At 53.5% G+C, this 124,635-nt stretch overlaps 10 protein-coding genes and 1 long non-coding RNA gene across 26 annotated transcripts; 3 read left to right on the top strand and 8 right to left on the bottom strand.

Moving 5' to 3' along the window:
• Positions 1–3,815: 3,815 nt before the first annotated feature.
• On the bottom strand, positions 3,816–12,971 carry KIF18B (kinesin family member 18B; the record flags this gene model as incomplete). The annotated part of the gene is given in 18 exon segments (XM_080633494.1): positions 3,816–3,922; positions 4,263–4,354; positions 4,542–4,619; positions 4,912–5,053; positions 5,174–5,368; positions 5,820–6,034; positions 6,755–6,882; positions 7,151–7,271; positions 7,594–7,706; positions 7,826–7,900; positions 8,302–8,478; positions 8,666–8,770; positions 8,774–8,863; positions 10,258–10,368; positions 10,640–10,744; positions 11,201–11,358; positions 12,665–12,731; positions 12,735–12,971. Coding segments are annotated over 18 exon segments (2,316 nt in total).
• Positions 12,972–14,934: 1,963 nt separating this feature from the next.
• Positions 14,935–19,743, bottom strand: C1QL1 (complement C1q like 1; the record flags this gene model as incomplete). The annotated part of the gene is made up of 2 exons (XM_080633429.1): positions 19,084–19,743; positions 14,935–15,114 (listed from the first exon to the last, which is right to left on the bottom strand). Exons 1-2 carry the CDS (start codon positions 19,642–19,644, stop codon positions 14,935–14,937), a joined length of 741 nt encoding a protein of 246 aa, XP_080489555.1. The 5' UTR covers positions 19,645–19,743.
• Positions 19,744–25,002: 5,259 nt separating this feature from the next.
• Positions 25,003–33,117, bottom strand: DCAKD (dephospho-CoA kinase domain containing). Of its 4 annotated transcripts, none has more exons than XM_080633660.1 (5): positions 32,681–33,117; positions 31,403–31,520; positions 28,779–28,982; positions 26,854–26,941; positions 25,003–26,400 (listed from the first exon to the last, which is right to left on the bottom strand). In XM_080633660.1, the coding sequence occupies exons 2-5, from the start codon at positions 31,512–31,514 to the stop codon at positions 26,067–26,069; spliced, it is 738 nt and encodes a 245-aa protein (XP_080489786.1). In that variant the 5' UTR covers positions 31,515–31,520; positions 32,681–33,117; the 3' UTR covers positions 25,003–26,066. The 4 variants fall into 4 exon arrangements, with proteins under 4 accessions (XP_080489786.1, XP_080489785.1, XP_080489784.1 ...); XM_080633659.1 differs by having other exon boundaries at positions 32,687–33,117; XM_080633658.1 differs by having other exon boundaries at positions 32,910–33,117.
• A 7,740-nt stretch (positions 33,118–40,857) lies between these two features.
• On the bottom strand, positions 40,858–45,649 carry CSF3 (colony stimulating factor 3). 6 transcript variants are annotated; one of them, XM_080633377.1, is made up of 6 exons: positions 43,810–45,649; positions 43,040–43,197; positions 42,847–42,952; positions 42,653–42,760; positions 42,408–42,554; positions 40,858–41,710 (listed from the first exon to the last, which is right to left on the bottom strand). In XM_080633377.1, exons 1-6 carry the CDS (start codon positions 43,891–43,893, stop codon positions 41,534–41,536), a joined length of 780 nt encoding a protein of 259 aa, XP_080489503.1. In that variant the 5' UTR covers positions 43,894–45,649; the 3' UTR covers positions 40,858–41,533. The 6 variants fall into 6 exon arrangements, with proteins under 6 accessions (XP_080489503.1, XP_080489500.1, XP_080489502.1 ...); XM_080633374.1 differs by having other exon boundaries at positions 42,847–43,197; XM_080633376.1 differs by having other exon boundaries at positions 42,653–42,952.
• A 134-nt stretch (positions 45,650–45,783) lies between these two features.
• Positions 45,784–50,332, bottom strand: PSMD3 (proteasome 26S subunit, non-ATPase 3). The gene is made up of 12 exons (XM_080633373.1): positions 49,954–50,332; positions 49,126–49,316; positions 48,775–48,912; positions 48,420–48,556; positions 48,151–48,341; positions 47,883–47,986; positions 47,682–47,796; positions 47,349–47,468; positions 47,166–47,269; positions 46,746–46,901; positions 46,326–46,376; positions 45,784–46,214 (listed from the first exon to the last, which is right to left on the bottom strand). The coding sequence occupies exons 1-12, from the start codon at positions 50,114–50,116 to the stop codon at positions 46,137–46,139; spliced, it is 1,548 nt and encodes a 515-aa protein (XP_080489499.1). The 5' UTR covers positions 50,117–50,332; the 3' UTR covers positions 45,784–46,136.
• A 7-nt stretch (positions 50,333–50,339) lies between these two features.
• GSDMA (gasdermin A) lies at positions 50,340–57,312 on the bottom strand. Of its 7 annotated transcripts, none has more exons than XM_080633365.1 (12): positions 57,148–57,312; positions 55,304–55,566; positions 54,940–55,150; positions 54,298–54,463; positions 54,119–54,212; positions 53,654–53,794; positions 53,339–53,386; positions 52,952–53,106; positions 52,411–52,561; positions 52,203–52,276; positions 51,316–51,500; positions 50,340–50,581 (listed from the first exon to the last, which is right to left on the bottom strand). In XM_080633365.1, the coding sequence occupies exons 2-12, from the start codon at positions 55,515–55,517 to the stop codon at positions 50,464–50,466; spliced, it is 1,557 nt and encodes a 518-aa protein (XP_080489491.1). In that variant the 5' UTR covers positions 55,518–55,566; positions 57,148–57,312; the 3' UTR covers positions 50,340–50,463. The 7 variants fall into 7 exon arrangements, with proteins under 7 accessions (XP_080489491.1, XP_080489488.1, XP_080489489.1 ...); XM_080633362.1 differs by lacking the exon at positions 57,148–57,312 and adding an exon at positions 56,321–57,141; XM_080633363.1 differs by lacking the exon at positions 57,148–57,312 and adding an exon at positions 56,321–57,141 and having other exon boundaries at positions 53,654–53,791.
• Positions 57,313–61,442: 4,130 nt separating this feature from the next.
• LOC308229395 lies at positions 61,443–63,699 on the top strand. The gene is made up of 2 exons (XR_013958382.1): positions 61,443–61,550; positions 62,821–63,699. It is a non-coding gene; the product is annotated as an uncharacterized lncRNA (long non-coding RNA).
• Positions 61,544–68,251, bottom strand: ORMDL3 (ORMDL sphingolipid biosynthesis regulator 3). 2 transcript variants are annotated; one of them, XM_080633381.1, is made up of 4 exons: positions 68,113–68,251; positions 64,305–64,511; positions 62,837–62,988; positions 61,544–62,750 (listed from the first exon to the last, which is right to left on the bottom strand). In XM_080633381.1, the coding sequence occupies exons 2-4, from the start codon at positions 64,476–64,478 to the stop codon at positions 62,615–62,617; spliced, it is 462 nt and encodes a 153-aa protein (XP_080489507.1). In that variant the 5' UTR covers positions 64,479–64,511; positions 68,113–68,251; the 3' UTR covers positions 61,544–62,614. The 2 variants fall into 2 exon arrangements, with proteins under 2 accessions (XP_080489507.1, XP_080489506.1); XM_080633380.1 differs by having other exon boundaries at positions 64,305–64,505; positions 68,113–68,205.
• A 2,220-nt stretch (positions 68,252–70,471) lies between these two features.
• LRRC3C (leucine rich repeat containing 3C) lies at positions 70,472–74,453 on the top strand. Its single transcript, XM_080633587.1, has 2 exons — positions 70,472–70,607; positions 72,082–74,453. Exon 2 carries the CDS (start codon positions 72,162–72,164, stop codon positions 72,942–72,944), a length of 783 nt encoding a protein of 260 aa, XP_080489713.1. The 5' UTR covers positions 70,472–70,607; positions 72,082–72,161; the 3' UTR covers positions 72,945–74,453.
• Positions 74,454–76,253: 1,800 nt separating this feature from the next.
• ZPBP2 (zona pellucida binding protein 2) lies at positions 76,254–84,219 on the bottom strand (the record flags this gene model as incomplete). Its single annotated transcript, XM_080633493.1, has 8 exons — positions 76,254–76,437; positions 78,305–78,416; positions 79,768–79,945; positions 80,514–80,599; positions 81,009–81,227; positions 81,999–82,160; positions 82,697–82,822; positions 84,069–84,219. 8 exons carry the CDS (start codon positions 84,217–84,219, stop codon positions 76,254–76,256), a joined length of 1,218 nt encoding a protein of 405 aa, XP_080489619.1.
• Positions 84,220–114,366: 30,147 nt separating this feature from the next.
• Positions 114,367–118,940, top strand: IKZF3 (IKAROS family zinc finger 3; the record flags this gene model as incomplete). Its single annotated transcript, XM_080633628.1, has 2 exons — positions 114,367–114,601; positions 118,237–118,940. The coding sequence occupies exons 1-2, from the start codon at positions 114,517–114,519 to the stop codon at positions 118,938–118,940; spliced, it is 789 nt and encodes a 262-aa protein (XP_080489754.1). The 5' UTR covers positions 114,367–114,516.
• Positions 118,941–124,635: the final 5,695 nt, after the last annotated feature.

Raw genomic sequence — 124,635 nt, 5'->3', positions numbered from 1 at the left:
ACTTCTGGATGGCAGAAGGCATCTCCTATTGTGAGAGCTCCCATGAGTGCCCTGACACCCTCTTCTGCACTCCCCTCCTCTCCATTTTCACCTGCTGGGACCCCCCCCAGGGCCATGGGTCACCCCTTGCTGTGAGTCCCAATGCAGGGCAGGACAGCCCCATAGGTCTGCGCCAGGAGAAGCCCTTGTGGCCACCCAGCCTGCTATGCACACCACTGCTTCAGCCCCACAGAGCACCCCGGACACCCCAGCATCCCATCCTTATCCCTAGGAATCCCTCATTGTCCTCATTTCATCCCCTTTAACATCATCCCGACAGCACCCTGCCTCTCCATCCTCCTCTTCCTCCTGCCCATACCTCTTGGCTAAGCTCACCCCATGCTTGGTGATGGGGAAACATCCCTGACCAGCCAGTACCTTGCACCCTGCAGCCCCCCAGCACCAAGGGTGCTCAGGGCCTGGACGCAATGGGGAGATTTGGGGTGACCTCCCAGCGCAGGCAGAGGGCACCAAGGTGGGATGCAGGCCCCAAATCCACCAGCCCCTCCACCATGGGAAGGTGGTAGCATCCCCGTTGGGAACCTCAGCTCTGCCCAGTTCTATTCCCCTCCCTTGGGTACCATCCATCCCCACCCAGACGGGTGCTCTGCTGGGAGCCATCTCCAAGCAGGGTGTCAGTGATGTCCCTGGGGCAGGGGATGATGTGGGAGAGGCAAGGGGCGGAAGGGAGGGAGATGTCCCCACTGAAGCACCACCAGCTCCTCCTGGGGCTCCCTCGCAGCCTCAGACGGCACCTAAGGAGCTACAGCTACAAGGGCAGAGGATGTGGGGGCTGTGAGAGGGTCTGCAGCATTGTGATTGAACTGTTTACCTGGGGAGTTTCACAGGGGCCAATGAGATTGAACGTTGTATGGACGTGCAGGGTGGGAAAGTACCGGACAAGGGGATGGAAAGGGCTTGGTTGTAATAAAGTTGGGTTTGAGTCTTCTCATCAACTTGAGCCCATCTCATGCTGCGCCCCAGTGCCTGCTGCTGGAATGGATCCATGCCCACCTGGCTCCCAGGCACATATCCACAGGGAGGCACACACAGACATGCGTGTGCACATCTAACACACACACGTGCACATCCATGTGTACCCATGCACCTGGGGAAGCACACACATGCGCTCCCATCCCTCCATGCCCATGTGCAGCACACGTGCCTACCCTTGCACGTGTGTGCACTGGGCAGATACACCCAGGCACTACGGTCCCTGACCATGGGTGCACACACAGAGCTGCATGCGCACATCCACCCTTCCATGTATGCACCAGGCACAGCCGCAGCCACCCTGCTCTGCACACGCGTGCACCCATGGCCGGTGCACCCATGGCCATGCTCCCCGTGTCACAGCCCCGGACCAGCCCCAGCACGAGCAGCTCAGCACCAGCCCCCACAGCCCCATGGCTCCTTGCAGGAGGCTACTACTGAAGTACCTGGAACCTCCCCAGGCCCTTCCATCCAGGGGCTCTGTAAAAGAGCCCAGCCAGGGCTCAGGATCCTGGGTCCCTTCCCAGCTCCCAGGGAGCCCAGTCCTGCCCCAGCCCCAGCTCCATGTGCGTGGCCATACCCCGGTCACCCATGCACTGAGTTTGGGGGTCTTTTGCCCCCCAGTGACCCACAGGGATGGACCGAGGGCCAGAGCCCTCCCTGGGCAGAGGCTCTGTGCCAGGGGCTTTCCCTGGGTGGTTGAAAGGGGCTTTGTGTGCAGGGCTGGAGCCAGCGCTGCTGAGCACAGGCGCTGGGAGCCTTTGTGCCGGGCACCGCGCTGCCGGGAAACACAGGAACAGAGCCAGGGGCAGTGGTGGTGATGAGGACACGGCCAGCCCTGTCCCCTCCAGCAGTGGGGCATGGCCAGGCCTTGGGGACAGCCTGGGCATGGATAAAGTGGGGTTGGGAGGCACAGGGCTGTAAGGGACATGGGCTACTCCAAGAGGCAGCCAGGATGAAGCAGGGGACAGGGGGTCTGAGGGATGCTGAGGACAGGGATGGGGACAGGTCGCCCAGGCTGGCATTAAGCGGGCAGCTGATGGCTGGGAAAGGCTCCCTGAGTGCTGCAGCACAGGGACAGGAGCCAGGCCCTGCTGGACCACAGCCACCAGCACTGGGCCACCGACAGCATCCGGACAGGGACGGGTGTAGCAACAGTCATGGGTGCAACCTGCACGCACCCAGAGCCACTGCTTGCAGTGGGGCATAGTAGTGGGACTGGGGCAGCTCTGAGGGCCAACCTCTTGCTGCCACATCCCCATTTAACCCAGGAAGTTCCTTGTCCCCATCCAGCCCTGTGTCCCCACAAGCTGTCCTGGGCCAGTGTCACCAGCAAAAGGCAGGAGTTTGACCCACACAACCATCTCAGTTGGTACACTGACCTGCACCATAGGTGATGCCTAGCATCCCCAGCCTGCTGGAGCAGTGACCCCCTTGCAAACCCACGCTGTGGGACAGCCCATGGGGCCAGCAGGCCCCTGCGGTGCAGAGCCCACATGGGGCAGGGGACACACACAGGGGCTCCAAGGCCCTGCACGAGCCCCCCCGCTGCTCCCTGGACATTGATTTTCTCCCAGCTCCTCTGCAGCTGGGATGAGAGCATGGAAAACCATCACTGCCGGTGGCTGTGGGAGACAGCGCTGGGCTCCCCCCTCCTCCTCCTCCTCCTTCACAGCCCCCTCTGAATGAGGCAAACGAATGAGGAGCAGGCTGGAAGTTTTAATTAGAAGCTTCCAGGCTGGGAGAAGGAAAGGCGAATGCGCCACTGGCAGGCAGGAAAGGAGGGCAGGAGGAGCCGGGGACCCCGGTCCCCACGGGACTGCAGCACAGCCAGAGCACAGCCACATCCATCCTGCTCCCACCACCCTTGGCTGTCTTGGAGGGTGGCTATGAGGAGCTGGTGCAGGCAGCCAGATGTGGCAGTGCCCAGATGTGCTCTGGCAAGGCAGCAAAGGGGGTCAGGGGGTGCAAGGGACAAGTGCGGTCCCAGAGCAGGGATGCTCAGAGCTCTCTACCCCAGCCCTGGGGTTTTGCAAGCAGCTGGAGCAAGGGGGACACAGAGAGAGGGGTGGCAGCAGCAGGGTTTTAGCAAGGGGGGATGAAACAAAGGGGGCCATAAAATCATAAAATAGAATATATAAACTTTTAGAATTAGTTTTAAGTAATGCTAAGTGTAATGGCTTTGTAACAGTAGCAGTGCAAAATTACTGAGGGACATGATATGTCATGTCAGCACAGAAACACACAAAGCATCAGGAGCTGCGCCTGCACTCCAGGACACGGCACAAGCTGGACCCCTACAGCACAGCAAAAGGGGCAGAAGGCACCCACAGGAACCCTTGGATGACTGGGGAAGCGACGATGGAGCTCAGCCCCAGGAGCAAGGGCCTTTGCCAGGCCCCAAGCCCAGCTCCCCCCCAGAAGGGGGGACAAGAAGAAGCAGCCAGTCTCTCCTCAGCCCTCTGCTTTGAACCAAACTGTATTAAAAGCACAAGTTAGTTCTTAGCATGCCCCATCTATTAGCACTCAACACCCAGGAGGGATAAGACAGGGGCTGGGAGGGAACAGCAATAAACCATCTGCTGCAAAAACCCTACATCTAGGGCTGGGCTGGGAATGGGGGACATGGGATGGGGGACACGGGATGGGGGACAGAGCAGGGCCTTGGGGGTGACTGTGAGAAGAAACACTTCAGGGGATTGTGGTAGGGCTGCAAGAAGGACGTAGAGGAAGGCAGCAATCTGGTAACTGGGGTACGGACACTGGGAGGGATCCAGGAGCCATCAGCGTAAGAGCTTCATTGGCTGGGGGGCGAGGGCAGGGGGGATAGGGGTGAGTTCTCTGGGGGTCCTCTTGCTGCCCTTCCGGGTGCTGTTCCCCCAGTGAGGCTCTAAGGAAGACAAGAGGAGAGAAACAGATGAAGCAGCTCCTGGGCAACAGCAGCAAACCCAGAGCCCCTCCTGAGGAGGATCCAAGCCTCCTCCTTCCCACCCCTTTCCAAGTACCCAGCACCCTTCCCAAGGCTGTGGCTGCAGCCAGGAACAGCAAACCCCAAACGGCATCTTCCAGCAGCACCAAACATCCCCTCCCCAGGTGTTTGCCTCCCAGACTAGAATGGGGCTGGCACAGCAGCAGCTTGCAGAGGCAGGGAGCACTCCCACAGCCCATCATGCTGCAGGGAAAGGGGTTCCCTGCGTGCCTGGCTGGGTGCGGAGGAGCACAGGACTCACCTGGGATGCGGGAGGGCTGCACACAGCTCTTGCTGCTGCGCTCACGTTGGGCAGTGCAGCTCTGGAGCCCACCCAGGCAGGGGAAGGCAATGCTGTGAAAGAGAAAGGGACCATTGCAAACCCCAGAGCTCAGGGCAGAGGCCCCCATCATTCCCTGCTGTCACAGGTGAGGTGGCACAGACACAGGCAAGGATGGGGGCTCAAGCCCCAGGGGGGAGCAGAGGCAGGAGCTGCCTGCACAGAGCACTGAGGGGCACAGGGTGCTGGTGGCTGTCTCACCTCTCCACTCGCCTCTGCTTCAGTGCAGATGCCTTGGGGATGGAGGAGCTCTTCATGGCCAACGCTGGGATGGGGGCTCTGTAGCCAAGGAAAAGAGGGTCAGTGCTAGGGGATGGATCTGACCACCTGCTCTCAGAAGGCTGAGAGGCAACCAGGCAGCGCCATCCCCCTGCAGGGAACAGAAGTGTCCCCTCTTAGCAGAGCTGCAGTGATCCACAAAGGACTCCTCCAGACAGCAGGGCCACAGAGGGGAGATCCCCAAACACACTCAACACATGCAGGGCAGCACTTACTTAGGCATGAAGGGGCCGTCCTGCTTCCTTTGCTGGCACTGCCTGTTCTCCCAGTCAGAGAGTTCAGACAGACTCACGGAAACAGGCACGGAAACAGGCGCTGGGGGATCTGCTGTCCCGGGCAGACCTCAAAGGTCATATTGAGCTCGTGGGCAGGCGGGGAGCACTGGCTCTGGGGAGCTGACACTGCCAGGGGCACACGGCTTCTGGTGCCTGGTGCTGGGCAGGATTTGGGGGTGTAACCCAGTGACACTGGGGAGCCAGGGGATGCTGGAGCTGCAGGTTCGAGCCAGGGGGTGCCTGGGCTGTGTGGCCTGGGAATCTCTGCTGCCCTCCCACATCTCTCCTGGCGTTTTGTCTGCCTCTTGATGCTGCGGGGACGTCCCGATGGGGAAGCACTGCCCAGCTCAGATTTTCTGCTCTCAATTGGGCTTGAAGCCATTGTCAGATGGCCAGAGAATGGAGCAGGCTGCTGCAGGCATTGAGGGGTGGCACTCATCACAGGGGCACCATACACGGTGACAGATGCCTCATCTAAAGGAGCAGGAAAGAAGCAGTCACCTCTCTGCCTGCAGCTCCCAGGAATCCCCAGACCTCCGGGCATCCCCCTCTTCTCCATCACAGCTCAGTGCACATCTGCCCAACCAGCCCTACGGCAGGCATTTCCCAGCGGCTGTTTCCATCAAACCACATTAAACCCAGAGGAAAAGAGCCAGCACAAGGAATCCTGCCCCTGGCAGCCTAAAGGCACCAGGCTGGTCCCAGAGCAACTGCCTGTGGCAATGCCTGAGCTCTCCCAGGAAAATGGGGTCTGCAGAGCCCACAGCCTTGCTGCTGGGTTCACGTGTTAGCAATGAGGATGAGGAGGAAGAGCTCAGCCCTGGTCACACATAGGCCGAGGACACAGCCAGGGTGACTTGGGCAAACAAACCATGGAGACAAAGGAGAGGGGCCAGCATCAACTGTCCCAGACCCAAATCCTCACCATCACAGCTCCACTTCATCCTCTTAGCTGGGGTGGCCTCGCTGAGCTCTGCAGTTCTGATCAGAGGCACAGCTTGCTCAGGGCTTCCACCAGTGGCCTGAGGGACCAGCTGGGCCAGTTCCTCAAGCACGAGGACCAACTCAGGGGTAAGGAGCTTGGCAGCCTTCAGGACGGAATAGAGCTTCCGGATGCCACTCAGGCCAGAGGCCACAGGCCTGGGGACAGAGACATGAACCAGTTAGCAGGTGACCTTGAGCCAGTGTCACCAGAAACACAGGCTCAGCACCACCAGCATCACCTCTGAGACACCACCTCAGGTGGGGCAGAGCCCATTAGCAGAGTTTTGTGGGAAGAGAAGCAAATTTGAAGCTACGAGGTGCCCAAATGTAAATCTCTCCCTAGAGAATACCGAGTTGTGTGTTCACCTGCTGGGTACACAAGGGACCAGCCAGCACCTACAGACTGTTTGCTGGCCTTCAGACACCCGTTAGCTTGGTTAGAGACAGATCCAGGCCCACATCAAGGCCAGCTTCCCCCAGGAGGCCTTTCTAAAGAGGTTCATTCTGCCAAGATGCTCGGGGCAGACACATGAGCAGATGGTGCTGTGGGAGCCCTGCCAGGGCAGGACCTGGGGGAGCCAAGGCAGGAAGAAAGACTTCAGAGATAGTTTCAGAACTAACAACACACACTTAAGGCTCAAACAGTTGCTGTGCCTGGAAACCTTCAGAGCTGGCATTTCCAGGAGAGATTATTCCATGGCGTTAGATCCCAGGAGCCAAATCCCTTGTTGTACAGGGCAGGCAATCATCTGACAGCAAAGATGTGGGCCCGTGTTCATCTAGACCATCCCCAGGACGGCTACATGCAACAGCAGGTGGACAACCCACCTTCCACAGGCAACCAAGAGGACATAGGCAGGGCAGGAGGACACTCACCTCTCTGTGCCGTGGCCGGACAGCCCCTGCCAAGGGCTGTTTCTTCCAAGCCTCGGCTGCTTCAGTTCCAGCTGCAGATCTGCCCGATGGGATGCTCTAGGGCTGCTGGTAGGCATTTCCTCTGGAGCCTGGAGCAATCACCCAAAATTCCTTACCCATCTAGCCCAGGGTTAGCCCACATTTGAGCTGAGTTTGGTCCCCAAAATGCTTGTTACCTGGGGAGTTAAGGGGATTTGCTAGCAAACCACAGCCCAGCACGTGCTGAGCCAGGACACACGGACCCGCTGAGCTCCTGTCATCTCCCAGCAGGCCCAGTGTATCCCATGAGAGCCCCAGCTTCTTCTGGGCCCTGCTCATCATGCCAAGCCCTCCTGTGCTGCCCATCCCTCCTCTCACCTCATCCTCCAATCCCAGGTGCATCTGAACAGGCAAACCAGCTTGCAGCCCCTGCTGCTCTCCATCATTCTGCCCCTGATCATCAAGGGCCAAGCGTGTCTTTGGGACAGCTTCCTCCAACCTACAGAAGCCAGAGCAGCAGGCACTGAGCCAGAGAAGATCCTCTGCTGAAGCACCATTTTGCAGGAGAAGTTTTGGGATGGATCAGACAGAAGATTGGGCCTTTGCAACCCAGCTTCCCTTGGTGCTTGTGTGCTCTGCTCCATCAGGTTCAGAACCAAATCCAGCCAGAGTTGAGATGATGCTGCACACCAGCAGCTCATCTGCTTTCTGACAGGCACCTAGGCTCTTACCAGCACTAAAACCCTGCAGGCTCCTTGACACAGGGGACACCAGGAGCTCACACACAAAAGCTCTGTTGCTTCTTTTCCCCTCATCCTCACCTGGGCAGCTCCACTGGGCTCATGCTGGAGGGAGCCTGTGGCACTGGTGCCTGGGTCTCTGTCTCTCGGGCAGCATCCTCATAAGCACAAAGCTTTGCCCACAGCTCTGCCACCTGCAAGGACGGATCTTCTGTTTGCTCAGATGGTTTTATGACCCCTGGAGCTCAGAGGTTTGCATCCCAAACAGACCATAGCTAAAGACAAAGCCCTGCCCTCCCCACCAGCATCTCACCTCCCCTTTCAGCTGCTCACAGATCTCGACATATTCACACGTATGGTAGTCAGAGCTATGCGTGTTGCTCTTCAGCTGCAGAGACAGGGACGAGACAGAGGTTAAAGAAGCACTGGGGCAGCACATACCCTCTCCTGACACCGGAGTAGGGCAGCTCCTCAGCCTCCTCCAGGATCCACAGTCCCCATGGAGCCCCAGGGTGGCTACAGCAGACACAATCTGCACTCAGGGACCTACTGCCACAGCCACAAGCCTTTTTAGGCTCTGGGCTGAGGAGCTTTAGCAGAAGCCTGGGCACACACTGTCTGCAGCTCCATCAGCTGCTTTCTGCCCAGAGCAGCACCTCAAGGGCTCAAAAACTCACGCTGGATAAGGGAAGCTCCCACTAATCTACCCCAGCATGCAGCAGACTCCCTCCCAGCCATCAGCAGCTCCCAAACACACAACACATCACCACCACAACAGGAGCTCCTCACTGACAGCCTGATCTCCTTGGCCCTGCTGGCATACTTAAGCGTGTTGTAGGTGTCCTCATAGGCCAGCGCAGAGGGGCTCACCGCCGCCACCATGACAGTGCGGCAGTTGCCACCCAGGGAGTCCTTCAGCAGGCGCGTCAGCTTGCTGTCCCGGTACGGGATGTGGCTTTTCTTGCTCTGGAGCAAGAGATCAAGGATCTGCTCAGCTTTTGGCCCTTGGGCACTCAGCTCCTAACCCTGAGTCACAAGGGGATGGCTGCGCTCACCCCACAGCACCAGCAGCACTGAAACTGGAGGACACCACTCACATTCAGCCAGCCCAGGGAGCCAGAGCCCAGCAGGGCCATGTAGGGAACAGCGTTAGCTTTGCATCAGCCAAGGCGTTGATGACGTTGATGAGGGCCAGCAGCGAGCGGTTGATGTTGGCACCCTCCCTGAGCCACTCTCCCCTGGTGTTGGCGACCGACGGTCACTCTGAGCCTGCCAGGTCAATCAGGCTCATCTTGGCCACCTTCAGACCCCGAGGGAGGCTGCCAGTGCAGTCCTGCTGCTTCACATGGATCTGGAAGGACAGAGAGGGGTGAGGTTGCAGCTCCACAAGGCGTCGTTGGCTGGAGGCAGCTCAACAGCAGGGCAAGAGCCTGATGTTTAGAACAGGATGGCCAAGTGGATCACGTGGGCTGTGAGGCAGAGAGGAGCCTGGCACGCCAAGAAGACAAGCCAAAAACTCAGTGATGACACAAAGAGCAAAACCATGGAAGGGATCCTGCAGGAAGTGACAGAGCTATGGAAAATAATCAGCATCCCCTATGCTTGGTGCACAAGCAGCGCAGAGCCGGTTGGGTCCCCAAAGGGCAAAACACCACCCAGAGCCCCAGCCCCCGTGGATTTTGTCAAACTCAAGACACCAGTGGGGGGCAGTGGATCTCTGTGCCTCCTAGGAGGCATCAGCCAGGGCTGTCAGTGCTGAGCCCAGATCCTAGCTGGTGTGGGCAAGGAGGGACACAGCCACAAAGATTCATCTGGCAGCATCGCTCCATAACTTCCCTTTCTGCATCCCTAAAGGTCTCCCTGGAGAACGCAAATGCTTTCCCCACAGCCTTAAAACACACTCAGCTCCCCAGGAACAACGCCTGCATGGACTGGAGGTGCCACGAAAGTGCTGGAGCCCAGCAACAGGTCCTGCATCCTCACCACACTGTGGCGTGCCTGCCAGGAGGCAAAGCTGGCAGCAGGAAGGGCAGATTTCCAGCACAGCGAATGGATTCACAGCAGGCAGGAATCCAGCACCCACCAACAAACCCAGCTGGGATGCTGGCTGCAAAAGCATCCAGACACCTGGGCTTTCCCCTGCAAGCAGCCACGGGTGAGACACCAGGTTCAGACTGAAACTGCAGTCAGAGCTCTCCATTTCCCCACGCAGCCGTGACCGCCCTGCTCATTCAGGAGAGGGCCTGGCTGGAATTGAAATCAACTGGCAGGTTTGCATAGGAGAGCACCAAGAAACTGGGGAGCCTATTTACAGAGCCCCTGGGGGAGTGTAATTCCTAGCTCAGTGCCAAGGAAGACACAATGGAAGAGACAGCCTGCTCAAGGCACAAGCACAAACCAGCCCCTTTGCTCTGGCTCAGCTTTTCGGTACACCTCCCACATGTTGAGGCAACAAGAGTCGAAAGCATACAGTGAAGTCTCAGCCCCAAGAGACAGAACACCAAGCTGAGAGCATGGAGCTGGCTGGGAGGTGTGGCCACCAGCATGACCAGTACGTCCTGTCCTGCGGTAGCATGGCCAGTGCCCTGTTCAGCCTCATACCTCTCTTTTCAGGGCTACAACCCCTCTGCTTTACCCCATGGCACATGAGGAGCAGTGGCAGGAACCCCAGTCCTGGCATGGGCTTGCTTCCTCGTCTCTTTTTAAGCACAAACCCCCAGTGACACTGCATCCACCAGCCCTCACCTGGAAGATGGCATGCAAGCGGGAGGAGACAGCATTGGCCTCAGTGGGATGCTGCGTCCGATTTTTGTTGCCATTGGCCAACATCTCCAGGAGCTGCTCTGCTGATGCAGGCTGGGAGAGAATAGGGAGAGGGATGATACCAGTCTGCCCCATCTGCAAGCACAGACACAACCCAACACAGAGCCCCCACAACTCTGGCATCCTGCAGCACTGGGGGCCTCGTTTCAGCTCAGGCTCATGTTTGCTGCCAGCCAGGAGCTGTTGCAGATGGCACCCCCCTGTCTTCATACACCCCCTATCTCCAGGACACATCTGCTTTCAGAACTGGTGGAGGTGCAGCACTGCCCATTTTTATACCTGTTGTGCCCATTTTAATACCTACCTGGTGGAAGGAGAGGCCCTGAACCACAGCTCCTCGCTCAGGATCCTCCCGGATAGCTAGAGGGCCTTTGGGCTCCAGCAGGTCATAAACCTGTTCATTGTACACCTGAAGCAGGGAACTCAGTGTAAGGCTGAGCTTTGGTTCCCCAGTGGTGAGCAGGGAGAGGAGCTTTGTACCCCAGGGTCACACATGACCTTGTGTCCCACTCCCAACACCACCTGCAGGACGTCACTACACCGAGAGCAGCTGATGGTGCTCTAGGGGACAGCTCAGGAGGGCTTCAAAGCAACTCACTTTGCCACAGCTCCTCTAAACCCTTTCCAGCCAGGAACCCCTCATTGCTACATGCACCACGGCAAGGAAGAGAAAATGCCACGACTCCAGACAGGAGAAACCAGTAACACCAGTTCATTGGACTGGAGGGTGAGCCTGCTCCCAGTTTGGCTCTAGGGCTGCCCTGTGAACACTGGGTACCCTGAACACTCTGAACGTGGCACTATGGGGTCTGGATCAACCCCAGATCTTAGTGACAGTGACCCAGTTGTGGCAGCCGCAATGCACCTCCTGGTAAGAGACTAGGACCTCACAGCTCTTCTCCTGCTTTCTGGCCTCCATCCTCTTGTACAGCTCCACCATAGTGAAGTACATGATGCCAGGGCTGTGCTCCGAGCCCAGCATGGTGTGGGTTTTCCCTGCTCCGGTCACGCCATAGGCAAACACTGAGAGGAGAAAGGGTGGATGGTTGAAAGAATGAACGGGAACAGCAGAACGTCCGCTCCTTGCTGGAGAGGAGATGCGGAGATGTTCCCACAGCAACCCCCGCAGCAGGGCTCGCTCCCAGGCTCCCAGAGACGAGGCAAAGCTCATTACCCTCTGCATGACCTGCAGTAGCCTTCAGTGCAGGTTATTTCCTCATTGCAGCCTCTCCAATTTAGCAGAAGCAGAGTGAGTCCCCAGACCATCACCACTTGGATGCTCGAGTCACCTCCAGACTCTTCCCTTTAATAAACCAAGCAGCCCCATTCCCCCATCTCTCACCAGAATGTGTTTCTTCATCCAGCCCTCATAATTCATCTCATTTTTCCACCCCAATCTTTCAACACCCTCTTTAAACCATCACCATCAGACCAGGACACACTAATCTGAGGGCCTCGGCCCTTCTCCCTGTTAGCAGCACTAGGGGCCTCATGACTCTCTTGTTTGAGTATCCTGGAGTTCTTTTATGCAGATAGAGACATGAGACGTGCCTGCCAGGTGGGCACGGTGACAGAGGCAGCCTTCAGTGCCTCGCACAGCACACAGGGAGCCAGGAATAGCATCCTGCAGCGCCAGTGCCTGGCCCCGCACATGACGAGACAGGAGCATGGTGTCTCCCGCTTGGTACCTGCCTCGCACAAGTGATGTGCTCATTAAGGCACCGTCTGCTGACAGCCTGCAAACTGCACAGGGGCTGCAGCATCACAAGAGGAGCTTTCAGGCCCAGCTTCATAGAACTGCCAGCCTGGGAGATGTTCATGAGGGGTACAGCAACCCCCAAAGCACCCCAAGATGTGGCTGCTTCACCCTAGATCCCACTCCGAAATTCAGCATCCCCTGTGGATGCAGCCCCAGATCCAACCTCCCTTCACTTCTGACACAGTGCTCTGCTGACTCCTGTTCAGGTCAGTGCCCACCAGAACCCATAGGTCCCTCCCAGTCACACAGATCCCAGCCCGTACCCAGCTCCTGGATTATCCCAGCACAAGCACAAGGCTTCCCACTCATCTGTGTTAAACTACACATCGCTCTTGTTTGCCTTTCCCAGCCCAGCCAGATTTCTCCCACAAACCACATCCCATCCTGATCACACTTGCCATCACTAAGGGATGCCACCAACAAGTTTAAGGCTGCAGGTTTTGCACTGCTCTTGTGCCTCCCCCCGTCCCCCCTCCCAACTGCCTGGGGGCTTCCAAAATAAACCCACAGCTCTACCAAGCAAATGGGGCAGGAGCTCCCAAAGGATCAAAGACATTCACCAGGTCTCATCAGAGCAGTTGTAGCCGTCAAGGATGCTGTCCAGCAGCTCGGAGGTGGTGTGCTGGAACACCTCCTCCTACGTGGCCTCTTCCCCAAAGACCTGGTCAAAGACAAACTCCAGGTCCTTGCCCTTGGGCCCACGTGCGGGCAGCAGCGCTCTGCTGGGGGGAGCACCGGGCTCCGCGGGGTTGAGGACCATGACGTGCTGGGTAACGATGTGCACGACTGGGTGCAGGGCCCGCTCACTGCGGGCCAGGGGCCGCACACGCACCATGACAGCCACGGTGCCCTCCTCGGGCAGGGGACACGGCACCATGGTGGCAGCAGGGACAGGCACAGGCTGCTGGGACGCCTCAGCTCTGAGCTCCAACGTCTGCACAACGGACCTCGCACACTCCGGGGGAGGGCGACGGCTCAGCGCGGGTGAAGCGGTTGAAGGGAACGGTCTTGAAGCTGGGCAGGGCCTTGCACACCCACTCCTGCCCTAACCCCAGAGCCACCGGTATAACCCCCAACTGCCTCCCCAACGGCCCCACATCCCCTCCATCCCGGCACCGATCCTCTCCCCTCCGGGCCCCCACAGCCATTCCCCCCGTCCAGGGCCCCACAGCCACTCACCCCCTCCAGGCCCCTGTCCCACAGCCCTTCCTAACGCCTCGGACCCCTCACCCCGCCTCCCCTCGAGAACCACATCACCCCACAACCCCTACAGACGCCCCACATCGCCCCCTCAGCCCCACTCGCTCCCCTCAGGCCTCTTTCCCCTCCCTCGAAGCCCCCGTCACGGCTCCCACTTCCACTTTCCACACCGGCCACCGCTCCGTATTCAAACGGATGCTCCAGACTGGCCCTCTCTCCTGATTGGTCGCCTTGCCACGCCTCCCCTGCCCATTGGCTCCCAGCGCCACGCGCCGCCCCAGGTGTCCCATGGGAGTTGTAGTCCCGCCGTGCCCTGGCCGGCCGCCATCTTGCCCCCGTTTGCTCTTGTGCCCGTCTCTACCGCGGCCTCCGTGCCGGGGCGGGCCCTGAGGCGGCAGAGCCGGCCGTGCAAGCGGACAGAGAGCAGAGGAGGGCCCGCGGGGGGCTGAGGGGCCTGGGGTCTGCCCTCAGTGCCAAGCTGGTGCGGTGGCTGCAGCACCCCAGGCCTTAATGGTGCCCTCCTCAGCTGACAGCCCTGGCACTAATGAGCCTCTCGGTTAATTAGTGCTGAGGAGCGAGCACCCACCCCGGTGCCCAGCGCCCAGGGCCACCTGCACGTCCCCCATGGCTCCATCTTCGAACCCACCTCAGGAGGTGGCCGCTGGCCCCGGGCTCCCGCTGTCACCTCTAATTGGGCCACGTCCTGCCTGTGCCGAGGCCGCGGTGACGGTGACCGGTGAGTGAGCCCGAGGGTCCCCATGGCTCTGCCGAGCCTGACCACAGCCCCGCGCCATGCACGGGGACGCCATGGCCCTGAAGGGACCCCACCATGGGGCTCTGGGGACAGGGGCATTGAGGTGGTGGCACCCGCAGTGTCCCCATGGAGGTGGCCCAGGGGACACCAAAGGGAGCCCGTCCCGAGCAGGGCTGGTTGTGGGGGTGGCACAAGGGCACTGTCCCTGGAAGGGGGCCATTGGCTCTGCCCCATGTGGGGACACAGACAGCAGACAGGGGGAGGTCACAGCTCTGCTTTACCATGGAGTCCCCCCCGCCCCAGTGCAGCCCCCCCAGTGCACAGGGCTGGGATGGGGGGGCACCTTCTTAGACATCTCCATGTCCTGTACATATATACAGCAGGACCCCCCCCGGCCCCAGCATCGCCCCGGGTGTGGGGAGGCAGTGAGGAGCCATGGGGCCAAGCAGGGCACGTAGCCAGGAAATGGGGGTGCAGTGGGGCAGCACGGGGGTCCCCAGCTTCTTGCTGCCCCCCAAACCTCTATGCCCCCCCCCCAGCCCTGAATTAGCAGCCCTGGGGTCAGCTAATGGGAAAGAGGGATTGTGGGGCACCACAGATGGCTTGGACCACTGTGGGGGGATGCTGTGGGGCTGAGCCATGGCAGAGGGAAGCTGTGGGACTGATCAGCAGTAAGGAGAGGCTATAGGGCTGGACAGTAGTGGGGAGAAACCATGGGGCTGGACAGCAGCAGGGGGATGCTGTGGGGCTGGGGGGTCAGTGGAGGTTACCATGGGGGGGACACCATGGGTTGGGGGGATTCTGTTGGGCCAGACCACAGCAAAGGGATGCCATGGGGCAGGACAGTCACTGAGGGATGCCAGGGGGCGATGCCGTGGGTCCAGGCTCAGTCCGAGTAGATGATGAAGCCGGAGAAGGTGCTGTACTTGTTGTTGTTGCCACCGTGGGCTTTGCCCCCATCCAGCTTGATGAAGACCTCGTCGCCCGCATCCAGGTGCAGGATGACGCTGTTGCTGGCGTAGTCATAGTTCTGGTCGGCGTCCTGGGCGATGGCGCTGGCCCGGACCTGCGCAGGGGACACTGCGTTACCCGGCTCGGGGCCTTGGATCCCATGGGATACCCAGATCCCAGCTCACCCACAGCCAGGGAGAGCGCCTGCCACCTCCGGTGCAGTGTGGGGAGCCCTGGGTGCCCACCCATGGGTGAATGGGTCCTGGATGGAGGTGGCTGCTCCAAGCATCACCCAGAGCCTCACCTTGAGCTGGCAGGTGTGGGTTTGGATGGGGGACAATGGCACGGGCATAGGAGCATGGCTCTGGATTTGGATGCAGGACCACAGCTCATGGGACCCCATCTCTGGGTTCAGATGCATGATGATAACTCAGCCACGGACCCTGGCTCCAAGTTTGGGTGCAGGACCACAGCTCAGACATGGGACCATGGCTCCAGGTGCAGACACAGGACCACAGCTCACACACAGAACCCCATCTCCAGATCGAGATGTGGCACCACAGCTCTGACATGGAACTGACTCCAGGTCTGGATGGCTCAGACATAGCTCCAGATCCAGATGTGGGACCACGTCCTGAGCACAAGACCCCATCTCCCAGCCCAGCCCCAAACCAACTTGATGAACCCGGCAGATCCCCACATGGCCCCACAACCTTCATGGGGACCATGAACATGTGGTGAGGGCTGAGCTCAAACCCCCCAAACCAAGCCTTGAGCTCAGCCAGCTCCCACTGTGCTGCGGAGCAGGATGCTGGAGGACAAGGCCAGGAGGTGCCTGGAAGAGCAGCTCTGTGGCTGGAGCCTGCTGCTGCTGCAGCATCATTTGGGTAATCAAATCTATGCCGGCGCCTTGCAGGGCCATGGTGTGGCGCTGGGTGACAGTGACAAGCTGGCAGGTAAAACCCCAAGCGAAATGCAGAAGTGATGCTCCTAATTACAACCGCCGAGAATGGGCTTTTAATTGGATCACGCCAGGCAGGGAGGCACCAACGAGAGGCTGCAGGGTCCCAGATGTGGGGTGGGAAGGAGGGGTGTCCCCATGGATCCCTGTCAGTTGCCCCTAGGATAGCGTCCCAGGGGTGCACTTCTCCCTGGGAATGCAGCTGCCCCTCCCCTTGCTCACAGGAAGCCTGCGATGGTGTGGGCAAGCACTGTTAACTCTGGAACCTACTGACAGCCCAGCAGGCGGTCCCATGGGGCTTGCTGTCATGCAGCCGTATCCTTCGTGCCATCACCATCACCCTGAGTCTACCCCAGCACCAGGAGGGTCCCTGTGCCCAAGGCTCACCATGGGTCTCCAGGTAATGCTGCCTCGCCGGGGGTTGTGTGAGGAAGAGGAGCAGAGGAAGAAGCACAGGGGGAAGGAAAAAAAGGAAGAGCCTTGGCGCCGGGCTCTGCTGCCATCGTTCCCCCCTGCAGCCAGAGCCACTTGCTGCCATCCCTCTTCCCTCGTCACTGTGTGCCCTGGCACTCACCAAGGCCAGGCCGAGCCACTGCCACCAGGGCCCCCCTGCCATGGCCTCATGCCCCTCGTCCTGCTCCGTGCCTCAGTTTCCCCATGCCACAGCCAGAGGTGGAAACCATGGGGGGATACATGGCCCTTGGAGCTGGCTCTGCCACAGCCGCTGTCACTGACCCCAGTGACACAGCTGGTGGTGTCACCATCCCTGGGGACGCTGCGGGATGGTCCCCAATGTCACTGCTGCACCCAAGGGCCCTGGGCTGTTGGGGTACGGGGTGCTCCTGTGTGGAGGCTGAGCCACTCGCTGTGACACTTGGTGCCTGGGGGACACCATGTGCCATGGCCACGGTGGGCCGGGATGCCCAGTGTGTGTCAATGGGCCCCCCCAGAACCCACAAGTGTGGTGGTGGGTGCCCCCTCAGCCCCCCCGGCCAGGGCAGTGGGTGCCCTCCAGGACCCCCGGCAGTGCCCCCACAGAGTCCCCTGGGGACCTCAAAACCACCCGGTTCCAACCCAGCACCTCCCATCCCACTGCCCCTCTGGCTTCATCCACGGGCTAAAGCAAACAAGAGCCATTGCCGTTAATGAAACACCAGAAGCAGCTCCCCAGGCTCTCATTAGCTCCAGCCCCGACACGGCGGTGATGGGCTGTGCCCCAAACCAGAGGAGAGAGAGGGCTCAGAGGGGGGCCCCCAAGCTGTAATTGCCTTGGAGAATACCGGGATTGACCCTAATCCACTGGGAAGCCCCCTGGGACCTCCCAGCCTTGCCAGGGACGGGGCGGTTTAGCAACGACCCCCCAGTTAACGCAGGGTGTAATGATTTGGGGCATTTTGGGGGTACCTGTCTCAATCCGAGCCGAAGCGCTGCCCGGCCTCCCGAGCGGCTGCTTCAGCACCACCGGAGCCCTGACAGCTCCTCAGTAATTAACAACCCGTTAATTGAGCTGCATCCCCCGGCCGGGGGCTCCGCATCCATCCGATCCCATCGACCCCACACGGGCTGGAGCGCGCCGAGGGAGGGGAGGAGGTTGGGAAGGGTTGGGGAGGGGGGGGTCCCCAACACTGTTCCGGGGGAGGAAAAAGGGGGTGAGGGGGGTTCTGGGGGGATGCTCGGTCCGGAGCTTGGGGAAAAGACCCAGGTGTCACTGAGAACCCCCCGGAATTTGGGGAAGACAAAAGAAATGAACCAAAGGGAAGGAAATGTCAACTGTTTGGATGGGGGGAAGCGCCGCGGGGCTCCCGCTCCCGCTTCCCCCCCCCCCCCCCCCCGACTGCTGTTTGGGTTGATAACTCAGGGTTGGGTTAATTCCGTGCTGTACGGCCTCAGGACAGGGATGCACCGCGGGGCTTGGTACCGGCAGAAAACGGTGGGAAGAGGGAGCAGGGTGGGATGGATCCCGCCGGTGACACCCAAGGGGATGGGGCTCGGGTGACAGTTCGGGGGTCAGGGCCATGTGTTGTACCCCAGGTTGTGACTGGGGGGGACACGGGGTGGGGAAGGGGCAGCGGTTTGGGCATCACCCGAACACCGCGGGGATGGTGAGGCTGTGTCTGGGCATCGGGAGGGTTTCCGGATGGGTTGGGCTGAGGGGAATGCTGGAGCAGAGGGGGCAACAATGGAGCCGGCCTCGAGGTGTCCCCCCCATGTTGTCCCCCAGTAATATCCCCGCACAGCGGGCAGGGATGGGGACATCTCTCCTGACACAGCAGCAGCAGCAGCAGAGCCGGCTCCGGGCTGGGGTGCAGCACCCCAAAAGCAGGGCAGGCGCTGTCCCGTTTCAGGCCACCACAGACACTGACCTCTATGGAGGAGCCCTGTCCTCCCCACCCCGGGCACTGCAGAGGGGACAATGGCATGGCCAGGGGGGGCAGAACACTGCGGGGACACCCCAAGGCACCCCAGAGGCACAGCCACGGATGGGGCTGAGGGGACCCTTGGGGACACATCAGGGCAGCACGGATGTGGAGCACTCAGGGGAGCATCTCTAGGGATGAGGCACCCTGGGGATGCACCCAGAGCCCATCATCACCTCTGGGAGAAGGATGGAGCATCCTGGGGGAGCTTGCCCAGGGCTGGGAGAAGGATGTGGCACACTGGGAATGCACCCAGAGCCCATCATGTCACTAGGAGAAGGACAGGGTACCCCAGGGGTGCATCGAGATGGCCAGGAGAAGGATGTGGCACCCTGGGGAAGCACCCAGAGCTCATCACTGCCACCGGGAGAGGGACAGAACATCCTGGGGGTACATCTCTGGGTTTGGGAAAAGGATGGGGCACCCTGGAGGTGCACCCAGAGCCCATCATCACCTCTGGGAGAAGGATGGAGCACCCCAGCGATGCATCCCTGGGGCCAGGAGAAGGACAGAGCACCCCGAGGGTGCACCCAGAGCCCACCATTGCTACTGGGAGAAGGATGTGGCATCCTCTGGATGCATCCCTAGGATAGGAAAAGCACGGAGCACCCCAGGGAAGCCCCCAGAGCCCTTCCCCAGTGTTTAAGGGGCAGCAGCAGGTCGGGTCCCCGCGGTGGGGCTGGCAGCCGGGATGCCCAGCCCTTACCTGGCCGTTCTTGCAGAGGTCGGCCCACATGCTGGTGCCATCGCCGCCGCGCATCAGGACGTGGTAGGTGAAGAAGTAGGTGCCGGGGATGGCGCAGGTGAACTTGCCCGAGGCGGCGTCGTAGCTGTTGCCCAGGTTGGTGACCACGTCGTCGAACTTGAGCACCTCGTAGCCCTCGTGGGGGTTCTTGAGGCCGGCGTAGAAGGCGACGCGCGGCACCGTGCTGTAGGTGGCGGCGCTCACCGCGCCCGTAGCCCCCGGTCCCGGCAATCCCGGCGGTCCTGGTCTCCCCGCTTCACCCCGTGCCCCCGCCGGACCCGGTGGTCCCGGTTCTCCCGGCGGGCCCGGCGGGCCCGGTTTCCCCGGTCGCCCCGGTTTGCCTTGAGGACCTTGCACCAGGGTGGAGGGCGGCGGGAGGGGGCCTCGTTCCGCCGGTTGCGGGGGAGCGGCGGGGCCGTAGGGCTCGCAGACCATGCGGCAGGTCCCCAGCATCTCGTAGCGGCCGTCGGTCCCGGCGGAGCTCACCAGCACCGGGATGAGCACCACCAGCACCAGCACCATCACCACCCCCGCCGCGGCCGCCAGCAAAGTTTTCCGGCCCAGGCTGAGCCGCCGCCCGGCCGGGGGGCGCTGCCGCCCGGGGGGGGGAATGGTGCCGGTGGGAGGGAGCAGGGCGGCGGCGGCGGCGGCGGGGGGGGATCGGCGGCGGCGGCGGCTTCGCTCCGCTGCGCTCCGCTGGCTCCGGTGCGCCCCGCGCCCGCACAGGCCCCGCCCACTCCAGACACGCCCCGCCCACCGGACACACCCCCCCGACAAACACCACCACCCCCCCACCGTCCCCCGGTTCTCCATGGGACCCCCCCCCAGTTTCTCCACCCGGCGGCCACAGGGACACCCCCCGGGACCCGCCACCGGTATCCCCACGGGGGACGGTCCCAGAGACCCCCACCCCCCCGCTGTGCCTCAGTTTCCCCTCCCTGTGACAGCGGCCGCGCACCCCCCCGCGGTGCTCGGGATGGCAAAGGCCGCGGTGACAACGGGGCACCGAGGAAGTGGCGGCCGCGCGGCGGAGCTGTCCCCGCGGGGCGCTGAGCACCGGCGGGCTCGTGGCACGGGGACACGCGGCTGCACCCGCTCCATCGCCGTCAGCCTCGGCGGGGACAGCGGGACGCGATGGGAAGTGACAGCCGCCGCCAGCGCCGGGGGTGAGCGAAGGACGCGGGGCCGGGGGGGACACAGGCAATGGGGACAGGGCGGGGGGGGGCAGAACACACACAGCGCAGCGCGGACCCGAGGCTGCTCCCAGTGACAGCGCCGAGGTGGCACCAACACCGATGGGGTGCGTGGGGTCATCGGCCCCCCCATGAACCCACCCTGGGGGTGCATCCCCCAAGCCCCAAGGGACACACAGGGGGACAGCCCCCCCCAGTCCAAAAGAAGAGGGGACCGAGGGGATGCTCGGCAGCCCATCGATCGTCCCCAGCTCCCACAGAGGGCTTTACTTTGATGAGCAAAAATCAATTAGTTAGCTTTAAGGAGGTGATTTATTCCTGGGGCTTAACGAGGCTGGGGGGGGAAGCTGCTAGCCCCGTGTCCCCCCTCAAGCTGTCACCATCGTGGCACTGGTTCCTTCCTCCATTCTGCCCCTCTTCCTCCCCTTCACCCCATTCATTCTGTTTCTGTTTTAACAGAAAATCACACCCGGTTGAGGCCACCGGACCTGAGTCACAGCCGCACGGAGCCGCGCTGGCCCCGGTGGGCAGTGGCTTTGCCCTGGGATGGGGCGGCAATGGGGGTCACAGGCACACCCTGGTTGCATCAGAGCACTGAAGGATTCAGGGCACATCCCTGGTCCTGGCCGCTGGGTCCTTGCAGTGGGGACCCCACCCCAAGTCATTTGCCACCGGCCATTGTGTGCCCATGGCATGGCCACTACCGAAGGCCACCTCATCACCCTGGGCCACCACATCCCCATGGCGTGGGCACCACGTCCGCAGGCCATGTCCCTATAGCCAAGCCGGGACGGCTTCACCACCGCCCTGGGATGGGGCCAACACCGCAGCTGGCCATGGCTGGATACCCCAAGGTGCTCCCTGCCCCTGTGCCCAACCCCTGCATGAGGAGGCGATGCAGTGCAGCCCTCCAGGCCAACTCCATCCTCCTGGGTATGGAAAACTGATCACAAGCTCCGAAGGGCCGTGTTTGAAGAGGAAGGACAAAGCCGGGAGGTGACAGCGGTGGCAGTGGTGGCTGCGGCAGCGGCTGCGGCGCTGGCTCTGCTCGACGCCAGCCGCTGCCGCTCCTCTGCAAAGGTTAAGCAAACAGCAGCTCCGGCACAATCGATGCGCGGCCGAGCCCGCCACTGTTTGCTCTGCAGCATCACGCGGGAGCGGGGTGGGTGACACAGAGGGGATGCTGCTGGTGGGATGCATCCCCCCATGGCTCGCTGGGGAGCTCATGAAGGGGGATTTGGGTCAGGGAAGGGGCTTTTCTGGGGGGCCCTGCCTCAGTTTCCCCTCCGGGGGGCAAAGGGACACTACACTGCTGCTGTGGCAGCACTGATGGCTCAGCAGGAACTTAGCACTCAGAGCTGGAAACAACCAACAACCCCAATGTCAGCCCACGCTGCTGAGCTTGGGAAGGGAGCTGCTGCTTGCAAACTGTTCCTGATGGTTTTAGGTGCTGGTCCTCAAAATCATGCTGTGTGCCCAGGATCGGGCCCAGAAGGGGCTGTGGGAGCACATCCATCCATCCATCCATCCATCCATCCATCCATCCATCCATCCATCTCTCCATCCATCCCTCCATCCATCCATCTCTCCATCCATCCATCTCTCCATCCATCCCTCCATCCACCTCTCCATCCATCCATCCCCCCATCCATCCATCCATCCATCCACCCACCAACCCACATCTCTTTGCATCCACACATCCTTCCATCCATGAATTCATCCACACACGTATCCATGCATCCATTTGTCCATCATCCATGCATCCAGCCATGCATCTGTTCATGCACCCTTCCATCTGTTAATTCATCCACATATCTATCCATGCACCTATACATCCACATGGATGGCTCGCTGGTTGGTTGCACACTTGGATAGAGGGTTGGCCAAACAGCTGGATGGCCAACGGGCTGGTTGGCTTGAAGGCCACTGAGGTGGCTGTTTGCTGGCTACCTGCTCACTTGCCTGGCTGGGTGGCTGCTAGCTGCCTGGCTACCTAGCAGCGGGTAGCTGGTGGCCTGGCTGGCTGGCTGGCTAAGTGGTACCTTGCCCAACGCTGGGCACTGCCCCTGCCCATGGGGGAGCCCAGCTGCAGGCCGGGGGCACAGATCCCCCCTGTCCCCATCCCAGTTCCCATTCCCATCCTAATCCCGCTGCCTCTCATTATGGACACAGTGGGACTCGTTCCCCCCCCACCGCGCTGCAATTAAGGGCTGTGCTGCTACCGAGAGCCTGGCTGGGGAGGGATGGGGAGCGGCCTCTCGCCTGGCACCGGATCCGGGCTGGGCTCAAGGGGACATGGGGTTGGAGCAGCAGGGGCTGGAGCTGCTGGGACCTGCAGTGCTGTCCCCAGGGTGCCCCATGGCCGGGGTGCGCAGTGGCACCGGGTGACAGCCTGCGGGAGGTGCAGGGGGTGGCACTGGGGAGGATCCTGCACAGTGACAGCGTGCGAGACCCCAGGCCATGCAGTGATGGTGACAGTGGGTGACAGCCCGTGGGCCATGCAGTGACAGGGCACTGTGTGACATCCCATGCGCCAGGCCCTGACGGTGACTCTGGGTGACAACTCACAGGAGCTGCGGTGGCCCCGCAGTGACAGTGACACCCCTGTGTGCCGCACAGTGACAGTGACACCGTGTGACACCCCACGGCGTGCAACAGTGACACTGCGATGCCGTGGGGCTGTGCAGCAGCGCTGGGTGACACGAGCGGGACTGGGCAGCCACGGTGACACTGTGACACCCCAGGGGCTGTGCAGTGACAGGGACCCTGTGCTGCACCCCAGGGACCATGCAGGGATGGGGACAGCTATGACACCCGGGGCCATGCAGTGACACAGGTGGCACCAGTGCCATGTGGTGACACCACACTCGGGCCCTGCAGCCTGGCTCCCCCCACTGGGGTCCCTCCCTTGTAGGTACTGGGTCCCCACCAAGCCCACACTTGGGGACAGTCCCTGATGGTGGATGTCACCCTGTCCCTACAGCCCGGGGGGGGGAACCTGCCAGCTCCAGGACATCTGGACTTCCCATTCCCAGTAGATACCCTGGGATGGTGCTCTGCAGGGAGACTGCTCTGGCAGGGATGCTCCAGGACAGGATGCTCCAGGTAAGCGGTGCTCCAGGAGTGGGATGCACTGTGGAAGGGGTACACCAGGGACGGGGTGCAGCGGGATGGGGGTGCAGCGGGATGAGGATGCAGCAGGATGAGGCACACCAGGAAGCAGTGCAGTGGGATGGGAGTGCAGCAGGATGTGTACCGGGAGGGGGTGCAGCGGGATGGGGGTGTCCATCCACCACAAGCCCTCAGCAGCAGCAGAACGGATCCACAGCAATTGCCAGCAGTGAAACGTGGCTGCGGGACGGGCCCGGCTCCCGCAGCACCGGTGCTGCTCCAGGCGCTCCCGATCCATGGCGGGAGGTGCGATGAGCTGGGTTGGTCTCAGCACACAGCGCCAGTGCCAGGGACAATGGCTCAGGATGTGTCCCGTCCCCCCCCTCCCCGAGCTGGGTACGCGCTGCCCTTCAGGCCCCACCAGGGACATCAATCGCGCTGTCTCTGCCACCCAGCAGAGCCATCAGTCACCAGCGAGCCGCGCTGCCGCTTGTCCCCGAGGGGGGCTGCACTCTGCGGCCAAGCCCCCAGCTCCGGAACCCTTCCCTGGTGGGGCCCAGCGCGGGTTGAGCCCACATGGGGGGGGGGGGGGCTCAACCCGGGCCACCCCAAACCCAGCCCCCCCCGGCCAGCGCCGTGCCCCTCTGCCCCCCCCGCCCCGCCGGCTGCCCAGGCCCCGCTAACCCTGTTAGCGGCTGGCGCACGTCAGCAGGGCCGCAGCGGAGCCACAGATGCGATTACGGGGCCGGTCTCGGCTCCCCCCCTCCCGCAGCCCCTTCCCCGCCGGCGGCGGGCGGAGAGCGGCGCTCACCCCGCAGCGCTCCGGCTCCAGCCCCGGTTCATGGCTCAGCTGCGAGGGAGTCCCGGCACCGCCATTAACGGAGCGCAAAGCAGGGGAGGGATGAGCGGAGGGGTCGTGCTCCCCCAGCACTGCCTGCAAAGAGGGGTACCGAGGGTTGGGGCTGCACAGGGAGCACCACAGGGAGTGAGACACAGGAGTCCTGGGGGCAGAGCTGGGCTCAGGGGTTGGCCATGGGGTGGGACGGGAGCTCGGCCCCAAAAAGGGGCTGTGACGCCTGGGGAAGGTCCCTGTGCTGGCACAGGGGACAGTGAGGATGCTGCCTGGCTCTGCTGCGTCCCTGCCTGCGGGGGAAGCACCGTGCACAGGCAGGAGGTGGGCAGGGGCTGCAAGGTCGGCCTTTCCCTAGTGCTAGGGCAGGGAGACGGGGGGATGGCAGCGTGACAGGGGGTGGCTGCAGGACAGGGCTGTCCCAAGGGGAAAGCACCCACATAGAAAACCACAGCCAGCCTCAAAATCACCCCCCAGGAAGCCAGACCCAGCCCATGGAGTGCCTGGTGCCAACCCAAAGCCATCCCCCCCCCGCAGAAGGTCACAGCAGGGGCTGCTGCTCCCCAAAGCTCCCCAGGAGCTGTGTACTCAGCGCACACGTCAGCTCTGCTTGTGCGCGCTGAACTTTACTGAGCACGGCGTGCCCCGGCATAGGAACAACCTGGGAATGGGCCAGGAAAGAGCAGCGCTGGCAGCCCACAGGTTGTGGAGCTGCAGGGAGCCGGCTGCTGGTTAGCACTTTATTAAAACAAATGTGAGGAGCTCAGGCTGGAGCTCCCTGCGGGAACGCTGCCGCTGCCGGAGAGCTCAAACAGCACTCAATGAGCTTTAACAAGGCAGGGCTCAGGTCTCAGCCTGCTCCGAGGATGAATCAGACCCTCAGCCAACGCCGAGGGTGACCCATAAGTGATGAAGGCAGAAACAGAGGGCAGGAGGGAGGGGGAGCTGAATGCCCAGCCTGTGTGCAATGAGGTGCTGGCTGCCACCCCCTGGGGACTGAGCACATTTCCATTAAATCAGGGTGAAAGAAGGGGGAATTCCATGTCTGAATTCAGCCTAGCTGGGGCTGGGAGCTAGGAAGGGATCAACCTGGGGACACCCAATAGCAGAAACAAGACCTGAGAAGCCACCTACTCCCCCAGTGAATGGATTCACAGAATCCCAGCCTGGTTTGGGTTGGAAGGGACCTCAAAGCTCATTCAGCTCCAACCCCTCCCACGGGCAGGGACACCTTCCACTAGAGCAGCTTGCTCCAAGCCCCTGTGTCCAACCTGGCCTTGAACCCTGCCAGGGATGGGGCAGCCACAGCTTCTCTGGGCACCCTGTGCCAGCGCCTCAGCACCTTCACAGGGAAGAGCTTCTGCCTAAGAGCTCACCTCCATCTCCCCTCTGGCAGGTTAAAGCTGTTTCCCTTGGCCTGTCCCTACATTCCCCTGTAAAAAATCTCTCCAGATTCCTTTTAGGCTCCCTTTAGGTAGTGAAAGACTGGCAAAGATTGTCCTGGAAGACATTAAAGTGCCTAATTCCACTGAAGTCCCTCCACACACACCCAGGAAGGGGCAAACAAGGCACTTGTTCCCTCCACTGGCCACAGCGATGAAAGGGGAACGTTCCCATCCCACAGGCACAGCTGGTCGGCAGGAACCCAAGCAGGAAGAAAGGAGAGAGGCTACGGTGCTGTAGAAACCCCCCTAGATTCCCCTCGGGCAGGCTGCAAGGAGACGCCTCATCCCACTGTCTGCATTCAGCCAGCAAAGCTCATTAAAGGAGGTGGCCTTTCAGTGCTCTTTTCAAACCTGGAAATTCAGGCCTCCTGCACGACCGAATGAGCAGGTGAATGAAGAGATGAAATGCCGGAGGAGGAGGTACGCGAGCCCTCCGAGCCCGGCCACAACCATGCCTGCTGCCAGCCGTGCCCAGAGGAAATGCAGGGAATCCTCGAGGTGGGTATGGAGCCTCAGGACCTGCCGGCGGGTGCTCTCCCGCTCCCCGGAGTTGTCGATGATGTGAGTTGCAAACCTGCGCTTCTCATCCAGCGGGAGCTGGGAGCGGATGCGAGCTTCTGCCTCCGCCTGCGACAGCCCATTCCTCCGCATGAGCCGGGAGAGCTGCGCCCCAGGGCTGCTGCCAGGATGGGAGGATGGGGTGAGGTGGGCTCAGGGAGGAAGAGGAAGATTCTGCCTGCCTTCCTCAGCCGAAGTGGGGGGGAAAGAGATGTGCCCTGTGTGGGCATCCTGCACTTGGAGCAGCACAGGCACCCCTGCAGCGCAGCCAGGCCCATAACACCCCAAACCCTGCCCCAGCCAACTGGGCGCAGGTTGTGGAAGGCCTAAAGACAGCGGCTTCCCCTGTCACAATGGTGCCAGGTTTCAGGAAAACCGCAGTAAGAAGCCCCTTGCACGCTAGGATACAGGAAGGTGTCACCCCTCATACCTCCAGGAAAGAGGTGGTGTTACTGACAGGCTTTGCACCAGGGCTGTGGCTAAATCCTTACCAGAGCAGGAGGGACATGATGGTCCCCTCCAGCCTCTCAGAGAGGTGGCACCACCCCAGCCTCATGGTTCATGCTGCACTTACCAATAAACCAGGACCGTGTATTTCATCAACTTGGTCAGTCTGTTGGTCTCAAAGAGCAGAGGGATGTCGAGGATCACGTAGCGGTAGCCTGCAGGAACATCCCCCCCCCAAGAAGGGAACAGCGTTACTTGGCTTCCCAAATCCCTCATGCTGCACACACACTGCAGCCACAGCTGATCCAGCAGCAGAGCTCCACAGCTCCACATGACAGCCGAGAGGAGAGCAGAGCCTTCCTGCCCTCCTCCCTCTCGGAGGCAGGATGTGGTTTCATTCCAAGTTTCCAGAGGGGGAGAAAAAGCAAAGCCAACAAACCCTAACCTGGCTGATCTCAGAGCAAAGGTGAAGCTGCACAGATATAATGAGGAGCTGAAAGAAGCTCAAATGAAAGTGCCTGTTCCTGCCTGGCAAGAGCCGCAGCCACACCGCTGTTGCTGGGCTCTCTCCAGGGGAGCAGTGCTCACAGCAGAATCTGCTCTTCTCTCTTTCACTTGTCCAAGGCTTCACCAGACTGCAGCCACTTGAGCTGATGTTTCCCAGCTCAATTTTCTTCCCTTTATGGAAGGCTTCGGTTCAACACTTCCATTTTTCCAAAGGGAGCAAGGAAATCTTGCAGACTTTTTGCAGCTGTGACACTGGCACAGCCCCTGGGGCTGAAACCTCCCCAAAACTGGGCCAGCTTGGTTTAAAACCCCCATCACCACACAGCAGCTGGCAGAGGAGAGCTCATACCCACCAGCCACCATCCTCCCGGGCCCTGCAGCCCCCCCTGGCTCTCCCTGTCTCTCACAGACAGCAGTATTTGGGGACATGGGGCACATCCTGCTGCACCTGGGGAGGAGGTGAGGGCAGGGGAAAGCTCTAAGTCAGGACCTCGCTCCCCTCTGTGTCCCCCAGCCATGAGGACACCTCTGGTTTCGCTGGTGTCCCCTCTTTACAACCCAACCCCCCCCAACTGAGCTGGCCACGGCAATAAAAGCCTTGACAAAGACATCCTCATCCACCAAGTGACCATTTTACCAGCATCTCCGCCCAGAGAGACTTCTTGCTGCCCTCCAGTTGGATCGATACAAGCTTTCCTTGCACAGCCATCCTTAGAGACAACATCCAGCTATCCCAAATCATTAAAACCTGACTAATGAGGACAAAGCAGCCTGCAGAAGACACTCGGTGCTCTTGCTGAGGGGCAGGACAGCATCCGCCTCCCGAGCCTGCAGCCCTGGGTACAAGACTCCATCTCTGGCTCCCGGCTTTCCTGCCTGTTGCTTCCTTTGTGCCTCCTCGTTCTCCTCCTCACCCTGCAGCAGAGCACAGCCCCTGCAGTGCCCCGGCATAGGCCTATTCAGCTGTCACAGGGCTCAGCTTTGATAAGCTCTATGAAACCAGACTGACTCTATTAAGACATCCTTCTGTCTACACAGAGACCTCCAAACCAGCTGGTGATGTTATCGGGCATTTGATTAGACCAAGTTTGACAGCTGTATTTGTTACATTTACCAGGGGAAAAAGCAGGACTTTGGAAGACACAACTGTCAGCCCAGTTCTCACCTTATCGAGACTAAAAGGGCTCCACAGCTTCCATGGCAGGCCAGGAAGGCTGGGGGCAGGGAGGAGTATTTGCCCATTTCAGAAGGTATGACATTATACATCAAGTAATCTCAGAAGAGGCCTCACAATGCTTTTGCTCAGGCCCTACAGATGTACTTTAAACCATAGAAGAAGGTGGTGAAGGGCAGCAGTGAAAGGCAGAAATGAATCCTCCAAACACCAACGCTAAAGGCCACTGGTGGCACAGCACAAAGGCCATCACTCATCGGTTCCTTCTGTCCTTCCCTGTCCCTTTCCCCACTTTAAAACCAAAGGCAGAGCAAGCAGGTAGAGCTCCTGCCTGAGGAGGAGTCCCGGTGTGCTGGGACACAGCCTCTTACCTAACACAAAGTACTTCAGGATCTGCTTCAGCATCTCCTTCTGGATCTCTGGGTGGGTGATGGAGTTCAGCAGCCGCCGCTTCTCTGGCTGGGAGAAGATAATGCTTCCCAGAGCCTCACGATTTATCTCCCCGTTCTCCAGGAGGATCTCGGTGCCAAAGTGATGCACTATCTGCCGATAGGCCTTGAGGTGGGGCTGCACCACTGAGAACATGAAACAGCTGGAGGTTAGAGCCAGTTCTATAGCACAGCTGGTGTCTGCATCAGTGATCGGCCTCAGCTGAGTTCGGTTCATTAAATAACCCAGCTTAGTCTCCGTGGTGGGCAGCACATCTGCGTGCAGCACACACTGCACTGAGAGCAGCGTGGCTCAGCGCCGCAGCCCAGCACACACCTGCATCGGTGCTGCAGCAGGAAAGGGGCTGCAAAACCCCCTCTCAGCTCAAGGTCCCTTTGAGCGCTGACACTCAAGAGATCGAAGCATCCTGCACACATTAATTCAGCGCCACAATCCTGCCTGTGCTGCTGCTGCTCGGGGTTAGGAGGCACAGGGTGCCTGGGAGGATTTGCTGACAGCCAAGGCACAGGCAGGAATGGGGCTGAATGAATCCCAAGGCATGGGCAGGAATGGGGCTGAGCAATTCCTGTCATCTGCAGGGTGAGGAGTGGAGCAGGGAGATCCCAAAGGGACCAGGACCAGCATCAGGGTTATTTTAGCTGCAAACTTCAGCACAGGGTGAATACAGCCCAACTGCTACAAGTTGGCTACTAATGTGTTTTATCCTTTTTTACTGTCTTTCAACTCAGTCACTCAATTCTTCAGCAGAGAAACCCTCTTAGAGATTGATTCCCAATAGGTATTTGCAGGGACTCTGACGTTACATGACTGTATAATTTTAAAGCCACCAAACCCCATCCAACACAAAGGATGCAGTAATAAAAGCATCATGAAGCTCAAGCTGAGGCTAACCACAGAGAATCGCAGGCTGTGCATCATTTCCTCTCCAAAAGCCAGGAATGTTGCCACAGGTTGGAACCTCAACCCAAGCTAATAAAAATCTTTAAGGCCAATTTCTGTCTCCCATGGAATTTCATGTGGAGGCAGTTCGAGGATGGGGGAAGTTCACATAGTAAATAAACACAGATAAAAAAGGAACTAGAGGAAAAGGAAGTGATTGGTAGAAACCCAGCACTGAGCAGCTGTGGTGTTTTCCTACCGTCTCTGAGGGCTTTTAGCACCTCCAGCAAATCTCCCACACCTTGAGGAGAATTACAGTGCAATAAAATGTTCAGAGCATCACAGCCTTGGGAAGTTCTTCCCCAAACAGAAAAGCACAGGCACTTCAAACCAGCACCTCCTGCCCCACGCTCAGCCCTGAGCCCTTCCGCAACCACAATCAGCCGCTCCTCCCGCTGCTCTCCATGGTACCCCGATGGCACAGAGGGATGAACACCTCCAGCTCTGCTGGGGGACCACAGCTGTATGTCTGGGTCTTTTCTTGAACCAGGTTTTGGGAGCAGCAGGAGGCAGATGTGCTGTGCCACAGCCCAAATTCCTGCTGACCTGGGATGCTGGGAGCCCCTTTGTTTTATTGGTGTCATGGTTTAAGCCCAGCCTGTCACTCAGAAACCATGCAGCTGTTCGCTCACTCCCCCCCCTTCCTCCTCCTGTTCCCGGAGGGATGGGGAAGAGAATCGAAAGACTGTCACTCCCACGGGTTGAGATAAGAACAGTCCAGTAACTAAGGTATAACACAAACCCACTGCTGCTACCACCAATAATAATTATGATAAGGGAAATAACAAGGGAAGAGAATACAACTGCTCACCACCCGTCGACCCATACCCAGCCCAACCGAGCAGTTACCTAACTCTTCCGGGTAACTGCCCCCAGTTTATCAACTGGGCATGACGTGCTGTGGTATGGAATACCTCTTTGGCTAGTTTGGGTCAGGTGTCCTGTCTCTGCTTCCTCCCAGCTTCCCCTCCTCCCTGGCAGAGCATGAGACTCACAAAGTCCTTGGTCAGAGCAAACATTACTGAGCAGTAACTAAAAACGTCGGTGTTATCAGTACTGTTCCCTGGCCAAAAGTCAAAACCACAGCACTGCACCAGCTAAAGAAGTAGAAAAAGGATTGCTACTGCTGAACCCAGGACAATTGAGTTTGAGGCACAAGGAATTTTGGGGACCAGTCCCTCAGTATTACAAAGCAACTTCCAGCACGGAGGGAAATTCCCTTTCATCCTTGTCAGTAATGCCACCTAACATTTGGTTATGGGTTGGGTGTCCTGCGGTTTAGGGGGAATATCAGATTAGAACCCGCTTTACAGAGAACCACCTTTATCTTCGGCTTTCTCAGCTGGGAAGCACTGCAATCCAGGAGAGGAAAACTGAGGACAAGATCTCCCCGCAGTGTTCATTAGCACATGATCTTGGTTTTCACTTTATTAAATGTAGATCCTCGATCCAATCCTCCCCGAGCCAGCGGCTCCAGAGAGCCTGGAAACAGCAGGGAAAGCCTCATCTGCCGTACCCAGAGCACCCTCTGCTGTCTGCGCTTCCCCACAGCAACCCCGGCTCTCAGGAGAAGCTCAGGGAGCAAGCTCAGCCGTGCAGCACTCACCCTGCCTGGCAATAACATCGGCATCAATCACAGCACAGCCCAGCTCCTGCAGCACAGCCACCACCGTGCTCTTCCCCGACGCGATGCCCCCCGAGAGGCCGACCAGGAACATCGTGCTCTGAAACAGAGAGAGAAAGACTTCAGAAAGACGTCAGGATGGGACCATTTGGCTCATGCACTATGGGCTCTTTCCCCTTCCAAGAGGCAGGCAAACAGATGGGGTTAACTGGAGCAACAAGGGGCAACTCAAAGGGAATAAGAGAGGGCACTCAGTGCAGCAGTGGCTGATGGAAAGCCCAAGCTCTGAGGCCAAGCCCCTTTCCTGGTGGTACAGAACCTTTCCTGGTGTTACAGCTTGGTGTGACAGAGTGGCTGTGTCTCTATTCATCACAGTGGGTTAAAATCTTGCCCTCTCCAGCACGATCTCCTGTGCCCTCTGCACCAGCCTGCAAGGGGTAACGCTGCAGGATGGGAATCAGACCTTTGGCACGCTTGGGATGGAGGCTCCACTTGTGCGAGAGCCACATGGAAACCTTTCCTGCCCATGCAGCTGCAAGACTTTAGCTGCAGTAACCCCAATGCTCTGCCCTCCAGCCTCAGCTGGGACTTGCTCCCAATAACCTCGGCTCTTTCTGTCCCTCTGTCACATCCCTCTGCAAAGGATCTCTCTCTGCTGTGACAATGACTGCAGGGGTGAAAGAGCACTTGGAAGGGATAACCTAGAAACCACGGCCAAACGGGGCTTGAAAACACTTGTGCTGTCAAAGGGCCTCTACGGATCCATGGTATGAAGGATAAATATTTAATAAGCCTGGGTTTGAACTGCACACAAGGGCACTGAGGTTCCTGCAGATGTTACAGGCAGGAGCCAGAACCATTTTTCCCCAAAATATGCTTTTTTTTGCATGTATTTGGCCAGCATCAACTAAAGCAATCGTGGGGAAAGCTGAAAGCCAGAGAGGACATGGAAAACCTGGCACGTTATTCCTGCTGCGAGAAATGGGCCCTGGGGGATGTACCCCAGAGCCTGAAAAGCAGCTTTTAAACACCGAGGTGCCCAAACTTCCCCCGTGTCCCAATTCCTCTGGTTTTCCAGCACGAGTTGGCTGCCCCAAGCCTCATCCGGAGCGCCTGGAGGCTGAGCACAGAGCTGAAACATGTCCTCCAGCCCCATCCCACCCCAGCCGCTGCTCCTGCTCCCCTCGGTTCTGGCGCACTCACAGACCCGGTGCTCGGCCTGAGGAGGCTGCAGTTAAAGGGAGCACCCACATAACGCACCGGTACCTTGGTGGGGAAAAGCCGCCACTGGAAGAGCCGTGAACCCCCCCCGGCCTCTCGGCGGGTGCTCAATCAAGCCCCATGCGCTGCCTGACTTCACCGGACAGGGCCCTGGCTGCAAACCGGCGCGTTCCTGCTGGGCCCGGGCCGTGCCTGCTCCCGACGCCTCCCCAAGGCCGGGGCCTGAGCCACGCTTGGGCTCAGGCTGGGAGGGCCGTCGCCCACTCACCCTGTGCCCGGCTTCATGCGCGACGCAGCATCCCGCGCGCCTATTGGCTGGTGGGAAAAGGGGACTGTCTGCCAGCCAATTAGCACGGCCTCATTGGACTCGGCCTGCTCCCTGAGGCAGGAAGCGAGTGAGGACGAAGACGTCGCAGCCTCAGCGTGAGACAGCGGACACAAGAGCCGGGCAGCGGGTGTCCCCACGGCTGCGCCAGTGTGTGCGAGCCCTCCCGCCACGGAGCCCCGCCCCGGGACCTCCCCAAAGGCCGACGGGAGCTGTAGTCCCGGCGCAGCTCGGTCTCCGCATGCTGGCACAGACTACCGGTCCCGGCATGCCCCGCGGCCCATCCCCCAATCGCGGCGCGTTTTGTTGTGGGGGTGCGGCAGGAGCGGAGCCCCCCTTGCAAGGCGGCGGACGGCAGCAGCGAGGCGGCCACCGTCGAGGTCTCCGCAGCCTTCGGCGGAGAACGACCCCAAGCACGGCAGCGACTACGAGAAGGAGGCGGAGCGCGGCTCCAACCAGGGGTGAGCAGCGCCCGGGGCCATTGAGGAGGGCGGTGGCCGGGAAGTGAGCGGCGCCCCGCCCTGAGGGCGCGCTGATTGGCTGCGAGGCAGCGTCCTGTTCTACGATTGGTCGAGCCGCCCCGTCAGTCAGCCGGGGGGGCGGAGCCGCTGGCTCCCGTTCGCGGCGGTGGTTGGAGCGTGTCTGGAGTCGAGCGGCACCGGGGAACGGGCAGTGCCGTGTCCGGGTGCAGCCGGGACGAGTTCGCGAGTGCCTCTTCCTTTGGCAGGAATGAGGCTAATCCGCAGCTCTTGTCCGTGTGTTAGGGTATGCCTCGCATTCCCCATGGCCCCCAGTACAAGCCCCGTTATCCTCCTGTCATGTCCAGCACCACAGTGATACCCAGGATGCGTTATCCCGCTCCCCAGAGCCTGGGGCTGCCCTGGAAGAAGCCCAGGCTCCTGCACACCCGCTCTGGCCTCATCCTGGAAACAGCCCAGGGTTTTGCAAAGCTCGGCTGATGATGTCTTGTGGTTTGAGGAGCGGGGTGTGAAATGGTGAGTTAGCAGCAGTAAGGGTGGACATGGCAAGGGAGGGCCCTATCTAGGTAGGAAAGATATAAAATTCCCAATAATCCCCCCATTACTCGCTGCTTTATTTGATAAAGCACGGAGCTGCCTCAGCTGTTGGTTTCCTCCTCGTTCCTGCTGGCTTTGCATGCAGCAGGGCATGTCCATGTGTGGCGCACGCCAGATCGAGTGCTTCCGGAGGTCTTGCACGTCATGCTTCATGCCCCTGAGCCTCACCATGCTCCTCTTCCCGCTCACCCTGTGCCACAGCAGCTCTGTGATGCAGAGCCCATCGCCTTGAAGAGCTCTTCTCCCTCAATCGGCAGCTTTCCAGAGGCAATTGCACCTGCCCGGTAACCAAAGTGAATAAAAGGTCACCCAAGAAATATCGCAGAGGATTTTGTTATGACAGCCCAGATGCCTGCTTATGGTGGATTTGCCTCCCGGGTGCGGCGCTGTGTCTCAGGCTAATAGGTTTAGCTGGGCTTGGGGAGATCTTTATTCTCTTTCCCTCTGACATGATTAGGTTTGTGGAAAGCAGAGCCAAGCAGAGAGGAGACACTGTGCTTAATCACTGTTATTTCCCAGCCCAGCCGTTCAGCCTGCCCTTTGCCAGGAAAAAGTGTGTTCTTGAGCCCTCTTCACATCATAGGATCGGTATCGCACCTCCTGCAACCTCCAGGAGTTGAAATACGGTTTCCTGCCTGGACTGGGGTGAGCATGGAAGGGCAACAAACTAACTGGGCAGCCTGGGAAATGCCCAGTGACAAAGAGAGAGCTTGGATCACGCAGGAACTAACGTTGGAAGCATGGCTGACGGGCACAGTGATCACAAGCGAGGCTTTGGAGTGCTCTGGCAAAGCTCCTGTTTCCCCAAAACCCACTGTGGGGGATCCACGTGGAAAAGACGGAGCAGTAGGAAAAGAGGGGATTTTCTTTCTCAGTGGTTCTGTTGATTCCATACCATTGTGTTACGCTGGAGTGGGGGAGTCTTTCCTGTCACTGTCCCCTAAAACAGGGCATGGGAAGTGCCTTGAGCTGCCAGGGGGTTGCAGAGCAACACTCCAAGTCCTGCCTCTGCCCTGCCCGTGGTGAGAGTCGCTGGATCTGGGCTCTGAGATTTAAGACATAGCAATATTACTCAGTGAAAGCAACACTTCCTTTCCTTTTAAGGCCAGGAAAGAGGAATTGAGCTTCCTCTGCCGTGGTTCTGTGTCAGAACAGGGAAGTGGCTTCTCCACTCTCTGCTGCGGTGTCCAAGTTGATTTCGTCCCCCAGAAAGCACAAACCAATCCCACTTTTGTCACCGTTTGTGCTCCTGTCGTGTCGCCAGGTCTGTGGAGGGTTTATTCCCTTTGTAGATAAATGACACTGGAAGGGCAGAGACCAGCACAGGCGCTGCTCCCCAGAGCTAGTGCCAGCCTGTGGGGTTTGTCAGGTCACAGGCAGTGAGTGGCAGTGATAAGACCAAGGATTCGAGTGTCCCAGCCCTGTGAAATGGGGCTGTTGTTGAAAAAACCACCTAGGGAAGGTGGGAAGTGTTCAGGGAGAGTCCTGGGGCATGAACTGGGGTGTTACTGGATGGAGCATGGGGGGAAAAGGGGCTTTTCTCAGAGGGGCAGCTGCCAGGTTTGGAAGGGGGATGTTCCTGGGACAACCACCGTGCTCTATCATGCAGGATTTAGTTGTAGGTGTTGTAAGGAGCACAGTAATGCTTTGGGACCTGTGCTCTGCCATCAAAGCAGCTCAGGCTGGAAAGGAGATAGGGGAGGAAGTCTGTGGGCTGTGGGACAGGAGCTGGCCAGGCAGTTAACCCTTCTAGGGGGGAAACCAGCTTCAGCCCTTGCATCTTTGTGGGGCGCATCAGCTGCAGTAGTTTGGATTTTGGATGGTGTTGGATCATCCCAGGACACCAGTGGGACATTGAAGAGGAGAGTCCAAGGGGCTGCAGCTACACTGGAGCATAAAGAAGATGATGTTTGCCTTCCTAAATGGACTTTAAAATAGAAAATGCTTATAATGGCTGCTTCCCAAGGCATAGCAAGTTGGTCCTTCAGGTTTTCCAGCATGCTGGCAAGTCCTCTGCTGGGTTGGTTTTCATCTCCCAGCTGGAGCAGGGCCCTTTCCCGCACCACAGCACCTGGGAATGCAAAACCTCATCCTGCCTTATTCCACCCTCATTTCTTCCAGGTCACGATGGCTTTGCTCATAAATCAAGGAGGATTTTTCTCAGTGCCTTTATCCTGCGAGCCTGGCGTGGGGTGAAATGGTGCTGCTTGGGCTGAACTCATTAGCAGCGAGCTGGGAGTTGGCAGCCCTGATTTATGAAGCAGAGTGACACCAACTGAATACTCAGGGTCTGGGAGGATTTCGTTTGTCTCATCTGACACCTGCAGCATCTCAATGTGGAGGTGACCTGGGAAAACGTGTTCATCCCCTTTGGAAGGGGTGGCTTCAAGCATCTGCCTTCAGATGTGCTCACAAACTTGCCTCGTGCCATCAGTTTGTGGTGTTAAAATTGGTAAGAAATCACAGAATCCCAGCCTGGTTTGTGTTGGAAGGGACCTTAAAGCTCATTCAGCTCCAACCCCTGCCACGGGCAGGGACACCTTCCACTAGAGCAGCTTGCTCCAAGCCCCTGTGTCCGACCTGGCCTTGAACACTGCCAGGGATGGGGCAGCCACAGCTTCTCTGGGCACCCTGTGCCAGCGCCTCAGCACCCTCACAGGGAAGAGCTTCTGCCTAAGAGCTCATCTCAGTCTCCCCTCTGGCAGGTTAAAGCCATTCCCCTTGGCCTGTCCCTACAGGCCCTTGTCCAAAGCCCCTCTCCAGGTTTCCTGCAGCCCCTTTAGGCACTGGAGCTGCTCTAAGGTCTCCCCTTCAGGAGCCTTCTCTTGTCCAGGCTGCCCCAGCCCAGCTCTCTCAGCCTGGCTCCAGAGCAGAGCTGCTCCAGCCCTCGCAGCATCCCCATGGCCTCCTCTGGACTCATCCAGCAGCTCCACGTCCCTCTTGTGTTTATTGCAGCTGCACAGTGGATGGTTTGCCTCACCCCAGTTCCTCACTGTGGCTGTCCTGCCTGCTTGAGCATCTGCCCGACCAGGTCTCAGCCATGCTCCTCTGCAAGGAGTTTAAAAACATAACCCGTGGTGCATTTGTCACCAGGATCAATGGTGCTGTCAGCACTGCCTTGCTGTAATCACTTGTGCTGTCCTGTCAGAGCTCAGCAGCTCTGTGGCTGCTCCTGTCTCTGCTCTGCTGCTTAATGTGCTTCTGGAGAAGAGCTGGGGCTTCTCATCACAGCCCAGCTCATGGAGCAGCTCGCCCTCCACCACTGCTTGTTCCCCGTGCTGCTGAGCGATTGCTGGCTGTTTCCTGATGTTTCACTTGGGAATAGGTGGGAATCTTTCTTCCCAGCAAATGCCATTTGCAGAGGCTCCAGGAGGGTTCAGGTTTTGTCCAGAGGAGAGCCTGCACCACCTCAACTGCTCCGTGTCCTACAGACCTCTCTGTTCCACAGGCTGACAGCTCCCCATCACGTCAGGTTTCTGCTCTGTGTCTGTGGCCTCACCATCCGCAGGCGTCTCCATGCCCAGCTTCATCCCTTGAAACCACATTTCTCTGTCCCCCTGCATTCAGAATTCACCACTCAGCCCAGGGATGGTTTTAAACCTTATTCCCCTCCCAGTTCTCTCCTTTTCCTGGCCTTGCTGAAATAAACAGTTGGATGCTGCTCCAGCGTGTTTTTCAGCATGTTTCTTCTTTCCTTTCCCCACTCCACCCTCTTCACCATTATCTTGTGCTTGGTAAAGACATTAATCTGGTCCAGGAACAAGTGGTACTCACTGGGGGTTTCCAGGCTGGCTGATGCCTCCGGGTAGATCAGAGCTGTGTGTTTGGTTTTGCTGGGACAGCAGCACTCGTTTTGGGAATGTGAGGAAGGAGATGCCTCTATGCCATAGAACACCAAATATACTGGCTTGGATCCCTGAGATTTGGGGAAGGACGAGGACGAGGTCCCCAGGTACAAGAGACCCCAGACATGTCCCACATCATGCCCTGGGCAGACCCAGACCTGCAGAGCTCATCCTGATTTCCAGACAGTTCCATGCTGGTGTGGGTGCCAGTGCCCCCCAGTGGTGGACCTTGCGGTTGTAGGTGCTGCGGATGTGCCGCTGGATGCAAAGAGCAGTTTCTACCCAGGGTTTTCCATGGCTTTCCTCCCTCTGGCCTCTCCCCGTCGAGCCAGACCCGGGTTATTGTCCTCAGGGAAAACAGAGAAGGGGATTTGCTGCTCTTTGCCTGCAGCACTGACAGGGACAGGACAGAGCTGAGCGAAGCTGCTGGTGTGCACAGGCCCCTCGTGCGTGTTGGCAGCTGGCAAAGCACCCCTGGCCCTGTCTCCCTGCTGCTTCCCCTCATCTCTTCCCTCAGTCCCACTCTGGCCACCCCAGGGTTGAATTTCCACCTGAGCTGTGGTGCTCTCGGAGGCTGTAACCTTGTTGTGGGGACCAGCAGCAGGGAGGCTCCTGGCTTGAGGTGTCCCAGCCCTGCAGCAGTAACGCCCGGGTGAGGCCACATCCGCCGTGCTGGGAGCAGGCACCTTTTGTGTGTGCTGGCAGCAGGTCCTTGCTGGACTTGCCCAGTAAGGCTGAGTTCAGGGGGAGTTTTCATGCTTTAGGCTGATCACATCACCTATGGGGCTGCCATGCGTCCTGGGAGGATGGGCAGTGCCCTGGCACAGGCTCCCAAAGAGATTTGCTGCTCAGGCTCAATTTGCTCGCTCCAGCATAGCAGTATAATGGTTTCTCACTATAGCAGCCACTGTGTCCCAAGATCATCACCTCTGCAGGGGGGTGACAGTGGCCTTGGCCACCTAAAACTCCATCTGCGCGCTGCTCTTGGCTCACAGAGGGTGAACACCCGGCCCCTGCTCCCACAGCCGAGGAGCCAGGGCAGAAAGCTGGTGCTGGGCATTCCCCAGACCCCTGAGCTTGGTGGTGGGGATGATGGAGAGGAAGTAGCCAGGACCTGGGCTGGGCAAGGGATGGAAATGCCACTCGCTCTGCCATTGCCCAGAGCAGTGCGAGGGGCTGCGGGCGATGCTGGGCTCAGTGGAGCAGAGATGCTCCCCTGCTTCCCGGCTCGCTGGAAGCTGCAAGCAAGTTCCCGTTGGAAATTCCTCCACGTGAGCATGAGTTCACACCACGTCCCCAGCACCCGGTGAGTAACCGCGGCCTCAGCAGTGCCGTGCAGGGAAAGGCTCCTCAGCGGGGCTGTCCCAGCACAAGTCAGCTGCTTTGGTGGTGAATCTGCATCCAACGGTCATGAATTCCTGACCCCGAGGGGGTGGCAGGGCTGGGACAGCTTCATCTCTGCTCCTGCCATGTGTGTGCTCTCTTTGACTCATGACAAAGGGGGAAGCAGTGCTTGAGGAGCCAGCACCAGCCTTCCTCTCAGGGTGCCTCGGCTTGAGCCCGCTCCCTGCACCATCCCCAGGGCTGGGCTCTGCCTCCAGCCCCCATTGGCATTAGCAGGGCTCACTCTGTGTTTTGGGGGCTCCAAAGCAGGTGCTTTGGTGATGCCAGGGAAGAGGCAGCACAGGGAGGCTCTGGTGCGGTGCTGTGGGCTTTGGGTCAATGCTGCAGGGAACAGGCAGCTGGATGGAGAGTTGGGACATGTCTAACCCCGGGATGAGGTCAGGTCCTGGCTGCTCCCGGGCTTTGCTGCAGGGACAGACGCTGCTGCAGGCAGTGGAGGAGCCATGCGGGGCTGGACTTAGGCTGAGTCCTGCATGGAGCTGGCACCTCTGCCTGGGGCTGGTCTTTACCGTTAGCTCGGAGCAAAGAGCAGGACCTGGCCCTCGGCCTTCCCAGCTCTGTCAATATTTGCCGGCAGCAGCCCCATGCTTGGCACTGGCTCCTGCTCTTCACCTTCCAGGAAGGGGCTGGAGCGGGAGAAGGGGTTTCCTGTAAGCACTGATAAGCTGGAGCAGGAAGGAGCTGTGGCGCTCACTGGTTGCTCTCCTGAGAGCCACCACAGCAGCGTGTGCACCAGAGACCAGCGTGGGCAGGATGGTGGCAATGGGCTGGCATGGGGCTCCGTGCTTGGCCCTTCCCAGGGCTGGGAAAACTGGGGGAGGGCAGGAACCCCAGGCACCCACTGGGGTCAGGCTGAGTGTGGTGCGGGGATGCCAGCGGTCATGGGACGTGAGCATGGGACTGGTGGGAGGAAACGGGGTTGATGCAAGGCTGGGAGCACAGGGACAGCCCAGGGGGGATGCCCAGGTTTCCTTGGCTTGGCTTGGCTTTGGTTTTCATCCTCTTTGCCTTTCTCGGTTCTGGAAGTCCCATCCCATTGTGGCAACTCCAGGAGGGCTCCAGGCACATCCCTGGGCAGCTCTAGGACAGATTCCCTTTGCGGCGGCAGCAGCAAAAGAGGGACCGCAGCGTCCCCGCTGCCACCAAGCGCAGAGCGCAGAGCACAGAGCCCTGAGCGCTCCTGCACCCTCCCGGCACAGCGCAGGGATGCTCAACGCTGCCGGCGGCTCCCGGTGCGGTGCCGGTGCCCCCGGTCGGTGCTGCCGGCGCTCAGCTCCGGTGCTTTCTAGGAACCGGCTCTTGCCCAAGTGCTGGTGCTAGAGGAAGCCGCCACCCCCGCGGCAGCCTCATCCGGTCCCCCCACCGCGGGGTCCCGGCTCCGAGAGCAGTGCCGCGTTGGAAACTCCGGGGCCGGACAATGCCAGCAGCCACGGGCCGGTCCCAAAGGATGCTGTTCCCTTGTGCCCCGTGTCTCTGTCCCCGTGTCCCCGCGCCCCGGCCGCACATCATCATCCCCCCCCGCCTCTCCGCAGGCAGCACAGGCAGAGAGCCGAGCTCTGGAGCGAAAATAGTTTATTTCCATTTATATTGTGTATAAAACCGAGCAGGGTTGTGTCTGTGGGGCTCAGGCAGCAATAAATACAGTACAAAACACGCCGGGATGGGCTGGGAACCATCCCATACAGCTCCGGGAACCGTGAGATCGGGAGATGAATGAGAATAACTTAAACTGCAATAAATACATCGGGTTTAGCAGGGAATGGGGATGGGCGGTGGAAAAACCTCATCGTGGGAAGCTGCTGCCTCCCTACGGCACCTCCCTACTCCCCTCCCTCTTCCCTAATGACTAATAAATATTAATGTAACTATGCCAACGGGAAATGATACCGGTCAGGTCTGTCCCTGCAGCCCAGGCAGGGAAATTTTGCTCCAAAGCTTCTCCATCCACGGATGAAGCCGGTTTCCCTGTGGGATGCAGCACGCTGAGCCCTCGGGGAAGCCCATGGGGGCTCAGCCCAGCACCTCGTAGCAGAGATACACTTTAGTTTAAATATTAAACAAGGGCGATGCTGCGCACGGGTCCGTGTGCGGTGGCAGCGCAGGGCCGGTGCCGGGCAGCATTCCCGTCCGGAGAGAGGTTAAATAGCCATAAATATTAAATAGGCGGGGAAGCCGGGAGCTCCCGGGAAGGGCGCCAAGGCTGGGACACAAATAAATAGGGAGAGGTAGTGCGGGGCCGGGGTCAGAGGTGCGCGAGGTGCCGCAGCGCCCGGTACGCCGTCTCCAGGAACCGCTGGAAGTCGGCCAGGATGAAGAAGCTGCCGACCTGGTGGTGGAAATGGGAGGAGAAGGCGGGGAGGGGACTCCGGGCCTCCGTGGGGTACGTCACTGTGGCCAGGCTCAGGTCTTCCATCTGTAACTGGACAGAGACAGAGGCATCAGCTCCGGGCCCTGGGAGCATGGCAGCAGAGCTCCATGGAGGCACAGAGTGAGTTGGGTTGGAAAGGACCTTAAAGCTCCTCCAGCTCCAACCCCTGCCACGGGCAGGGACCCCTTCCACTGGAGCAGCTTGCTCCAAGCCCCTGTGTCCAACCTGGCCTTGAACACTGCCAGGGATGGGGCAGCCACAGCTTCTCTGGGCACCCTGTGCCAGTGCCTCAGCGCCCTCACAGGGAAGAGCTTCTGCCTAAGAGCTCATCTCAGTCTCCCCTCTGGCAGGTTAAAGCCATTCCCCTTGGCCTGTCCCTACAGGCCCTTGTCCAAAGCCCCTCTCCAGGTTTCCTGCAGCCCCTTTAGGCACTGGAGCTGCTCTAAGGTCTCCCCTTCAGGAGCCTTCTCTTGTCCAGGCTGCCCCAGCCCAGCTCTCTCAGCCTGGCTCCAGAGCAGAGCTGCTCCAGCCCTCGCAGCATCCCCATGGCCTCCTCTGGACTCACTCCAGCAGCTCCACGTCCCTCTTGTGCTGCTGCCTCAGAGCTGGATCAGGACTGCAGGGGGGGTCTCCCTAGATCACAGCAGAGTGGCAGGATCCCCTCCCTGAGCTGCTGCTCACACTCTGGGGATGCAGCCCAGGATGTGGTGTCCTCGCTGTGCCCATCCTGTCCCCCAGCTCCCCTCACCTGATGCTGGATGTTGGAGGACAGGTTGGCAGCATCCAGCTGCAGGCTCTCCACCAGCGCAGCGTGCCCAGGCAGCAGCTCCAGGATGGCATCGAGGGAGCTTTGGTAGGTGCGGAGCCCCTCTCGGATCTGGCTGAAGCAGGCTTCCTGCGGGGTGCATGGCGTGGTCAGCTCGGCACGGCCACTGCGGCACCGGCAGGGCTGAGCCCGGCCAGCTCGTGGCACGGGTGGGCTGTGGCACTCACCGCCTGGAAGCTGCGGCCTTGGCACCGCTCCATGGGCACCTGTGCGATGCTCAGGTCCTGCCGCAGCAGCAGCAGCTCTTCCTCCTTGCACAGCTGGAAGGTGTCGCACTGTGGCCAAGGGGGGACGTGGTCAGAGTGGGTGAAAGACCCCATCACCCCCAACTCCCATCCCGGGGGTGTGGGATGTGGTAGACCTGGTGCCCAGTGTGATGGAAACGGGGCTGCCCCTCTGGTTTGTGCCCTGGAGCGGTCTCCAAGAGAGCAGCAGCCCTGTGCACGGCCACAGCCCCTGAGGGTGCCCTGGGTGAGCAGTGAGGTGCGAGGGGTCAATAAGGATGAGGAGGGGACGGCCACCGGTGCCACCCCAGCGCGGTGCCCAGGACTCACCACCACGTGTTGCAGCGCAGCCACGTCCCCCTTGATCTTGCGGGTGAATTCCAGGTTGTTGCTGAGGAAGATGAGGAACCTCTGGTCCCCCGAGAGCTCGGCCAGCGGCGCCCCAAGCAGCGCCTGCCACGGCACCCACAGCAGCAGTGCCAGCACGCCTGCGGGAACAGCGGCTCAGCACCCACCGTGGCACGGCCCCAGCCCTGCCACCGGGGATGGTGGCACCAACACAGCCTGGGGAAGGGGCAGGGACCCCGTGGATGGGGGAGATGGAGCAGGCGCTGCCTGTATGCTACCAGCCCCGTGGTGCTGGGGCCATCGGCTGCAGGCTTTGGGTGTGTGGGTGCAGCGGGTGCTACAGGTAGAATGGGTTTAGTGGGGGCTCTGGGAGCTGCGGGAAAAGTGGGTGCAGTGGGAGCGATGGGTGCATTGGGAATGATGGGTGCACTGGAAGCAGTTTAGCAGTGGGAGCAGTTGGAGCACTGGAAGCAATGGGAGCACAGGGAGCACTGGGAGCAGTGGGTGCAGTGGGAGCAGTTTTAGCAGTGGGAGCCAGTGGTAGCACAGGGAGCGATAGGAGCACTGGAAGCAGTGAGTGCAGTGGGAGCAGTTTTAGCAACGAGAGCACTGGGAGCAACGGCTGCAGTTTTAGCAGTGGGAGCAATGAAAGCAGTGGGAGCAGCTTTAGCAGTGGGAGCAATGGGAGCACTGGAAGCAGCTTTAGCAGCGTGAGCACAGGAAGCACGGGGCTGTGGGGCTGCAGTACTCACGGGTGACAGCGCACATGATGCCCAGCTCGGTGTCTCCTCCTGTGTGTGAGCGTGGCCCGGCCGATGCAGCTCCTGCCCCGGCATTGATCAGGGCCTTTATAGCGGCCCCGGGGATTCACACGGATGTGGCAACAGCCCCGGTTGCTTCATTGCCTTAATCACCAACATGCAAATCCGGGAGCGGGTGCTCGCTGCTGCCCACCCCTCCTGTCCTGGGGCTTTCCCGGTGGGCAGCGGGTGCCCCTCAGTGCAGCAGCACCCAGTGCCTGGTGGAGCCCTGGCACCGCGGTGGGTGCCCGGTGCGGGGCCGGTGGCTCGGTGACACATTAACCCGGCCCTCACCTCGCCGCCCAGGGCCCAGCACCGCGGGGTCACTCGCAGGTGATCAGGTGAGGGGACGGTGGCTCTTCACAGCCGGCATTCCTCTGGGATCAGCACCATTCCCAACCCATGGGGACACCTCCCCTGCAAGAGCCCCTCACCGCGGCGTCAGGGCAGGCAGCAACGGTGTGACCTTCACGGTGGTGGGAGCAGTTGGAGGTGGCCAAGGTGAGATCCCATCCAGGCACTCGCCCAGGGCCGCGGTGCCGGATCCTGCCTCCATGGATGCTGCAGGGCTGGGCTGTGCTCAGCATCCCCATACATGAGCGCAAGGGGCCTGACCCCCCTGGGCTGGGGCTGTCCCAACCAGCACCTTCGGGGAAGCATTGGCAAGGGCAGCCCTGGCACAGGGCCAGCTGCTCCCGCCCCACTGTGTCCCCATGGCACTGACCGGGTGGATTTGGCTCGTGCTGCTTCCCGCAAGTGCTTCCAGGAGGATTTGCTGGGTCGGTGCCAGCTGGGACGGCTCCTGCCCGGCACAGGCCAGGGTGTGGGATGCAGGGATCCGGGCAGGGTGACCCCGGTGCAGCGCTGAGCTCTGCACCCAGCCTGGGTCCCATCACTGCCCTCCTGCACGCCATGGGGATGGGGACAGGGACCATCGGGATGGGCCCCAGGGTCAGCACCAGGCTCTGGGAGCTGCTCCCACCTCTGGCTGGGGAAAGGAACCCCCCCATTGGTGGTTGCAGTCAATCTGTGAGCACCACCCAGGGCCTGGCACGAGGCTGATGTTAACTCTGAAACCTAATGATGACTTCCCTTCCTAGACCTGGCACTACAGGTCCTGCCCTCAGGCTGTGTGAAAGGACCTTGGTAGAGGAGCCTGTTTATAGGGAGGACACCCCCCAACTCTGCATGTGTCCTCCCCAGAGCCACTGGAAACCATGGCCCTCCTGCAGTCGGTGCCCATGGAGGGGGTTTGGTGCATTGTGCCCATAGGGGTCACCCCGGAGAGGAGCTGACATCTCAGCAGATCTGTGCTTTCAGGAATCAGGGTGGGGGGGCATGAATCAGTGCTTGGTGGGGCCCAAAGTCCCCGTCAGCTTTCCAGGGAAGGAAGGAAGGAAGTGGTCACCAGACCCGAAACCCTGTGGGTGGGTGCTGGGGCACGAGGGCAGCACAAAACCCCCTGGGACCGGAGCTGTCCAGCCCTGGGGACTGTCCCCAGCATCCGCCCCACTGCGGTTCTGCCTCGTGGTCACCCTTCCTGTGCAGAGCCTGACCCAGGCACCATCAGCCCCTGCCCAGCATCCGTAAGTGAACGCTTCCAGAGTGTCCCTTGTGTTCCCAGTGCTGGATCCAGCTCTCACCTTCCCCGCTCTGCCCCAGGGGTGGCCTTAGAGCGGTGACAGGCTGTCCCCTGGCCAGCCCCACGCTTAACCCACAGCCCATAGGCAGGCATGGACACACTGGGAGACTCATGGATGTCCCTGGACAATGAGCCACAATGGTGGTGGGACCCACTTGGCACAGCTGCAGCCCCCATCACTCCCCAGCACTGGTGTCTGTGAGGCACAAGAAGGACCCAGCCTGATCCCCTCTGCCCTTCCCAGCAGGATGCAGCGGGGGGGGCTCAGCCCTCTGTGCACCTGGTGTTTTCCCCACTTTTATTTTAAAAGTCATAATTGAAGCTTAACAAAGTTTGACCCCATCATCGCTGCGAGAGCTGGGGGCACCCGCCCCGGCTCTGCGGCCCCAGGTCAGGGGCTCCTCTGTGCAACCACTGTGACCACAGGAGACCTTAAAAGAATGCTGGGCTATTGGGGAAGGGGGATCCCGCTGCAGGAAGCAGGGGGCTGGGAAGAGGCTGCATGCCCAGGGATCCCCCCCACCGGACAGACATGCAGGTATCTATAAAAGAAAGGGGCCGGGGCCGTGCGGGGGAAGCGCCGCTCAGGCAGCATCTGCCCTAAGGACACCTAAAAAAGTAGAGCCAGGCCAGAGGCTCACGGGAAGCCATCATCGTCGTCCTCTGCCATCTCCTTTGCGAACTCCAGGTCCTGCTGCTCGCGCTCCCGGCGCTCCTGGAAGGCAAAGGCCAAAGGAAAGGGTTGGTGGGGGCTGGGGCCAGGAGTTGCGTCCGTGCTGCAGCCTTGGCGGTTGCAGAGGAACCCCCCCTCGCAAAGAGACCTCACCTCTGCAGATTCCAAGTCTTTGTTGTAGGATTTGGGTGGGAACCTCATGGCCTGGAAAACAAAGAAGGGACTGCATCAGAGACTGCAGCAATAGGACAAGGGGTGATGGGTTCAAACTGAAACAGGGGAAGGTCAGGCTGGAGATAAGGAAGGAGCTCTTCCCTGTGAGGGTGCTGAGGTGCTGGCACAGGGTGCCCAGAGAAGCTGTGGCTGCCCCATCCCTGGCAGTGTTCAAGGCCAGGTTGGACACAGGGGCTTGGAGCAAGCTGCTCCAGTGGAAGGTGTCCCTGCCCGTGGCACGGGTTGGAACTGGATGAGCTTTAAGGTCCCTTCTAATACAAACTCTTCTATGATTCTAAGAGGAGAAGCTCCTCGAGTGACGCCCCTGTCCCCTCAGTCAGGCCCTGCAGCCCCTCACACCTTGACGGACATGTTGTGGATGTCGAGGCAGAAAGAGATGCGCTGGTGAAAAGCCAACTGGGGCTCCCGCGTGGAGTAGATGTCGATCATCTCCTTGGACTGGACGTAGCCCTTCTCGTGGTTAATGCTGGCCTCGATCACGCCGTCCCGGATGGCCTGCAAGCCAGAGCGCGGGTCAGGGCACCAGCTGGCTCCCGGGGCTAAGCTTTAGGGGGAAGGGAGGAGCTGGCTCCTGTGACAGGAGCGGTGAGCTCAGGCCGCAGTGCAGAGAGAGGGAATGTGGTGCCCTGCGTGTCCCCAGCAGCCCTTTGGAGGGGCCTCAACCTAAAATCAGCGACTGCCCCAGGGAAGGAGCCTGCTGCCAGAACCGGGGACTGTGGGCAGCCCAGGATGCAGAGGGACAGGACTTGATGCAGGTACCTTGGCAACAATGAACTCTGCGTCCTCTGGACTGTCCAGCTGCAGCTTCTGGGCGATGTCAGCCAGGGAGATGCGAGAGTAGGACAAGCTGATCATCCGGACACCTGCGAGGAGGGACAGGAGTGCAGCCCCCTGAGCCAGGCAGCCCAAGGGTCCCCAAGCACCATCCCTGCAGGCTCCTACCCGTCTTGATGACGTTGTGCCTCAGACGAATGATCAGGGTGTAGGTACCATCGGCCTGGAACTTGTCCCCAAACTGATCAAGGACTTGGTTGAACTTGGCCAGGTTCCCAGTCCTGACAGCTGGAGGAGAAAAGGTGTTTGTCAGGCAAGGAGAATGAGGAAAGCAAGGAGAGCAGCTCCAGTCCTCCGAGAGCTGCCTCCTCCCCCTCCCCACACAGAGCCTGCAGCTGAATCCCCTTGAGAGGAGAGGGAAGAAGTCCCCACTACCCCCATTCCCAAGGCTTCCTGCTCCCCCAAAGCCTGGGACATGGCTCAGGGAGCTGCCTGTTGTACCCTGAGTCAGGAGGAAGTAGGGCATGAGCGAGCGCTTGAGGGAGGGTTGTCTGAACTGGAGCCTGTCCGGGATCTCCCCCAGCAGCAGTTCCACCACGATGAGCAGCTTGTGCACCTGGAGCAGAAAGAGACCACATGAGCTGCAGCTTCCATGAGGATCCAGGAGGATCTGAACCCCCTGAGCTTCCCATCCCTGCTCACTGTCTGCTTGAAGCCGACGGCTGTGTGCTGCGGTGCCTTCCGCAGGGCGTTCGTCATGGTCCTCCGTGCCTCCGAGTACTCCAGCTGGATGGCCTTGATGCGCCCTGCGTTGAGACAGGTCACAAGGGGCTTGGAAAAGTGAATCCAACTGGATCCACTGGATCATATCCTGCCTGGAAACCCCATCTCCAGCTGTTCCACTGGGTTCTGTGCAGAAGCAGAGCCCTCGATCTCGGGCACAGCCCAGGCACAGGACCCTCTGTCTCACCTGTGTAATAGAGGTACCGAGCCCACTCATTGTTGTTGGCCTGCTCAGGAAACACGGACTTGGAGACGAGCTTCTCGGCCTGGTCATAGAGGTTGTAGTGGAGATAGTTCCTCAGCAGCAGGTTCAGGAGGGTGGCCTGGCCGTCAGCGTCGTGCCGCAGCGTGGCCGTCCGGAGCCGGGCGTGCAGGAAGCTGCAGGGAAGGGAGGGAACGTGGCAGGGAGGAGGAAAGCAGCAGCCCTGGCTCTTTGGGATGCAGGCCCCAGCCTACCTCCTGACCACGTCGAGTTTGTTCAGGAACTCATAGATGCGGGAGTGGTAGTAATAACATTTTGCCACCACCAGGTCAAGGGCCCGGCGGTTCTGGGAGCTGATCTTTTGCATCAGGTCATCAGACACCTTCTGAGCCTGCAGGAGGGGAACAGAGCTCAAGGTGGAGGAAGTGATGCTCTGAAGAGCAGGGAGGCTGCCAGGGCTGTGGGACTGAGCCCAGGGCTGCCTCCAGACACAGCTGGAACAAAGGGGAACACACTCATGCGTGTCCCTGGGGTTCTCCAGACCCTGCCTGGTGCAGTAGCACCACACAAAGAGCTCAGCTCCCAAGCTGGCAACTCAGGGGACCTCACCTCTGGGTATCGCTTGCTGTTCATCAGGTAGATGACCAGGAGCAGCTGCAGGTAAGTCTCCACTTCTGGCAAGAGCGGGGCTGAGGCCGCCTTCCCCGTGCGCGGGCGAAACTGCAGCTCAGCTTCCGTGTCCATGGACTGAGGGCAGAGACATTGCTGGATGCCTGCCCCCCCCCCAGTGCCACCTCCACCTGCAGCGAGGCCCAGCCCGGTGACAAGAGTGTGACAAGAGCCAGCCCAGCTGCTGGCAGCACAGCCCCAGCATCCCTGAGCTCCCGGTGCCATCCCAGCCCACCCAGCAGCACTGCAGAGGTTCCTCAGTGCAGGGGAAGGCGTCCCTTCTGCCCGTACCTCCTCCAGGAAGCCGAGGAGGAAATCCCGCATGGTGCTGTTGGAGGTGAAGAACCCGTGGATGGCTTTATGGAGCACGTTGGAGTTGAGGCGGCGGGAGGTGGAGGGCAGGGCCCGCAGAGCCCGCAGGACATAGCGCGGCTCCTTGCCCGACACAGCCTTTTCCAGCTGCTTCACGTGCTCCTTGATGTCTGCGGGAGCACCGGGAACAGCCTCACCCAGAGCAAAGGCAGCGCCGGATCCCTCTGTCTGCTCATGGCACCAGGACTGTGGGGTCCCCAGGGCCCCCCCACCCCTTCTCCATCCTCCCTCTGCAGCCCCTCTGGATCCCACCGTGGCTCTTCTGCAGCTCCCCCCACCCCATGCTCCTAAGGGTGCCCCCCTCAAACACAGCTTTCCGCTTCCCTTTTCCTTTTAATGCTCTCACAGCTCCCTTTCCCCACCGATACCCTTTCCAGCATACCCCAGTACCCCCTCGTCCTCACCCCACACTACTCCCTCCTCTTTAAGGACCCCCCCATTACCCTTCCTCCTCCTCAAGGACCCCCCCATTACTTGCGCCTCCTCAAAGACCCCCCCATTATCCTTTCTCCTCCTCCTCAAGGTCTCCTCCATTACTTCCTGCTCCTCAAGACCCCCCTCCAGCCTCCCTTACAGCCCCCCCATTCCCCTCCTCTCCCATCTCCCCCCTCCCCAGCCCTACACAGGTCCTTCATTGAGGCTCCCTATAGTGATCCTTCTCCCTTTCCTAGCCCCCCAGCCCCACGTTACACGGACCCGGTGCCCCCTGCTATACCCCGCAGCCTCCGTCTGTCTTCCCCCTCTCACCCTCCAACGTGACGGCATCGAGCTCCCGCTGCGGCTGCCGCTCCCCGCCCGTGTCGGCGGCCGCCGCCTCCTCCTGCATCTCCACGTCGGGGGGCGCGGGCGGCGGCCCCTCGGGGGGGGCCTTGGCCTTGTCTCGGCGGCGGGACGGGGCCTCCTGCTTCATGACACTGCACCAACCGCGGGGCACGCCGGGAGCCGCCAGGCCCGGCCAGCCGCACCGCCCCGATAGCTAGACCCGCGCAGCCGAGCGCGAGCGCGAGAGCGTTCGGCTCCTTCCGTCGCGCCCGCTCGGGGATTTCCGTCACACTCTCGGGTGTCTCCGGACCGCGCTCGGGTATTTCCGCGCCGCCGCTCGGCTGTACCTGCCTGGCTCGCTGAGGTGAGGTGCGAGGGAGCGAGCATGGCCGCCGCCGCCGCCGCTTCCTTCTGTAGGGGCTCGGGGAAGCGGGGCTCGAGTTCCCCTCGTCCCATGGGCAGCTCCCCCCGTGCTGCTGGTGCCCCCCGGAGCCGTCAGTGGCCGCTCAGGTAGGCAGCGGTGTTCCTCGATGAGGGACCTTCAAGCTGAGGAGAGCCCGGCAGGCAGCAGCGCGGCGTTACCTCAGGGTAAAAAATGCCGTTTGAAAGTGTTCTGTTGGTCAGTAAAGAGCTTTATTTGTAAAGCAGTCATCAAAGTGTTTGTAATACAGTTCTGAAGCATAGCTTGCTCCTTACTGCTGCAAGTGGGGCGTGCATCTTTCAACTGCTCTGAGATCCCACTTAGCAGCTCGTTGAGCTGTGGTGTTACTAGGGAGGGATTGCTGGTGTGCTCCTGGGTGGTTGCATGAGCAGCTGTGGTAGTGCTTTGGGTTGTTGGGGAAAGCCAAGATCATGTAAAGCTCAACCAAGTGGTGTGTGGCCATTTGGGCTAGTGGGGTTTGCAGCTGGCATTCGGCATTCATGTGAGAGGAAAGAAAAAGCAGGTTTGGGATCTGGCTTCTGTAAGGTGTTTTCTTGCCTTGGGTTTGCTTTTAGAGTCATTGAGTGGTTTGAGTTGGAAAGGACCTTAAAGCTCATCTGGCTCCAACCCCTGCCACGGGCAGGGGCACCTTCTACTAGAGCAGCTTGCTCCAAGCCCCTGTGTCCAACCTGGCCTTGAGCACTGCCAGGGATGGGGCAGCCACAGCTTTTTTCCTTTGCCACTCATTTCAAAGCAGTGCGAGAGCCTCACCTATGCAAGGATGAAACTTGGAGAAAGAAGCTGGCTTGTGCTAAGAGACTTTCAAATACATGGTTAAGTGACTATCTTCAAATCATCCCTCATGGGAGGGCTGTGTAACCTAACGGGGGTTACTCAGAAGATCGAGGATGTACAGAGACACATACAGGGCTCCTGTGGCTGAGAAGGCTTCTTCTGTGCAAACAGCAGATCCGTCCTCGTGGAACTTCACCCCGCTCATCTCCATCATTGCAATGGTTAGTTGGTGTTCCCTCTCTCGAGAGAAGGAAAGCAAGCTGGGGTCTGTGCTGAACCCCCTCCCATATTCTCTCTGTCTCAAGATGCTCTCAACCTTCGTAGCAAGGATCAAAAGAAAAGGCAAAATCAGTATTTTAATATCCCATCTGTGGAAGTTGTTAAGTAAATGATCTCTTGGGTTTGTGAAGTGCTGCTCATAGGGGACTTTTCAACCTGACAGATTATTGTGTTTGTGTATTCAGTTCCTGGCTTCTTGGGAATTAATTATGGCCAAGGAATTAAAATTGTAGAATCATAGAATAGTTAGGGTTGGAAAGGACCTTAAGATCATCCAGTTCCAACCCCCCTGCCATGGGCAGGAACACCTCCCACTAAACCACGTCACCCAAGGCTCTGTTCAACGTGGCCTTGAACACTGCCAGGGATGGAGCATTCACAGCTTCCCTGGGCAAAATGGTGGGTTTTATGCTGTTTTCTTATTTAAAGCAGGAGCCAAAGAAGCCAGAGATCTCTGACCACCATTTCCAGCCATTTGGTGGTAGCTGGGCCTGATTGAATGCTGATTATCAGCAGAACAGTTGGTAGAAATCTTTGGCCTTCATGTCTTGGGGTGATTTTCCTTAAAGTCTTCTGATCCCTGTCACGTTTGAAGCAATTATTCCTTCCCTTTTCCCAGTGTTACCCTAAATTGTGATACTGCTACCTGTGTCATCATGTAAAAGTTGCTTTGCTTGAAATAACACACACACCCCCCCAATCCCTTCATTTGGGCCCAATGAGATGTATGTTCTCTCACCAGCTTAAGCTGTTGGGACACGATCCTGTTTTCCAAGGACTCGAGCAGCAGCAGGAGCTGATCCTCACTGAGCTCTGCGGAATTAAAACAGGTTGTGCCAAAACCCCACCACAACTGGAGCCAACCGGGGAGAAGTGAAGGGTGAGGGATGGTTTTCATGTGTTCTGGTGCTACTGACTTCTCTGCTAAACTGGCCAACAAGCCTTACCTTCTAAAGCATCAAGGGTGTAGGTGATGGCTGCTGCCATGCGGAGGAGAATGTGTGCTGAGGATTGCTGCAAGTGGCTCAGCAGGTCTTTTAAGGCTGCGCTTTCTGTTTTCAGCGCACCACTGTCACCTTCATCAAGAACTGCTTCCATCTAGGGGAGACAGGAGGAAACAGCAGGGTTTAAGAGGCTTGTGAGTCCGGGAGCTTGGGAACAGTCATGTAATATGTGTCTTCCCCTCCCTAAGCTATTTGTGAGGCTGTAATTGGGGCTTTAGCATTCACACTGGCTGCAGTTAAAGACAGGATAGGACATTTAAATGGTTTGATTCCTTCAAGTGAACCTGCTAGGCTCTACAGAGGACACATTTCTGCACTTGACTCTGTCCTGAGCACCTTCTTTGCCTGTATGGTGATGGAGACCAGGCATGCAGTGAGTGAAGGCTTTTTGGGTTGGTAATTGTGGTACAGGAGAGGTGGCTTCTGGGGCAAGAGGTGGATGTCTCTGTCTATAAATCCTGCTAGTAAGAAGAGTTTTGCTTACCTTGTGGCTCAGTTCTTGGAAGAGGTTCCTGTCTGCCATCACAGCTTTGATGACTTTTAATAAGATGATGGACAGCTGAGAAGACAATGTGGAGAGAACGTAACAATTCCTTTTAACTTCTGCCTCCAGTGCTCCTAATGTTCCTTGTGAGACATCTGAAAAGCAGAACGAGCCCAAATATCACTTCCAAACCAGGCAAGTTCATTGGCACCTTACATTTAGAATTTGCAACTCTTCTGTGAATACTTTCTTTTAAAGCAGTGTACAACTTTGAGTTGTCTGCTACAGCAGAGACACTGATTCTGGTGGCTTGTGTTTGGAGAGATTCAGTCTTGCCCAGAGGAGGGAGAAATAGTGTGAGGGAAAGGAGTAAAATGCATTTCTTACCATCAGATACAAGCCTGCGTGTAAGTTTTGCTGGGAAATAATGAAGATCTGCAACAGGAAAAAAAGGACATTGCTGAAAGGCTTCAAACTGGGGGGTATATTTTACCAGGGTGGTTGATTTTAAGCCTGAAGATGTTGGTGTCCCAGGTCTGAGATATCGCATGCTGGTTGTAGGTCAGGTTGTGCTCTTCTCTAGCGCACCTATTCATTTAAGACTCGTTATTCCTGAATCTCATTCCTTACTATCCTGTGCCTTTCATCAGGCAGTGAGTGTGTTAAAACACAAGGAAATTAATATGACAGCTTATACTCCACCAGATCCACGCAGGTGTGGGGAGCACAGGGGCAGAAAGCCAGATGTGCCCTTTCCAATCTTGCAGGATTTATGGAGCTCAGTCCTTTCTTTCTCTGTCCATCCCAGTGAAGGGGCAGCCACCCTGTTTGCTCTCTGGCCTTCTGAGGAGGAAAAGAAACCAAAACCAGCACTGCTCTGTGTCATTTCTCAGCAGGAGCTCTGCAGTTCCTGGAATTTGGAGCTGGGGCTTCCCTCTCTCATTCCTTATCACCTCCTTGAAGCTGCATCTCTTTCCCAGATAGCTCTTTGAACTTGTATGCTATGTACAGCTTTTTTCCTAGGGGGCTTCTGTCACTCAACGTTGTGTTAATGCCCTGCAGTGAACTGAGGGCAGCTGTGAGGCAGAATAATGCTTCAGAAAACATCTTTCCTCTTCTGTGGTGTTTCCCAAATGGAGGAGTTGGCAGTTTTTGGAAGTTACTTACCCCACGATGCATCTGAAATGGCCAGCTGGAATGCCCTGAAGGCCAGGGTGCAGCCTTTGGGTATGGTTATGCTTTGTGTGTTCTCTCTGGTGCCCTGGTTAGTGAAACATAAACGTGTTACCAGGCTTGAGGATGTGCAGAGGGTGGGGAAGGGCTGAATCCTGAGCCTGAAACCAAACCTTGACGCAGAACTTGATGTAAAGCTGGGCCATGAAGTTCCCGTCTGCCTCAGAGATTTCCTGATAGCTGGCCTCCTCCAGGGTTTCTATGGTCTCATGAACCACATACAAATTCTGGCCTGTTTTCTGTAGTTGTTGAATGAAGGCATGATTTGTATTAATTTTCCTAAAAGAGAAAAAAGGTCCTGGTTTAGTTGGGACAGAAGTCCTGTGGGGCTGTATGCTTGTCTTACATGAAAATATCACTGTGTTTGCGGCTTCTGGGGGAAAAAGGTGGCAGAAAATAGGCTTGAAATTCTTGTGGTCCTCAATGCATTCCTCTTCTCTGAGGGGCAGTGAGGTGGTGACCTGGCATATCGGATGAATGGTGTGTCATGATCTAACTGCTCCTTTCCAGGCACAAACAATGAGAGAAAAGGACTTGACTCCATCTTGAGGTGTTCCTGCTTTCTGAATGGCAGAGAGTTCTATAAGCATTACAAAGCTTGGTGAGGAGTCTTCATCACCTCTCTTTCCTGACCTCTGGAAATCTGCCTGCTCAGGGAGGATGCATGCTCCCTGGTCTTGGGGTTTGGCTGTTGGAAAAACCATGGTGTGACCTGGCATGGGGCAGAGGAAGATGACCCTTTGTGCCTGCCTTACCTTTCTGTTTTCAGTGCCTCAAGTTTTGTTGGTGGTATGTGGTTCTTCTGCAGCTTGATGGACCACTCGCTGGCCAAGGAGGCAGCTCCTTTCACCTCTGCTCTTGTGGGGTCAGCAGAAAGGATGAGATTCCCATCAATTCTGTCAGTGCCACTCTTTTTGATTAGAAATTGCCTTGAATCTTGTTCACCTCCACTGGGAATGAGGGACTCTGAAATCATTCCATGCATTTGCTTAAGCATGATTACACAGACTCAATATTACAACTATTTGTGCACAAGAAAGATGAAACATGGTGGAGTTCAGCCCCAAATGTTTTGTCTGTGGAAACTGTGAGCTTAAGATTGATAAATGTGGCCTTTACCTGAGCTTTTACCATCCTGTCCGGGCAGCAGCACATCCTCCAGTCTGTACCATGTCTGTTTGTAGCAGGGAGATGGGTGGAATACGGTTTTTCTTTTTCTTCTCACTAGGCAGAGGGGTCTGAAATGTTCATGGTCCAACATGCTGCGAACTGGGACCAGGTCTCCATCTGAATCCATTTGTTTCACTATGGATTGGGTGACTTTTTTAAACATCCTGTTGCAGCTGGATGAATTTTTGATCCACAGCAACGTAGACTTGTGCCTTAGGAAGAGGCAAGACAAGTTAAGCTGATGTGAAGGGTTAGCCAATGTACAGGAGAGGTTAGTGTTAAGCCGCTTGCTGAACAATGTTACTGTTTATTCATGCTTACTCAGCAAATGCGTGCTCAACAGTTATTGTGCTTGCTGGAACAGGGTGGGAGGACCAAGGCTATTGATAAGAGGAAGGATCAGTAACTCAGTTCCTGCTCTCTGGATGCCTAAACCGGCTGAAATCAGCTTTGTGGTTTGGGCAGTGACTAAATCACCAGGGAACATGCGCGATGACTAGAGGTGAAAAAGGAAGGCTCTTTACTTCATCTTGAGACCCTCGCCCACGACCACCAGGAGACACTACGCAAGCAAGGAGCTTTTACTTCATCAGAATACGAGAGGGGATAGGTCATGAATATGTCTAAGTGTGCTGTGTAACCTCATGAACATGTATAAATACGAAGGAGAGCAATGCTGAGGTATGCATGCCTTTGGAGGAGTGATCCCCCATGCGTCTCAGCACTGAATAAAGCATACCTACTTTACAACTTTAACGAGTTGTGGAGTCTACCCGCCTATCAAAGCCAAATTACTTGAAATACAAGGTGAAGGATGTAACAAAACTTGTTGTTTTAATTAGGAAGAACTCTTCCAAGTGGATAAGCACCCCAAAAACCCCATGTTAGTCCAAGACACAGCTTGAACCGGATGGTTTATAGGAAAGCATTTGGAGAGGTAAGAGCATGAAGCTCATTTCGACTCACCATATCCTTTGCCGATGAGCAAAGGTCATTTGGGAGCACCAGTCTTCAGCACTGGAGTCTCTTACTGCTCTTTCAGTTAAGCTATTTTGCTGCGTGTACCAGTACACACCATTAGCATTTTCATTACTGGACACTGCACCTTAACCTAGGACCTGTCGTGGTCCTAAATGCTTGAATCAGTTTAATTTGGTGCCCTGATGCAAGTTTGAAAGGAAAAAGGTTGAGCAGTTTCTTGCCGGTTTTTGCTGTTTCCCCTGTGCATTTTGTTGCTTGGCAGGAAAGAGCGGTGCTTCAAAATAAGAGCAGCACAAAAAAGCTTGTATTTGTGTCTTACTGGGAGAACGGAAAGTGCTGAGAGGTGAACAGTGTGTTATAAGTAGGAGAAGTATAAATGAAACCCAGAAGTGTTGTAAGTAGGGAAGTAGGAGACCTTGTTCAATGGCAAATCTCCCCCAAAATATAAAGAAATCCTCCCAGCACAGCTCCTTGGATGCGCCCTGGTGCTCTGCCTGTGTCGTCCCCCCCCTCCCCAAGAGAACTGGCTGTTTCCAATGCAGAAGGAGAATCACTGTTGGTTTCCTAACAGCGATTTTAATCTGGAGTTTGAGTTTTGCTTCAGTTAGTGTATAGAAGGGGTGACGAAGAACTTTGTATTGCATGTGATGGAACTAGGGATGGGAAATCATCTTGTGCTGAATGTGGGATCATTTAGGTAGCTCTGACAGGACTCATTCCCTTGGGAGACATCAACCAGAGATAAAAATGAAAGCAGAACAAAGTTTGCTCTACCCCTCATCAGGACCGAAAGCGCTTAAAAATATACTTGCCTGTTTGTGGGGTGAGTGGCTTCTCCTTCACGGGAAGGCAAAGTGCGGAGCGGTCCACGGAGCTTCCGAAATGGAGCAGCCTCTCAAGCAGCAGGCTGGGACCTGCTCTCTCCCTGCCTTTTTCGTCACTGATTCCGAAACTTCTGCTGAATGAGGCAGAAATACTTGTTGCTTGTGTAATTCTTCCTGTAAAAGCTAGTCACTGACCTGGGTCAAGCTGTTTGATTGGTTACAGTGGCTGTGGGTAACTTCTTCTACAGATAAGACATTCCTCTAGGACTGAATTTCCAGGGTGATTCTGGTTTTCATTCATACTCTGCCTGTTGGGATGAGGAGCAGAATGTCCCAAGTTTAGGAGGATTTCACTTTTGCCCGGGTATAGTAGTAGCTCATCAGGTGTGGTGCTGACAAGGGGACAATATGATGTTGCTGTAGGCACCTTTATGAACTTCTGTTGACTTATAGCTGATATTATAACTTACATGTGCACACATGCTGCCATGCATTAGGGCTTGTTGGTAGCAGAGGGGTTTGTGTGGCACACAGGTGCGGTTGCCTGCTGAGGGGTCCATTGTTGCTCAATCCATCATATGTTGGAATTGCCATGGAATTGACCCTCTACTCTGCTCTCTTGAGACCTCACTTGGAGTATTGTGTACAGTTCTGGTGTCCTTAACGTAAAAAAGACATGGAACTGTTGGAACAAGTCCACAGGAGGGCCACGAGGATGATCAGGGGACTGAAGCACCTCCTGTATGAAGATAGGCTGAGAAAGTTGGGGCGGTTCAGGCTGGAGAAGAGAAGGCTGTGTGGAGACCTCATAGCAGCCTTCCTGTATCTGAAGGGGGCCTATAAGGATGCTGGGGATGGACTCTTCATTAGGGACTGTAGTGTAGGACAACAGGTAACAGGTTAAAACTTAAACAGGGCAAGTTTAGATTGGATATAAGGAAGAAATTCTTTACTGTAAGGGTGGTGAGGCACTGGAATGGGTTGCCCAAGGAAGTTGTCAATGCTCCATCCCTGGTGGTGTTCAAGTCCAGGTTGGACAGAGCCTTGGGTGACATGGTTTAGTGGGAGGTGTCCCTGCCCATGGCAGGGGGGTTGGAGCTGGATGATCTTAAGGTCCTTTCCAACCCTAACTACTCTATGATTCTATGAAGTGTTTATTTGCTCTGCTGGTTTAAAAGCAAAACCTACCCCTGTAACAATGCAAGGACCCAAGCCCAGGTTTTTACAGGAATACTTTATTAGTTTCTCTTAGAATACTGTACAAAGGAGTAATAAAAATATTCACACTTTATTTTAGAAAGTTCTCTACATGAGACTCGTGTATCCACAGCAAAAAGAGGAAAAAACCCCTACAACTTTGTACAGTGTCAGAATATTCCCTTAAAACCCCAACTACTTCAACTGTTCCAGGGAGGCTACAGACACACAAACACTTGCATGCTGAAAAGAGATTATAGGCAATGATAAAGCAATGTCAGTCACAAGGAGAAATGTTAATGCATTGACAGTAGTAAGCAGCTGCTGGCCCTTTAGCAAGGGCCAGAACCGCGTGTCTATTAAAACAAAAAATGAAATCATGATTAAAAAGAAGTACTTGGGAATTCAGTAGCCCCAGATCTCAGCTTTGCTTTTCTCCGTTTTGTTTTTTAAAGGCTTTTTCCTGGTAAGGGTTGGGCTGTTGGCTATCCCGTGGGCTGCATTAAAGGCATTGCAGGACAGAAGCATCAGGCTGTGAGTACTCGATTGTTTTCTGGCTTCCCTGGTGCAGTAACTGCCATTCTGTGTAAATACCTGCGTGGCCCTGACTGTGGCTTAGAAGAGGCTTTGCCCAGGACAAGATGGGGCAGGGAGATGTCTTCTGCCAGTGCCTGTGAATGGTTCAAGTGGTGCTTTCCAGAGGCTTTTGTCCTTTGGCATCCATGGTAGAATGAAAAAGAAAAGCATCTGGAGTACCTGCTTACCCAGTAACTGCTTCTCAGGCACAGGACGGAGCCCGCCGTTAATTCTCTGGCTGAAGTTTGCCCTGGTCACTCTGCAGGAAGCCAGTAAAAGTTTGAGAGGCAAATCTGTCATGATCAAAATCCCATTTAAAACCAGTAACAATCGTCTCCTTCACACAGGTACTTGAAGAAAGCTCTACAGTCTGTATGAACAGACAGTCCTTGTGCTCACCTTCCGGTTCTCCATGCAGAAGGTGGGCTTCACCCTGGGATCACTGCTCTGGTGGCTGCAGGTATGGAAATCCCCCCTCCTGCCCACACTATCCTGATCTCCTTTTCTCAGGAATCACTTATCCCTTGAGAGTTTTAGCATTTTGACTCCACTCTTGTGCATGTGCAAGGGCAGCCTTCGAGTGCTGAACGTGCTTCTATGTGAATTTAACACGCACAAAGAAACTAAAAGTGGTTTCAGTTCCAGGAGACCCAGAACTGTGTCCAGTACTTCAGTACTACAAACCACTACAGTGGTGGTATCCAAGCGGAAGCTGAAATCGGGCACCACTTGCTCCTGTGATACGACAGGAAAGAGCCATGCAACTGGCACAGGGGGTGCTCAGCCAGCACCCCCCAAAACTCTTTCACTTCAGGTACCCCTAACAAGTTGCAATTGTGGCTGTGGTTTTAATTACAATTCACTTACGGTTTCTTTTCTAGTCTTGATTAATTCTCATACCTACCCTTAAGATGGGATCTTAAGGAAGATACCAGCAGATGTATAACTACTCAATTATTAATCTGGTGTAGATACTTACTTAACACACCCCACTATTACCATAAAACCTTCCGGTCTCACTTTCCCTATTTATCCAGTTTTCATTTATGGTCCCTTGATCGGATTAACTGTATGAGTCTGAGTTAATTTCAGTTATTCCATGGCATCTGTTGTAAAGAATGTCATTTGCCATGGAACACATCTGTGCCATTTTAATCCTTTGTGTGAAGAAGGTAAATCAGAAAAATTCCCTATCACAATTAAGGCTTTGCCTAACAAGGAGTTTTAAAATTCAGGCTTTAAAAACTGCGTTTTGGAGAAGTTTCTAATCCCACCCTGGTTTAGGATCGGATGTCCCTAGTGTCAGTTAACAGCACGAGGGACAAGTTCAGACCCTCAGCTGCTGTAATGCCACCAAGGCTTTCAAGAGAACTGCATGAAGTGCTGAACTCCACCGAGAAGAGCTGAGCCCTGCCTTCGATTCACACTTAGGCTAAAAATACCAAAACTCCTTTGACTTTGGGTAATGTGCATGTACTTAGAAGTAATCAGCATACATCTATACAGGAGTAATGGTTTTAAGGATACAGGGACTGTTTCTGTTGCAAAAAAACTTTGTTTTCTCTTTGTTTTCTACCAAAATATATCAGTAGTTTTGTTTTCTCTGGAGATTTACCAGTCTGAGCTGCGGGCAGACACTGAGATCTGTTAAAACAACATGCAGCCTGTGTTACAGACACAGCTGTAACTGAGGACAGTCACGCTACCTCTGAGGGCACTGATGCTATTGATCTCCCAGGCATTTCAAAGGTACTTGGCTGATTGAAATGTCTCTATCTTGAAAGCAGTATTAGTTCCCAAAAGTCATTGTCTAGTAGCTTAAAGAATATTGGCTTTAGGGCATATAGTACCTTAACTACAGCAGCAGTCCTTGCGTCGTGGTGGTTAAAAGCTTCAACCTCCCTATCCAGTAAATTGCACGTGTCAAACTGGACAACAGCACTCAGGTATCCAGGCAGATTCTTTCCTCTTCCCACCTTCTTGAAAACTTCTTTTCACTTCAAATATTTCCACTTATCCAACATTAAGTAATGATTCTTTCTGCATTCCTCTGTGAGGTACATGAAATGTTTTTCCCTTCTCTGCAGCAGTAAGTCTGAGATACAAGTAAAGCAGCTTGCCTAAAATTCTACCTGGAATAGTACTAGATCTTAGATGCAAACCTGAAGTTCCCACGTCCTATGCTCAGACCATCAAACAACAATGTCCTCTCCGAGCTCTAAAGCTAATGCAGGAACAAAAATGACATATTTAAAATGTTTATACCATTGTCCAAAGTGTGAGATAAGCACTAAGACAACAAAATAGAGGCTTTTACAGAGGAAGCATGGGGGTTCACACACTTCATCAACACAACCCAAAATTAAAAACAATGACTTTGAACAGGAGAAAGCTCTCTCAGACAGGGAATCTAAACCTGCAAACCTGCACCCTTTAGGTGGGAACTGAATGGGAAAAAGGCTTGATTTTGTTCCTGTACGAAATAATTATTACCAGTGACCCCCTGTGTCCTTCTGTTGGCCAGGTCAGGCTGGTGCTGCTCGGTACTGCTCTCCTACGGTCTCCTCACCAGTGACCACATGAGGGCTCATGTGTAGAGCTGAGTGACAGATTTCCAGGTAAGCCAGAACTGGAACACTCGCTTGCCTCGAGTCAGGAATCGGCCAAGTCCATGGCTAAATGGGGAACTGGCAGATCCCAGTAACATGGACATGGACTTGAGCAACCAAGAGCTGCACTGAGGAGAAAACAATCCAAATTGCAGTCACTGATTACAGCAAGCAGGCATCATCCATCCATCTTGCTTGGCCTGTACCTGTCAGTCTGCAGCTTCTCCCACACTGGTGCAGTTGCTGTGTGTGAGCTGCTCAGTGGCATTTGCTGTCAGTCATCACTGCCCTGCACCCAGCCCTTGGTCTGAGTGCTGCACTGCCTGAGCACTCAGAGTGCCCTTAAAAATCAGCAGTTTGGGCTGGGGAGCTGTTAATCAGCTTGTGGTACAAGCTGAAAACAACAAATCTGATGTAGGTTCTCTTGAGCTTTTCCCTGAAGCACACGAATTGTTCCACAGTAAAGAAGTTGCTCAGCTGCAGGTGACTCCTTCCTCTGCTGGTTTTACTAAAGAGCTTCCTATCTCAGTGGCATAAAAGATTGCAAAATAAGAATTTGCCATTCTCTTCCCACTACCCTGCCCCAAAATGGAACTCAAACCCCAAAACAGTCAGGTATTGGGAAAGCTTGGCTGTATCCCTTTGAATTTCCCCCACATACCGCTTAAAGCACTTAGCTTCAGGAAGGGAAATACATTAAAGTGCATTTACCATAGCAATAGTACCAGCACTAAAAGCTTTTCTCCTCATCCCTCTTCATTCAGTGTCTGGGATAGATTAAAATCCCACCAGAATTCATCCTTGTTGTATCTTGAAGTCTGCATCTAGTTATGACACTGGAATATAAGAAATCCAGTGCCATGCATCCTGCTTCCACTAAACTCTACTCTGGAGCTGGTTTAGGTTTATTGGGCGTGAGGATCCAGCATGCAGTGTACGTCTATCGGATACTGCAGTTAAACAGCTGCTGTGAAATTGCATCCCAGTCTGCGTGGGGAAGAAGAAATGGAACTAGAGAGAAGGAACATCCCCCTCTCCCGCTGCTCCTCTTGCATTCGCTCCAGCCACACAACTCAATACTTGTTGATCCCAAAGATCCGGACTCCATGGAACTGTGGCAGTTTGGGGATCAGGACGCTCATGAGGGAGATGGTGTTGATGACAAAGTGGATCCGGTCATACTTTGTGTAAAAGCTGGTTAGAAAATACCTGGAAAGGAGGAGAACAGAGAGGGGGAGAGCTGAGTCATAGCACTTTGTGGTTTTGTTTCCCTGGCCAGCACATGAAGTACTCACAGGACGATGGGCATGATGGTGAGGAACTTGCGCGACGCCGTGAACTGCACTCCATAGTCCATCTGCTCCCAGTGTGTGAGCAGCCGAGCCTTGCCCTGATCCGGAGTCTCAAAAGGAGTTCCTTTCACGGTATGTAGAAAGATGTACATGCTCTGTAGCAAACACAAACGCAGTGTGAAGCACGCAGGGGACCTCCACACCACCAGAAACGCTCAGCTTCATGAACGGTCGGGGGAGCTTGCACCAGCGCGCTGTGCCACTAGAGGGATGCATCCTCCCCGCTGGAAAATGCAGCTAAGAAAGTGGGGAGAGCGGGGAAGGAAAGCAGCCGGGGTTAGCTCAGGGTTGGCTGTCACACGTGAGGCCTCTGCTTCAGCTCCTGGGTGTAAGCCAAGAAGGTGGCCGCAAGATTACAGCGCTCCCGTCTCTGGGATCAGGAGATTAGTGTGGAATCGCTCTGCCATGCGCCAGCAAGGCCAAAGGCTGTCTAAAATAAGTGCTGGTGGAGCTGTGGGCAGTGAGGATCTGTTCCTGCTCTGATTACAAGTGAACCTCTTGGAGTGGAACCCAGGGCACAGATAAACAGCAAGTGTCTGGCTGCATCACGTGGCTTTGAAGAGTAGCCATTGCTGGCCTTTAAACTCCTTTCTGTTCCCATGACCTCATTGTTTAAGCTGCCAGAGAAGGGGAAGGAGCTGGATGTAAAGCAGGCAGCTTGTGAGCTGAGCTCCAAGCAGCTCTAGTTAGTGGTTTTGTGGGTTCCTCCTCTCCTAGATGTGAAAAACATCCCTGGTAAGGGGGTCACTTGTCTCTGGAATATTCTTAGGCTGAAGTATTATTTAAAATAAAGGATATAAAATCAATTGCTGTATCTCTGAGGCTTTTTGTCCCCTGTGCCTGAGGCTGAAGGGCTGCTCCTCAGCTGCAAGACATGCAGAGGCTTGTGCAGTGGAGGCACTAAAGCAGCTCCTGGCCTGCATCCTGGAATGTGCCTCTGTGCCCCCCAGCACAGCACTGACACCCATTCATCTGGGTACCTGGTCCTTAGAAGGGATGAATCTGGACTAATCTGTAAGCAGAACAAAGTTTGGGTGTTCATTTTGTTTTCTTAACTCTGCTAAGGCCAATTCAGGTTGTATCCACCAAAGTGAATTCTGTTCTGCCAGCTTCTGTGGCCTCTCAGCTAAAGCACTTACCCTGCAGGCTAATTATTTCAGTGTCCTCTCTGAGCAGCCTCACCACATCTTTGCTGTCTCATCAGTACCTAGGCTGGATTTAAATCTATGACCTTGAGGCAAAGATTGCAGTCTGAGGGGTAGAGGTTGAGTAACTTACACTGCGTCTTTGGAAACAGAAAGGAATTGTTTGAACAGGAATCTCCCTAGATGGCTCTCAAAAGAAGAGCTGGTGCTGAGAGATGATGTCTCCCTGTCCCAGGAAAGTCAAGCCAGCCACACCATTCCCTTACCATGTTGTGAATGATGTTGGTAAGAGTCCAAACCACGGGGACACTGAAGAAGGGGATGCTCAGGAGCACGACGTGCAGCAGCCCAATTCCAAGGACGTAGGACAACCAGATGCCCCGGCTGTTCATGACCCGGGTGTTGGGATTCACCTCACTGTGCGCTGTTCCCACATTCATGTTGGCTCTTGTGTCCAACAGGCACCCCTGAAACTAAAGCAGAGCTGGGTCAGTATTTGGGTGGTGGGAACCCTCCATCTAAGCTGAGCACCCTCTTGCTCTTCTTCAAACCTCAAACCTGTTGTTTGCTCTAAAAATCACAAGTTCGCTTCTCTGCACCTCGTTACTTTCATTCTTAGAGCTGCCATTTCTGAGGGGAAGCTAAATCTGGGAGCAGTTTTGGGAATAACGTGTGGGAAGCCTGTCTGTGACAGAAGCTACTTGTGATCTGCTGAAAGGTTTTCCTGGAACCAAAATGGGAAGGTTAAATCCTGCGACTGCCTTAGGAAACTCAAAGGAATACTTGAAGCTCTTCTGAAGTCACCATCGCAGTGTTAATCATGGAAGCACTCGGCACATGGAGCTTGTCACATGTTTATGGATTCAACACATCTTAAACTTGGAAAGAGCGTGTTTGCAGAGTAAAGGCATGACAGCTCTACAGCAACACATCTCCCCATCAGTTCAACTCAGTTAACAGGGCTCTGGGGAAGTAACTTAATTCCCCCATGGGGAAGGAACAAGATTCTTCTTGAGGATCATAAAAAGTTAGAGATGATGAGGAAAGATGCATTGGGAAGACACTTCAGGAGCAAGAGCTGCAGAGGAGATGGCCCTTGCCCTACCTGCAAAGAGCTGCCATGTAGGAGGAACACAGACATTTTTCTGAATCACAGACTGGTTGAAAGGGACCATAAAGCTCATCCAGCTCCAACCCCTGCCACAGGCAGGGACCCCTTCCACTGGAGCAGCTTGCTCCAAGACCCTGTGTCCAACCTGGCCTTGAACACTGCCAGGGATGGGGCAGCCACAATGCCGGGAAGGTGAGGAAGGACAGTGTCATCCTCCTGGAGACAGTGCAGGTACTGGCGGGGTTTAGGTTGCCACACTGATAGCACAGCAGGTATCAGTCAGCTTTTAGGCTTTCTGAAAAGATGAGAGCTGTGGTTTGCAGAGATAACAGGAAACAGCACAAATTAGAACATCTGTAAAACTGAGTATCTTTGAGATCAGGGAAGTTCTTGTGTAAAATCATCTTTGTCTCCTGGGGAAATGCAGTTTAATCCGGTCCATCCCTCGCCAGCCCCCAAGGTGAGGCTGTTTCCTGATGTCTGGCCTTGTGGTGGGGCTGCTTTGGTTCCCGCAGCTGGGAGATGGCGTTGCTGTTCTCCAGCTCGCAGTCTGGGTCTCAGGAGGCGAGTCTGAGCCAGCTCTGACATTACACCACGGCCAACTGGTTGCTCCCTGTGGAGCACTGGGCCTGGTGTGTGTCAGGAGCTGGCTCTCTCCCCTAGCCCTGCGCAGGGCTGGGACTGCAGCGAGTGCTTGGCTCCACAGCCCCTTCCAAACCTCTTTCACCCACACAAGGTAGCTGTTGCTCGATGTTGCAGACTGCCAAGGTGAGCTGAGCAGATGCTCACCTACCTCTGCTACCCACGTGTCAACTAGGGTGCTTAGAGCTGGAGGTTTTCAGTACAAGAAAAGAGGCTGCAGGTCTGAGGAGTGCTTGTTGTAAATCATCACCCATCCCCTAGGGCGAAGGGTATCCTCGATATTCCAGAGAAAAGCCTGAAGCTTCGTCTGAAAGCTGGACTTGAGTCCTAGCAGGCAGAGCAGCTGCATCCCTAATCTGGTGCAATTCCAGAGGGCTTTCAGAAGGAAACCTAGGGGTTGCAGTGAAGCATGACATGAGTCAAGAAGTCTTGTTGTTGCCACAAATCCTAAACAGAGCAAAGATCCCTGTGGAGTGCATCCCCAGCAGTGCTGTTTGCCATTCTCCATACTGTAAGGGCTCAGCTCTAGAAAACTGCCCGGCTGAGGCTTGGACTGAGCATGGGGAAGGGGCTGGTGACCTCGCTGGAGGCTTCCAAATCCAACTTCATCAACAGCTGAAACCTTCAGCTTCCTTCTTGGGCTGGAGACCGAGGGGGTGGCCGAGGGGCAGATGGAGCAGCCACCGGGGAGCCGGTTCTCCTGGTGCCTCCATTTCCTTGCTTGTAACAATGAGTAAAGTGTTAGAACATACAAAAGGTTAATTTGGTCTTGCAAGAGATCCAATGATGTCAAGCATTCCATCCTACGATGAGCATAATTCCATGTGCTTCTCCAAGTCCTTCCCCACCTTAAAACCACTTCATCTCTGAGTCTTTTCCCTCCTGAGTGGCATCTGCAGCCCTTGGCCGAGCTCTTTGCTCCCTCTGGATTGCACACACTGCTTGTGCAGTGTTGCAAAAGCCTGGCTGAGGGAGCTGCGCTCCCTACCCCCATCCCACATCCCATGGAGTCTGCTTTTACACCCGGGAGTTGTTCACCTGCAGCCAACGGAGGCAGCTCGCGGTGGTGGGAGGAAGCAGCTGGCTGTGGAGCTCTGCTTTCCCACATGTGCTGCAGGGTTTTTGGGGACAGAGAAGCTTTAATGTTTCACCAGGCAGAGTGTGAAGGTCAGGGCTGTGCTGACGTTGGACGATGTCTATCCAAGGAGGGGAAAAGTCAGCTGTGGTTATGCCGTGATGGCAGAGCCGAGCCCTTCCGAGCCCTGATCCTTCCCCACTTCCCACTCCCTGTCCATGGATCTGTAGGGAAAGCCTCACTCCGGGGCTCGGGATGAACCTCAGGGCTGCCAGCTCCATGTCTGGCCTGCCAGCATCTCCTCGCTTCTAAGGGAAGGGGGAACAAAGCGACATCAGCAGCTTGCTGTTCACTTTGTCACCCATCTGCTGCTGAGTGACAGACCTCTGAGTGCAGCCAGCACCCCACAGCACTGCTCCTGCCCCCCGAGGAGGAGCGTGACCACATCTGCTCCTGTCCCTGTCTGTTCAGCAGCATCGCTCTTCCCCAGCACCTGGCACCCCCTTCTCCATCAGCCCATCACAGGAGCTTCATCTGGCACAGCAGCCAGAGGGGAGGAGGGCTCAGGTGCTTATCTCAGATCTTCCCGAGTGTTCCCACAACCCAAGTGATTCTGATCCCAAGCAATTATGATCCCATGGAGCTTCTAAGGAGCCAAGATCGCTAGCTGCCTGCACCAGCGAGCACCATCTCCCAAGTGGATAAATAGTCAAACCCCTCCTTTGCAAGGTCCATCAGCATCTGAACCAGAGCATCAGGTACATGGAAGATGTCCACAAACACGGCTGGGGTTGGAGGGAGAGGTCGGGCCGAGGCAGCGCCGCTTTGTGTCCTGCTTGGGCCTGGAGCCGGGCTTGGAATTCCACATATTGGAGCCCTGGGAAAGCCGAGGGGGCCGGGGGCTGGCGGGGGAGCACCGAGCGGGGAGAGAGCTGCGGGGCTCTGGCTGCCGGACACAGGGATGATGGGGGGGAGAGTCTCGGCCGGGGGCTCCTGCACCCCACTCACCCCACACCGAGCCCGGGGCTGTGGGGCAGGTCCCGGTGTGCCCCCTTCCCCACCTCAGCAGCCGCTTGTTTCTCTATGGAGCGTTTTCCCCTTGGGACGGGCCCCGCTCCCACCGCCCCCCCAGTCCCGGGCCTGGGGAAGGGGACGAGGCTCCGGCCGTGCCCCGCACAGGCCCCATTACCCTGGGGGGGGTTGGGGGGTGGCCGGGGAAGCGCCGCCGCTCCCGGCCCGCACTCACCGCTGCTCGGCCCGGCCCGGCTCGGCGGGGCCGGGGCTGTCTCCGTCGCGCACCCGCGGCCCCGGCTGCGCTCCCGGCGGGCTCCTCGCCGCCGCCCGGCCCTCCCCTCCCTGCCGCCGCGGCACGCCGGGAGCTGTAGTCCCGAGCACCGGAGCCCGCCCCCGGGGCCGAGCCTGCGGAGCGGAGCCGCTGTAGGAACGGGGGTGACCCCGGGGCTACCCCGGGAGGGTCCTCGGCAGCGCCGGTACCGTCCAGCCCCAGCACCCACCGCTGCCAGCCCAGGGCTGCGGGCGGAGCCCCAGGAGAGCCCCCCCTCCCCGGGGTCGTTCAGATCCCGCTTGGGGCTCCCTGCCCTGGAACACCGGGACCCGCGGCCGAGATCGGGCTGGGAGCGCCGGATTCCAGCGCTGGAGCAGGGAGGCACCGCCTGGCCCCGCTTGTGTTTGCACAGGAGCAGAGCGCGGGGCTGCCCTCGCTGCGCGGGGCTTTGTGCCGCCACCGCAATCCCCCTGTGCGGGTGTGCGGGGTCCCTGTGTGCGGGGCAGGGGCAGCTCCACCAGTGCCGCAAAGCCCGGTCTGGGGCGGGGGGTCCAGTTTAAGGCTGGGTGGGTTCATGGTGCTCCGCGGGGTGGGGGTCCCGGGCTGCCCTGCACATCCGCACCCTGCGTGTGCCTCGGCACCAGCCTGGCCCCTCTCCCCATCCCGGCTGCTGCGGTGCGGGGATGCCTGTGCGTGGAGCGGGAATCCCGCGGGAGCGGGCCCTGCTCTGCAGGAGAACCACGCACACAGCGAGCTCTATTTTTATCCCTCTCCTGCCTGGCTGAGCAGCTCCCTCTGCGCGGTGACATCTGATTTAGCAGCTTCCCCGCACCCCGCTGGCTCCGCACGTGAGGGGGAAGCACAATGCGGCGGCTATTTTTAAACGCCCATCAATATGAATTCCTGCTGGGATTCAGCAGGCAGCATCTCGCTGCCGGGCTGGGCACAGCGGATGGGATCCTGCTCCCTGCGCTGCCCACAGCGGCACCGGCGCTGGGGAGGTCCTGAATGGAGGGGGATTCAGCCCCATCCATTGTCTGGCAGCAGCCTGGACCAGCATTTCCCCAGTCTCAGTGGGCTCAGAGGCTGTTCCCATAGGAATTCCTAGGCCTTGCTTGCTCCGGCCTCCCCCGTGCCGGGAGCCTCGCTCACCGCCGGGGCTGCTGGTCCCACTGCCCGGTCGATACTGACTGTATTTAGCCCCGGTGCAGCTGTATTTAGCCACCTCTCCGGCGGCTGCAGCAGGGGAGGGTCCGTGTGGGACCGTGCTGCACTGCAGGTGTTGGGATTTCGGGTTCGTGGGTGCTGTGCCCTGGAATATGGGACCTCGGGGGCGCAGCCCTGGTGCTGCTTCTGCTCCTGGGGTCTCTGCGGTGACCCAGCACCGAGCCGGGACTCAAAGCTCCAGCACCCCCTGAGCTTGTCACCTTGTCCCCTTGGATGCGGCAGGTCCCAGCTCCACGCACCGCTCCTGGCGGCACTGGGACTGGTGATGGCCAGCACGGGGCTGCTCTGCTGCCCGACCCGGCAGGGAAATGCCACCAAAGGTGCACAAGAGCATTGGCCGCGGCTCCCCGAGTGCCACCACCATGGCCCAGGCCAGCCCTGGGACACGGGGCTCCCCCTCTGCCCAGCGGGTTGGGGTCCGGGGGGTCCCCGGGCCCTGCCCGGCCGCGCCTCTCCATCAGGCTTTGTTCTCCAAATCGAGCCGAGATCCAGGGCAGGCGCCTCGTAACCGGTTGATCCTCCCCGGGCAGCGGGACGAGGTCGAAGCGCGGGGCTGGGCTCTCCCCCCACGAGGAGAACCGGGCACCAAAAGGACACAGCCCCCCCCAGTGATGGGCGGGGGCCCCGGGCATGCAGCGGGCAGGGGGAGCTCGGCTGGGTCAGCGGGACCCCCCCACGGCGGGCCCGGTAACGGCGGCCGCTCTCCATGGTGCTGAGCGGCCCCCGCCGGTGTCCCGGAGCGGCAGAACCCGGGTTAGCGCCGAGCCCCGGCCCCGGAAGCCCGGGGATGGCCCCCCCCCCCGCGGGCTCTGCCCCCGCCGCGGGTCGGGTTTCCCCGAGTAAGCGATGCCGGTGCCCGCGGGAGGCTGCGGGCGGGGCGGGGCGGGAGGTCCTGTTCCCCCCGACGGGCTGCGGGGAGCCCCGGGGGCAGAGCCGGGGGGGGCTCGCGGAGGTCCCCGCGCTCCGGATCCCCGCAGCTCCTCTCTGGGATCCCGCCCCCCCTGCTCCTGGCCCCTGGGCAGAGCCTCTGCCGGGTGCGGGGACGGGACCGCGGGTGCTCGGCGCTGCGCGGTTCCCCCCGCGGCGGGGCGGGCCAGGGGCGGGGAGCCCCGGGGAGGCCCGGGCGGAGGATCCCGCCCACCGGCCCCGCCGCTGCCGCCGGCTCCGGTCCCGCCGCGCTGCGCGAGGCGCGGCCGCTCCGGCCCGGGGCGCGGGGCCGCGCACGCCAGGTGAGTCCGCATCGGGACCCCCCCGGGCAGCGGCGGGAGGCGAGGGGGGCGGTTCCCGGCAGCGCGGAGCGGAGCTTCCCCGGGGAAGCACCGGGGCTTCCCTCGCCCGCGACGCCCCCGGTGCGGAGCGGAGCCGGGGGGAACCCCGGGGCATCCCGGCTGCACCGAGCGCACGGCGGGTCCCGCACCCGCACGGGGAGCCCCGTCCTGCCCCAGGGGCTGGCGGCGACCCCCGGGGTCGGGCTGGGGCCCCGCCGTGGCCAGGGGCTGTTTTGTGCCCGTCCTTGCTGCGGTGCCTGGTCCGGAGCACCGGGGGCTGGGGACCCCCCCGAGCCCAGCGCGGGGCCCCGGGAGCCGCATCCCACCCGCAGGCTCCCCGGGGATGGAGCAGTCCCTGCCCGGGTCACCGGCTCCCGGCTGAGCGCGGTGGGATCCTGACGCCTGCGTGGGGCTGGTTCCCGGTGCCCTTTGTTTGCTCTGAGCCCTGGTCCCTGCTCAGGGACGTCGAGAAGCCCGGGGGGGGGGGCCGGTGGCGCAGGGACTGGGGCTGCAGTGCTGTGACCTTGGGGTGCTTCGGCGTGGTTGGGCCGTGTTACCCTGCACAGTGGTCAGGGTGGGCACCGGGGCCACCCTTGGATGAGCACCTCGGCCCCTTGGCACCGGGTTTGCCGGTGGCTGTGTGCTCCGGGAGCCCTCCTGCAGCACAGGGCTTTGCTGACGGGTGCCCTTTTGCACCGGTGTCTTTAACCACGGAGAGCATCCGCATCCTGCCTGGAGGGCTCCACCAGCGCGGTCAGACTGGGGATGGGATGGGGACCCAGGGCTGGGGAAGCCGGGCTGAACCGTGGCCTTATCTGGGACCCACCCTGGGAACTCACCGCACGCTCAGCCCCAGTGAATTTCCTTTCTCTGTTTTCGTTTCTTTCCTGCTGACGTTTTTCCCCTCCGGAATAAAGGGCTGGATGGGGACCATGGTTACGGGGTGGTGTGGGCAGCCCGACCCCGCAGTGGCACCGAGCAGGGGACCGCAGCACCCAGCCTGCACCGGCACCCTCGAAAGGAGAAGACCCCGCGTGTGCCGTGTGCGCTGCCGGAGCCGGGACACGGGAACCTGCTCTGCCCCTGCCCTCACGGGTTTCCCATCGCGCTCGCCTGGAGGCGGATCCGTGCCGGGATGCCCTGGCCGCGGGCGAGCGAGCGCAGGGGCCATCAAACGCAGCGACCTTGGCGGGGCCGGAGCTCTCCCCGCCACTGGCTCCGTTGTTACAGCCCAGCTGCAGGAGATGCCTTCGCTTGGCCCCTTGAGGCCTGATCCTACCGGATCAGGAGCCCTGAGCTGATGGCAGGGGACAGGGGGATGCGTGGCTGTGCTGCCTGGCCCTATCCCATCCCATCCCTGCCCCGTGGCCGCACTTGCAGCCGGAGCTGTTCTGCCCATTGGTCTGATGCTTTCTCTTTGCTGTTTCTAACTCAGATGCACCGGGTCCAGCTGAAGCCACAGGGGCTGAGAGCTGCAGGGCCAGGGCCCTGTGACAGCAGCAGCAGCGCGGGACCATGCCTGCGGCCATGCAGATCCCGCTGTGCTCTGTGCCCGTGTGGCTGCTCCTGCACAGCCTCCTCCTCCTGGCCTCCCATCCCCGCTCGGCCACAGCGTTCCCCAAGGGCTGCTACCCCTCGGAAGAGGAGGGGCTGAAGACGTTCCGCTGCAGCAACGCTCGCCTCACCGAGGTCCCCAGGGACATCCCCAATGACACCAACAAGCTCTACCTGGACTCCAACCGAATCCCATTCCTGCCCCGCGACGCCTTCCAGGACCTGCCTCTCCTGCTGGAGCTGGATCTGTCCCACAACGCCATCGCCAGCGTTGAGAGCGGAGCCTTCCGGGGCCTGGCAGAGCACCTCCGCTCTCTGGACCTGTCCTCCAACAAGCTGGTGTCCGTCAGCAAAGACGCCTTCAGCAACCTGAAGGCCAAGGTGAACCTCTCTGACAACCCCTGGCTCTGTGACTGTCGGCTGCAGGAGCTCATCCGCACGGTGGAGCTGGCAGCCGGCTCCTCCGGTGGCCTTGTCTGCGACTCCTCGGCGCAGGAGGAGCACGTGGGCAAAGCCTTCCTGCAGGTGATGGCCGACACGGACCTCTGCAACGTGTACAAGAAGACCACGGACGTCGCCATGCTGGTCACCATGTTCGGTTGGTTTGCCATGGTCATCTCCTACCTGGTCTACTACGTGCGGCAGAACCAGGAGGATGCCCGGCGGCACCTCGAGTATCTCAAGTCCCTGCCCAGCAAGCAGCGGAGGTCGGAGGAGTCATCCACCATCAGCACCGTGGTTTGAGGCGCCGGCAGGACTCGGCTCGCCGCAGCTGCCAGGAGCTGCCACAGCCCCGGGGTCATCGCACAGGAACAGGCGTGGGTTTGTCCGGTTCCCCTCTGGGAAGCAGCATCCAGCAGCGGGAGCTGTGGTGCAGCGAGAGGTGAAGCAGGGATGGGGATGGTGATGGGCACCGGGCACCGAGCATGCACCCGGACCAGAGGGACCCTGGGCATCCGGTGGCATTCAGACTTCATTTCAAACCGAGGGATTTCCTTTGCAGAGATCCCTTGGGCCATTGGTGATGTTCATGTTTTAATCCCTCCCCGGTTGCCCAAGGGATGGTCCCAGCAGCACGGGGCAGCCGGTGCTGGGCTCCCTGCCTGCACCTGCACCGTTATGGCCACAGGGCCAGAGCCACCGTACCAAAGGGTGGTAACAAGAGGTAGGAACACATTGGTTGGGAAAGGCGAGGGGCAGGTCCTGGGTACCCTGCGCCAGCTCTTGAGCTGGGTGGTGCTGCCCCATCTCCCATCCCAGCCCCTGCTGCTCCCCACTCCTTTCCTGGCACCCCTGGTCCAGGCGGAGCAAGGCGCCTGGGGGGGTCCCACTTGGAGATGAGGCAGCTCCTGGGCAACCCCGGCACCTTCCCCCTTGGAGCACAATGTTCTGACAAATGGGGAATGAAGCTCCCCCGGGGATGAGCTCCCTGGGGCCGCCGAGGGATGCAGGAGCTGCGGGAGGGGAGCTGAGGGGTGCAGGCGGTGGGTCCGGCCCTGCTGGGATGCTGGGGGGAGCAGGATTCCCCCCAGTGCTCCCTTGGGACCGTGCAGGTCTGTGTTTGCTGCTCTCATTCACCTGCTCCCGCCTCCCTCTCCAGGACTCAGGAGCTGCCGACCGGTCACTGTGAGGGGAGCGGGGATGGAGGGAGCCGCCGCGGCTCCTCCGCCCTCTCCCCACTCCCGCAGGAGCCCGAATCTGCCCTAAAATGCCCCAAAATCCCTTCTCGACGCTTCCAGCATTGGGCTGCAGGTTCCTGGTGTCAGTAGGTAGAGGGGGGGGCGCTGGTGGCCAGCATGGGTCAGGGTTGGTGCCCACCTTTGGGTGTGCAGGGTCCAAGCAGCGACTCAGAAGCGAAGCCAAGAGCGGACCCAGACTCCTCCAGCTGTGTCTGGGAGCTGGGTTTCATGGGTTTGCCCTTGTTTAAAACCAGCTGAAGCTTAACTGCCTTAATTCACCCGGAGCACCAATCAAAGCTGCTTGAGCACCCTCTGCACCGGGCCAGGCCTGGTGCCAGCTGCTGCCCATGCTCCAACGGGAGCCGTGGTTCGGAGCCGGCCGGGAGCAGCCCCTGCGCCCTTCCACAAGTGCCTCCATCCCCAGCACACACCAGGGGCTCTGCCACGCACAAGCACCTCAGCCCCAGCTCCAAACCAGGCACCCCCGGGGCCCACAGCCCCACGGCAGCTCCCCACATACAACCAGGGCTTGTGGGGCCCCAGAGCGAGGCACTGGCATCGCTGTGGTGCTGGTCTGACCCAACGTGTGTTTTGTTTAAGGGACCTTTTACGTTCTTTATACACCAATAAAGTCGGCTTTTACTTTGGAGCCCGTGCCCGTGTGTGTGTCCGTGGGAGCATCACCCGGTTCCTGGTGCCATCCTGGCTGTAAAGGGAGGGTGAAAGGTGCCTGTGCCAGCCAGTGCCTTCCCAGAGCCCCAGTGCCGGCGCTGTCAGGAACCCGATACGTGGTGCTGCTGGTAACCCTGCCCTCACCTGCAGTAAGTGAACGCTGCACAGCTCAGGTCACCGCCACGCTGACAGTGCCCGAGTCATGTTGTGCCAGAGCCCTGCTCTGCCCTCCGGTCCCCACCGACCAGACCTGGGCACCACCAAGGTTGGGAGGGACAAACCCATCCCGATGCCCACGGTCCCACTGGTCCCTCCTGGGGCACTGGTTTGCCGGCACCTTTCCGTGCGCGGCTCAAGCGGATGCGCGGTGGGAGGAGGAAGCCGTGACCTAACGCGTTGTGACAGCTCCTGCTTGGGGACATTGACCTCGTCTGTCACTCGCTGTCTCCAGACGCAGGCCCAGGCTCCCAGCAGATGGCTGCTGCCCCCAGTCTGGGGTGCTCCGGGGGGACCCTGCTCGGGAGCAGCTGGGGAGGGCCTGGGGATGCTGCTGCCACCCGGTCCATGGGGCTGTGGCTCCCCCAGGGTCTCCCCATGGGGCTGGATGATGCTGAGCCCCCGGGGCCAGCCCTGCTCTAGGGCACAGGGCGTGACGAGGATGGAAAGCACTGGGTTCATGAGAACCCCCGTGAGCATGGGGAAGGGAGGTGGATTCTGGTGGCAGCAATGGGTTGGTTGTGGAACTCCATGGATGGGGGGGTCAAATATATAAGAAACCTCATAAAAACCTGCAATAAGCTTTGGGAAGAGAACCTGGATTGGGATGGACTCAGCTTTATGCTGTTGGTAATGTTTGATATTTAATCGGGTGTTAAAAGGGAACGGGGAAGAGCAGAAAACTGGGATTATGGGATATTTCCAGGAGGTGCCTGTGGCCAGGCTGGGGTGTTGGGGGGGTCTTCAGGATGTGGCTGAGCACAGGAGGAATCTGAGGCTGGCAGCCTACAAGGCTCCTCGATGGCTCCATCCCAAAGAGGGGTTTTCCTCATCCCGCTCTTCCAGCACTTGCTGCTGTGGGTGAGATCCTGCCTCGGCGTTGGTGGGTACGAGGGGTTCAGTGTCAAAGTTGATGGAATCATCCATTTTAATGCTGCGTTCCTGGGTAATTCCTCTCCTGATTTATCTGCTGGGATCAGCAATGGCAGCGTGAGCAGTGTGACCTCCTTCTGCAGCGTTCCACACGCTGGTGAATCTGCTATTGACTTCCAAGGTGCTCTGCCCATTGCACCGGGCACACAAGGAACTGTTCTGCCTCTCTGGGATGGAAGAAAATGGGTCACTGGTGCAAGATGGGTCCTCACTGGCTGTGATGCCTCTTCTGCTGCCTGGTCCTGACTCCCTCCAGGAGCCAAATGATGCTCCTGGTTGCCAGGGTCTGTGTATCCATGGGATCCATCCTCCCAGCAGTGCTGATGGAGGCTGCATGCCTTGGGATATGCATTTGCTTTTGCTGTGGGGTTTAGAAGCAAGATAAAGCAAGGCTCTTGTCAGCCTCAGACAGAAGCGTGTTCAGCAGCATGGCCCCAGCCTGCATCCTGAACTTTGAACTGATTAGATTTGCAAGAGGGAAGGAAGGATGTCTAATTGTTTAATTTCCACCATTATCAAAATATTTATAAGTAATTAGGACGGATGGAGGCAATTACACTGTGATTAAGGCTGGTCCACACTTCATCAGCGGCCATTCAGCTCCGCAGCCTCGCTTATTTATCTCCACCACAAACAAATCCGTTTCCAGCGGTGCTGCTGCCAACAGCGAATCCCAGTTATTCACTGCCTGCAAAGGACTCATTAATCCCGTGCCGCTGCTTGTTGTAGGAATGGGGCTGCACAGACAGCGTGGTCACTGGGCTTCAGCGAGAGATGTGATTTCAGTGGGGAGGAAACCAAAGCAGAGCTAAAAATCCCCTCTCTTCCTGTGCCTGTGGTCCAGAGCTCAGTGTTTCAGCCACCACACACACCCCTCCTGCTCATGTTGCCCCGTGCAAGCTGAGCACTGCTGAGCCCCAGGATCAGTTCTGTCATTGATGCTCTGTAAGACAAGGGTTTGCCTGTTAATAAAAGAGGGGGACCTGCAGAGCTGCCTCTCTCAGAGGGAAGCATCTTCTCACCAAGCACTCTACCTAAACAGACTCGGTTTTCCTTCACACGCAATGCCCCAGCCCTCCTCCCGCCTCACACGTGGGATTCCATCTCCTAACATGCATCCTGGAGCTGCATCCCAGGTTGTTCCCATGCCACCCAGCCCATGGCACCTGCAGCATCAGCTGGAGGTCCTGGGAGACACAAATGACACCCTTCACTCTTGGCTTTGTTTTCCAGCCCCTTTCCACCAAAGCAACTCAAAGGGGAATTCCTCAGGGATGGATTAGCTGGGGCTGCACCCAGCACTCCCTTGGCTCAGCTCCTCTTATCTCAGATGTGATGAGGCCCTGGGATGAGCTGATCACAGGGCACCTGAGCCAGTTCCTTTGCAGCCCTTCTCCTTTATAATCTGCTGAGGAGAGGGATGTGTTGGGGTGTGCTGGAAGCTGTAGTGTGTCAGAGTGATGGCCTGAGACCTGGTCAACTCCTGCTGCCTTCCATTTAGAGCAACATCCTGCTCGTGGGGTAAGAGAGATGCTGTGGGGAGCTCTGAGCCAACCATCCCATCAGAGCAGAGGTATCTCCAGCCGGCGCAGGGGCTCTGCAGTGAGTGCTTTAACATGTGTTTGTGAAGCGTTCCTCACTGCTTTTTTCCCCCCCATAATTTATGTATGTGGCATTCCTCTGTTGTGAAACAGGCTGAGGGATGCAGGCAGCAATCGAGGCTGTCTGCTTAATCTGGATAAGCCTGAGCTGTGCACACAGTGTCCAGTTGGCAGTGAAGATAATCAGCCTACAGGCAGTTTAAATGCTCGTTAGAGTACATTTTATCCATCAGTATTTAATAAGTAATGATTCTGAAAAGCTCTGAGCATGGTCTGTGCCCGCTCCATCTCCTGCTGTGTTCCTGTCAAAGTGGATAAGTTAAACCGGGTTGAACCTGGTCGATTTTTGGATGAATACCCACCAAGGCATTTCTAGATGCCACAAGAAGTTGCAGTTCTTGAGTAGGAGGTGCTCTTTTGCTTGATTTAGTCCTATATACTGCAAAGAAAAGGAAAGGAATGGTTCTGTGCTGGGAAGCCGGGCCTGGTTTTCCATGGCTCAGTGTGTGCAGGCATTGGGGTGGTGTTCCCTCCGCTTGGATTGTGGGGGGCCATGCCACTGTCACACAAATGGCTTCAAGAGGGACCATGCTGGGGGGCTGTTCTTCACAAGGGAGAGTTTTCTGCTGCCCCTGGGCAAAGTGAGTCTGGAAGAGAGCAGCTCCTGGCAGGGAATGGCTTACAAAGATTAAAATCAAGTTTTAAAAGCCCATCTTCTGGTAGCTCTACTGCAGAAGCCTCACACAGCCCGTGCTCTGACCATAGCAGTCAGGGTTAGTGGTGAAGCTCCTGAGAGTAGTAAAATACTCTTTGCTAACAGTGCTTTGTGAGCTAGATGATCAATTGCTGCAGATCCAGCAGTGAGCCTTCAAAATGAGACCAGAGTCAGGCTTTTCTGGGAAGGAAACTTTCCCATTATCTCAGTGCTTTGGCAAATCCTATCATCCGGTGAACTCGATGGAATTTCCAGCTGGTGTAAGAGGATCATCTGCTCATACAGCACCTGGGGCCAGCAGAGCTCTGCCGTGAGGATTTGGTGCAGCTGAAGGGGAAGATGGAGCAGGGAACACAGCAAGCAGCGTGAGGCAGCTCTGCAGCCTCCCTGCAGGACTGACCTGCAGCAAGGCAAGAAGAGAACCATGAAAGCTGGGTCCTTCATTCTCCTGTCTGCTGGGCTGTGGGATTTATTTACCCTCTCTCTTCTCTTGGAGCCCCGATTTTGCTTTCCCTGCTGCTGGTGTTTGCATCCCAGCAGAGCTCCCACTGGTGGAGCAGTAGGGAAAGCCCTGAGCCAGTCAGTGTTCACTAGTGCACTGTACAATTCTGCACAGAACGCTTCAGACACAGAGAAAGAAACAGTGAAAAACAAAGGGAAGGGCATTTAATGTTTCTAAATCACAAAGATTAAATACTTCTTCTAGTATCTGCTAGAAACTGCTCGTACAGGTTCTGCTGTGTGTTATCATTGCACAGAATTCCGCTACAACTGTCTGCCATCTTTCCCTGAGTTGTTTCCAGCTCCTTCACATTCTCTGAGCAAACTGCAGCACAAAGCTGCAGCGTGCCTGGTGTCACCACCAAGAAACGGGCTGTTTGCACTAACAGCCACGTGACAAACGTCCTTTTTGTTCTCACTGAATCCCTTTACCGTGCATGAACGCTTCAGTTCCTGCATCACTTCGACAGTTTAAGTGGTCCCTAAATACAGAAAATCCAGAGGTGGATGAATGAAGTTTTGCAACTGTTCATAAAGGAATGTAGGATTCTTGAATTGGCAGCTAAAGCTGAACAGAACATCATAAAACGAGTTTTCCACAGCTGCTCTTCGGGTTCCCAGTTTCTGCTGTCAGTTTATCAGCAAAATCTTGCTCCATACATCCTGGCTTGAGGATGTGTACAAACCTGGCAGGTCACTTTGTTGTTGGGACTGTAAGTTCCAGGCTCACAGATCACTGTGAAGAGAACACAGGCAGCATGTCAGGCAGCTCTCCTCTGCCTCGGCTGGGGATGGGACCATCAGACATCACCACGTGCTTCCCAGTGTTCCAAAGGGAACCTCATCTTTCCCAAGCTCTCTGAGTCTGCCTTTCACTAAACCCCCAGCCTCCAGAACTAGCAGTGGCTGCTGCTGGCAAATGATCATTTTAAAACAGCTGGGTGTTTTTGAGCAGCTCTGCCATTAAGATCATTGTTTATTTGCTTTAGACTCTGAGCATAGTCACTCACTAATGACCTGAAATTAAAACCCCACCTCACCGCTTCCACTTTACTTGGAAATACAGTTTCACACCTGCAAACGTGCTAACAAAGGCTTTTCTGTTCTTCTCAAACCTGCAAGGGGACTGTCTTTCCAAAAGATGAATGGAAACAGGGCCTTCCACACTGATATTTACCAACCACTCTTCAGAGAAACCTGTGACCTGAGTTAATAAAGCCATACATGAAATTGCTGTACTTCATATTTACCACAGCAGTCCGCACAGCCCCGGTGCGTGACACTGTTCTTCCCAAAGCCTGGTCGGCAGCTGTCAATGTGAGTAACGGAGAAGCTGTTCTCCACGTAGTGTATTGTAGGGACCGTCTGGAACTCGTGCCTCAAAGCGTACGTCTGCTTCTTGAAAAACTCCTCAATTCGATCTCTTGCCTAAAATCAAGAAGCATTGGAGGAATAAAAGATGAGCCAGTTATTTGTTATCCATTTAATAACATCAGTTATTAGCATATTAACATCCTGATTCCCACATGCACTGACCCATTATGTTAACTGGGAATCTCCCTCTGGTTTCAGGGGGCCTGGGATCCGACCCAATGCGTAATCTGATGGTGTGTTTTAACATTAAAAAGCCAGAGAACAGCTTTTAGAAGTCAGCTACTTTAGACTTACTTTAAATTGCATTCTGTTTATCAAATCATAAATCAAAGGTTCAGTTTAGAGAGCTGGAAGTTCAGTATACTAATACAAATGTTAATTCTTATAATTCTTTATTCTTAGGGGTAAATATAAAGGACATAATGAGCCTGACTTCTTATTTTTAAACTGTTTGGACCAATTTGCTTTTTAAAACCAGTTTTTCATCCTGAAATGAGTGATTTGAAATCTGTGACTTGTCATTTACAACGCTGCTGATCCCATAAAATGTGGACGAAGCTGGATAACCACCAGTGAAATCAGTTAAACACACAGAGAAGACACAAGGGTGGCTGACACAAACCTTTTGAACTCTCATGTTTGTCACATCTTCGCAGTTGTAAGGAACCTGTTTGCAAACTTCCTCCCATCCTTGTGCAAAACGATTGACTATGGATGGGGGGAAAAAGACACAGTTAAATGTGTTGAAAAATATGTTGCAAGGAACTCGAGTTCCTCAAGCAGGTATCATTAGGTTCATGACCATTTTCCTTTTACAAGGAAAAAATCATGGCATTTTATCAGCTATTTCCTTTCAAGAAGCCTTTCCAAGTGCACACCTTGAAAAGAGCATTTCTTGTTTAGGTTGTAAGAAGGATGGTGCTACAAATTCAATGTATAAACTGCATTTTAGCTCCATCTGTGGGCTAGTAAGAAAAAATACATGGACTCTGAAAGCAAACAGGGAAACAGCTCTCAAAGACTTGCTTGATTTTCATGTATTTCAGGTGTTGTTTATTGCACTCTCAGGTTTATAAATATAAATGATCCCTCCCAAACAAACACGGGAATCTGGTACCTTGAAAACTAACAAATAGCTCATGCAGGAGGCCTCGGTTGGGTATCCTGACAGAATGGCATTTGTAGGAGGCCTCGGTGATGTGACACGTCAGATCCGAGATGATGTTAGTTAAGATTTTCAAGAGCTCCTCAAAGAACTGGCTGTTGGCTCGTAGCTCACACTCCCTGGTAGTAAAGCGAACGAAGACCTGATACGCGTGGTCAGCTTCCCTGTATGCTGTAAGCAGAGAGTTTGTGTGTGATCACAGACTTAGGCTTCAATAGAGCCTTATCGTCTGTATCAGTGTACTTTGAAACTTATTCAAAAGCAAACTAACAATTAAAACTTACTCATTAACCACAACAGAACAAATTTGGCCTTGCCAGAGCTGGCTTGGGAGTAAGAGACATCTTAGTTTGAAATGTACAGGAATTTCTGTGCTTATGAGGTTCTGCTCCCAAATACTAAAACAAGAAAGTGGGCAAATAGTGAAATAGCACAGACCAAGTGTGTCTGTAAAGTTGTACAGCTGCAATGGATTGGGATTGTGCGCAAGCATCCTCTGCAGTTCTGCTGGAGGAGGGAAGGTTTGGTAAAATGATTTTAGCAGTGTTTCTCAAACAGGTTTGGATGTTATTTTGTGGTGGGGAGGTGACATTGTGAACAGTGGTTACAAAGAGTGGAGTGGCCTGTTTGGTCTGGCAGTCTCCAACGTGGGAGACCGCACTTGGACGTGAGCTTGGATCTGGCTGGAGTTGCTGTAGTTCACTTGGTTCTTACCAAGGGTAGAGATTGTTTTATGCTTAGTAGCAGTTATTGAAAACATGTCCTGAAGCTGGGAGAGGGGCTGGGTGTGTATAAATACAAAAAATAGAGATTTTCTATTCTGAGATAAAATATCAGCTAATTATTTTGTTGTATCAAGCCTTGCCATAAACATGCCCTTCACAAACCCACCAAACCCCAAAGGCCACGTGCATTAGTTGGCTAAGGAGCTAGCCAGCCTACCATACACCATGAATTTGTATGTCTCAAACATTTCTCTTTCTTCCTGTGTTGTAGTTTCTATGTTTTTGTAAGAAAGAGTGCAAGTGTAGGCTCCAGACATGTACTCCTTAAACCTCAGCAACATCAGCTTTCCTGTTTCTGTAAGATCCACATGCAATTGCCCTAGAATAGAAACAGGAAACACTTGGTTACTGGGAATGTCTGGTTTCTGATGCTCTGCTCATTTAGGACATTTGAAGATGAAACCTTGCTCTTGTACACAGTGACACTGATTCACATTAGTCTGAAGCAATCTAAAATTGATGACCTTTGGGACTCACTGCAAGTTTCCTTCTATCTCAAGCATTTGGAAGTTTTAGAGGGAGGAAAGAAACACAATCTAATGTCAGAGCTGGTAGAAAACATTGACAAAGGACCAAGTGACTCTTTGGACCCACCATCCTACTGCTGGATGGTTGAAACAAGGAAAATGGGTGATTTCATGCACAGTAATCTCCTTGGCCATTTGTGGCTGACTTTTTCCCTTGTAAATAGAAACTAGGAAGTATTTCTCTATCTCCTGATTGTCTTCCCACCCTCCATGGCAGTCTTTACGTTTGTGAAGTTTCTGTAAAAGGCTTATTTTATTAGTGAGTGGGGGGAAAATGGCCAAGGCAGGCTGAGGGGAAACCCTTTGGAGTCTGAACAAGGTGGCTGACCTTCCAAACTTCTTCCATCTGGACCAGTCCACAAATAGTTGGGATCTATTAGTTCTTCTCGAGAATGAGCCAAATCCATGCATAGAAGAAATGGGCTCTTGGTAAACACCTTCACATAGATGCTAACTGCAATACAAAAGTAAGGTAAAGGATGTGAAATGCTTCTGTTGGATGAAATCCCAAAAATACTCATTTAAAATACATATTTAATGTAATGCAAGGTTTATTTTTCAGGTTTGGGTTTGGAAAGTGTCAGGTTAACCTTTCATCTCCATTTACTCTCATTATGGAACTGTCAATTGTGTGGTTGGTGCTGACTGTGCGCAGGAGATGCTGGAATCCCACCCAAACCATATTGGTGTGGCAAAAAAGCATCCGATTTTGAGCCTGTTGCTGAGTGGGACCCTCATTGAGACGCTAGATTTTCATAAGAGCTTATAGTACAAACTTATAGCTTATACAAACAAGGACAAACGTATTCCTAAACCCATGTATTGTGCTCTGGAGTCTCCAGAATTGTGTTTAGTGTCACTTCTCTGTGTAGCTGTGTCTGCATACTGGTCATTGTACTTCAAACTCCATTTTTAAAAGTCCAGTAAGACCTAAATATCTATATATTAATACATACATAACCTAAATTTATATCTATATATCTAAAAAGACAAGTTTACCTTCATGTTTGGGGTTGCCATAAATATAATTCTTTTCAACTAAATCAATGGAATGTTGCTCTTCCTCTGCTCTCACTGTAGGGAAAAGGACTTCAAATGTTAAGACAGAAATCGACGTGTGCTAGTTGAGCATTTGTTTTGTCCCAGGGAGTTTATTGCTTTTTTCTTTCTCCCTTTTCTTGAAAACAAGGGCTCCCACTTGTTGGTTTTCATTCCTTTAGTGCCCAGGTTGCAAATCAGTCTGGATATTACCAGGTTCCAAAACTTTCTCCTTACATAAAGCCAAGGAAATAGTTATAAACCTAACTGGAAAGCCACTGTGGGGAGAACCAGAACATGGGGGCTGTGGGAGTTCGCAAGCATCTGTGAGCCTTTGCCCCTTGGGGAACAGTCTGGGTTTGAGGGTTTCTGTGACAAAACCCCTCAGGAGATGTGAAAATCACCACAATGTGTGTTTTTTCCAGGCCACGGTAGATGGGGACAGCGCAAACTCAGGCCAAGGGCAAGGAGGATGCTGCTGGCATCATGTAACAGTAATCCCAGTCTGGTTTGGGTTGAAGGGACCTTAAAGCTCATTCAGTTCCAACAGGCAGGGACCCCTTCCACTGGAGCAGCTTGCTCCAAGCCCCTGTGTCCAACCTGGCCTTGAACACTGCCAGGGATGGGGCAGCCCCAGCTTCTCTGTGCTCTCCCTCCACTACCCCGGGTCCCGCAGCCGCTCATGATGCCCGGGTTGGGGTTACCCGAAGGGGGTGGTTTGAGGCCGGCCCCCGGTACCGCCGCCGCTATCACCACCACGATGCCCAGGAGCCGGGCCGGGGCGGAGCGCGGGCTCCCACCGCCCCCGGCCATGGTGAAGCGCTGCCGCCCCCACGCCCAACGGCCGCAACCGCCCGCCCTGAGGCGTAACGGCCCCGCGCGCGCCCCCGCCGCTTCCCGCCCTTTTGCTCCTCCCCTCAGCGAGGGCGGAACGGGCTGGGGGGTGTCGGCCGCTTCGCTTTTTCCTCCTCACACGCACTTTTTACTTGAAAAACCCCTTTTATTGTAGATTTTTGCCCGCGGGGGAAGGGTGGCTCCGCAGCCCGGGTGGGAGCCACCTCCTCCCCGGAGCTCCTGCCCCAGCCCCCCGCTTTGGAAGTGTGTAAAGAAGGTGGGGGTTGGCTCTTGAGGTGGTGTTCCCAGCGGTGCAGGAAGGACGAGGTTCAAAGGCCGGGGGCATGGCCGGGCCCGCGCCCCCGGCGCTGCACTCGGAGGTAACTGGAGCTCCAGGGTGTTCTTCAGTTGAGGGCTTCTGGAGTAAGTTGTTATGGCCACGTTCTTTGGGCTTGAAAGCAGCACAATGTACCCTATTGCTGCCCCTTGCCGTGAGAGAGATTGAAAATGAGAGCTGAGCGTAGCCTGTTGGCTTGAGGATAAATCTGAATGCCACGGTATTTGAGGGAAGGGTTCTGCAGGGGAGACCCCTCCTGAAGCCCTGATCCAGCTCTGGGGTAACAGCACAAGAGGGACGTGGAGCTGCTGGATGAGTCCAGAGAAGGCCATGGAGACGCTGTGAGGGCTGGAGCAGCTCTGCTCTGGAGCCAGGCTGAGAGAGCTGGGCTGGGGCAGCCTGGAGAAGAGAAGGCTCCTGAAGGGGAGACCTTAGAGCAGCTCCAGTGCCTAAAGGGGCTGCAGGAAACCTGGAGAGGGGCTTGGGACAAGGGCCTGTAGGGACAGGCCAAGGGGAATGGCTTTAACCTGCCAGAGGGGAGACTGAGATGAGCTCTTAGGCAGAAGCTCTTTCCTGTGAGGGTGCTGAGGCGCTGGCACAGGCTGCCCAGAGAAGCTGTGGCTGCCCCATCCCTGGCAGTGTTCAAGGCCAGGTTGGACACAGGGACTTGGAGCAAGCTGCTCTAGTGGAAGGTGTCCCTGCCCATGGCAAGGGGTTGGAGCTGGAGGAGCTTTAAGGTCCCTTCCAACCCAACCCAGGCTGGGGTTGTTACTTGAAGTACTCATTGGTTTTTAAGTCAGTTATGTGTTTTGGAAGACTTGCTCATGGCTTTGAAACTCTTTAAAGTAGAAATATTTTGTTTCTAGAGTGAGTGTTATAAAACCACTCGGGAAATAGCTGAGCAGGGAAAGGAGGGTACTTGGGTCTGACCACACTGCGCATTGTTAGACTGGAGCTCAGGAGCCGTGGCCTCTGGTAATTCCCTAAATCATATTTTACTGTGCGGCCTCAGCCCAGGACAGTGTCCAAAAATGATGTAATAGTATTTGCATAACAAATATGGAACCAGCTAGCACAGGAATGAGAGTTATTTTTGTAGACAGCTGTAAAAGTTTTAGTTCAATGCTTGCATGCAAAAAAGCACTGAAGTTACGATTTCTGTTTAATAAAGTATGCAAAAAAAAGTGTGAAAAGAAGGTATCATATTGCTGACAGAAAAGACTTTTACTCAAGCCTGGTGGTATTTTAAAGTAGTGTCCCTGTCATTTAATGTCTTGTGAAACCCCTTGTCCTACTAAATGTGTGTGCTGCCTCTTTATTTCACTTCTCTCTTTGCAGGGAAGCGGCTACAACTTTCTTCTTTCTTCACCCAAGATACTTACTCTCAAGTGGTTGGTTAAGGTAGAAGAGCTGTGTCAGGGTTTTCATTTTTAATGGCTTTGAGCTGCTCAACAGTTCAGAATTAGGTCCACCTCAAAAGATCCAGCGTTCCCATGTAGTGAATGTTTTCAGTTTTACTCAAAGTTCACATTTCACACTCACACTGTAATGGTTCAGTTGGTAAACTGCTACAAACGAGTCACAGGTCAGGCTGAACATGCCCTGTTCCTAAGGATGTGACAGCCCTACACAGCCCATCGGTCCCCAGCTTGTTAGTTATTATAAAGTGGGATCTTTTCTGTAAAGCTTTGTCTGCAGTTTTGAATCTTTATAAAGATTTATATAAGCCTGTAACTTAGGCTTCTGGTCTGTGTGTTTAGTCAGATGACTCCTTGCTTTTCAAGTCTCTAATATTTCTAACTGATAAGTTGTCATTACAGATTTGTAAGCTCAGGGGAGGGGAAAAACTGGTTTTCTTTAAGCACATGGTAATGGTCGAGGGGGAGGATTTAACAGGGCAAGATGTGAAGTCATGTCATTCTAGCTATTTCTGCTAGCAGCTAGAAGCTGAAGTAGGAAGTAATAAAGAGGAAAAAATACATATTGTGGACTTGATCATGGTATGAGTAGATATTAAAAAGGCAAATATATTTTATCCTAGGAAATACATGGAAAGATTTCCAAGGAGCACAGGGGCATGTGAATGACCTGTGCATGGCTTTGGAGAGATGTTACGTGGGATGCAGAGCGCAAGTTTTGTCTCTGATCTTTAAGGTGGGTGATCTAAAGAGAAGGAGAGCCCTGATGAACATTGCAGAGTTTTTTACAGGCTGGCAAACCCAGGCTCTTTTGATTTCTGCCCTTGAAATAAAAGCAGAGAGAAGACATTATTGGTTTTCTGATGGTAAATATGAGGGAATATAAAGGTTTAAATTGGAGAACAAACCTGGGAGTAGGAGAAAATGGCCCTGAATAATCCTGGGGTGTAAAACAAAGCTTTCTGATCATCACATAGTAGTTTCCAGGTCTTCCTTGAAGTTCATAGGAGCAAGAAGCCTTTCAAATTATTAAATGGTTCTGGAAGGGGAATACAGAGGTGGTCTGGAATAGCAGAGAATTGGGCTTGATTATCCCAGATATCTTTGTTTTTTAAACACTGTATTTCCAGAATTGTTTTCCAAGTGATGGAAAAGCCTCAATTGAAGAAGCAGCCACTGACCTTCCACGGAAAGGAGGAGAATCCTGGCTCCATGTCGTGTTCTCACACACCTGAGCCATGGCAGTTTGCACTCACTGTCTTTGGGTTTGCATCCAAGTGATCAGGTCAGATCACAGTTTCATTTGCCACTTTGTTAACTTCTAGATGATCAGGATGTGGGAGTGTTACCAGTAGAAGAACAAAAAAATGCATTAAGCCTCCATCCACCTTCCTATCAAACATTGATTTCTCTGTGTTAAAGCACAGCTGAGTTCAGGGCTGATCTGAGATCAGAACCAGCTCTTACCTTTTTAGGCCTTTCTTTGGTGAGTAGCTCTGGGTATTGGGTGAAGCAAAATGCCATGATGACAAGTGCTCATCTTGCACATGAAGTCAAGACTCTGCTGGCCTGGCTTTCATTTGTTTTAACTTATTAAACAACTTTGTAACTTGATTTTCTTCTAAATAGCAATGTGACTTTGCTAAGAAAAGCAGCTACCTTTTGTTTTGCTTATCTCAGTCATTTAATGTACAATCTGAGGAGTGTGATCCCTGAACAAGTAATGCCATGAAAGCAGCACTTGTTGAACAGCTAAGGCTGCCTTGCCATGTTTATGGAACGTGTAGATGGAGCCAGGACAGACTGAGCACAAAGGAAAATGGAGTTTGTAGAACAGAAGTTACTCTTTCACGTGCGTGGGTACCGCAGTGCACAATCGCTGCACCAGTTCTAATCCAGGCTCAGCCTGCTTGGCTCTGCAGTGTGAAATGAAATGAGTCAGGACTCTGCCAACGCAAAATAGCTCCGTGTCACCCTGCTACGCTCTCCATATGAATAGTTGGTGTCCCTTGAGTGACCTAACCCAAGCCATTGCAAGATTTCCAATGCTATTTTGGGGTGTTGGCACTCGCTGCAGGTTTTAAAGATGAAAGGCTCCCTAAAATAGGTGTTTTGGGTTAGCTGTCCATGATGGGCTGTGGATCTGTGCACACGACCTGGCAGCACTGCAGGAAACAAAGCAGCTTCTTGTCACATCTGCTTCCGAGTGGAACTCTGGGTTGAAGGAGACCCTGACCTAGCTGGGTGTCATAGGAGCATGTGTAAATCCTCGGGGTGGGGTTACTCCTGTCTTGTTGGTTTATTTCCCCTGGAACTGCTCCCCTCAATCCCATTCCTGCCTGTATCCCTGCCGAGGGACTGGCCATGGCTTTGTCACTGATGGAGCCACCTCTGATGGTGGGGACACAGCTTATCTCCGGTGATGCTGAGGGAGGTTTCCTCTAAACCACAGGGCTTCCAGGGTTTTCTTTCGGCCCCTTGGTGTGTTGTATGGGAGCAGGGCTGTTCCCGGGGTTCACCCTCTGCCCATCCCATCTTCCAGCCTCTGGGGGATGGCCGAGTGAAGGCTGGAGGTGATGCTGCTGTGGAGAGCCCGGCGCTTGCACTGCTGTTGGTCTCCCGTTTCGGAGATGCTCCCTCAGCCTCCTGTACCTCGCTGCTACCCCTCCCGAGGGGCTGCTTCTGCCTGTGTCATCGCCGAAGCACCAGCAGCGGGCTCCAAGGGAGGGCAAAGCCCCGGGGCCGGGTCGCCTCCTCCGGCCGCCGCCCGGCGCCGCTCTCCGCCCGCCCAGCGCCGTCGCCGGGCCGGATGTCGCGGTGCCCGCGGGAGGCGAGGCCGCTACGCTCTGACAGTCCCGAGGCCAGGCGGGCAGGTGGAGGCAGGAACGCGGCCGGAGCATGGAAGGTGAGAAACGATCCCGCTCGTTCCCCGGGCTCGAGGCGAGGGAAGCGCCGCCGCTCGGGGGCTCGCCCCGGGCTCCACCTCCCGGTGTTCACGGCGGCTCCTTCTGCAGCCGTGTGGAGAAACCTCATCGCGTGGTGCAATTAAAACAGGAAACGAACGGGGCTCTTTCCCCCATCTCTGTTTAATTTCAGCACCATCACAACGTGTAGGATAAAGTTGGGCTTTAGAGCCTACTTTATCTGCTGTTCATATTGTAGGTTTTAACGAATTAAAGGGGGTGTTTTTTTTTTTTTGCCTGTAAAACGTGCAGGTAACTTTCAGAGCCAGCAAAACCCAAGTTGTGAGTTAATCTTGGGCTGCAGTGTAATTTGATTTGGGAGAAAAGGAGCATTAGCAGAGTTTGTAACAAGCCTGGCAAAGCATCACTCGATTTGTTGTGTCAGAGTTGAATGGTTTTATTTCAACTCATCATTTGAAGGACTTGAGTTTAGGTTCTTTTCTGTTTCAGTGACTTGAGGTCTTTGGTTATTGTCAGTTTGATGCAGTTGCCTGTTTAAAAAATGTATTCTCCTTTGCTGAAAGCTTTAAAAATATTTGTATTTAAAGAATTCCTCTCCTAGAATCTGACTGAATCGAGAGACATAAGTGATGTTGTGAAAGAATGGTTCTGGTGCCAGTTGGGCACTTCAAAATGCAGCTTCATTTTCTTGGTCCAGCTGGGTCTACTGTGTGTCTATGGAAGAAGGAAGCTCTTTAGGTGTGTCAGTGGAGTCTGGTTAGAAAGGGAGCACGTTTCTGCCATTCCACCTGAAGTTATTGAAGTCTCTTTTCTGTGTTCCTCTTTCTTGTATGCTTAAAGTTAACATGCAAATAATCTCTGTCCATGGGGATTATGAGGATCAGAGAATCAGTTAATGTGCCTGAGCTTGTTGCATTAACTTCATCCAGAAGGTGAAAGTGCTGTTCTGTGTATCTTGGGCTACAGTAACTGAGCAGTGTCTCTGTTTCTGTGGGTCTTGGAGAAACCTGAATTCCACTGATGAAGGGGATGAAAGGGAATTTTCTGTTGAGGAAAAAGGGACACCACTTTTGTCCTGGATTGTCAGTGTAAGAAGGCCCCATATGGTCACTGCCCAGGACACAGGCACCAGCAGGAGAAGCTATTTGAGACCTGAGGCCAGGAAGCCAAAACCTGTGATCAGCTTGGTCGTGTTGAGGGATTTGCTGCACTGGGATGAACGTGTTGATCTGGATGTCAGTGTTATTCTGCTGGGTTTAGAAGGTCGCATGCTACGATGTGAAAAAAACATTATCTTTAGGATTTCTATTATTTCCATTAATCTTAGGATTTCTTCCCAAAATGACATGCACACTTAAAATGTCCTTGTCACTTCGAGCATTACGTGGTGCTTAAGAGCAGCAATGTATTAAGAGACCATGTAAAGAGTTTCTTTGGTCCAGGTGCCTTCTTCAGAAAGCCATTGAGAGTGGAAGTGCTGGAGAAGGCCATTCAGTGGGGAAATTTGGTTTTCCCTCTGTGTGGCTTGAAGGTGAAAACCACATTGAGTGAGAGCAGTTGAGTGCTGCACATCACAAAGGTGCTGGCTCTGCTGTGAGCATTTAGGGGTAAGGCTAGAGGGGGTCTACCTGTAGGGCAGAGGCCAGGGTTTGGTGTGTGTTTTATTTTGCCTTGCTTGTGCCCCTGAAGATGGCACGAACAAGGAAATGAGCTGTGTTTGTTCCATGTGCTGTGCTAGAAGAACTGAGAGCATACAGGATTTGAAAAGAAGTCCCCTTCGTGATGCTGTTGGGTTGAAACCTGCAGCTGGCAGTAAAAAGGCAACGTTCTGGGTTTCACTTTGGAGGCAAACAGGTAAGGTTAGAATAATTCAAGGCATCCCTCCCATTTTGATGGCTGCACTGGTGATGGAGGGGTATCAGTGTTACCCTTTATTTGAAAAACATCCAGTTTGGGGGGTGTTAAAATACAGGTGGGTTTTGTTACTTCTATTAACTGGTCAAATATCAGGATAAAGTGTGAGTCCAGTTCCGTGTCAAAATGCCCCAGTGCTTTTTTTAGTGGGCGATTTGAGTATCTGTGCTCACTTTGGCTGCTGGGGGGACACAGGATGCCTGAGGATTGCTCTCAAAAGCACACGGATTTTACTTCTGCTTTGTAAATGCACATCGAGCGCCCACTGCAGCACACACAGGCACGCATCTCCTTCCCGTGCACCCGGGTCAGTGCATCCCTTTGAAGCTCCAGAAGACTTAATGTGTTCTGTAAGTGGTCTCCTGCGTCGTTCTCCTCTGAACGCTGGGTAGGAACATGGTCTTATTTGTACAGTGTCAGGGCTGGAAGCTTCCTAGACCTCCTTCCAGCATGCTTATGTGACATAGTGGAGGATCTGGCTTAAAATACTTTATTCAGGAAAGAGACCTGAGCTTGAATAGTTAAAGACCACTAGGGCTTTAAGAAGCTGCTTGGGAGTAATATAAAGAAAGCAGATTCTGATGGGTGGATGTTGGAGGCTTGAAAGTGGTGGAAAGGCTGGTTTATTTCTCAACAGAAAAGAGAGATGTCATATGGTTGTTCTTATCTCATCAGAAGGAGGTTTAGGTTGGATATTGGGAAGAAATTATTCACTGAAAGAGTTGTTAAGTGTTGGAACAGGCTGCCCAGGGCAGTGGTAGAGTCACCATCCCTAAAAGGATTTGAAAGGTGTGTAGATGTGGCACTTGGGGACATGGTTTAGTGGTGGACTGGGCAGTGCTGAGTTAATGGTTGGACTCAGATGCACTCAAAGGTCTTTTCCAACCTAAACGATCGTGTGACTGTGCTGTCCAACAGCCCATCATGGGCAGGAGCCTGTTACACTCAATAAGGTGTGAATAAACCCAGAGACCATCCCACTAGGAAGCAGATGAGAAGCTGAGGACTGAGCAGGTCCCGCTCAGCAGTCGCATGGGTCGGGCAGTGCTGATCTCTAGCAGGTTGTCCTGCAGCTGCAGGTCAGAGTTGCTCATAGCAGGATGGTGCTTGGACTGTTTAGGGCACACAGAAGCTTGTGTGATGTGATTTAGCAGTGCAGCCTCTTTGGTGGAGTGCCTGTGATGTCCTGGGGAATCCCATGGTTTCTAAACCAATAGAGTTGCACAGGAACATGTGCAGAACTATCCACTTTGAATCACTGTGTAGGGGCTCTCGCTCTGCCTTTCAGGACCTCCTGCAGCCCAGGGCAAAGCACAATTGCTATGTTTTCCCACCCACACCTCCCCCTGCCCTGGCTGGAACCTTTTTGCCTTAATTTTGGCTTTGGCCAGTTCAGGATTTTCTCAGCCCAGGATTTCAGAAAGCAACTAAACTCCAACTCAGGTATTCCAGAGAGATGGGGAATTGTCTTGCCCAAAGCTTAGTTGTTTGCACAATTCCAAGGGTCTGTGCAATTGAAATGTCTATATTCTTGCAATGTAAAGTTAAAATCAGTGCTAGAGAGAATTTTGTTTGCGTATTTACTGATGTTTCCCCATCGGTATTCGCAGTATAAATTGGTCTGTTTGCTGCTTTGGCCCTCACTTCTACTGGTGTGATGATAAATGAAACAAGGACAAACTAAGAGCTCTAACCATGGACTTCCTTCATCTAATGTGTTGATTTAAAAAATACAAATTTAGTAAATATTTGAGCTTTTTGTCATTCAATTCCATTCCTATCTTTAGGCCACAAAGCAATGTTCTTAGCTCTAATAAAAGCCACTTGATGAGAAGCTCCCACTCATGCTGTATTTAGTGGAAGGAGAGGAGCTCTGATTTCATTTTAGGATACATTTCGTAAGTGCTAATGGCTTAAACCACTTGTCTCCAGTCAGGAGTTCCACCCTGAAGAGCTCAGGCCAGCTCTAGTCATTAACAGTGTTTGGTTTTCCTTGTTGTTCTTTGGTAACAGCCAGTTAAGAGTAGTAGGAGCTATATACATAATGTAACCCTGAGGCCCATTACGGAGAGATGGGAGCTGAGTGCTTTTGGTTAGAAAACAATGAACCAAACAGGGAAAACCCCCCTTGGAGAGTTCTGTTGTCTTGGACTTTGCCTTTATTTTGTTGGAGGCATCAGCCCCTCCTCTGCTGGTGCAGGTTTTTGGAAAGCCTCCTCTGCTACCAGGCTGCTTTGCTGTAGTTAACAGAGCTTTGTATTTTGACGTTGCAGAGACCACAGAAATGTTCCATAGGCAGCGGCGGTAAAGAGAGATAGTTCTGGGTAAATGTCAGTGGTGGTTAACACCTCACAGCCACTGTGAGTGCGCTGCAGTTATGTAACTACCAGGAAGGAATTCTGCCAGGCTGGGGGCTACTATTTGATGGTCAAAGATGAGGAAAGATTTTATGGTATATAAAAATAGAGGAGAGAAGGGAGGAAGGAAGCAGGCAGCTGTGACACTGTGAAGAAAATCAACCCTTACATTGACGACATCTCAAGACATCAAGGGGCTGAGTAAAGGCTTCACTGGACAGGTCAGAGCTGCCTCCAGTTCACCTCACCACCCTGAATTCAGGCACTGCAGTGGGAGATGGAAAAACCTGCAGCTTGTCTTCAGACGTTCTTCTGAGTGCATTGGAAACAATGCAGCCCTCTAAATTCCTTCAAAAATCCCTATCAGAATCTCTGAATGGGAATTAGGTGTCATGGGAAGTAGGTGTCATGAAGAGAAGTTTCTCCTCTGTGTTGGAAAAGGAATGTAACCTTTGTGCTTTATAGAAATTCACTTCCTACAGAGTTACTACCCCACCGCTGTATTTGCCGGATGGTACATGGCAAGGGTAAGTTACTCTGTTCTGCAATAGTTCAAAGTTAGAAAATAACATTTAATCCCTTTTCTGGGCACATGCCAGTGCTCAAGGTTGTCCAAGGAAACAGAAGAATGAGTTGGTATTTATTTCTGGGAAAGTTTTGCTTTTTCACTTTTGCTTGCAATCAAGAAAACGGGAATTTATAGGATTAGAACGACTGTGTCACAAATGGTTCTGAATATTAAACAAATCTGACGGCTTTTCTGTCTTTTTGCAGGTTCAGAGGCAGGTATGGACCTAAGTAATCCTCAGGAACAGCCATTGGCTGCAGGTACAGTGCTTCAAGTTATGTTCTTTCACCCTCTCTTGAAGAAATTGAAGTTTATATGGAGCAAAATGTCTGCATTGCAGCTTATTTCAATTCCCAGGACACTGAATAGCACCACAACAAAGATGGGTGCTGAAGGCAAAAGGGAAATTGCAGAATTGAAATAAAACTGTGGATATTCAATATAATATTGGAAAATTATACTAAAAGCTGGGGGGGGGGAGACTGCAGAGTGGGGAAGGAAATGTTTCAGGAAAAAGCTGGAAGTTTGGATCAGGGAAGCAAGAATAATGCGATCCTATGTGAGATCCTATGTTTGTCCATGACTTTGAGAAGCAAATCCATCCTAATGCCTCTGCAGGCAGAACACTGTGGCTATGATGAGCAGCACCAGGAATTTGCAGATACTTTGAGGGAATCACTTGGAAATGCTCTTGGAGCATAAATAATTAATTGTTGTGGTTTGGGGTGTTTTTCAGAAGGACAGGAGGTTTTGACAGACTGTAATCTGAACAAATCCCAGGAAATGGAAAGGATGGATAATGCAGAAGATATGAAGGAACGCAATCAGTCTAATGAAGAAACAGAAGGTAAAGTGGAGACTGAATTCTGAAAAGTAATAGTTATATTTTGTCTTTTGAATCATCTGGTCATGCTGTGAGAGTGATTAGGAAGTTTACTCTAGATCATGGCTCTGGTTTTTCTGTATGGCTGTAAAAGGATGTACAATGCAATTACTTTAGAGCGTTTCAACATGCTCTGGAGGAGGAGTAACTGTGTCCCACCAGAGAACCTCATGTGCATTTCCTAAAGGTCGCTTTTACAGAAGCAAGATAAAACCCTGTGTATAGGGTGAGCTCTTCAAGATGTGTTGGAGCATACAAGTTCTTGAAAGTAGTTTGCATATGACAAATGTACTTTTTATTAATGTTGCTGAGCTACTCCGATATCTGAAAAATAACATGCTTTTTGTTTTAAAGAAAGGATAAATTACCTCAAATTCATAGGACAACCCAGCTCTTTAACATTTCAAACTGTGGCAGTAATCCTGTGCTTTAAATTGTGGGTGGGCAGAAGGTTGGCCAGTTTACCATGTTGTTTAGTTTGAACAGTAAACCCTTCCTATACAGCTCTGAAAGAAGACACAGGTATGAACAAAATATTAAACCAATAGGTACTATTTCTTATTGAAGAGGTCTTACGTAAGTGTATATTTATGCGTAGCTTTAAAAACTAGTAGCCCATCTTCATTTAATAGCTAAAAGGTAAAAGAAGCAGCTCCTGGATACAGCAGTCTTGCAGCCCCTCAGGGTTCAGGAGCTGTGCAGATGACAGATGTAGAGCAAGAGACTTTGAATCGCTTCCTTGAGGTAGAAGTTGCTAAAGTGAAATCACAGCATGAATAAACCTTCCTGCCAGTTAGCTGAGTGTGTTCATTTATGCCAGTTCTCAACCACAAACAGTGAAAGATGCTGCCCGGTGGAGGATGTGGTGTCCATATCCTGGGGAAAAGGCAGGTTCGTGTGGCCTTTCAAATGCTGCACGGCCATGGCACTGTGGCACTGTCAGGACAAATGATGGCTGTGGCTGGGGTCAGTTCTGAGGTAGCATTTATGTATCACTAAGGAATTGTCTCTGTCTTGGATGCCCAAGCAGCTTTAAGTTGTGTCCTGCAATGGAAATGGGATTATTTTAGACTGACATGAAATGTTCAGGGTTAAACTTTTGCATTATGAAAGATGAAACTTTTTCTATTTATTAACAAAGTAGAAAAGATAAAACCCTCGAGGGAAATGCTGCACTAGCAAGAGCCCATCAGAAGGGAGAAGTTATCTCCCTTGGGTATCTACAACCCTGGTGTCTAGGTGAATTGCAGTGGTGCCTGGCCTTGTTTGGCAGTTGGTGCAATGAGAGCTCACAGGTTCCTCACCAAATCTGGCTGTGTGACAGGGTGAAATCCCTCCTGTCCCCAGAGCAGCTGCTTCTCGGCAGGACTCCATTTATAGTCAGTGGAGAGTAGCTTAGTGTACATGTCTGCAATGTGGGATCTAGCTTGGGCAGGTGAGTTCTGCTCTGCTTACCCCAAAAAGAGAAGTTTAATGTTTTTATCCACAGAATGTGGATGGGTTTGAGCCTTTTCTACATCCAAGGCACCTGATCTCTCTTTCCGATCCCACAGCACATAAAATCTTTGCAGCCATGTTCCAGCTATTTGTCCATCCCTTCTACCATTCCCACTCACATTCACTCACTTCCACCTCTGCTTCCCCAGTGTCCCTGCCCTCCCCTGTCCCCTTCCTCCATCCCTTAACTGTGCATGGAGAAAGCCAGGAAAGGATTTCTTTCACAACCCCCTCCAAGAGGAACTGGGAATATTGACCATCCAAGAGGAATTGCTTTAGCTTCTCCTCACCTCCCCATTCCAGGAGCAGTGTATTCTGCTTGCACACACAGCATCATGGCATCAAGCAAGGCTCTTTTTCCATTCCTTGACTGTCCTATGTCACCTTGAGCACCTTTCCTCAGGCTCTTTTCCACACGCATATGTCAGGTGCAACTTTGACACTTGTGAGAGAATGTTGATGCTGACACTGCTCTCGTACACCGTTCATTGTTCTACATCACTGCTGATCTCTTGCACTCTCTTTGCAATTTGTTCTGGAATGCAAATACTGAGAATTCACATCTCAAAGATAACACTGTAAATATCAATAAAACCTCATTTCCCTCTGATTGTCTCCCTTACCATGAGAGCATTCCTTCATTATAAAGTGAGTGTGGACCTAGTACCGTGGTGCTCAATTCTTTGATTCTCACTGTAGGAATAAAGACACAACCACTGGGAGAAAGCTGTTGGAAATGCACAGAAAAGCTGCAGTATCTCAGTGTGAAATGGCACAAACTAAAATCCATGTAGTGTTTACTCCATTGCTTCACATACAGCTCTCCGCAGTCATTCTGATACCGGAAGCACGATAAATCTGCTGTCTTTACGTGTGCTGAAGTCCTCGAGGCTGTGTGAACAGCCGTAGCTGTGTCTAAATTCCTGACAGAGCTAGGATACTAAAATTCCCAAATAATCTTTGTTTACATATCATGCCTACTGAAGAGCAGGAGCAGCTCCGTTAGGAGCAATGCTTGTGGCTCAGTAACTATCTGTTGTGCTTCTGGATAAGTGGAGCCATGCTCTAGTGGTGCTGCCCGGGTGGGAGTGTGATCTTTCAGGATCACTAACCCTGGTACAAATGAGTATGGAGTATTCTCCGGAATCACATGATAGAAATCTCAGGATGGGTGATTGCTCTTGGGAAATGGATTGTGTCCTGTGTGCACCTGAAAAGTCTGTCTCTTGAAAAACCTAAAAGCTCTACTTGTCCCTTTTCCAGATGTGATCACTAATACCCTCCTTACATGTCAAATTTGTAGAGAAGTCTTGAAAAGATGTTGGTGTGGTTCTCATAAGTGTTAATCCCGGTATCCATCATCCATCCCCTTTGTGAGTAAGCAATTCCACTTCAGCATCCTTGCAATTCATTGCAGATGACAGCCTGCAACACTGCAAACTCTTTAATCCCAAATCCCTGCATGAGCCATGCCCACAGGGCTTGTTCATCTGCTGAAGGTGAGACCACTAAGAGAGAGATCAAGCATTTGATAACCTGGTTTCCACTGCCTTAACATGTCTGTAACGTGTTTTTCTTCAGCACAATGATGGTTTTTTTCCATGTTTTGCCAGCCATTCAGTAGTGATCTTCCATTCCTTGGACTATACGCTTTTTGTGAAGCTTCCATTATTAATGGCTGGTGCTCTAAATACACTGTGAGCTTTATAGAATCAGAATGGTTTGGGTTGGAAGGGACCTTAAAGATCATCTAGTTCCAACCTCTGAGACTTTAAGCGGAAGTTGGAGCCTGTTCATATCTAGATGTTGTCTGCCTCTAGTTTGGTGGGGTTTTATGCCAAAGCTGCAGAAAGTGGTACTCTGGTCCTTTCAAAAGGCTACAGAAATTTCATAAAGGCACTCAATAATGTAGAGGCTTCAACCTGTCCTGCTTTTGAAAGGACTTCAGCCATGCTGAGTGCTAAGTACAGGGCAAACAATTAGGCAGAAGGCTGGAGTATATATGTTAATTAAAAGCCTGCTGGAGAGCAAGGAGGAAAAAAGAAAGAACCCCCCGCTTTTTGCCTCAGGGGAATGAAGCTGCATGCAGTGGTGCACATGGTGCACGCTTGCCTGCAACCATAAAAATACACTGTTCCCATGGTGCTTCCTGTGTCTGGGCTGAGAAGAGGCAAACCCTGAGCCAGGGAGGAGAGGAAGCGCTGAATTTCTCTGGTCTTTTTATGTGTCCCCAACCCTGTTACCTTTGGTGGCCATAGATGAAGCATCTTTCATTTAAAAATGAAAGAAAAAGGCCATGTTCTTCCCTATGGGAGTCAGAGTCAAGTTTATGTCTAAATTCTCTCATCTGTTGAGGCTGCTGATTTTGGGGGTGTTCTGAATGTTAGTGAGCTTTCCTGGTTGTGAACTAAAAAGCAATAGAAGCTACATTTGTGGTTTCTGGATGCTGACTGCTGCTGCATTTAGGTATGTGAAAGAGGGGGGTAAAAGGCTGAAGGGAGCCAGGAGGGGATGAAAAGCCCTCGCCTCCGTGCACTGAGGTTCCAGTGGTGCTGCTCACACACACGCACTTATCTGCTCAAAAAGGAAGTGCCGTTTTTTATCAGCTATTACATCTCCCAAGCCCAGATCGAGCCTGGCTGCTCATGGGACTCAGAGGTTATCTTACAACATCAGCAGTACCGTGCTGCAGAAGTTCACTTAACAGGGGATTTCTGTAAGTGTTAAAACCAGGCAAGGAGTCTGTGCTGCTCCACTGTGTCAGGCCTCTGCTTTGGTGGCTACACATGAACCCAGAGTTGTGTCTGAGTCTTATCACCAGAAGATCCTCTCGACTTTGTTTTAGCTCTCTGTACTGTACCAGCAGCAGCAGGAATGCACCCAAGAACATTCAGTGACATCAACAGTGGGTTGTCCCACCGCAGCCTTAAGTGACTGACATCAGCTTGGCCTATCCTGCACGATGGGAAGCCTAGAGCTGATCCCGGAACTCAGACATTCTGATGGCCTTGAAGGAGTCAGAAAAAATCAGCTATTTCTTATTCCAATTAACCCATCATTGTCAGCAGAATATTGAATTTGCCTGGGAGATATCATGGAATCCCAGACTGGTTTGCGTTGGAAGGGACCTTAAAGCTCATCTGGTTCCAAGCCTTCCCCTCTGCTCCGAGTTTGGGTTTGGTGGACAGGCCTGGACATTACTAAGGAAACACTGAGTGGACACGTGCTCCTGGAGAAGAGCAGGCTAAAAGTAATTTAATTTAAAGTATTTAATGATGAAACCCTGAATTTGGAGAGAATATCCTTGTAATCTTGAATTCAAGTCTTGAAATCTAATTATTTACTACAGGCAAATAGTTTATAGTTGAATCAAATCAATACACTGAGTTTTGTGAAGTTTATATTGTTTGAGGAATTTGAACAACTTCTTAACCCACGTCTTGTCTTCAGTTAAAACTCCATTGAGATTGATCACAGATTTCCCTGTTCTTCATATTATTAGACTATATTTTCATATAATACTTTTTTATATCAAACACAAGAGGATGATGGATTATAAGAAAAGGCTGAATGAAACTCTTCAGCTTCTCAGCTTTGAAGTTCATTTACAGAAGCAGTTGACCAGAGAGGCTCGTGCCTGAGTGGTCATATTAGTAATAGGTCCCCTGATATAACTAATGAAGGTGATTATCTGAATTTAATATGTGGCCTTTCTCAGTCTGAGTGTTGGGTCCAGATGTTCTCTGATTAAGTGTCTAATTGCAGCCTGATTTAACGGTTGTGGCTGTATGTGGCTTTCTGGACTTCAGGAATTGTCATTTTAGAAGTGTTTTCTGTGAGTGCAGTTCTCTTCCCTGGGACGGAAGGGAAGAACTTGTCCGGTTTCATATCGTTACGTGTGGCTTTTTTAAGAGGGAGACTTTCAAGCTCTTGAGATTTGAAAGAGTTATGTTAACAGGTGTCAGAAATGAACCAAGATTCAGCTGGCCTTTGGAAAAACTGGGTGCTGGAGGCCTGGGGATGAGGGGTGGCATTCCCCCGATCCTCTGTGCTCCGGTATAGACAGTTGAGGAAAACCAGCAAGCTGTTGGTGCCTTTTGTAAGTAAAAAACCCCAAAATAAAATCCTGTGGGAGTTTCAGCATGGCACTGACCATATCCAGCCCCTGGTCATGTTGTCTCAGGTGATGGCATCTGCGTCCCCAGATTTTGTAGCGTCAGTTGAATGCCCTGAGCCATGGCCTGGGGCTGTGGGGTTGTCCTGCTCAGCTCCAGCTTTGGTAGTGCTCCCTTTGGAGAACATGTTTCGTTTCTCCCTATTTCTGTTAATAGAATTTTAATTCCTGTAGCAACATTTTGAAAGAAAGTAAAATAATTCCCACTAGATGCTTATTAGGCAGAAATTGGGAAGAGGTGGAAATACTGGGTGTGAAATGATAGATTTATAGAGGAATATATGTAATTACAAGAAAAATCTTCTCTTTGAATACGATGCTTTACGAACCAGTTACACAATTCAAGTTTCCTGGCTCACATGAGCTTGGAGATGATGCGTGTTGTTTGGTTATGTTTTATTGAGTTTTGCTTGTAATGAACTGTACAACTAGAGAAATTATTCTGTGTTTTAATGCTAGAGAGACCCTGGTATTAATGAAGTAGAAAATATGCATCCGACCACTTGGAAAATGATGCCTGGGTCAGGTTCTCTTTTTTTCCTTTCTAATTCTCAGTGATGCATTTCAATTTTGTTTGTTTCTATTTTTGTTTCAAGTCACAATAAACCCAAAGAAACACATTACCACAGAATGTTTTTAGAGTGAAATTTCCACCAGGTGCGTACCACACGGATTCATTTGGGAATTACCACCCAAAGGTGCTTCGTACAGTATCTAAGCAACATAGTGCTTGGGTATTGTACAAAATGGAGACTGAACAACAGTACTGGAAGGCACACAGATAAAATAAGGCAAATACAGGATCCCAGCCTGGTTTGTGTTGGAAGGGATCTTAAAGTTCATCCAGTTCCAATCCCTTGCCACGAGCAGGGACACCTTCCACTAGAGCAGGTTGCTCCAAGCCACATCCAACCTTGCCTTGAACACTGCCAGGGATGGGGCAGCCACAGCTTCTCTGGGCAACCTGTGCCAGTGCCTCGGCACCTTCACAGAGAAGAACTTGTGCCAACTTTGTCCAAGTAATAATTTTAGTAAGTGGAGGCAGTGAAATCTGTGGATTTCCAGTGATTTCCTCAGTAGAACAGAGGCGGTGAATGCCACACTTGGGATTTTTGGTGCTTAAGACCTGAGCAGGCCAGGCCTGGTGCTGTACTCACCGTGTGTGGGAGCACATGGTTATTGCCACTATGTCTTTGCCACTGTTGTGGCCACTGCTGTCTAGCTGGAAGCTGATAGTGCTCCTGGGTGATTGCTCCCTCCTTTGGTGGCAAACACGGATTCATAAAAGCTTCAATCTCATAAAAGCATTGTTGCGGTTGTAAAAAGGGAGCTTATCACTGGAGTCTGTGCGAGAAACAAGGCCAGGTTGGGCCAAGGAACCTGGAACTCCTTTTGCTTCCCTAGAATTGAACTTTGCTGTGGGGTGAGACAGACATGGAGACAAGTTGCCTTATCTCTGTGTTGACTCTATTAAAACCCCAACAATCTCACATTGCTCTTGTGTCACTTCGCATGTTATAATTCCCCATTATAGTCTCCAGATGTTCAATATACACATGTATGTGTGTGTCCTTGTTTTCTTGTTATTTAAGGAAAAACCCTTAGATACAGCATTGCTGGTTATTTTGATGTTTGTCATTCCAATGCAAACTGCAAACCTCTCTATATTCATTGAGGGATAGGGTTGGGTTTAATTCATGGCAAATCTTTCCCCTTCAGTGTGTTAATTCCATGGCAGAGGTGTTTATTCTGACTTGAATCTGGAAACTCTGCTGCCTTTTTCAGTTTCCACACATAGGGCTCTTGTGTTTCAAGCTGCCTTAGGTGCAGGAATCTCTCATCCTGGGAAGAGAGCAGCTCTAGCAGGACTACGCTGGGTTTAGGCTTTATATTGCCGTTTCTGGGGATGATTTGTGGAGGGAACAGTGCTGAATCCAGCAGTTAATACCTGTCAAATCCAGGTAAGCACCAGAATCCTTCAATATGTGCCTGTATTGACTCCCTTCTTGTTCTTTGGCATCTGACTTCTATTAACAGCTGTCAAAACCTGGTAAACTATTTATGTGCTTTCACAATTTGTTTAATTGCATAGTTAGGAAATGGCTACAAGAAAAGCTTTCCCTTTTTCTTTTCCCCCTTTAGTCTGCCTGAACATCTGTAGCATTAGGGGCTCATTATCTCGGAATTGGCACAGCAAATCAGCAGCAGCATTAAAGTGCCACATTAAGATGATGAAGTTTCTTTGTTACCCAGCTGACTTTTTGCATGTGCTGAGGATTTCATGATTATGACCCCGCTCCTTGTAAAACACTTGAGTAACATCACCCTTTTGTGCTGTTGTCTTTAATAGCTTCTGCTTTATATTCTTTGTGCTTTTCAGAGCACTGCTGGTAAACTTTGCTTAACGACGGGACCAAACTGATGTTCTTTTCTCTGGGTCTGATGCCAAGGTATTTGAGTAAATATAGGAATTGGGGGGTTTTCCTTCCGGGGCCTCCTCCTGGGAGGAATAGCCAAGATAATGCTCAGGCCTGTCCTGTTTGCTGCTGGTGCCTCCTTTCTTTAGTCATGCATTTTCTAACGTACACAAGCCCTGTTCATGCCGTGACTCAGTCTGCAGTTGCCACCACAGCTTTATTTTGGATTTTTTCCAGAACTCATTGTTTTTACAATGTTTCAGGTGAAACAAAAATATTACTCTGGAGTCATGCCTTTCATCTTGCAGTCATCTCCCCAGGAAATGAAACCATGTGCATCAGCCTTAACACATCACACTGGTGCTTTGTTGTGTCAAATCCACAACAGGGCTTTGCTGTACTGTTGTTACCTTCCTGAGCTGCCTCAAGAAAAATAGTTACCTGGGCTTGGACACCATGAATGTTTTTTCCCCTCTTACAAGCTCTTTACTTTCCTAAGCAGGGGAGAGATGACAGCACGTCTTTTGTTCAACTGGGGGAGCTTTGTGTGTGGTGTTGGGGATAAAGGTGCTTTTCCTCAGTTGAATTTCCCTGTTCTGCTTGAAGTTACAGCCACTTTCCTCTCGCTGAAGGTGGACCCTGATCTCTTTGAAATGTGAGTTTTGAGTGGCAGATACAAACCTTTGCACACAGCTGCCGGTCTCCTGATCTCCTAGGGTTCCCTGTGCTGCCAGTACACAGAGCAAAAGTCAGGGCTGCAAAAGGTTGCTTCAGACCTCTGCAGCTACTTGGTTCTCTGACCGGTACTGAGTTGTCCTTTCTTCTGAGTGCTTTGTACCAAAGCTTCCTTTTGTCATGCTCTCAGGAAGATAGACTCTAAAGAATAACAGGAGTGTTAGGAGAGAAAAATCCCAACCCTTCTAACACCTATTTGGTTAAAACCCCACTTCTTCCCTTGTTCTTTTGGTTGTTCTCAGTCAACAGAAGGTGAGATTTTTCTATTGAGGTTCTCCAAATGCCTACATGGAAACTGAAGAGCAGTGGAGCTTTGGTGGGACGACACTGCCAGCTGAAGTGGGAGTGAGGGTTGTTGGGGGAGGCAGTGGTGGGAGAGCCTTGCTCAGAGCTGGGGTGCATCCTTCTCTGTTGCTGTCAGAACACACAAATATCATGAGCAGTCGGCGATGTGGAAAATGCAGAGGTGCTTATTTTCCATGGGGGAGCTGTAGGATGATTTGCCCAGTTTGTGCCACTCAGTAAGGGCTTGCCATGAGGAACTCAAACTGGTGTTCGTGCCGCGCTACAGGAACACTGGCAGTACTGTAAAAGAGTGAAAACCTGTGAGCTTGTGGTGAGAAACAGCAGAAAACTGTAGAGAAGTCTTCTCTGGTCCTCCAGCACTAAGCAACTGCATTTGATGCAGACCAAAGGTGAGACGTTAAGTAGAAAGTGGGAATTGAAATTGCTTCTGAAAGTACCACCAAGGTGCAGCTGCAACGTGCACTTCCTTTCACCGTGCTCTGCAGGATGTAGCAAATTAATTTGGAGCTGCCTCCTTTTGAGAGGGAAAAAAGACAACCAACAAACCTTGGGTTTGGGGGTGGGGAAAGAGATTCTGCTGAAAGCTGCTTTCAGGTATTGGTAGGAATTTGTCCTTAGAGTAATGGAAATGAATGTATAAACTAATTTTGAAGGAGTCTTCAAAGCAGGATCACTCTCACACCCTCGGACATAAAATTGGCAGCAAAGGCACCTGCAGAGGAAACCCTGTTTCAGTGGAAGCAGGAATCATAAAATCATGGAATGGTTTGGGTTGGAAGGGACCTTAAAGATCAGTCCCAAAGCCAAACTCTGAAAACCATCTGAGACAGGGGATAAAAGCACACAGAATGGGTGGAAAAGCCACCCTGATGTGGATGGATATCATCATCTAGGGAGAGCACCGGGAGGAATCGTGGAGTTTTCCACACTACTGTAGATTCTCACATAGGCTGAAGAAATTACCACCCACCTGTTTCTTCTGCCTCATTTCAACCCAAAGTAAGAGATTGACAGGGCTCAGTGCAAACATCTGGGCTCAAGGAGGGAATTTACCACTGAAATATAGTTGAAAATGTTGATTTCATAAAGCATGGCTTGCCAGATCTTTATTTTTCTGGGCTGCTTTTATGTTGCCACCTCATTTTCGCTGTTACCCATTGTTTGTTCTCTGCATTTGATGTGGTTTATTACTCAGAACCAGAGTTAATGCATATTCAGCAGTCCATGGTCTGTACTTTGGAGAAAGGACAAGTGATTCAGTGCCAGATTTAACTGTCTAACCCTCAGTCTGAGAGAGGAGCAGGTGGCCAGGAGAGCAGTACTTTCAAACAGGAAGCTTTGTATTTGATCTCTTGGTGCTTTTCTTCAATTGGTAGCTTGAGGCATAACCTTCAGCTCTTGTCTGGATGAAAAGTCAGCTTTAAGCAGAAGGAAAAGCTATCCTGGCTTTTAATGAGGATTTGTATGCAAGTGCTGGTGACGCTGGAGTTAATGGTGGAAAGGAAATTCAACAACAGAACTTGGGACTCATCAGGTGTTTATATAGTGGGACTAAAATGGAACATTATTGTTAGTAAATTACTGGCTACATGTTGCCTTTGCCTCTTTGTCATGAAATTATAGTCATTTAAGGCAATGGCTTTGTTTTCTCTGGACATGGCTCCAGAACCAGCAACCTGTCTGAAGGCCATGGATCTTCACGAGTCCTTGGGTTCTTTACCATGGACTTGCAATATGACTTTGGGCGAATCTTTTCCTGTTTCTGGGATGCATTTATTTATCAGGAAATCACCTTTCAGGCACCAGAGGTTCCATGGGAAGATATAAATATCCTTTTAAATAAGTGTCTTTCTAGATTTCCAATTCACAGGAACAGCCTGGATAGTGCCCTGTCATTGCAGGAGTTTGTATTGTGATATATTTTATATAGTAGAAGGAAATTATCCATCAAAGGTAAATAACAGTGGTTTTAAAGGTTCTCTCACTGTGAGTATCACGAAGTGTACGTGACCCACGAAGATTCACGTGTCAACTGCATTTCTTCATCTTTGGGGGTTTAAATAAAACTTTTAGGAAGGTTGATAATGTAATTTGCTGTAATACTTGTTTTTTTCCTAAGATACTTCCTTGTGCCTAAAGATGAGCATTTTTCACTTTTGTGCTTTGTTTCACCTGCAGATGGTGTGGTTAAAGTGAAAGGTGAATACAGTGAAAGAGAGGAGAGTGCTTTACATTCAGAGCCAATGGAAACCCCTGAAGAATCTGAACTGCCTTACACCTATCCTAGAGAATATAATGAATATGAAAGCATTAAACTGGAAAGACATTCGGATTCCTATGACAACATCAGGCCAGCTAGTGGAAAAATGACTTGTGATATCTGTGGATTAGCATGTATTAGCCTCAATGTCTTGATGGTTCATAAGCGTAGCCACACTGGTAAATATCTCTCTATTATTCTTGTAAGAGCTGAATACTGAATTTTTTGTAATCTAGACTACTTATTTTTATCAAAGGATACTAAAATCAGGACTTCCTTCTTCTGTCCTTGATGCCACACATGATCTATAGCAAGTTACTCACTTTTCTGTGCCTCACTTTACCCCCTTTTCTTCTTATCAGGATCAAATGTCAGTCTAAGTGTGTTTGTGGGGCATTTTAAGGATTTTGGATGAAAGGCACTACGTAATTGAAGTATTTTAGACACAAAACACAAGTTAGATTGGTTTTGTGCTGCCGTTTCCAGTCTGTATGTGTATTTCTCTTTGTGCTATACTTTGGCAACAAACCAGTGAGCATCTTGGGTTTCAACGTGCAGTAAGATAAGCCCATTTTTTTTCTAAAAGTTGCTAGCTTGTTGGAATCAGCCTCCTCCAGAACACTTTATTTCCATGGAAAAACTGTACAGTGTTTTCCATAGTCTACATATGTTATGAGAAGCTCTGACACCAGAGCTGCAGTAACTCCCACTGAAGTCAACGGAAGGGCTCTGTGTGTTTCTGTAGAAAGAAATTGATCCAGTATCTCATTCTTTCCCCTTCCAAAAAGGAAAGGGTGTGAGGGTAAGCATGATACCCACATAACCATTAAATGTCCTTTTTTGTATGTCATTTTAAGGTGAACGGCCATTCCAGTGTAATCAGTGCGGAGCTTCCTTTACTCAGAAGGGAAACCTCCTCCGCCACATTAAACTACACACAGGGGAAAAACCTTTTAAATGTCATCTTTGCAGTTATGCCTGCCAAAGGAGGGATGCGCTAACAGGTCACTTAAGGACACATTCTGGTAAGTGACTTCAAAGGCACTTCATGTGTTTTAGATGTGTGTCACTAGGACACAAGGCGTGGAAAATCAAGAGTTCGTCAGCAAAGTCGTCTCAGCCGGTCTGGTTTTGAGGAGTCAGCAAATAGCAGTGACCACTCACCTGCCTGCTGTGCTGATGGAACCATCTCAGGACTCGGCTCCACTCTTGATGCACAAGGAGCGCACAGGGAAACACGCTGTGTGCTGTGACAAACCAGACCTCCTCACACAAGATAACTCCTTGGTGTTTCCAGAGTGGAGCCAGCTATGCCAGCAAGCTCCATATTTGTGGAGTGCTTTGCTGGGACTTCCTTCTGTTCCTATCCTGAGCTGGTAGGAGAGCTCTAGGAGCATCACTCAGGACAGCATGACCTTATTGGCAGTTAACACCTTGCTGTTGTGTAGTGCCTTTCGTCTGAATGTCTTAACATGCTCAACAAATGCCAGGGGGTTTTCCCAAGACTGGTTGGTAGCATGTTCTGTCCATTTTCCAGATGGGAGAAACAGAGGCACAGAGTTGAGGTGACTTGAATAACAAGCCAGGTATAAATTGATTAATGTTAGTTCCCCCAGAGCCAGGCTGTGGTTCCTCTTTGCTTTGTGTATATCCTGTGTTATACAGGGACCTAGACACAAAACAGTTATTCTAAATGATAGATGTTATCTCTGCACTGCACTTTACAGGCAAAAAAGTTCAACCTCACAAAGAATCAAAGTTAAAAATGACATCTGACATGAATAAATGAGGTTCTGGTTTAATCAAGCCCCAGCACAGTGGTGGTCACTGTTCCCCACCAGCACAACGCTGAAACCGTTATGCTTCAAACACATCATGTAGTTGTCGTGACTGAAGTCTGCAAGAGCTGGCTTATCAAATGGGAGAAAGAAAATCTCTCCAAGTGTATCACATCAATAAGTGAGCAATTGCATTAGCAGCAGGGAGCACATTATCCAGTGCAAGGCTAGTTGTATTTGTGCTGTACAGGGGTGATATTTTGCTTGGGTGTGTTAGAGGATGTCCATTCACGAAACAGTAATGAGACAGTTTAGAAGGTGCTGCCAGTCCTTCTCTATGAGGCACTGGGAAAGGCTGTGTGCGTATCTTGAGTTTCAAACAGGTTTGCTTTAGCTTAAATGAATTAGGAACATCATTCACTTTACAATACATGTCTTTGGAAATTAAATGAAGCTCACATATAGTTTTGGGTTGGTTTAAGTTCTTCAGTTTTATGAAATCCTTGAAAAAGTCTGTATAGACAGGAGCTAGGTGAGGCAACTGGGACAGCAGCAGCCCTGGTTTACAGCAGAACAGTTGCTCTTCCCTAAGAAAGTTAGGCCAAGAAAAGCCAAGCTATCAGTTAGAGTAAAGCTCCGGGAGCCTGAGCTCCTAGAAACAGGCTGTAATCCTAAATCCTCTTCTTTCCTGGTGCTGAGTTTAGGGGATGAAGAGGAACTCTGTGCCTGGTGGGTTACACAAGGGTGTAACCCTCATTTTTCAATGATCACAGTGCTCATAGACTTAACAGAAGCTTAAAGCATTTTCCAAGAGCTGACTTCATGCTATTAGTAATGATACACTTGAACGCCGGTGTTTCACGAGTCTCTCGTGGTTATTTATGCTGCACTCTTCCTTTTCTAGTGGAGAAGCCATACAAGTGTGAGTTCTGCGGGAGGAGCTACAAGCAGAGGAGCTCGTTGGAGGAGCACCGGGAGCGGTGCCGTACATACCTGCAGAACGCTGGCATGTGTGAGCCTGGTGAGTGTGTCACACTGCAGTGGCTCTGGGGGGTGGCACATTACAGTGCTTTAGAAAAGGGCGTCTGGTAAGCTGCTAATGGACAGCCTGAGAACAGTTTTTACTCCAGTCATTTTCAGGAACCTAAAGGACTGTAACATCTCTGGAAAGGGTCTGGTTTAATGCATCCCTCAGGCAACTAGTTAAAGAATGCTTTTATTGTAATCACTTTTTCATTTCACAGTTACTTTGAGTAAAACATCTAAACCACCTTGCGCCCAGCATTTCTGTAGGTGACACTCACAGTAAGTTAAATTATTGCTACATTACTGCTATTTCCTGGCTTATTTTATTGGCTAAGTTGGTGCCTATGGCTGTTGACAATACTTGTTCATGTGTCTCAGTCCATGGTCTGCCTGGAGCCTTCTCTTCTCCAGGCTGAACAAGCCCAGCTCTCTCAGCCTGGCTCCAGAGCAGAGCTGCTCCAGTCTTTGGAGCATCCGTAACTTGAAGGACTCGAGCTTCCTAGTTTTGAGTTTGAATTTTCTTTCCAAGGAGAAGGTTAAACTGAGTTTTCACAGAAGAAAACTAAAATGTAAGAATATACCTAGAAGATAACATTTATTAAGGCCCTTGAATAATGACAATAACTTGAAAACTGCATTTAGTGAGATGACTATCAAGCAACGATTGTGCAGGCTCATCACAAGCCAGGCCTAAAAACCAGTGTGAAGACCTGTTGATACACAACAGTGACCATGTGGGTACAAGAGTCCTTACCCTGTGCAGAGTGAGTAGGTTGGTGTGTCAGGCCTTAGGTCACATGCACACACACACAAGCCTCCATAAAGAAACAATGATTTAAAGAAGTTTGAGGTTTATAGTTTTCCATGGACTATTTTCTTTTCAGCAAATGGCATGTTTTTGTAGTAAAATTAAATGATGATCAGAGCCATCAGCAAGTTTTGGGTTTCACGAGAACCCATACACACTGTAACTGTGGTTTGATGGTGCAGCACATACTCCCATGATGGCAATCACTCGGAGATGTCCATACCATGTGAAAATGGAAAACATGATACCTACTACAGATTTATGCTTTGAAATGTTCTTCATGGTTGATATTCATTTCCGTATAGCAACATTTCACTTATCCAGAATATGCTCTGTGTACTTGCTGCAGTGACACAGAGGAAATGTGAATTTCCAGTACGACATAATGTACCCCCTGCCTTTGAGACTTTGCATCTTAGAAATACAGCCCTGGTTTTAGTGGAGCAGTGAGGTTTCTGACAAACAGGAACCCCAGTCTTGCTGAGGCATTTCCATTCCATTCTCTGCTATCAGCACTCTGTTAGATGACTGAGCCCGAGCGTGGGAAGGCGGGAAAGGACTTCAGGAGCTCATTTAGTGCTTTTGATTTGATTTTTTCCCCTAAATGTAGCATTTTGTACTTGTGTTTAGTGAGCATTTGTTTTACTTTCTGACCATTCCCCTACTTATCCACATCACTTTGAATTGGGGAACTTCCCTGAAGTCCTTGCAGCCTTCTCATGTGGATCCATCTTGAAGCTCAAGCACACTCTCCACACCATCATCCAGTAATTCATTACAATATCAAAGAGCACCAGTAGTAACCATTCTAGTCACTTTGTAGTGCAGGGTTTGCATGTTTCAGATGTGGAAATATCTCTGAACAAAGAGTTTTATGTAACAATATTGTCAGAGCATTGCTCAGTCCCTGATAGCAATCTCTGGTCGCATCATTCTCATTGCACAAGAACCCACCTCTCCGTTCCACTCTCCAGTATTGAGTGACCACACAGAAATGCTACAGGAAGCAATGCCTCTAATTTGAGCTCTGCTTTGTGCTTTAGGGGTTTGTTAGCAATGCCCACATGTTCTAAAAATGACACTCAACATTTCTGGGGTGACAGAAACCACACCATGGAAACAGTTCAGTAGAAGTTAAATCATTGCGTGTGTTCGTGCCCTGGGCTGGAAGGAGAGTATCTGCTCTGTATGTCTGCAGAGTGACATGGTGGTGAGCACTGTTTGAGAGAGGTGACTCGGCCCCCAGTCATTACAAAGAAACATAAGTAGTCATTCATGTAGATTTAGGTTAGATATTATCTAATTATATTGTTATTATTAGATTGTAAGAAGCGAGACTGAGATGAGCTCTTAGGCAGAAGTTCTTCCCTGCGAGGGTGCTGAGGCGCTGGCGCAGGGTGCCCAGAGAAGCTGTGGCTGCCCCATCCCTGGCAGTGTTCAAGGCCAGATTGGACACAGGCGCTTGAAGCAAGCTGCTCTAGTGGAAGGTGTCCCTGCCTGTGGCAGGGAGTTGGAACTGGATGAGTTTTAAGGTCCCTTCCAACCCAAACCAGGCTGGGATTCTGTGATTCATGTTGAATCACATCTGCACAGAAATTTTCTTCTGGAAATGCTTTATAAAGAGAAGCTCACAACTGCAATGTTCACAGCACTGAGGCAGGCAGCAGTGCACTGAAGCACCGCAGGCACCTCTCTGGTGGTGGTGAGGGAAGGCTGTAATCAGCGTTAGCTGAGTAGGAGGCAATGCCCCAGATTTAAAAGCAGTCAGGACACTGGAACTAAATCCCATCCTACTACTGTGAGCAACACTATGGTATTACTGGGTCAGATAATTGAAGAGGGAGACAGGGCCTGATTATTTCTCTCTGAGAAGTCTTTAGAGAGTTTTGAGTGATTAAAACCAATGTTTCCTAAATACTAAATATTATTCTTGGACTGTTTAATAAATGGTCCAGAAGAAAGAGGTGGGGGAGATAATTTTAAGTTCACTTTTGGGTAGAGAGCAGTATTGTGCAAGGGAACCAGTGTAATCACCTCTGTGTCAGTGGGAGCAGAGACTGTTTCCCTGAGGGTGCTGTATGAAGACGTTGTCAAAGATGTTTTGTGGCCCATAAATGGAGATGACTTTTTCTTCTTGAGGAAAAAACTGGCTGTTAGCAAGAAGTAGGAAATCTTAATATGAAAGAAAGGACTCTCAGCCTTTAAATAAAATGGCAGAGACATCAAGCTGGGAGACTGATAGTTACAGATGTCCCAGAACATCTTATGTAGGTCAGTAGTTACTGTCTCCTCAGCAATCTCCCCTGAGTAAAGATTCTTGTTACCTCTGCAGGAAGCTGCTTGCCTGCCCTCTTGACACTAATTTAATGACGTTTCCTTGGTGGCACTTAAATACCATTGACAAGACAAGCAGTCACTGACACTCATCCAGACTCCAGCCTGTGTCTGGGCTGGCTGATAAGGCTCCAGAAGCTTCACTGTCAAGAGAAAGAGCCTGAAAATGTGACATTAAAGCTGGAGTAGAACATAAGTGCAACTGGTGAAGTTAAAGGTTAGAAAAAGAGGAACTAGAACAAAATAAGAACCATGAAGGAATGGTAGGGACCGAAGTGCTGCTTTCTGACATGGATGAATTGTCTTTCCTTTCTTTATGTGTTTTTGAATATACAGCACTCTTTGTATGATCTTGTTCAGGGCAGTTGTGGGTTGCTGGGGGGGGTTAAGTTCAAATTACTACTGCTTTGTGCAGTGATCTGACAAGTTGACAGCTTTCTGCCTTGGGGATAGTTCCAGCCTCAAACTGCAGTTGTCTGCAGACAATATAAGGAGCTCAGGAAGCATAGTCCATCTTTCTGGAGCATGAGTGTTAAACAGAAGCTCTGAAATCACAAATCCCATCACAGTATCCTCAAAAATTAACTAGAGCCTCTGGCCAAAACCCAAAGGGATGATCATGTTCTGCTACCTCACTTTCCTTTACAGCTTTGACTTAATCTGATGTTTTGCTTCACTTTATGTCAACTATTACGTAGTGTCTTGGTATTTCATGCTGGCAGCAGATGCCTTTTAGCAGCTAATGAATATATTCATTCTAAGTATGATATGAGTTATATTTATTATAAGTCTTTAAACATCCTAGAGTAATTTAGAATCAAAATCAGCCTAGGAAAGCAGGATGTTATTACCTTTAAGGCCCTGAGCATGCCCTTTGTGGGTCTGGTTATCATGTACATCATGGGGTTACAGCCTGATGAAACAGGGCTGAAGTGAACCCTGTTCTCCATCTACCCTGAGTCATACTCAAAGCCAGTATTTGTGGCATCGAGTGCTTCTGAAGCCCTTTACATGTTTAAAATGCTGAACAAACATTAGCAAATGCTTCTGGCTGAGGTTGGTGCTGACTGCAACTTAAAAGATATCAATTGCAGCACTAATAAACAGGGGTGACTTTGGCGTTTCCAGGGAGATGCTGCATTTTTATCACTTCTTGTACTGGGCAAACTGCAATTTAAGTCCAATACTTAATGAAAGTGCATTTAACATGACTGCAGTGATACCAAAGCACTTGGATCACTTTCCTCTGGCATTACTTCTGTCTTACATACATGATGCTTCATATATTTAGGTGCAAAAGTGCAGTCACACGTAGCCAGGATTCTTTCACAGTGAGAGCTGACCTTTAGTATTACCTTGGGAAAGTAAATTACCCTGCCTTGCCTTTGCTTTTCTCTACTTAGATACCAGCTCTTAAAGGCACGGGCAAGCTCTTGCAATGTGTCCAGTTTCACCACATTTGCTCCCTGACACTGAAACTCTTTGTGCTACTTGTTAATATAAATACACCACAGCTGCTACTGGTTCTGCAGGCGAGCGGGAGCTTTCTGGGGGGGAAAGCCACAGCAGTTACACTCAGTATTAGTCTGGTAGTAGTGATATGAGGTGGCTGATCCACCTCAAGAGCCTGTGCAGCCTCCCTGAGGTGAGAACAAGCAGTAATTTCCGTGAAATAGGGAGCTCTGGTGAGCATGGCTCAAGGAGACTCTGGAAAATGGTAAGATTCTTAAAGCTGTCAGTGGCCCTGTGTCCAGGGAGGGATCATAGGGCATATTTTCCTAAAACTGGAAATTATGGAGGTTGTGATGAGCTTTAAAGCACCTCATGCTTAGGAGCGTGCCAGGGAGCAACATTCTGAGGGTGTTTAGGGCAAAAATAGAAATGATAAAGACACCTGGGGAAAAATGAGCTGGAAGTGACTAGTGAAAGGTTTTATTATTTTAAATCTAATCATTTTTGCTATATTTCGTGCCAGTTTCTTAGTGATTACTGAAGACCTCTAAGTGTGAGTGATACCTAAAGCAGTGTGGCAAGAGGACTGAATGTCTTCTACTGCAGCGCTGGAGCATGGTGGCAGCCTGCAGGTGTCCTGGTCTTACTCAGAATAGAAAAGACAGGCTAGCAGAGGTTGTATCTCCAGCTACACTTTTTAACCAACCCTTCCAGCCAGTCGATTTTGCACTTCCTCTTGCTAATGAAGATGCTGGGTCTTATGGTTTCTGCTCCCTTTGCATGAGCTCAGGACTGCAAGATCAGTGTCTGCTGCTGCGCTTGGTTCCACTGACCGCAACTGGTGCCCAAGACGCAAAGAGCAAGAACAGCAGAAGCAGCAAAACAAGCTGACATCAGATCTCCAAACTGTTTCCTCCCAGTTAGCGTGGCAAACTCCAGAGATTAAACGATTCATCTCCTCCTTTATTATTTTAATTTCTTTCTTTTTTTTTTCCTTTTCACCTACTTGTTGTGTTCTTGTTTTTTCTTGTCTTCCTTGTCGCATTTTGGAAGTAGCGAGCGTGGAGGGAAGGCACATCAAGGCAGAGATGGGGAGTGAAAGAGCCCTTGTGCTGGACAGGCTAGCGAGCAACGTGGCAAAGAGAAAAAGCTCAATGCCTCAGAAATTTATTGGTAAGAACAAAAAACCTTTTCATGTGCAACAGTTTAATGTGTGCAAGCTGGTTACTTCTAGTCCAATGCCTCTGCTTCTTTTAAACTGCCTGCTTGAGTTTATAACCTAAGCTAATACAAAAGGGTATAAATAAAGTAACTTGGCTGATTCTGATGTGGTTTTAGTGATTTGTTGTAGGGGTTTGATTAAAAAACAAAGAATAGATACTTAAACTGGATGGAAGCTACTGCTCTGCTGTGTGTCTGTCTATGTAGGCAATTTATAACTCTGATGAGCTTCCATGTGCTGTTTTCTGTACCTGTGTGTTTGAAATGTTCTCTGCTAGGTTCTGCCTAGGAAGAGAACAGGACAGCTCCATGCTGTTAAGAGCAAAGTGCTCTGTCTGGTCAGCAGGAGCTGAAGATACTTGTGGAATAAGGCCTAGAGACAGAAAAGTATTGGATTTCTGTTAGTCATCCTGCTGCTGAATTTGACTACAATTCAGAAAATATCAAATCCTTTCTTGTGGTAATTTAAGCAACAGGATGTTTCCATAGTATTTTCTTTGCATTTAATTTCCTATGATCAGAGTTTTGCATGCTGGGGATCTCAAAGACTAGTTTGGCAGGTTCTGTGCTCCAGTAAACGCCTGATCCTCTTGGCTAGGCTGCTTTCATTAACTTGCCTTTTAAGAAAGTAAAATGCAACTCTTGTGTCCTGAGTAAAGACCTGACTTAGTCAGCAGTTACATGAGACTAGTACTAACAATGCCTTGTTTATGTTCTGTTTGGATATATAGGGTACTGAGTGATGCTTTTCTTACTATGAACTTTATGGTTGGTGCAGGGGCCTGAGCAGTGGCTGGTGGTCACACACATGACTGCGGAGGGAAGAAGCATGGGGCTGAGCACACAGACAGGGATCAGACCCACTTGGCAGGGGATGTGCTGAGGACCTGGCCTGAAGGCCTGGGGCTGAGGTCCAAGCCTAGGTACAGGAATGCTGCTGAATCCATAGAGACATAAACCCAGCGTGGTTTCTGAAGATAGCATAGCTCTGGGTGGATTTGGTGGGTAGCACTGGACTTTCATCTATGCAAACTGCTAGTTTTTATTCAGATATATTAGTATGGCTTTAAAAAGGTCACTTCTTCACACAGGAGTGAAGTAACACTCCATTTGAGTGCCTTTGGGTACTTCATACTGAAACTGTTGACTGTGTGACTTCGGCCTTACATGTCCTGCTGTGATTCAAAAAGTAATGCTAATGCAAATGGGTTTGAAAATCTTTTAGCTTCCTTTTTCTTAGCACAGATATTAGCTTCACCCTACCTTGGTCTACAATTGCTACCGTTTCAATCTTGATGTACTTTATTAATCATACACAGAGCAAACTTCACTTCAAGTGAAGCATGTTTCTTGTTCGTTTTACCAGTTTAGCAGTTACCATATGGAACAGATCCTTTTCTGGTTTGTGATGGAGCTCAGTAATGCATTGGGGTGATGGCATGCACTCATGCTGCATCGTGGAGAGGGGGTTTGTGAAGAAGTTGGAGGACCCAGGAACAAAATAGCTGATTTCTGAAACTTAAAGTGATTTTCCTGAACCTGTGGGGTTCTTGCTAAGTTACATGTGAAAGAATTACTCAGTCCATTTTATCCTTAGGAAGTGGATTTGCAAGAGGGGTCTGTCCGACCTCAGTGTGACTCCTGTGACTGTCTGACCTGCTCGTGTGGGAGTGCAGATCTAACAGGACAGCTTTGGGATTTCTTGGGAAGCAGCGTTGTTGGAATGGGTGCTGATTTTTCATGCTGTCAGGGAGGAGGGATAGCGATGTGTACTAACAAGGCATCTTTGTTAGGCTCAGTTCTGTGAATGAAGTCCATTGATCAGGAAATAAAACTCAACTGTATTATTATTTGAGGGCTCTGCAGAGGTTCATACAAGCACCAGGAGCTTTGCCCACTTTATTTTTCACTTTTTCATCTGCAGGAGCTATCTCGTGTGCATAATAAGTCTCAAATAAGGACACAGATCAGCAAACCATCTACTTGACTCTTAACCTCTGCACTATGCCCATCTTCAAAGCCTTCTCCCGCAAAGATTTTGTGCTCAGTTTTTCCCTTAGTGCTGAGGGAACAAGGATTTAAATGGAAATTTATGGCTTTGTGTTTCCTGTTTTGCTGTGGATATCTGTTTTGCATGTTTATGGAGCAAAGTACAAGCATTGGCTTTTTGTACTTCCTGGTTTGATTAATGAACAGATACTTATAAAGAAAACAGCCCAGCAGAGCAGCTCGATACCTGCTGGTGGTTTCACTCTCTCTAGAACACTCGTCGGTCTCTATCTTCAATTGATGCAAGTCAAAGTGACTGCTGCAGTCAAGGCATTTCTGTAGTGTACACCAGCTGAGCCTCTCAGCCTACAGACTTCTATTTCTTCCTTTCAAAAACAAGTTCTCCCAGAGACCAAGAGTCAAAATCTATTTCTGGTAGTGGTAGAAGTGTTAGGGCAGCTCCAACACAGTTCCACACACCACTGTCCCCTGATGTGTGAAGTCTCATGAGAAATGGCTGCTTTGGTTAGCAGGGTGGCAGGAAGCAGGTTCCCTCCCTGTTCCCAGTGTCCACACCTCACCAGGCTGCAAAATCAAAGTGGTTTAGAGTAAGTGAAGAGCCACTGAGCAACCAGCACACGAGAACATATCCCACGCTATGGCTCGTGTGGATGTTAAAGGGGAAAGCTTTAGCATTGCTTACTGAGACAAGCAAAAAAGAGGAAGGATGTTCTGCTAACCAGTGGCTGCGTGGCCAGTGAACACTGGAGAACTGAGTCTGTGTTTGATGTGTTGTTGCCTTTTGAAGGTGTGCAGCACCACAACACGTTAATGTTATTGTGTCAGAAGAGCTTTTGGGTGTTTACATTTCATTTGATACAACCTTGAATCAAAGGGCGATGGAATGGGCTGTCGTGAGGACTTTCAAAAGCCACCAGGATAGTGGGATAGCAACACGTGAGAGCCTCAGGGATCATATGCTGTGTGTTTTGTCTCTTATGACAGTGAACCCCAAATTCACAGGGAGTCCCAAATACCTATTTTCACTTTTGTTGCCTTTTTGTTCACATTTTTCACTCTCTTGGAGCTGGGTTTGACTCATACAAACATGCTCTATGGTCTGGTTTCCTTCTGTGTGAAGTCCTGGTGAGGGCTGGAAGCAGTCACACACTTGTGGTTCACTCACCTTTTTGAGTGTTTTAGAAGAGAAACGTGAGCTCCTGGGTTTCTGCCTCTGCAGTGAAACCTCATGAGTTTCATATCCATTGAGTCATGGTGTTGACAGGTGACTGATAAACATCTGCACTATCTGAGTTACCGTAACTCAAAGATTGGTGGATCTGATGTTTCCAAGTCAGTAACCATCCTCACCTCCTCCTCTATGAGATTTATTTTGCTTCCAAGCCTGAGCTTTAGAAAATGAACAAAACCCAACCCTTGCCCCCAAAAGCTACTTGGGTGTGTGAAGAGCCTCTTTCAGCAGAGAACATTTCATGCCTCTTTACTTTCCAGAGACTGCTGCCATTTAAAACAGACCTCGTGGAGTCTAAATGCTTCTTTACCCACCCAGGTGACTTCATGCCTCTCCTCTCTTGCAGGTGAGAAACGCCACAGTTTTGATGTTAATTATACTTCAAGTTTCATGTATGAAAAGGAAAGCAATGTGATGCAAGGACGTATGATGGACCAGGCCATAAACAATGCCATCACCTACCTGGGGGCTGAAGCCTTGCGCCCTCTTGTGCAGACACCACCAGTTCCCACCTCCGAGATGGTCCCCGTCATCAGCAGCCTGTACCCCATTGCACTGACCCGCGCTGAGGTGCCCAACGGCACCTCGCAGGATGCTGAGAAGAGCCACCCCCACCTAAGGGACAAAAGCCTGTCTTCAGACAGAGGCCTCTCCCCAAACAACAGTGGCCAAGACTCCACAGACACTGACAGCAACCACGAGGAGCGGCAGAATCCCACTTTTCACCCAAGCCAGATGCTCGCCACTCAGGCCCGCAATGGCCTCCAGCCCTTGAAAGACTTCCCAAGGCCGTACGACATCATCAAGCCGCCTGCCATATGCCCCCGAGATGCCTTCAAGGTCATCAACAAGGAAGGGGAAGCCATCGGGGTGTACCGGTGTGACCACTGCCACGTCCTCTTTTTGGATTACGTGATGTTCACCATCCACATGGGCTGCCACGGCTTCCGTGACCCCTTCGAGTGCAACGTCTGCGGGTACCGGAGCCACGACCGCTATGAGTTCTCATCCCACATAGCACGAGGAGAGCACCGGGTAGTGCTCAAGTAAGAGGACCCGTTTCACAAGGTCAGAGGGGAGGCTCGTTGGGTTTTCATTAGCAGAAAGAAATCTCTTGAGTATATTTTTCTAGGCCAGTTTTAAAATGAGTGTCATGGGGCAGGTGACACCTTTTTACATGTTCCTTTGCAAACCACTTAGTGTTCTGTAGCATCTCTGCCTCGCTGCTGTGCTGGGTGGGACTGAGGAAATCCCGGGAGCAGAGACCAGTTTTTAGATGAAGTTTATTTTTGTGCAAATTAAGAGCCATTTAAGATGGTTTTATTTTTTTAACGTGCATTTGTGTTTCCTGATGTGTGCTTTAACTCAGCTCAAAAGGGTTTTATGCCCTGCTGATGCTGGTCCCGTGTGTTGGAGCAGGAATATAGGAGGAGCTTTGTTTTAGCTGTTACAATCCCGATGGGCTTCAAATCACTAAAACAAGGAAAACACACTGGGAAGGATTATTAATTCCTCTTCAAAGGTTTTCCCCTAAGTTTTAAAGAGCATGTGGCCCCACCACACTTTCATTTTTCTTCCCCTTCTGTTCACCTGCTTTAAAGTCACTCCCACACATGTCTTAGTAAGAGCAAAGTGAGAGATGAGACCTGGGTTGGGGGTTTTTAACAGCACGCCTTTTTGGGATACCCAGTGAGGTCACTGCTTGGCTTATCCATGCAGTCTGGGGGAAATCCTGACTTTCAGTGATGGAAAGTCCTCCTTTCCAATGGGTGCCCAGACCGAGGAGGACACTGCGTCTGGGGGAACATCCTGAAGTTCTCCTTCCCAATGGGTGCCAAGAACAAGGAGGCAGCGTTGGGCTCGCGGCAGAGTCACCGGCACCATGAGAACCTGCACAGGGGTGTGTGGGAGCCGCCAGCTCCGTCTGCTCTTACGTGGGGATGTCCCTCAGTGTGAAATGTGCTGTTTTGCAAAATGACTATTTACCATGACTTTGAAGCTGGATTCTAAAATAGCTCTTTTAATCTAATCACTCACTGCGCTGGAGATAGGAATCTGATAACAGTTTTGCTGAGTGAATGTTTGTTCTTTGCAAAGTATTTTTGTACTGCATGGAGCCAGGTGTGTTCTGGTGGACTTTCTGCATTGTATGAGTTGATAGCTACAGCGCTTCTGTACTTCTTCAGTGTTGCTGTGCCAATATCCCTGGTGATCCGTGAGGGAAGGTCGGGTGCAGAGACCTGGGTGGAGTGCTGAGGGTCGAGAACTACTGAATTTCCTTCCTCCTTCTGACCTGGGCTCACTCTTTGGGCTCAAATACTTTCTCCCTCCCTGAATTTTAAGGTCACAAGTGCTGTGGAAGAGCTAGATCCTAGATCCACCTTGTTGCAGGGGGTGAGCAAAACTGGTTTGTACCTTGTGTACTGTTACATGTGTAGTTATAAAATAGGGTTAGGATCTTTTCCCAATGACCAGTTTCCCATTGTGAGGCACAGTGAGCGGATGGATCTTGGCTCTTCCCAGTGTTGTGGCATGACAAAGATCCTTCTGTGAGTGAGGCTGCAGTTCCACCACAGTCATCAAGGACCAACATCAGGCAGCAGCCTGGATTTAGGAAGCATTTGGCCAGTTCCCTGCTTCACCTGGTGTAAATCCTTCCACAACTCCATCCCTCCTGCTGTGTTCTGGGGGAAAGCTGAGCTACTCACACACTGTGGCTGATGACAGCACTCTTCATGGTCTGAGAGATGAATAAGGTCACCCACCGTGAAGCATCACTTGTGCTTTGCACAGGAAGCTCCTCACAGCACCGAATATGTCACACAGCACTGCGGCTGACTCCTCACGCCGCTGCCCAATCCTTGAAATCCCTCTTCAGATGAACTCTGCCACTTCCCTTCCCACCAGATAGGGCTTAGGCCTCCTCTCCTTCCTCCCCAGCTAGGGTGAGCCATCAGCATCCACCATGGTGCCACCAGCAGCTCTGAACACTGCTGCCAGGTTGGGGGAGGAAGGAGGGAGGTTTCCGCAGTGTCTGGCCCATGCAGTGCTGTTTCCCCACCGCTGCTCAGGCAGAGCCGTGATTTCCAGGTGGGTTGAACCAAAAGCCATTCCCGGCACTGCCTGGAGCCTCATTCCAGCTCTGCTGTTGAGCAATCCTCGTGTGGAATTTCAAGCCAGTCATTTATTAAAATCTATCTCTGTGTTTTTATGAGTTTAGCTGCTGTGTGGTGCCTGAGCCATGTCCCCAGAGCAGGATTCACCGGCGCCATGCCAGGATCAGCCCTCTCCATGTGCTTCCCTCCACACTGGGGACACCACCAGTGTGGTAAAACCCTGCCCCATGAGCTGAGCACCCTCCCTCATGGCCAAGCCCTGAAGAGGGGCATAGGGAAGCCCATTGAGCCATACCCATCCATTAAAGAGCTCTGCTCCATCCTGGGCAGGAATCTGAGCTCAGAGGAGCTTTCAAATCACCCCATCTGGGAAAACAGAGGGATAAAAAGCACCAGTGTTTGTTGTGAGCCTGGTTTGTGCTGCTCCTGCTTTGGTTATTTTGGTACAAAGCAAATTTTGGTGGGGGTGGTTCTCTTTGACCACTGCTTGGTCTTATCTCACTTGGTTTCTCCATTTACTGGTGAATTAGAGCCCAAGAGCGGGAGCAGGGAGGCAGCTCAGGAAAGTGGCTTTTAGCACTAAGAAAGCAGCCTCTGAGGCTTCAGAGTTGATTTAAGTTCTTTAAAACTTCAATAAACTCTCATGTACGTCAGAGTTAAAGGCACTAAAGGCAGCTTGGATGGGACTTGAAGCAACCTGGTCTGGTGGAAGGTGGCCCTGCCCATGGCAGGGGGTTGGAACTAGATGAGCTTTAAGGTCTTTTCCAACCCAAACCATTGTGTGATTCTATGAAAGCAGAGGTGATGGCAGTGCTCAGAGCTGGAAAACTAGGGAAAAATGCTGGCACATGAGGAAGGAAACCTCTTCCCTTTCTCTGATCAGGGGCTGCTGCTGGCTTCCCTTGTCTCCCCAGCCAGCCCAGGACAAGCGTTTGAGGGAGGGAAATTGCCCTGGCAGTTTTGTGTCCAGCTCTGGGGCAACAGCACAAGAGGGACGTGGAGCTGTTGGAGCAAGTCCAGAGGAGGCCATGGAGATGCTGCGAGGGCTGGAGCAGCTCTGCTCTGGAGCCAGGCTGAGAGAGCTGGGCTAGGGCAGCCTGTAGAAGAGAAAGCTCCTGAAGGGGAGACCTTAGAGCAGCTCCAGTGCCTAAAGGGGCTACATGAGGCTATTCCCGCGGGATGCCCTGACTGCCTGCCCTGCTCCCAGTATCAGGACATGCTCCTTGTGCCATGATGTGTCACCGAGCTCCATCCTGCACCCCTGGGTGTCACAGTCCCCTGTGACCTGCCCAGGGCCAGAACTATGGGGTGAAGGCAGCGCCTGGCCCCACGTGCCTGGACCTGCTGCAGGGTGGGTTCAGCTTTGCCATAAGGTGAGGCTGGAGCCAGATGGAAACATCCTGGCTCCCACCAACCCTCCCACAGCCCTTTCTTAGCACCTCTTCTAGCAGGGTGACATTGTTCACACTTATTGCACGCTCTCCTGACACCTGCCACGAGAAGCTGGACAGGCTTGAAAAACAAAAGGGAAAAAGCAGCAAGTCAAAGGATCCTTTTTGCCTTTCACCTTCACATCCTCCCTTGCCTGGGTGAAACACAAGAACCAAGAGCTATTTTCCCTGCATTGTGCTGCTGCCCCAGCCTGGCTTTTCACTGAAGAAGAGCTGGTTTGATGCCACCCCCCCAGCCGCCAGCCCTGTTCTGGAATCAAACGCCTTTAAAGCCCCGGCTTTATGAAGACGTTGGTGTTATGACAGGGAGATCCTTATCTGCTGATATGCTGTAATGAGGATAGAGCAGAGAGGAACCTGTTTCCACCGTCGTGTCAAAACACGCTTTGTGCCACACACCAAACTCCTGTCAAATGCTGCCGGGTGCTGAGCTGCATCCCTGGAGCATCCCATCTGGCTGCTGCTGCCGCCTCAGGAGCAGTCCAGAGCCCGAAGACTGCCAGTGCCGGGAGGGGAGAGCGGGAGAGGGAGGATGTGAGTCACCACCAGCACCTCCTCCTCCTCCGTGTCCCGACGCTCCAGCCTGAGTCACGCTCCCCTGCACCGGCCCGGCGAGGAGCTGCCACCGTTCTGCACCCTCAGCATGGGCTGGGATCCTCTGATCCCAAACCAGGGGCATGGGAACACCCCTGCACTTCCCCTGAGGGCTGAGTGAGAGCAGGAGGGGAAGGGGAGGAATAGAAGGGAATGGGATGGGAGAGGATCTGATGGGATAAGAAGGGATAGGAGGGGATGGAGATGGGATTGGAAGGGATGGGAGGGGGTGGAATGGCAGCCTTACACATGCCCCCATGCAGAACCAGGTGTCCAACACTGGCACCACCAAGGTTTGCAGCCCCAGGGCAGCCTGTGGGAGACATGGGTGTGCAGCAGGGCCAGGGCCGGGCTGTCCCCATGTCACCGCACCGGGGCAGCAGGTTCATGTCACGCCTGGTGCTCTCCTCGCTGAGCCCCTGGGGAGCCGCGTGCTCCGGCGCCATTCCCTCCATGGGCTATATCTGGCTCCGCATTTGCATGGCAGCGAAGCAGCGCATCTGGGCAGCGCCACGGGTGTCACACGCAGCCTCGCCGGGGACAGGAAAGTCCCAGCACATGATTGTTTGTAGAAGAGTAGCTTCAGCCCCTTGGGCGGAGCCTTCACCCTAGCAGGGCTGCGCCCGCAGTGGGATGGGGATCATGGAATCATGGAATGGTTTGAATTGGAAGGGACCTTAAAGCTCATCCAGTTCCAACCCCCGCCACGGGCAGGGACACCTTCCACTAGAGCAGCTTGCTCCAAGACCCTGTGTCCAACCTGGCCTGGGTGATGCTCCTGGGCCCTGCAGTGGTGCTCCATGGCCAGGGAGGATGCTCCCAGGCTGGAGCTGATGCTCCTCAGCCATAAGCACAGCCCTGGTGCCTCCCACAATGAAGGAGCCCCTCACCCAGTTCCATTTTCCCCCTCGCTTTTCCCACCGCAGGCTGTGAGCGGAGCCGAAGCCAACACAGGGATGTTGGGAATGATCCTGCTCCCCCCCAGCCACAGCCCCATTGCTGCTTCACTGCACACTGCGGGGCTGGGGGTATGTGGTGGGGGTCCTGCTCTTCCTTAGCCCCATTTCCCACGGCTGTGGCTCTGTGTTGGGGGGGGCTGAGCCGCACTTGGGCCCCCCCCAGGCTGTTGCTGCCGGGGGCTGGTGCAGCCCCCCCAGAGCGGAGAAAGTTAGTCAAATGTGCAGAAACCACAGTGCGGGGGGGGGGGGGAGGTTGTGGCTCTGCCACCACTTTGGTGTCACCCGGCACAGCCCGCAGGTGCTTGCACCATTGCCATAGCCCCGGCACCGCGGCTATGGAGCTTATGTGAGAAGGGGGGGATCATGCAACACGTGGGTCCTCCTTCACCTCCTCCACCCATCCTGTCCCCGGATGGGCCACGTGCATGGCACGGGCTGGTGCACAGCACCATCCATCCCATTGCACGTGGGGGCTTAGGGGCTGCCCCCACGTCACACGTGCGGCCTCCCTCCATCCTGGGCATGGGGAGCACTGGGAAGTGCTGTGGGAGCTGGGATGAGTTCTGAGCAGTGCGGTTTCCCCTTGCTCTCACCCCCCGGGTGCAGTCACAGCAGCACCCACACA

Source organism: Psittacula echo (genome assembly GCF_963264785.1).
Source record: "Psittacula echo genome assembly, chromosome: 23".
Taxonomy (NCBI): Eukaryota; Metazoa; Chordata; class Aves; order Psittaciformes; family Psittacidae; genus Psittacula; species Psittacula echo.
Note: the sequence above shows the minus strand (reverse complement) of the source record. Positions and strands in the feature narration are given on the sequence as shown.

Excerpts from the sequence above, each read along its gene's own strand:
- LRRC3C (XM_080633587.1), top strand. The coding sequence starts at position 72,162 with ATGCCTGCGGCCATGCAGATCCCGCTGTGCTCTGTGCCCGTGTGGCTG.
- CSF3 (XM_080633374.1), bottom strand. Across the intron at positions 42,761-42,846 it reads TCCATCACACTGGGCACCAG|TGCGACACCTTCCAGCTGTG; the intron begins GTCTACCACATC and ends CCTTGGCCACAG. Across the intron at positions 41,711-42,407 it reads CCTCCAACATCCAGCATCAG|TTACAGATGGAAGACCTGAG; the intron begins GTGAGGGGAGCT and ends GTCTCTGTCCAG.
- DCAKD (XM_080633660.1), bottom strand. The coding sequence starts at position 31,514 with ATGTTCCTGGTCGGCCTCTCGGGGGGCATCGCGTCGGGGAAGAGCACG. Across the intron at positions 26,942-28,778 it reads CCTGAAGTACTTTGTGTTAG|GCTACCGCTACGTGATCCTC; the intron begins GTAAGAGGCTGT and ends ATGTTCCTGCAG. Across the intron at positions 26,401-26,853 it reads TACACGGTCCTGGTTTATTG|CAGCCCTGGGGCGCAGCTCT; the intron begins GTAAGTGCAGCA and ends CCATCCTGGCAG.
- ORMDL3 (XM_080633381.1), bottom strand. The coding sequence starts at position 64,478 with ATGAATGTGGGAACAGCGCACAGTGAGGTGAATCCCAACACCCGGGTC. Across the intron at positions 62,989-64,304 it reads CCAACATCATTCACAACATG|AGCATGTACATCTTTCTACA; the intron begins GTAAGGGAATGG and ends TGTTTGCTACAG. Across the intron at positions 62,751-62,836 it reads ACCATCATGCCCATCGTCCT|GTATTTTCTAACCAGCTTTT; the intron begins GTGAGTACTTCA and ends CCTCCTTTCCAG.
- GSDMA (XM_080633362.1), bottom strand. The coding sequence starts at position 56,349 with ATGACCTTTGCTCATCGGCAAAGGATATG. Across the intron at positions 54,213-54,297 it reads ACATCAAGTTCTGCGTCAAG|GGCACCAGAGAGAACACACA; the intron begins GTTTGGTTTCAG and ends TTCACTAACCAG. Across the intron at positions 52,562-52,951 it reads TCCAAGAACTGAGCCACAAG|ATGGAAGCAGTTCTTGATGA; the intron begins GTAAGCAAAACT and ends TGTCTCCCCTAG.
- PSMD3 (XM_080633373.1), bottom strand. The coding sequence starts at position 50,116 with ATGAAGCAGGAGGCCCCGTCCCGCCGCCGAGACAAGGCCAAGGCCCCC. Across the intron at positions 48,913-49,125 it reads TCCTCGGCTTCCTGGAGGAG|TCCATGGACACGGAAGCTGA; the intron begins GTACGGGCAGAA and ends CTCTGCCCTCAG. Across the intron at positions 47,797-47,882 it reads CCGTCGGCTTCAAGCAGACA|GTGCACAAGCTGCTCATCGT; the intron begins GTGAGCAGGGAT and ends TTTCTGCTCCAG.